Source organism: Nuphar pumila, chromosome 16 (assembly GCF_984573655.1).
Source record: "Nuphar pumila chromosome 16, dmNupPumi1.hap1.1, whole genome shotgun sequence".
Classification (NCBI taxonomy): Eukaryota; Viridiplantae; Streptophyta; class Magnoliopsida; order Nymphaeales; family Nymphaeaceae; genus Nuphar; species Nuphar pumila.
The window spans coordinates 17847401-17990721 of NC_143264.1; the positions used below are offsets into that span (position 1 = coordinate 17847401).

The 143321-nt window shown below is 37.8% G+C and overlaps 3 protein-coding genes across 6 annotated transcripts; all 3 read left to right on the forward strand.

Annotated features, from left to right (window-relative positions):
- The first annotated feature begins 2437 nt into the window (after positions 1 to 2437).
- On the forward strand, positions 2438 to 11503 carry LOC149813039 (65-kDa microtubule-associated protein 1-like). Its single transcript, XM_089990705.1, has 9 exons — positions 2438 to 2509; positions 2691 to 2894; positions 3158 to 3415; positions 3545 to 3760; positions 8835 to 8990; positions 9065 to 9376; positions 9541 to 9628; positions 9848 to 9996; positions 11053 to 11503. Exons 1-9 carry the CDS (start codon positions 2438 to 2440, stop codon positions 11365 to 11367), a joined length of 1770 nt encoding a protein of 589 aa, XP_089846831.1. The 3' UTR covers positions 11368 to 11503.
- Positions 11504 to 48908: 37405 nt separating this feature from the next.
- LOC149813040 (protein-tyrosine-phosphatase IBR5-like) lies at positions 48909 to 108996 on the forward strand. The gene is made up of 5 exons (XM_089990815.1): positions 48909 to 49451; positions 53377 to 53476; positions 105137 to 105194; positions 105292 to 105398; positions 108469 to 108996. The coding sequence occupies exons 1-5, from the start codon at positions 49215 to 49217 to the stop codon at positions 108753 to 108755; spliced, it is 789 nt and encodes a 262-aa protein (XP_089846941.1). The 5' UTR covers positions 48909 to 49214; the 3' UTR covers positions 108756 to 108996.
- Positions 108997 to 130214: 21218 nt separating this feature from the next.
- On the forward strand, positions 130215 to 132650 carry LOC149813041 (glucan endo-1,3-beta-glucosidase 3-like). 4 transcript variants are annotated; one of them, XM_089991419.1, is made up of 3 exons: positions 130215 to 130534; positions 130656 to 131990; positions 132370 to 132650. In XM_089991419.1, the coding sequence occupies exons 1-3, from the start codon at positions 130459 to 130461 to the stop codon at positions 132402 to 132404; spliced, it is 1446 nt and encodes a 481-aa protein (XP_089847545.1). In that variant the 5' UTR covers positions 130215 to 130458; the 3' UTR covers positions 132405 to 132650. The 4 variants fall into 4 exon arrangements, with proteins under 4 accessions (XP_089847545.1, XP_089847546.1, XP_089847543.1 ...); XM_089991420.1 differs by having other exon boundaries at positions 130662 to 131990; XM_089991417.1 differs by having other exon boundaries at positions 130224 to 130543.
- The last annotated feature ends 10671 nt before the right edge of the window (positions 132651 to 143321 follow it).

The following is a 143321-nucleotide window of genomic DNA, read 5'->3' on the forward strand; positions in this document are numbered from 1 at the left end:
ATTTCAAGTCATGTAAAGGGTACTTTCAAAGCGTTACAGTAAGCCATCTCGAAAATGAAAACAAAGAGGCGCCAAAGACGAGGACACAACTGTGCTTCTAGTAAAACTAAAAAAAATTCAGAAAAAAAGAGAGAGAATACGAATAGGAAATAATAGACGGAAAAACTTATTATTATTCAAAACCGGCTTTTAAAAAATGTTTATAGTTATTAGGGATGACAGTGGACCGGAGAGCGGGAACAAGGTCTCCACCCCTCCCCCCACTCTGTTTCAAAATCCTGCCTTTTAGGGAGGGCAGTGGGGCGGCGCGGGGAGCAAGGTCTCCACCCCCGCCCCGCCTTAAGACTAGAACCTTCATCCCGGTCTCCATCCTCGGCAGGGATGGATTTTAACCTCCACCCCTGCCTTCATCCCCGTTTCATGTCCTCCATTCCCGGTTCAAACAGGAATGAGGAGGAACGGGGCGAAAATATTGCCGAGAAAAGTGACAAGGATGAAGTAGGGACGGGGCGGGGCGGGGTGGGGAAAAGTGTATGTCCATCCTCGCCTTCATCCCCGAACGGGGATGAATTTTAACCTTCGTATCCCGGTTTCATACCCTTCATCCTCTGTCCAAATGGGGCGAGGTGGGGCGGGGCGGGGCCCGGCTTTCCCGGGATCCACTGCCATCCCTACCTGCCTTCAATCTCAGCACGAGTTTTGATTTTAACCTCCATCCTTATTTTATATCCTTCATTTTTTATTTAAGCGTGGCGGGATGAAGCTTTTAAGTTCGTTTCTCCTTCTATTCCAACACTAATTTTGATTTTAACTTTTATCTTATTTCCTATGTCACATGGGTACGGGTGCAATACTTAAAAAAAACTTGAGTGCTAAGGTGTAGAAATATGATAAAAATGTATAATATATATATATATATATAAAAAATCTAAAAATTAAACATAAATGACTCTGAGTAAGTTAACTGCACTAAAGGTCAAGTTGACTGCATCGAGTGCGGGTGCAACACAAGCGCATCACCTAGTTGAAGAGTCCCTGTGACGTAACTAGTTTCGTATCTTCCATCCTCAATTCAAACGGGGTAAGGCGGGACGGGGCCCAGTTTTCTGGTCCACTGCCATCCCTATTCTTTATTAATTTTTTTTTATTTTTGTTAATTGTATAACAACAGCGGTTCCTCTCTTTCGTAGTGTCATCTTAGATAGATTGGACAGAAATACTGATATATAAAAGTGAACAAATAATAAAATATTTAAAAGGACCGTATGTTGTCAAAAACGGCTTCATTTATAGCAGACAGCAGCAGCTCTCCTTTCTTTCCACTCAACCCCACTTCACCTCACAACACCCCCACTCTCACTCTTTACTACTCTCTTGTTCTCTGTGTTGTCCAGATCTCCCGAGTGTGGTAGCGTAGCTCGAGAATGGAATGTTAACTGGTAAGCAACCGAATGGTACTTGACCCTCATCCATCTGCATTATTACCATCGCCTGGGATCTCCCTCTCTTCCCTTCTCCAGTAGAAGTTAGAAGAAAGGAAGGGGGGAAGAGTATCTATCCCGTTCCCCCACACGTTATCTTTTTTCTCAATTCGGGCTCCTGAGATCTCTTGGCTTCGACGGGCTTCTCCAATGGGAGTGATCCAGTCGAATTCTTCCTCTTCTTTTTTCTTTTTCTCGGGTAGCAAGTGCTGACAGATCTAATCTCTGTGAGATTTTCGCCGATCTGAACCACGTTTCGCCATTTCGATTCTCCTCTTCCTCGAGGATTTATGTCGCTTGGCTGTTTTCTCCAGAAATGTGTGCAAAAGTTAGTTGCATTCCCACATTCTGAGGGTCTGGAAACGATCCATTTGAAGGGTTTAGAAGTGCTCTTCATGCCTTTTTTTTTTATCTTGCTGGCTCTTCATTGTCACTTTCTGCTCCTTGGGAAGCTTAGACTTAAGGCATTTGGCTCTTGAGAGCAGCTCCCCTGATGGTGTCGTAGTGGATGTTTCTGTAAAGGTGGAGTTCACCATACTGATGAGTGTGAGACCTTCTCTCTCTCTCTCAGAAGGTTTGGTGGGTGGATCTGTTGCTCCTTTGTCAGGTGAGTATCGAACTTCTTCTTCTTCGATGCTTGCTGTTCGTTTAATCATGGACGGAATTGATGAAAGCGTGCTTCGGTTGATTTTTTCGTCATAATGCAGATCATGTTGATATTGAGCTCTAACTCTTTCATCTAGATCCTTTCCAATTGATCAATTGCTTCTTCTTCTTCTTCTTTTAGCAAAACAGTGAGATTTCAGGACAAACGTTTGTGGGATGCAAGTCTGTTTTCCACTCCTCATAAGTATATTTTTGCCAAGAAAATTGTGAATCTATTTCAGGTGTCTGCAGACTTCCTTCTTAGGATCTTGTGGGAAGAGAAGTAGAAAGAGAAAAATCAGGGGCCATAAATGACGATCTCGGCGGTACAGGATCCATTGCTTGGAGAGACGACCTGTGGGGCTTTACTTCAAGAATTGCAGGTGACTGGATTGGCGTTGATGTGGGATTTGTTCTGTTTTAGTAGCTTCAGCCCCTTGTGATATAGTCTAATGGCTGTGCCGGTCAATTTTTGTACAGTTCATGATCTTACAGCATTTTTCTTCTCTCTTTTAAATGCTTTTACTGTGTTGATGTTTGAAAACCTCGAGAAATAAAATGCAGCAAATTTGGGATGAGGTTGGCGAAAGTGATGAGGAGCGGGATAAGATGTTACTTCAGTTGGAGCGTGACTGCTTGGATGTCTACAGACAGAAGGTCGATCAGGCCACAGAATCACGGGCCCATCTTCTTCAGGAATTGGCTGATGCCAAATCCGAATTTGGTATCCTGCTTGCAGCTCTTGGGGAGAGCAGCTTTATTGGCATGGTATGTAATCGTAATCACAGTCATGCATACAACTTGCTTTGAGTCATTCTGTATCCTCTCAGTTGGCAAAAGCATGAACTTCTCCCTGTTATGTCTTTTGGCAAGCTTGATTTGTTGCTACAGTTGCGTGATCGTCCTGTTTCAGTGATGGTCATCATGTTATCCATAGAAGCATGGGGCCCTCTCTGATCGGATACCTTTTCCAAAAGATATTCAACATGAAGGTTTCTCTGATTGATTCAACTCGTGGATGTTTGTCACAGCCTGAGAAAACTACTGGCACCATCAAGGAACAGCTTGCGGCTATAGCACCAGCACTTCAACAACTCTGGAAGCAAAAGCAAGAGAGAATAGAGGAATTTGCGGACGTTCAGTTGCAGATTCAGAAAATCTTTGGAGAAATTTCTGGGAGTTTAAAACTGAGTGAGCAGATGGGAATGCCAAAGGTGGATGAGAATGATCTCTCCCTTATGAAACTGGATGAATTTCATTCGCAACTGCAGGAGCTTCAAAAGGAGAAGGTCGTCACCATTACAATTACCATTTGAATTTTTGGTTTATGCATAATATCCAATAACAGTCTACCTAGGTCAGCAGTTTTCAGAGATGAACCAGCAGAGTTTGTGATATGTTTGTCTCTTTTTTTGCAGAGTGACCGTTTGCACAAGGTCCTTGACTTTGTTAGCACGGTGCATGATCTCTGTGCTGTTCTAGGGATGGATTTCTTTAGTACTATTACTGAAGTTCACCCAAGCTTAGATGACTCAGTTGGTGTTCAATCAAAGAGCATTAGCAATGACACTTTGTCCAGTCTAGCAAACACTGTGCAATCACTGGAAGAGGACAAGAAACAAAGGCTTCAAAATGTATTTTTTCTCTCTTTTAAGAGCATAGGTTATTCAAGGTGCAAGATGATTATGGCTCTCTTCTCGTGGTTCATTCTTTCTGCAGTTGATCATTAATATATTTTCACAATGATGCAAGCTAGCCTGGATTGGTCTGAACTCTGAATGGCTCCTGGTTAGCATGCTATGATAAATTAGAAATTCTTTGCAGTAAAAATTAAGAAAACTGATGTAGTCATGCAATTTATGTTAAATAATTTTTTGCTTAATGGTCACCCCCATGGAAGTGGCTCTTAGCTTTCTCCTGTTCATTTGTTTCTATCCTAGTGTGCTATATATATGTCACATAATGTAATGTGCAGACTTTGTTGATAATTATCCCTAGCTCTTGGAAATTTTATTCTCTCTTCACTATAAAAGATGATGCAACCAAGGCTTTTTTTGGCTTGACCCATGGGCAAAGAGGAACAACAACTTGGTAAATTAATTTCCGAATCTCATGGATTAGTTTGGAATCAAAAGGAAAAAAAAAAGAATGATCAAATTTGTGATAGAGCATATTGAGTGAAGAACCTTTTATCTTCCATTGGAAGGACTTTTTCAGAACTAATGAAAAATTTAGGATATCATAAATTAGTTGCTTGGCTAGTCTCATTCAGGAACTCTTTACTTGGATATTTTTAGCTGGTATATATGCACACTTCATATGATGACACTGCACAAGGGTGAATATGCCCTCAGTTATATTTGTTCTTTTGTTCATTGTTTTCAACTTTTCATTTGTGTGGCTTAAACTTGTGATGCTTTTATTAGTGATCTTACTGAATATTACTTTGATTGTCTTAATGAATCAATTGACAGAAACTTAATGCAATTTGTAATGTCTCATTGGTATCTGTGGCTGGATTGGTATTGTGTGCAATTGGTGGATGTGCTGCACCTCGTTTCATAATGCACCAAGCTATATGCATAGTGACAGATATAGGCGATATTGTGAAAATATTGTGACTATATTGCTGCAAATTCATAAAACAATATTAAAGATAAAATCTCACAATATTTTGAAAATATTAGAAATTCATATACATTGCATATTATTGCGATAATATCACAATATTATCAATTACTTTTACTTTTTTTACTTCTTTTCTATATCTTAAATATGTTTTTCTTCTTTATTTATATTTTTTACTTGTTTTGTAATTATATGTGTATCATATTACCTAAACAGGTTATTTTCTTATTTCTGCTATTTTTATAGCTTTTAAAATTTTTTAAGCACCATGATTTTCCCAAGATTTTCCTAAGATTTATCAACTAAACCTATATTATTGCCATGCCGAGATATAGCTGAGACTAATATTTGTGACTATGGTTATATGACCATGTTCGAAATAGTTAAAGGTAGAATCATCTTAGACTGGTATAGTGTAACTGGCTTGGGGAACATGACAGTTGGAATGCATATCATAAGACCAGGAATCCTAGATATGTAATTCATGGCATATCTTTTGTGGCTTATAGTCTTTGATGAGTTTCTTATAGGGTCTCAGCAAAAAACTTTATTTATTTGGTTGATAAAGCTTTACCCAATGTAAGGGCACGTTAGTATGTACAAGCATCTAAGCAATTGTATTCAGGTTGATTGTGTATTATCTGTTCTATTTGTCAGATAAAGGGTATGTAGAAAGGCAACTTCCTTTTTGAGGAAAATATGTTGACAAAATTTTCAGTTTGAGAAGTGTGCATGCGCATGTGAGCAGCTGCATATGCACATCATTGGGAGTGATGAAATACTGAACTACTAATTAATCTTGTATTCTTTCATCACCGTTTTCATCAGAGAATGATGCCTACTCTACCTTGTCATCAGGAAGTACTTTCTATTTGTGAAGATGATCAGGTCATTCAACCACTTATCAAGTAATTATTGATGATTGGAATCAGATCAGCTTGGTTGATAATTGATATGGATATTTGATTCCCTTTGTAGTGTGGCAAAATACTATGGAGGCATCATAATTTGAATTTTTTATGGCATATCATCTTGGATGTTTGGATAGTTTATTAAGTTAAGAAATATTTATTTTCTTTCTTATTTCCTTGTTGGGAAATCTGATAAGATGAAGATGGTAATTATGACCTTTTTGTGAGAAGATAGTGAGCCAGTTTGATAGCTCTTTGTTTCATTACAGGATATATATCATGTATTTGTTTGCTAGGTGGCTCATCCTCTTAATAGGGCCTACTTTTAGAATCATGCCTGTCATATAAGTTTTGCTTCAAGGAGAAGAGCACCTCCAGTTCTAAGTCAATTCCATTCTGTTGCCGATTTAATTCTTGAGATTGTCATGCCATAATTTCTATTTCCATTATCTTCAGCATTATTCGAGCCCTTTAAATCGTGATGGGGAAATTTGATTATATACTCAAATATTGCAGTATTTTTTTACAATAAGAAAAATATAGTAATGGAAAAATAACATTATATTTTCCATGTCACCAGTTTTCAAACTGTGCAATAGTAGCATGGTTTGTCATGACATTATATTGATATTTTCCTGAATTATTCACCATTTTAATTAGTGTTTAATCTTTTACAATTTTGTATGCATTTCCTTAAATGATTGAAACTCTTGATGTCTTAAAAAAAGAAAAAGAAAAAAGAAAAGTTGTCAAGAGTCCACACAACATCTTGATTGTTGTTTCCTAGAGTTGATATTTTGTTACTATGTTTATACATTAAGCTACTTAGTCAAAAGTGGCAGCCGATGTCTAGGTGCCAACTACAAGCCCCTAAATGGTCTAGCTGACTTCTAGGCAAGGCTAGTCGACCTAGTTGGAGCCTGAAAATATTACAGAAAAATTATAGTAATCGCAAAGAAATTAAGAAACTATAGAGTACATCAATTATAGAGAAATTACAAACATTACAAAAAAAAACAACACAAATTGTAGAGAAATTACAAGGAATTTGAGGAATTAACAAAATTACAAAGAAATTATAGAGTTATAGAAGGTACAAAGATTATAGAAAAAATTATATAAAATAAAAATGCTTTAAAAACAACCCAATGCAATTGATCTTCAAGGAGAGAGAGAGAGAGAGAAGCTGCAAAATCCTACCCAGCCTCTTTTATTTTGATAAAAAAGCAAAAATGTTCGTCTATGGCAAGGTTGACTATTTGACGGTCAAAACCTTTTTATCGAAGTCAACCTGCACACACCATAATTCTTTTTGTGTATACATGGGCTATAATTTTTTTCTTTTTTTTCCTGACTAGCTAGGCCCACTAATTCCACCCTATGTCACATAGGGCACTTATCTATGGCAAAGTACCCATATCGACACAGGTACGGGTGTAGGACACATTCTAGATCAGGTTGTGTGAGACCCGATCCAAAACAACATTTTTTTGTTTTCTAGAGAATACACCATGACCACTGCCTTTTAGTGGCATGGTAGCAGGAGGGGAAGGAGGAACAGAAGAGGAGGAAGATGAAGAAAAAGAAGAGGAGGTATAGGAAGGAAAAAAGGAAAAAAGAAGGCGGTGTAGAAAGAGAGAGAGAGGCTTGGTCCTCCCTTACTTTTTCTTTTTTCTTAATTTTTTAGTTGGATATGGATTTTGATCCAATCTAAACCCAAAACATTGTGTGTGTGTGTGTGTGTATAGCCATACCACCGTACCCACAAATTTGGAACTTTTGCATATCCGTACCTAATAGGTCCCACTTAAGCGCCAATTAGGCCTTTTAAGGGCCTGGTGCCTACGCACTGACTACTGTTTTTTACTATAGGGAACCACCATATTGGATCTAATGTAGATAGGTTTCACTTCTCTTCTATTTCTTACCAAGTATCCTGTTAAGGTTAGAAATACAAAACCATTAGCAGTTCAGAATGGGATTCAAATCGTTTAACCTGATCGTTTAAGCCTCTTACACCCATGAGGTGATCTAGGCTTGGATTCGTCACGTTGGGCTTAGTTAAACATCTGATGGACAACCCTAGCAATGGCATCAAAGTATGCAACCCAAAACGAAGTTTGCAGTTCAAACCCTTACAAAATGTTCTCATCAAGGGTAAGTTTCTCCTTTTTTTGTTGATTTTAGTACTTTGTGCCCCGCGCTGTTGACTTCATGTGACATCTTATGGAGACAGGTGCATTAAGTTAAAATAAATAGTTAAACTAACCTGAAATTACTCAACATAATGGGTTTAGATTTCTTACAATCCAGAGGCCTTGTCCTATATCTGCTTCCTCAAAAAGTGCTTGTAATTCAATATGTTTTGTTCTTTTAATGTTCTAAACCCATTATGTTGAGTAATCTCAAGTTGGTTTTAGTTAATTAAATGCACCTGTTCCCATAGGATGTCAGTGTTGTGCAAAAACTACTAAAATCAAAACCTACTTATATAGCTGCTTCCCCAAAAAATGCTTGTAATTCAATATGTTTTGTTCTTTTAATGTTGGATCAATTAATCAAACTTCCGGTTTTTGTTTTTGTTTTCCTTCTAGTGACGTACATTAACCTATTTTTTGGTGTTCCTAAGGGGCATGTGTGCAACACGGACTCACTTTGTCAGGCCTCACGTGCCTTACTAGAACATGGGGATGGCTTTCTTCATGAAAAGTGGCTCGCAGTTCCACATGACCAAACCCTAGGTTGCTAGAATTTGTGATTGACCTCACTTTTGGTTCTAGATTTTGACCTTAACAAAGCAATAGAAGCACAGTGTGCATGTATGACTCTCTCTCTCTCTCTCTCTCTCTCTCTCTCTCTCTCGTGGTCTTCCAAGAAACTTTTGGTTTGTGCTGCACTTCAAACAACTGGAGCTTAAGGATAAAGCCTAACCTTGATCGTATGACTTCCTTTTTTCACATGCTTTAGTAGCTTGTGCTATTGCCTCTTTCCATTAAAATTTTAGTTTGACACTTGCTTCTTCTTGATGTTTGATTCCAGGTGTTGCTTAATCATTTCTGCTTTTGTGGTTTTTAATATAGCATTAAAGGTCCTAGCTGCTTAAAATGTAGATTTTTATGCTTTCAAATTAGAGCTTGACATAAAATTAATTGAGTTCAGTTTGTTTCAGCTTCAAGAGCTAGCTGGACAGCTATGTGATCTTTGGAACCTGATGGACACGCCTATGGAGGAGAGGAGCTTATTTGATCATGTGACCTGTAACATTTCTGCATCAGTTGATGAGGTCACTGTACCTGGGGCCCTTGCTCTAGATCTGATTGAGCAGGTAACTTCATCTGTAAATTTTATCATTCTGGTATGAAGGAGAGAGTTATATTGTTGCTCTTTAATGCCATGAAGGCTGAGATGGAAGTCGAAAGCCTGGACCAGCTGAAGGCAAGCAAGATGAAGGAGATTGCTTTTAGAAAACAAGCTGAGCTTGAAGAGATATATGCACATGCTCACATGGAAATAGATTCAGAGGCTGCTCGTGAAAAGATAATGGTCCTCATTGATTCTGGGAATGTTGATCCTTCTGAATTACTGGCAGACATGGATAATCAAATATTAAAAGCCAAGGAAGAATCTCTCAGTAGAAAAGAAATAATGGAGAAGGTTGAGAAATGGATGTCAGCCTGTGAAGAAGAGAGCTGGCTTGAAGACTATAATCGGGTAATCTTTGTTTCGTTGTGCTTTCATGCCACGTTTATAGGTTTTATCATTAATACAAGTCTGTTTTCTGTAAAGGGAACATGCAAACAACACACGTTTAGTTCCCATGCATTTAGGAGTCTTAGCAGTCCATATTTTACATTGTGTGTATTTCACTGAAACAGGACGATAACAGGTATAATTCCAGTAGAGGAGCTCATATAAATCTCAAACGTGCAGAAAAATCCCGTATTCTTGTTAATAAAATTCCTGGTAAGTAGAGATTACAACTTTCCTCTTACATACTATAGTGGTCTCATGATCAAAGACAATGTATAATGGTGATCTCAGGATTCTCTCTCTCTCTCTCTCTCTCTCTCTCTCTCTCTCTCTCTCTCTCTCTCTTGTGTGTGTGTGTGCGCATGCATGCATGTGTATAATACCTTTTCATATTTTTAATGCTTCTACCTGCTTTATTTGTTATTATTGCAGCTCTGGTGGATAGCTTAGTGGCTAAGACACGAGCATGGGAGGAGGAGAGGGGTGTACCATTTATTTATGATGGAGTTCCTCTGCTTGCCATGCTGGATGAGTATGCCTTGCTGAGGCATGACAGGGAAGAAGAAAAGCAAAGAATGAGGGTAAGATTGGAGATTCTTTTTTATATGCAAATGTTTTCAAGTTTTATATGATATCCTACGGGAATAATCTTGCACCATGTCTACATAGGGCAAGTTGCACTCATTTAGAAACATCTTAGAAAAGTGATGGCTGCCAATGATAATGACTAGCTAGTTGATAGCTCTGGTACCAGAATTATGCACTAGACACTAGTAAGTAGTAACTGAAAGAAGGCAAAGGTGCTTTGGTTGTTTTGGAGTTATAAAATTCCATATCTAGATGATTTGCTTATAATACTTGGCATCAGGGACAATTCTTGGCCTTTGTGTAAATATCATTGTTGATTCCCGCATATTGGTAGATGTCATAGTTTCTTCTATAAAAAAGTGAGCCAATTTCTTTATTTCTAAACGTTCTTGAACCAACAGGGAAAAATATTATCAAGAATCTTTTGTTCTTGTTATCTTTGTTTCTTCTGATTGCACCATCCTATCAATTAGATGTCAAAGTTTCAGACATTATTTACTCAATCAGACCTTATAGACATTACGACAGTGTGTTTACTAAAAAAAATATGCTTCGGATCTAATTGAATTGATGGAAAAGGTGGCCTTTCTATTAAAAAATGTTGGTGCATTGTGGGTCATTGATTTTTAGATTCCTTGAAAACCTGTACAAGTGTCAAAGTCTCTTGATTGAATGTATGTACTCTGCAAAATAATGGATACCATATGTGTATATCTGGGTTCACAAAACATTCAATGAAAATACTAGAATCAGTAACGGTAGTAGTTAATATGCTACTACAAATAGTAGTCCTAGACCTATATATATGTTCCATGACATACATTTGAAGGTAGTAGTTAACGGTAGTAATTAATATGGTACTACAAATAGTAGTCCTAGACCTATATATATGTTCCATGACATACCTTTGAAGTCTTATCATTGGCAAAAAATAATCCCATCAGGTCAGGATTCAAAATAGCTGCCTTAATCTTGTTCTGAAACCTTTAAAGCTTTGCTTTCACTTTTGCTGCCTTGTAAATCCTCTAATGGGCAAGTTACATTGCCAGGACCAGAAGCGGTTCCATGAGCAAGTCACAACTGAGCAGGAAACTCTCTTCGGTTCAAGGCCAAGCCCCAACAGGCCGCTCGGCCCAAAGAAGGTTGTAGGTCCGCGTTTAAATGGAGGTTCAGTGAACGGCACACAGAACAGAAGGCTGTCTTCTGGTGTCCATCAGAGTGCTGGCAACAGCATCCGTTCTGCAAATAAAGATGGAAAGTGTGATCATCCCAGGCCTGCCGCCCCTGTAAACTATGTTGCAATCGCCAAAGAAGAGGCCACTTCGCATGTGTCTGAATGTGAACCAGTTCCAGCTTTGCCATGACAATAAATAAGATTAGTTTTACTAGTGTTTTATATGAATCCTCGGTGTTTATCATATCTAAATTAAGTTTTGGTCGGCTTGATAGCTTTTAGACTAGATGAAATATATATACAACTAATGTAAAAAAACGCATTTTGGCTTCAACGGGCACCTGCCACTTTTACTATTTCCTAGTAGAGAGGTTGCTGTTCTTATTGACTATGTTGTGTTGAGAAAGCAAAACCAATTGTACTAATGACTGACCCTGAAACTTGAGGTGCCTAAACATAAATTTGCCATACATGAGGCACCTACTGTATGGCAGTGATGGCGTCGGAATGAAATTACAAAAAGTACTGTAGGGTAAAAATGATATGTTTTTTGAAAATGCCTCACAATTTTTGAAATCTTCCTTATGTTCAAATTCGCAAATTTTTTTAACTTTAAAAGAACCTTTTTACCCTTTGCACAACCGGACTTCATCAGGTTCCGGGATATATCCCCCTTCCCCCCACCCACCAGCTTTTTCAAAAGCATTTATCATTGGGAGGAGGTCATGACCCTTACCTTTCCTTTTTCTTTTATGCCCCAATAGAACCTCTTATACCCATTTATGTCCGTCAATCTTCCAGTCGGTCCCTAGTTGGAAATGGCTGGATGTGAAATTTTTTCTTTTTATTTTTCATTCATAACCAACCATTTTTTCAGCCGCCCACTGGTTGAAAATAGCCAGGGTGGTAACACCTCACAAGATCCGAGCTATCCCGATCATTTTTCAGCAAATGGATGGTCAGAAAGTTTTGAACTTTTTTTTTTAAAGTTATTTACATCCATTTTTTGGTAATCCACTGGTTTGAAAATGACTAAGATGATTGCACCCTGTAGCCTAGAACTATCCCGGCCATTTTCTAACTGGTGAGTATGATGGCCCCGCTTCAGTAGTTGTTTGCAGATATATATATATATAGAGAGAGAGAGGCTTGCTTCAGGAGGGCTTGTAAAGAAGTTTTCACCTCTTACATATTTGGTAGAAGTGCTGAGCTTTTATTGTTTCTCCTTCGTGTTGTCCCAGGCTCAGTGTAACTGACTCTCCTAACAATGTACATCTCCTGTGAGGCTTATTCCCTAAAAAACGTGATTAGTTTTAGAAAAGCTTTTGATAAAAGTAAAACCAAGAGAAAAAAGTAGTTTAGATAAAGATAACACATTGGTTATCACATCTATGCATTTGAGATGAGTGGGCTCTATTCACCTCAAATGCATGGGGCCCCAGAAAGAAGGCACCATGGCCACGACTCACAAATGTGGGCCAACATCTCCCACTTGGCCATGAGAGTCGTTCATAAAATAATTCCGTGATTTACCTCCCACTATTCAGGAGTTTTCACTTACATTGAAATCTAGTAATGAGGTGTTGCTTTTTTACATGACTTGTCCATATCAGTAGTTGACAAATAATCGATTAGAATCTCATTCTTTTCAATCATGTAACGGATATAATAGTACTTTACCATTATATGTTTGTTTTTGGAGCTATCTGCAGGCTAATAGCATATTGATTATCACAGTATATTTATACCGACCCATCAATTATTTTCAGCTTCAAATCTATGAAGCGACTTATCCAGATGGCAAAAGTAGCAACCATGTTATATGGTACATATAGAGCTACACAACCCTATTTCTTGTAAGACAAAAAAATAACACTACCTCCTAAGAAAAAAATATAACCTGAAGAAGATTTTTTGTCATCCCTACTTCAAGCAAAATCAACATTGGAATAATCAATTATCTCTAAATTATCTGCTTCATAACACAATTTTTAAGTTTTAAGTTTTTCAAATATCTAAATATTCTTTTAACAACTTGTTAATGAGATCATCCAAGATTACTTTGATATCAGCTTACAAGATCTACAACAAAGCTAATGTCTGATCTAATATATAACATAATATACATCAAGCTTCCAAAAACGTGAGAATAAGGTAGATTCAATTTCTTTTGTCCTTCACCACCAGGACAATAGTTCTTGCTCAACTTGACCCCTTAGCCACAGAAGTTTCTATTGACCTACAATCATGCATTTTAAACTTTCTAAATATATGATCAATATATTTCTCCTAATTTAAAAATAAAAGTATAGAGCTTTTGTCTCAATAAATTTTTACTCCAAAAACATAAGATGTTTCACCCATGTCTTTCATTTCAAATTGAGTACTTAATCATGTCTCAGTTTTGACAATCATATCATTGTTATTTTCAGTTAGGAGTATATCATCCACGTAAAAAGATAAAATAACAAATTTACTCTTACTTTTTTATTGATATACACAATGGTCAAGAGCATTAGCCAAATATCCAATATCACATATGACTATAAAATTTTAAATACCATTGACGTGGTAATTATTTAATACTATATAAAAATAATTTCAATTTATACATTTTATCTTCTTGACTATTAACAACATATATCATAAAAGTGGTTTCCTTCTTATCATCATTCAAAAATGTAGTTTTAACATCCATCTGAAATAGATCTACATCATAATATGCTACAATAAACAAAATTATTTTGATGGATGCAAACTTTGCCATTGGAGAATACGTATCTCTGTAATCCATTTATTCTCTTTGCGAAAAACCTTTCGCTACTAGCCGAACTGTAAATTTATCAATGTTTCAACCAGACTTATATTTTTTTTCTTAAAACCCATTTACACTCAATGGGTTTTCTTTCCTCAGGTAAATCTGATAACTATCATACATGGTTTTTCTCAATATATTCAATTTCTTGATCCATGGTTTTTACCCCGTTTGATGATTCATGTGAAACAATTTCTTTAATACGTTGAAAAAATTATATTTGTTCTCATGCAGAATAACCACCGTCTCATCAACTTGTGCATCATTGATAAATCATGCAAATATATAATGTTGGCTGTCTACTTGGCATTTGTTGCAAACACAGGCATAGCAAAAAAAAAAAAGATATGCTTGACAGTAACGTAGAACACAGGCATAGCAAAAACAAAGATATGCTCAATCAGTTGAACACAGAAAATAATTGATGCATGCGTCTGTATGTGTGAAGAACTTGGTAAGAGATTGTAAAGATATGGAGCACAACTTCCCAACACAGTCCGCTACCCATATGGGAATTGCTTCATCAATGGCTGGGTTTTTAGCATAAAAACCACTAAAAACACCAGTTTTGTCCTTCTGAAGCTCCGTTCTCTCAAGATCACTTTTTCTAGAGGCAATGGTTTTGTAATCCTCTACCTGCAATTATAAAATACTTGTTCATCTCAAGTTTTAGTAACAGAAGGATCAGAAAAGTATGATGGCATCCATTTATATAGACAAGGGCTTCCAAAAACAAAGAGGCTAAAAGGTACTCCACATACACTTTTGTTTTGGGCATCAGAAACAACAGATGACAATAATGGATGCTCAGGAGCTACAACCAGATAACTAGACAACACAAAAAGCAAATGCTTCATAGATTATATAAGGAAATGGCTCATTACAATTTAAAAAATGCAATGTTTTCAACAGGCGATATTGATATGCAAATGTTTTCACTAAAAAATTGAATGGAAAATATAGTTTTACGTTGCCCCAAAGATAGTCAACTTTGGACCGCTTTTCTGCCCATCAGTACATAGAAGTCAATCTCAGCCCCCTCTGACTGGCCAATCCAATTCCATTGCATTCTTTAATGCTTTCAGGCCAGTCCAGGCTATCCAGGTCCTCAAGAAGACGATCAGCATATGCAGTTATCTGCACCCACTGTCGCATCTGCTGGTTGAATAAACAGAGGAAGATTATCAAATCACATAATTATTGACCTCAAAATCCTAGCCAACTTGTAAGATACTAACTTCACTTATTACTAAGTTTATAATAAGGTGATCACACATCAAGAAGATCACCTTTCTAATCACAGGATAACCACCACGCTCACTCACACCATCCACCACCTCCTCATTTGCCAATAAGGTTCCAAGTGCAGGACACCAATTGAATGGTACTTCTGCCTAGCACAAAATATCATATTATTAGAAGAAATATAAGTACATGGTAATATGCCAACCAACTGTTAATCTAATATGTGATGAGAGAAAAGCAAATAGGCAAGATCTCATAAACAGTAGCATATTTTAACCTGATAAGCAAGTCCTTTTTCAACAATTGAAGAAAGATCCATTGTGTCCATGTATAATACTCTGGGTCCGTCATGGATATTTTACGGTCCCAATCATATGAGAAACCTAGGGACTTCAGCTGCATGCATCAAACAACATAGGCACATGTATGTATATGAGAAAACTAATTGCATTCATGAACCCACAGTGATAAGCTACCTAATAAAAATAAATGCATCCAAAGCAACCAGCCTATTGGCACTCACAAAAGCACTCCAACCACTGGTAAGCAGGTGCCGCCTTGGCTGCCCTGTAAATTGGGAGCAACATCAGAAGTGATATCTGTGTTTGTAAAGTCTGCATAACAATCTAAACTCCTTAAATTAGAATACCAAGAAAGAAGAGAGTTGGTAAACCACAGTGGGAGATATCGTTGTATTATGGGAGGCTATAATATGCATAAAAAATCCAAATATTAAGACTGCCTAACTCCACAAGAAAATGGTTCAGTAGGAAAGTGAATCACCAAAAGCAGCAAAGTAAATCACTACATACTGAATGGTCTCTCTAACCTTATTGCTGATCTTCATATGAGGCTGGTCTCTCTAACCGACAAGTAAGATCCACAACAAAAACATTGGATGTGGGAACATGGAAGACCATGCCTGTAAGTCTCCCATTAAGCTCTGAAAGCACTTTTCCAACAGCCTGAGAAAGGTAACAAAGCAAAAAATGTTAATGTGAGTATATGATAGGCATCAGCTGCACAAAGACACCAAACATAGTAAGAATTTATAAGAAACAAGTAGCAAAGATGATTTTAGTGAGCATGTAGGACTCAAAATGTCAAGTTTCAGCTAAACACAAATTGCTAGCAATATAAGTATCACATGAGAGAGAGAGAGAGTTTATGCAAATAAAGCACACCTATTTTAGAAGTACTTCCAACAGGAAAAGCAAATTTGAAAAATCCATTGGCTTCACAATCACCATAGAGGGTAGTGCAACAAATTGCTAGCATTATAAGCATCACATGAGAGAGAGAGAGAGTTTATGCAAATAACTTTTTGTTAGTGACAATTATTTTCCTGCCATCGACCACCAAGGTTGAATCATCTAGGACCTTAACAGTTCCTTTTAACCTCCCATGTGTTGAATCATACTTGAGCATGTAAGCCTTCAATAGAAATCAAGGAAATATAAATTACCATTATTTGTAAATTTGAAAACAGAAAAATAACAAGAAAATATACAAAAGTGATTATGTTACATTATGTATAAAAAATTTATTATATATTTATGGATACAAGCCGAACAGCTCTTTAAGATGACAAGCCTAAAAGAGTCAAGCCGAGAAGAACATGCATTGTTCGTACTCGTCTTGGTAAGGTATGATGAGCCAGATCGTAATCGGCTCATTAGTTAAATGAGCTGAACACAAACGAGCTTAAGACGAGGCAAACTGAGTTGAACGATGAGCGGTTCAGTTCGTTTACCAGCCCTAATAACAATTGATATTTGATAGAATGAAAAGGAAAAAAATTCAGAGGATAATTTTCATAAAGAATCAATTAGAGATATTTATTTTCCTTTCAAGCTTCTTATTCATTTGTTTTTAACTGCGTATATTTTTACTTCAATCCTAGTATATTTTTACTTCAATTATTTACACGACACCCCTATAGCATCCCGCACCCACTCTGCAACTGCTCACTCATTACCTGTATTTATTTAAAGATAAGGGTCAGACTTCACAAGTCTCAGTAGGTTACACGTTAATCAAAAGCACACATACATAATATTAAGCATACATATAACCAATACAAATTCATGGTAAAAACATAACAATCATAATAATTGATTTCAGTTGCACATTAACAAAACATATAATTAATTTACATAAGAACAATAATATATGCATGTTTTCAGTGATAAATATGATATGAATGCAATTGCATAATTAAAAAGTGCTCATAATCAACTAATGCTTTGTTTCTCTTGATCATTAACTACATCGAGTACATGTGGTCCCGGACAGTCCAGACCACTTAAGTGTTTATTATGCTATATGTTTTAATTTTTTTCAAGTGATTGACTGAGTTAAACCCACCAAGAGCAGTCTCTGACTAAGAGAAGCTCTCTTAAGTGGCTACAACCTCGAAAAAGGATTGATCCTATACTTTTATAGAAGGATGGACATACCGCATAGTACTTAATATTAGTAGTCCAGGCCCCTTAACTCTCATGGACCTAGGACCATCCGAGTTATTGTCACTCGTAGCATTTTAACAAATTTACGGGTTCAAAAAGTTTGTACCGCCTACTCTCCCCAAGGTAGACATGGATCTCCCGATTCAACATACCCTTGTAAGGCATACTCAGAATCTTGAAAAGGTTTAGCTTTATTAGGCCATTGGTCAATGCAACTATCACATAGGAATAATCCATTGTAACAAATAAATTCCTATTCGGAATCCCATGCCATACATGCAATATTATATGCATTCATATCCCTATATGCATCTCATATACACACTATATGTTATCACATTATATGTATCATAACATTGCATGTACATCATAAACATGTTATTGTTCATAAACACATGCAGTGAACATAAATATATAATGAGTATTAAATGAGCATACATACATAATCACATGTAATGTAACATCATCACATGCTAAACAACATAATATAAAAGCATGTATAATATCCATATTGCATGATATAAACATCATTGAAAATATGCATTGGTCTCTAACAATTAGTGTATTTATTTGGTTCAGTTATGGAACCAAACCATGTCCCATTGGTCCACTTTTGGAGCCAAGACACCAAAATCATGAGACTTTCAACTCAGAACTACAAAGACAAAATTTTAATAGTCAATGTAAATTCTGTCACGACCAAACCACAATGAGTAAAAATATAAAATTTTAACAGTAGATGGATGGATGTGTTAGCTAAACATAGTCATAAACCTTGCCTCAATTGGAGTTCAGAGAAGGGAGAAATAAATAATTTACTGAAACTGGTTTTTCTGTTTCTAAACAATCTTGCCTGATTCAATCCCTCTGAAAGAGCTTCAACCAACAATTTTACAGATGAGTAAAAAATTATGTAAAAATTATTATAGCTAGTTGGACATGTCTGAAGAATCTCTCACATAGATTAGGTTCAAACTTTATCCCTTCTGTGAATTAAAATTCACAAACCACATCCTGTTCAGGTTCTTGGACAGACAATGTTCCAAAAATTTTTAAGTTTTAGAACCATCTTTCGGGACTTTTAATTAACAGACCTATGTCACCTGAGCTAAAAACAAAGGGAACCTCTTTCCTTACTCTGTAGAGTTTTTTGCCCTACCTTATGAATCTTCAAGTAGGTCTATTCCCATAACCTCCGTGGGGCAGGGACGAGGCACACATAGTCCTCTAACATCACAATACCCTATGAGGTTTGTACCGCCTTTCCTTCTCCAAGAAATACAGAAGATCGAGAGGGACCCAACTATCTCTTTGAGATCAAGACAAACTCAGTCATTTCTAAGAGCCCAGTTTCACCGCCACCTCATTTGAATCGTTGTTCCAAAGTTATTTTTTATTAAAGTCATAGGTCACATTCCAGTGCCATTATCTCATAAGATAACCCTATCACGCCCTTATGCATGATTCATTCACACATGATTTGATGCATAATTCATTCATAACATGCTTTTATTCATAATACATGTAGCATTCAATTCATGCTCTCATGCACGATATATGACACATTCAACTATGTTTTAAATGTATGATTCATGCCATAATTCATTCATGCCTACACACATGATTCATTCATTTCACATTTATATGCATGATACATTCAGTGCATACATGACATGTTGTTATCATGAAAAATTTTACTTTCGCAAGTCAATTTGACCTTTTGAAAATATTTAATAAAAACTCGCTTCCATTTTGAAAATATAGGGAAATTAAAAGAGAATGAGACTCGTCTGTCGGTACGAGGTTCAACCGTTCCTGGCGCCATAACCAGAGGTAATCGAACCAAGGATCTAACACTGTGCCTTGCTTGCTTAACTGTCTGAAAATTTATTCTAAGTCCTAGAATGCACAAAGACTCGTATATGTGCTATGATTTTTGGAAAATATCATTTAAAAATATGATGCATACTTTGAATTATTGGAAAATCCTTTTGAAAATGAGATAATCTTGAAAATCAATTTTATGGAAGAAGAAAATTTGGATAATTTTGAGAAAATTGATTTTTGAAGAGAAACTCGGCGTGTGGCCCTATGATGCAGTCTAAGCCTATATGATGTATGAACGCAGTTTATAAAACTCTTTTTTGGAAAAAGATTTGAGAAAAATCATTGAGAAATCTCTCTTTGTTTCAAAAATATAACTTGTATAAAAGTGTTTTTTGTGCCTTATAGAATTTAGAACAAAATAAATTCGCTATATATCCCATTAAATCCTAAAAGGAGGTTTTTAAAATAAAAGTGTTTGAAATATGCAATGATTTTTTAAGATAGTTTAAGAGTGTAGGTTGTTTGTAACTTAAAAGAAGATAAATATGAGTTTCATTTGTATTCTAACTATGTCCATAAATATGAACTCCACTAGGTTTATTAACTTCTTAGAAGAGGGTGCACATGTCATTCATGTTGACCATTGTAGAATTTGAAAATGTATATGAATCATTAACCATAGCAATTAATTTTAAGAAAATAAACTATATGCAAATGCAACGCTAATCTATGCAGAAAAAGAATTTTCCACTATTTTTGGTATTTGATTATAATTTATATTGAATAATTGAATAATAAATAAAGAAATAAAGAAATAAAGAAGAAAAATAAAAGAGAATAAAGTCTTGACCTATCCTATAAAATCAACAAACATGTTAGTAGAAATATGTCGGCTTTTTAGGATTTATCCAACAATATTTGAAAATTAAAGGATTTATCTGAATATAAGCCTTTTTCCCATGCATTCATAAAATAAAAATTCTAAATAAACTAAATGATGGATGCATGATTTAATAAAATATGAAACTAAACTAATTAAAAAATTAGAATTTCGGAATTAAGAGAAAAATAACTAAAATACCCTTAAAAATTGATAATATTGGCAAAATAGGGTTACAATTAAGGGTTTTCAGAAAAGAAATTTGAAATATGCTTAATCCGAAGACCAAACATATTCAAAACGATGCCAAATCAGGTGGAGAGCACTTTGACATGATTAAGAACATGATCAAAATCAACAATCATGAAAACAATTCATAAAAATAATAAAATAAATGAAAAAGATTAAATTTGCCAGTGTTTCAGCAAAATGGGACTCTACGAACATCCAGTCTTTGAGAAACAACTAAATAACATACCAAACAACATCTAAAAATCATGAAAATCGACATGAACATTGCTAACAACCTTAAAAATAGCATATAATTGAAAAATAAAATTTTATGATTATTCAAGAAATAAATATTAAATAAAAAAGAGAAAACAAACTATTAAACATGCTATTTCATACCTGTCATGGTGTCAGATCAAAACAAAATATCAAATAGAGAAAACAATTTATAAACTTTAATAGAGATAAACTAGATATCTCAATAAAAACAACCTATTTTATAGATCAAAAAAATCATCTTCGGTTAGGGAGATATGATTCCGACAAGATGCACTTGATTCTAGCCTATGCTTGACGACTCAAGAAAGACAGATTCTGGTTCCTAATTAAAATAAAATAGCAAACAACCTGTAAAACTCATAAAAATTACACAAAAGAAACTAAACATATAAACAAAGAGATCATTTTTTATGGATCAGAGAGATTATCTCCGGTTAGGGAGAAATCACTCTGGCAAGTTGAATCAAGATCTGAACCATGCCTGGCGATTCAAGAAGAATATATTTTGATTTTGAGTTTCAAGAAAATAGTAAACGATGGTGAAAAATCATAAAAATCACACCATAGAAACTAGACACAGAGAGGGATCAGTCACTTTTTATGGATTGAAAATACAATCTTCGGTTAGGGAGATATCACTTCGGCAAGATGAATCTGGATTTGAACCATGCCTATTGGTTCAAGAAGAATAGGTTCTGATGTTGGATAAAAATAAAATAATAAATGATAGTAGAAAATCATAAAAATTTTACAAAATAAACTATATGCACAAACAAAGATGCTGCTTTTTACATATCTGAAATACAATCTTCGATAATGAAGATATGACCCCGGCAAGCTGCTTCTGATTCTGCACAGCGTTTTGACGGTGCAGAAAACAGGTTTCAGTTTTTGAATTTATAAATGGGTCATCAACTGCCCAAAAACCGTAAAAATTTCAAAGATTCAAGAAAACATATGCATCTAACCCTCATAAAAAATTTAGATCTAAACAATGAAAATATGCACATAAAATAACGATGTTAACACGCGGTCAGAATAAAGATTTGCACAAGGCTGTTAAAGAAAATTCAAGAACTTGGTCTAACATGCCTAAAACACAAAAAAACCTATAGATGCAATATTTTTTGATTTTTTTATGGATGAAATAACAAAAAACTGAATCTAATATGCATGTAAAATAAAGAAAAATATAGAAAACAAAATTGCATGGGATTTTACTTTAATGTAGCCATGAGAAAGAACGTTTCGATCTATGAGAGATTGGATCTTGTTCTTTCGAGTGGCTGAGACAAAATCGATATTCAAGCATCAAAAATGTGAAATAAAAACATGGAAAAACAAGGTTTACCTATGGTTGGATTGTTCATGGATGATCTCATATGAAAATAAGGGGAAGAAGAGAAGAAAAGAGGGGGCGGCAATAGAGGAAAGCAATAAATAAATAAAAAGAAAAAAGAAAAAAAGGAGAAGAAGCTATACCTTGGGGTTTGAAGGAGGGATCCAAGGGAGAGAGAAACTTGAGAGGGTTGGAGAACATGTGGGGGTCGACCCCTATGTGTCCTATTTACAAGATTTTTTTAGAGTTACGGTGAAGAGTTCTGATTTGATCGGGACTCTTCTTAATTAAAGAAGATAAATGAGGGGAGGGTGATTTTCCTAGAGTTCTAATTAGGTTCTTAACTTGACTTTTCTAAATTGAACTAATAAAAACATAATAAAACCCTAAACAAATTTAAACACTTCCAAATGTGGCGCCACCTAGGTGGGCCCCACATTTGTTTTTTTTTAAATAAGTAAAATAAAGATTTTAAAAGAAAGTTAAAAGATAAAAGTGAAAGTGAAAATCAAAAGCCCTAAACTAACTAAGAACCTAAATGGATTGAAGAAATCTCAAATGTGGCACCACCTAAGTGGGCCCCACATTTGGTTTTTAAAAGCAAATAAAAGATTTTAAAAATAAGTGAAAATAAAAGTAGAAGATAAAAAACAGGATGGAATCTTAAGCCGACTAAAATTCTGAAATAATAAAGGACAAAATGGCCAAATGAATCCATAGGTGACGCCACCTAGGTGGGTCCCTTCCAAAGTGAAATTGGATCTGAAATCCAAACTGGATCCAGATCTGATGCATTAAAAAGGATAGTTTTCTTAAAGGCATTTTAAAGCATCAAATGTAAATCACTAGGTTTGGATATAAGATATAAAAGTTGATTTTTGAATCTCAAGTTTGAAATTAGCAAAAGATTTGAATTCAGATCTGGATCCAAAGTTTTAAAATGATAAATAGATTTGGATCTCGAACCATGAGTCTGACCCATGTTCAAAATGATGAAAGATCCTGGACAGAATTGGAAAATGAATTTTAAATCTTGATAAGACAAATGAAATGTCTCCTGGATCAGAGATGGATTTAACAAGTGGATCTTAGGTCATGAGTAAAGTAAAAATGGATCTTGGATCAAAGAACGGATCTGAGATAGCAAAGTGATTGGATCTTGGATATCTGATGGAATAATCCAGGTTCATAAAGCAAATTGGATCTTGGATATAAGTAGTAGAATGAATTGAATAAAAGATCCAGGTTTGGAATAGAAATTGGATATTGGATTCGATACAAATGTGAATTGAATCTCAGATATAGCTAAAACTTCATAAAATAATTGATCCGAGCCTAGATTGGCAATTGTGCCAGCTTGGGAAATGATAGAATTGATATTCTGCCTAAAAATGATCAGGAAATGATTTGTCGCCTTGCAGGGTGAAGAGTGACACTGAAAAATGAGGTTTGAACTGATTTAAACTGAATCGAACTAGGTTCTAGGGTTTTTAAACTTAGATGAACTAAAAAGACACTAACTCAACTAAACTTTTAGACTGAATGATCGAGAAATAACATCATTCTCAGAGAAATAATGAGAATTCATTATAGAGTGAAATGAGTATCGAGAATGTGCTAGGGTTTGAGCTGAAATGAAGATCAGTTATACTAAGATGAACTAAATCTGGAACTTAAACACTAGCTAGGCTGACTAGGGTTAGCTCAATTTGAGCTGAAATGGATTCCAACAATAGGGGAAATAACTTTGAACTGGAGCTGGACCACTTGAACTTCTGATGAGCTCAAGTTAGACACAAGGGAATACGATCTACTGGAATTGACTGACTCTGGTATAATTGGCTTGAATTTGAGCTAAGAATGAGCTCATTTCATGTGAAATAAACCAATTTAGCTAGAATGATCAGAAATGAATAGGATCTACTCATCATGAGCTCAGAGGAGCTAGAAATGACTGTCATTCTAACCTTTATGAATTTAAAATGAGCTTGGTTGGGTCTGACTGATAAGGATCTAAGGTGACCTAGGGGTAAAGTGACACCTATACTGGGATAGACCTAGGGTTAGACTCCTACATTGATCCATAAAGGTTGTCATTTGCGAGAAGGGGTGTCCAGAATGGACCTGGAAAATTTGAGGTGTTTAGAGATGCCCCTCTTTGCTACTTAGCTGATTGAAAGTCGAGCTTAGTGGCAAAGAAAAACACACCAAATTTGGAAAAAAAATGTGCCCCAGTTAGAAGATCTGAACTAGGTATGAAAGGATTGATATTGGATGACCCTCATAGAATGAGGTTCAAGTTTAATCTCTTACCTGAACAGGAAGAAAATTCACCTCATAGAATGAGGCTCAGACTTAACCCTTAACCTAAACAAGAAGAAGATTTACCTCATAGAATGAGGCTCAGGCTTAACCCTTAACCTGAACGAAAAGAAGATTCACCTCATGGAATGAGGAATCCTAGAAAGGGGTGTAACAAACTCCCGAAAAGCCTTTGAGAAAGGGAAATTTGAAACAAAGAGGCTGTCTTACGACCAAAGATTCAGGTTTATCCCTTAACCTGAATGGGTGATAAGAACAAAATCCTCAAAGACAAAAGGCTTTTGATAAAAAGGAGGTGAGGAAACCATGATGGGACTTTCGGATTTTGCACAGAATCTAAAAGAGTTGCAAAAGGTGAGAAAATAAGGTCCCTAAAATCTTTGAAAAGGGAATTTAAAAAGCGGGTCTCATGACTGAGACGTAAAAAGAGCTTTTAAAAATATAGGGGGCCTTTTGCAAAATTGCAGGTTCAACCTTAAACTTGAGCTGGAACAGTCTATGACGGGACAGTGGGGAAAACAGGGAATGCGCAAAGATTTAAGAGCCCGAGCGCTCAAACCAAAAGAAGAGAAGGATCCTCAGATCCTGAAGAGGGATAATAAAAAGGTGCAAGGATTCGTCAAAAAGAAGTCAAGCTTTCACTTCATGTCAGGATAGCCAGGAAAAAATGTCAATGTCATAGAAATTATAGTTAATCAAAATTTTTGATAATGTGCACGTGTGAAAGATATTCCTCTTCTACCTAGAGTATTACCTTCAATTAGGATAACTCATAGAATCAAGAATCAAATTCAAATTGTTGCTATCGGGTTTCTTCAAGGAAGCTATCTATTTTTTTGGTATGAAAAGAGAGCAATCATTCTCAGTTTCATATAAGCAAGTGAATGAAAAGATATTGACAAAGCATTTCACATAAGTAAAGACGATTTTTGGCAATTTGGCAGTTTGATATCTGGGGTTTACTTATCATATCTCTTTGTATTCTTTGACTCATAAGCTTGAGATTTAAGCCCTTGGGGTTTGGCATAAAGTTTGGCTTATCAGCCTTCAACTTGGCGATATTTTAAATCTTTCTTAGAAGAGCTCATCACATCTTCCTTCAACTCAGAGATGATCAAAGCCTTCCTTGTCCCTGAGGATTAGACTCTCAGGTCATCTTTTGTCTTGGTGACAATCATAAATTTTCTCTGGTAAGCGCACGTCACAAGTTCCTTCAACTTGGAGATAATCTCAGTCTTTTCTTGGAAAGGCACGTCACATCTTCCTTCAACTTGGAGATGATCCAAGTCTCTTTTGTCTTTTCTCTTGGGATCTAACTCTCATATCATCCTTCAACTTTGTGATACTTGAGAGATCTATTTTGCAGGTAATTCATTATACTTGAATGTTTGGAGAAGTGGAGTGGGTTTTATATCGCATAGGATACTTTCACTGCCTTGTTGGCAGAAGAACTGTCTTTAAAAATGTTTTTTTGCTATAGTCAATATCAATTCATTTCTGGCTTCTCAACATCATTGAATTTTTCTCTACCGGCCATACCGAGGATTTTTCTTTCATTCTTTTAGTTGACCAAAAGGAAAAGCTTGAATTTTCTACTTATCTCGCAGAAGTTTCACCCTTTTGAAAAGAACACAGGAGGTAGTTCGAGGTGAATCTTTGTGTAATGAGTTGAATTTTTTTTTGGAATCAATGAATGTTTCTGATACTATATTAGCAATAAATCTGGTGACCCTTTATGAAAGAATTACTTGACATCAAATTGACGAGATCCTTGACTTGATTGGACCTCTCTTTTTCCCCAAAGAGAGACGCTCAAGCTTAAACCCTTACCTGAATGGGTGATAAAAAGGACTCCTCTTTTCCCTAGAGAGGAGGTGTTTGCAAAATGGGTCTTTCAAAGAAAAATTAAATTTTCGTCAAAACTCTATAATCTTAGGCTTCCCTTTTTTAAAGTGGCCAATAATAAAAAGGTTGAAAAGGTATCATAGATAAGTGAGTTCCATCACACTCTTTCTAGAAAAAAGGGTCTTCTATGAAGGGGGAGGACAAAATAAGCTAAGGGGCCATAAAGAAAATGAGCTTTTGTTGATACTCTCCCTAAAAAAAGGGTTCCTTGTGTAAGACAAAGGTTGTTTTGCAAACAGTCTGCAAAGAAACGAGTCCCTTCAAACTCTCCTTGAAAAAAGGGTTCTTACGAACAAGACAATGATAGTTACAAAAATGCTGGAAAAAGAGTTCTTGCGAATAAGACAATAATAGTTGCAAAAATGCTGGAAAAAGTGTTCTTGTGAACAAAACAATGATAGTTGCAAAATTGCTGGAAAAAGAGTTCTTGCGAACAAGACAGTGATAGTTGCAGAAGGCGTGAGTCCCCTTAAACTCTCCCTAGAAAAAGGGTCTCTTACAAAAGTTTTAAAAATGATTGAGATATTGGGCCAGTTCAAAAACTGGTTCAACTCGAAGGTTGGATCTTTGAAAAAGATTGGTATTGATAAAAAGCGATCAACCTAGAAGTTGAATTTTGAAAATCAGCTGAATAAAAAGCTCAACTCGAACGTTGAATGGATTTGATAAAACATCAACCTAGAAATTGAATTTGATAGAAGACCAGCCCGCAAGCCGGATTTGACAAAAGACCAGTAGGAGCACTGGATTTGATGAAAGACCAACATGAACACTGGATTTGATGAAAGATGACCAGCGCAAGCACATGATTTGATAAAAGACTGATGCTCTGAGAGTGCTTGATGATTGTGATGGGAGTTTTTCAATTTCCTCTCTTGATCTAAGAAGATTCATGATTTTGAATGGATTGTCATAGATAGTTGTCGGGTCTCAAGATTATCCCTTATCCTGAATGGGTAGAAAAGAAAATCGATGAAAATTGATGTAAAGATTTTGTTTGATCTTGCTTGCATACAGAATGTTTGAAGTGAAATAAATCTTCATAACAAAAGATGCCCCAGTATAACAAGGGAAGAAAATATTAGACAAAAGAATGATCATTGTTATTGAAGGAAGCTCTTTAAAGAATACAAAAGATAGAATAGGAATTTTAGGTATAAATTTTTTTTTAAATGTACGTCATTGATAGGATTCGGTAACTCCACCCCATCTGCATTGATAAGATGATATGAATTGCGGGGTAATGCTTCTTTAACTATGTAAGGGCCTTCCCAATTGGGCGACCATTTGTCGCGCGAGTGGTGCTTGAGATGAGCTATTGACCTAAGGACCAGATCATTAACTCAGAATTTTTTTTCAATGACAGACTTGACATACTGCCTGACTATCCTCTAACGATAAGCTTGAGCATGTTCCACTACTTTGAACCTTCTTTCGTTGAGTAGATCAAGTTGTACCAACCTTTGTTGATACTGATCCAATGTTAATTTCAAGAATGATGCAAATTTGAGAGCAGGATTTTGAACATAAAGTGATAATACCACCTCAGTTTCATAAACAAGTTCTAAATGAGTAGCATTGGTCGGAGTTTGAATGATAGTTTGATACGCCCAAAGTGCATCATGGATTTTCTCGTGCCAATCACAACATGTTTTAATGGTTCTTTCCAGAATACGGATCAAGATTTTATTAGTGGCTTTCGCCTGACCATTCCCTTGAAGATAATAAGAAACTTAAAAATGGTGATGAATCCTGAATGTCAAACAAAAGGTCTTCATCCTTTCATTCTTGAAGCGACTTCCATTGTCAGAGACAATATTATGTGGTATGCCAAAATGACAAAGAATATTCTTACGAATAAAAGAAACCACATGTCGGCCCTCCATTGTCCACAGTGTAACAACTTCAACCCATTTTGTAAAATATTCTGTGGCAGCAAGAAAATATTTGTGACCATTGAAAGCAGAAAGAGTAATTGGGCCCACCACATCGAAGGCCCACATAGAGAATGGCCATGGAGATACGACATATTGCAAATAAGTGGCTGGTGCATGCATTTGGCATTTGACTCAGCTCTTCATAAAATGGTAACAGTCTTCTTGCATGGTTTTTCAATAATACCCTGCTCGAATGATCTGCTTGATGAGGGTTTGGTAACCAACGTGGCCACCATAAATGCCTTTGTGTGCTTCTTGAATGACTTTCCTGGCTTCATCTTCATCCAAGCATCTAGAATACTCGGCACTGAACCCACGGCGATAAAGGACATTGGCAAGAATAAAGTATCAGGCAGACATGCGCTGAATCACTCGTTGCTCCCTTTTTTGTAGTTATGGTGGAAACTCACCAATTTCAATATAATGCTAAAAAACTTGATACCAAAGCTTCTTCTCTTACTCTGCCTGGTTTATTTGCATGCCAGGGATGAAGGCAGGTTGATTCAGTCTACCTATTTTAAAAGATCAACAAGATTCTCTATCTTTAAAAGACATAATAGAGCCTAAACTAGCTAGGCCATCAGCTATTTGATTAAAATCTCTCTTGATGTGATAAAGCTAGAATTTCTCAAAGCTATTGACGAGAGCTAAAATGATCTTTTGGTAAGGAATTAGCTTTTGATCTTTCACTTGCCATTTAGATTTTACCTAATTGATGACAAGCAGCGAGTCACCAAAGGCATGTACTCTTTTGACATTGAAATTTTGCAGAACCTTCAGACCTTGTATTAGAGCTTCATACTTGGCCATATTGTGAGTACACTGAAAATCAAGTTTGAGGGAAGAAGGGATCATCTCCTTCTCAGGTGTGATTAATAATATCTCGATCCCTATGTCGGTCATATTTTTAGAGCCGTCGAAAAATATATTCCAAATTGAAGATTGTTGGACATTATGGATGCGCTCATCAGGGAAATCATCTTCTACTCTTACATCTTTGGCCAGGGAAAAATCTGCCAGTTGATCTGCAATTGCTTGGCCTTTGATCGACTTTTGAGAGACATACTCTAAGTCATATTGCATTAAAAGAATTTGTCATTTGGCAATTCGACCGCTGAGAAATGGTTGTTCAATGACATATTTGAGAAAATTAAGCTTTGATAAAACCTTGATTTCGGATGCTAGCAAGTAATGTCTCAATTTTTGACATCCATACCAGAGCTAGACATGTCTTCTCTATCTGAGAATATCTATTTTCATAGTCAACAATAATTTTTACTCACATAGTAGATGGCATGCTCTATTCGATTGCCCTCCTCGTATTATGCTAAGAATCCACCACAAACAGTTTGATTGATAAAAATATATAACAATAGCGGCTTTTTCAATTTTGGCGGATTCAGAACAAAAGGATTAAGGAGGTATTGCTTGATACACTCAAATGACTGCTGACACTCTGACCCCATTCAAATTTTACTTCTTTTCTCAACAAATGATTGAAAGGTTCGCATCGTATTGCTAAGATGGAGATGAACCGATGAATGGACTGAATACGTCCTTGGAGGCTGCACAATTCTTTAAGATTGGTTGGAGGTGGTATCAATGATGGCTTTCGCTTTGGCAGAATCCACCTCTATTCCTTTTTTTATAACCATAAAATCGAGCAGTTTGCCTGACTCTACCCCAAAAACACATTTTTGAGGATTGAGCCTTAACTTATAGAGGATTAGTCGCTCGAAGACTTGACCAAGAGCATTGATATGGTCTTCTTTTTCTTTGGATTTAATCAAGATATCATCAACATAAGCATCCATGATCTTATGCATTTGGTCATAAAAAATGATTGTCATTGCCCTTTGATACATTGCCCCAGCATTCTTAAGTCCAAACGGCATCACTGTGTAACAAAAGGTTCCACAGGGCGTAGTAAAAGCAGATTTTTATTGATCGCGAGTAGCTAGCTTGATCTGATTATATCCAGAATATCCATCCATAAAAGAAAACATGACATGACCTGCTGTGCTATCGATCAAAAGATCAATATTGAGGAGTGAATAATCATCCTTTTGAGTAGCCGTATTAAAGTCACTGAAATCAATGTAGATTCAAACTTTGTCATTTATCTTGGGAACTGCAACAATATTTGTAAGCTAATCAGGGTAATCGGTGGTTTGGATGAATTCGGTCTTTAGCAAATTCTCAAGTCCTTCTTTAACTTGTGACTCAAATCAAGGATCTAACTTCTTAACTTTTGTTTGACTGGCTTAAAATTTGGCTTCAAAATCATACGATGTTCAACCAATTTGGGGTCCAAACCTGGCATATCTTCATAAATTCAGGGGAAAACCTCTTGATGTTCTTTGAGGAAATGGATAAGCCTTTCCTTCTCATATATGCTTAGGCTAGCGTCGATTTTGAAGATCTTAGGATTATCTTCTAAACCAATATTGACATCTTCTGTTGGATCCTTGACCAAAGAGGACGATTCGTCTTGCCCTTGAATCTGAGTAAACTCTGACAACTCATGGATAGATGAGTCAAACTCTACAGGCTCTTCTGACTGCTATGCTGTTTTGTTGACTTCTATCTTTGCCTTTACCCGGTGGATTCTTGCCAACCTTGAAACAACAGAAATATTTTGAGAAAGATTAGGATTGATGATGAGCTTCCTTATCGATTTGGGAGGCATTCTGAAAGGCCTTGAAAGTAAAAGATAGAATTTAGGAAAGAATACAAATCACAGAAGCCATGAAGAACAATAATAAACCACATAAAGATAAAGGAGATGAACACCCAAAATATAGAGAATAATGGTACTTTATTGATAAATAAGAATGAGTGTTCACAAATGATTGACGACTTGAAATGACAAACTGAGGAAAAAGAAATTGGGACCACATTGTCCCTACAAAGTGTTAGAAATGGTATCCCACCTTCAAACACAAGCGGAAGAGAGTAGAGAGGGAAAGAGATGTCGGTGGCTGCAGAAAACCCAAAATTGGGGTCTACGGTTTTCTTCATTAGATATATACACATACACTTTAATTAGGGTACATAAACACCCTTTACACAAAGTATGGAATTTACAATATACCATTAATGAGCATGTGTTTAAATATAACTAAAACAGATTGGGTCTAGATCTTGAGATCCAGACCCAGTCGTGACATCTTTTTACCCTCCCTCAAGTTGTACATGGTTTTGAACCATGACCAACTTGCCTTTTAACATCCAAAATTTGTCCTTGATAAGTCCTTTTATAAACAAGTCAGCAACTTGATCAACAATCTGAACGTATTCTAGTTCAATTCCCTTCGCTTTGATCTTTTGTCTTACAAAATGTTGATCAATTTCAATATGCTTGGCATGACTGTGGTAGATGAGATTGAATGACATGTTGATAGCAATTTGATTGCCACACAAGAGAATGCTTTTAGAAATTGATTCTCTTACTTCTGCCAACAAGTGTCTGATCCATGTCACTTCAGCTGTAGCAGCTGCCATTGATTTGTATTCAGCTTCTGTGCTTGATCTGGCTATGGCCTTTTATTTTTTACTGCTCCAAGAGACAAGATTTAGGCCAATGAAAACACAATATCCTGAGACTGATCTACGCTCATCTGGATCTCCTGCCCAATCTGCATCTGTATAAGTAAGAAGTTCATGCATGTGATGGTCATGCATACTCTTTTTGTACAAAAGACCATTGTCAATAGTTCCCTTCAAATATCGAAGAATACGTTTAACAACTTCCATATGTCCAATATATGGTTCATGCATGAACTGAGATACCTAATTGACCGAATAGACAATGTCAGGTCGAGTGAAGGTAAGATACTAAAGCATTCCAACTACACTGTGATATCCTGTAGGGTTCTCATACAAATCTTCATCTTGGGAACTTAGTTTCTGATGAAGTACACTGGGTGTGCTTAGGGGCTTGCAATCTGTCATACATGCCTTGCTAAGAATATCAACAATATACTTATGTTGAGTAAGTTTCATACCTTCAGGAGTCCTATCAACTTCCACTCCAAGAAAGTATCGCAGTTTACCAAGATCTTTTATCTTAAATCTATGGTTCAAAAGTTCTTTGACTTGTTCAATATGTTCATTAGATTTACCTATAATGATAATGTCATCAACATATATCAATAACAGGGTAACTATATCTTTGCATTTGAATATGAAAAGGGAATGGTCAAGAAGAGACCGACTAAAACCATATTTTTCTACTTCAAGAGAGAAACTATCAAACCAAGATCGAGATGCTTGTTTCAAACAATATATAACTCTCTTTAATTTGTACACGTATTCTTTGGAGTTCCCTTCGGCATACCCAGTGGGTTGCTCCATGTATACTTCTTCCTTCAGAGTTCCATGGAGAAAAGCATTTTTTACATCCAGCTGACTGAGAGTCCATTGGTGCTCAATAGCCAATGACAATATGATGTGGATAGTGCCCATTTTCACGACTGGACTGAAGGTCTCATCATAGTCTTGTCATGGCTTCTGTGTGAAGCCTTTGGCAACCAATCGAGCCTTGTATCGTTTGATAGTACCATCTGGCTTATACTTTATCTTATACACCCAATTTGAACCAACCAGATTTCGATTGTGTGGTCTGGAAACTATATCCCAAGTGCCACACTCATGAAGAGACTCCATTTCTTCGTTTATAGCTTCAATCTATCTTTTAGAATTTACTGCTTGATAAAACATGGTGGGTTGATCTTCTTTGCCCAAGGCGGTTAAGAAAAGTTGAAAATCCATTTTGAAGTTCTCATAACTAACCCACCTATCAATAGGATGTCGAGGCCAGGTAGACCTTCTGTGTACAGGTGATTGAATGGAAACAGAAGGAAAATTCAACTCCTGATTAGAGCTGGGGAAGATCTCCTTCTCACGTCGAGAGTAAACAATGTCTTTATATCTTTTGGGAGCCAATGATGATTCAGAGATCACACTTTCCTGAGTTCTTTGCACAACAGTAGACATGTTTCCCTCACTTCTTTGATTACAGTCTGTAGAGAAAATATTGTCAATACTAGAAAAGAGATCTGAGTTCAACCAAGGGTGATAAGTTTCAATTTCAGGTGGAGTGTCAATATTATGACCAAAATTTGATTCATCAAACACAACATTTTTGGATATCTTGATGTGTTTGCTCACGGGATCATAGCATCTATATCCTTTATAATCATCAACATATCCCACAAATCTGCATTGTAAGGCTTTATCCTGAAACTTGTGTCACATTGAACTATCAACATGAACATAACATACACACCCAGATACACACAAAACGTGATAATTTGGATGCACACCATGCGAAGAAAAATGGGGTGATTTGTTTTCCAAGATATTCATGGGCAATCGATTTATGACATAAACTGTTGTATGAAAGGCTTCTGTCCACAAGGTAACTGGAAGATTACTATCATGCATCATGCTCATTGCACTTTCGATAATATGGCAATGCTTTCGTTCAGCAATCCCATTCTATTGAAGTGTATGAGGGCAAAACACCTGCCTACTTATTCCATTTGTCTAGAGGAAATTAATAAAGTCATTTGAAGAGAACTCACCTCCTCCATCACATTGGAAACAAGTAATATTCTCAGAGAATTTATTTTGAACAAAGGTATGAAAATTCTGAAACAATTTGAAGGTTTCATATTTACTTTTCATAAAGAAGATCCATGTATATCGAGAATAGCTATCAACAAAAATGGGATAATATCTAGTGCCAGACATAGAAAGAACTAGAGCGGGACCCCAAACATCAGAACATATAATTTCAAATGGTCTTAAAGCTCTTTTATTAATGGAATGAAATGGAAGAACATGAGTCTTACACTGAAGACAACTAGAATATTTTTTACTATCGACACTTAAATTCAGACTTGACTTGGGAATAAGACTTTTTGAAACAAGCTTATCAATAACATGACTACTATAATGACCCATACAACCATGCCAAAGATTTGGCTCAATATATTCAGAAATATTAAGAACACTCTCAGAAGAAGCTAAAGATGATGATGTGAGCTTCAAGATGGAATCAACAGGTTGAACACGAGAGGAAGGGTTCTCTTGGAACACGTACATATTCCCTTACCATTTTCCTTCAGCGAACGTTTCTCTCGTGTGAAGGTCCTTAACATGAACAGAAAAAAGGAGTAAATTTGACTGAAGCATTAATGTCATTGACAAGTTTAGAGACTGAGCATGAATGCCATTTGAAAGAGCAAGAGAAGAGTTGGACATAGGAATTACAGAATTTCCAATGTGCGAAATATGGTGATGAGACCCATTTCCAGTGACAATACTATTTTTACCAACATAAGGAGCAAGATTTAGGAGCTTAGCAGCATCACTAGTAACATGGGTGGCTGCACCAGAATCAACATACCAAGTACCTTGATCATTATGTTTAATGTTCAATTCAGCCAAGGCAGATAACAACAACTCCTTGAGTTCCCAAGTATTCTTCAATGTATTTGTTCTCTTTCTTGTCTCTAATTGTTTTGCTTGATTTTGCAGGTTATACCAGCAATTTGCTTTGATGTGCCCCCTTTTGTTGCAGAGAAAGTAGGTAGGTATCATCCTTGCAGATTAGGAGGCATACTGGGAGTAGGTAAAATTCCATGGGCTCCTTGTCCATTCTTCTCTTGACCTCCCCTTTCCCGAGATTCATATCTGTCACGTCCTCGACCATAAGTAACACCTGTGGCAAGGACCTCATGTGCTTCAATGAGGTTGTGAATACCTTCGGAGAATCTCTTCAAAGACATCTCATACTGTAAGCGCTTAGCACGAAGGTCTTCAAAAGTAGGTAAGTCTGGCCAACACAGCAAAGAAGTAACCATCATGTGATAATCGGGTCCCAGCTCGCTCAAAGTCTGTCAAACTATATCTTTGTCACTGACCGCGCAACCCACGATGGCCAATTGATTTGTGATAGCCTTCATTTTGTTTAAGTACTCCATGACTGTCATGGAGTCCTTCCTCAGCATTTGAAACTCTTTCTTTAAAAATAAAATTCTAGCCTAAAAAATTTGAGAATATGTCTGAACAAGATGATGCCATAACTATATAGCTGAGCAGTCATCTGGGATTGCCACAAGCACCTCTTGTGATAGAGTGGAAGTGATGTAGGCAACCAAAGCCTGATCTCGCTTCATCCAGGATACATACTCTAGATTTCTAACAAATGTAATTGAAGTTTCACCCTCCCCATTCTTGCCTTCTTGTGATAAGAACTTTGGAGGGACAGGAACAGAGCCATTCAGATGTCCAGAAAGATCCTGACTCCTTAGAAATGGGATGATTTGTCTCTTTTGGGTTAAAAAGTTGGAATTGTTCAGTTTCTCAGACACAAACTAACTAAGAAAGTTGGAAGATAGGCCATATTGCGAAGAAGAAAATGAATCCATAGTCAATGGGTGAAAAACAAGGAGGATTAAGAGACCGGAAAGAGAAATCACTTTTAGAGCAAACAAAGTAAACTTAGAACTCGGTTGTATATTTTTTTTTAACTTGCAGACCCGAGTCAGAAAACAAAATATGCAGTAAGAAAGAAAAGAAACTGCTCTAAAAGAAATATGGATCAATCAGTAAGAAGGCACGTTAATATGAAAATAACGTGTTTTTGTTAATGTATTTTCTTTCTAAAAGGGAAAATTCCAAAGTTGAGTGGTAGATACAGTGATATTAATCAATCAAGGAAGTACAGTGAACGTCTTCAGGTTAGATTCAATTCTGACGTCAATATGAGGAAAGATACGGAACAAGTTTGACGTGATTTCAAACTTTGAAATCACGCAAACATGAATTCTGATTTGTGGGGGTTAGAAAAGATTATTTATGAGTAAAATCAGAAAAGAATATGTTGTATGAAGAAAGGAATAGAGAAAGAGGAAACAAATAGGATAAGAAGAAGTCATTGGATTGTGAAGAAAAAAAGAGACGATGGGAACCGAGAGAAAAATACCTTAGAGAATAGCAAGGAGGCTGGACACACTCTTCAAGGGATCTGATGCTCTGATACCATGTTAGAAATGGTATCCCACCTTCAAACACAAAAAGAAGAGAAGTAGAGAGGGGGAGAGATGTTGGTGGCTACAGAAAACCTAAAATTGGGGTCTGCGGTTTTCTTCATTAGATATATACACGTACACTTTAATTAGGGTACAGAAACACCCTTTACACAAAGTATGGAATTTACAACATGCCATTAATGAGCATGTATTTAAATACAACTAAAACATATTGGGTCGGGATCCTGAGATCCAGACCTAGTCGAGACATCTTTTCACAAAGAAACAAAAGAAAATGAGAAAACATTGGCTTTGTCGCCCCTAATTTGCTTCTTTGAAAATGGTCCTTTTGTGAGACTCTCTACCTGTGAATCCCAATCCTGCTTTCACTGGATGATGAACAGAGATGATGGGTTCTAGCCTACCATCTTTGTTCTTTCTCAGGCCTCTGAAAGGCTGATAGCCATGCTTCAACAAGAGATTGAACCTTTCTTGACTTTAGAAAATTAAAGGAATAAAGGGTGATCTTTGAAGGTGTTATAGTCAATGCGCCCTCTAAGGTTGAAAAAGTGTGGACCTTGCCACTGAACCATCGTTGTAGTATTTTCTACTAACTCTTCCAACTTTAGCATTTCTAGACTTTCATCGAGATTAATTTCATCACCTTCCCTGATGCTAGGGATATCAGCCGTGAAAGTTGGGTGGAGAATCATTGGTTGTGGCAATCTTTCTTCAGGATCCTCGCCTAAGACAATAATGATCATACCTCCTTTTGACCACTTGATGCATTGGTGAAGAGTAGACGGTACTGCATTGGTGTTATGAATCCATGTTTGTCCCAATAGAAGGTGGTACGTTGGTGGCACATTGACGATGTGGAAGAGGACTGTATGGACAGAATAATTGATAAAAATTTTCAGAAAAATCTTTCCTTTTGATGTCTGCCCATGATTGTCAAAACCATAAATAGTGATCGGATCCAACATATATTCTTCTTCTTTTATGCTCAAAGCCTTTGCAGTCATTTCGGGGCAAATATTGAGGCTACTGCCTCCATCGACCAATACATGAGGGATTGTCATTCTTCTTGTCCTCATCACAATATACATGGCATTGTTATGAAAAGCATGAGGATTCGGTAGATCATCATCGAAAAAGGTTATAGATGCATTGGTCATTGCCTGATTTACAATATGCGTCATGTCTTCTAGAGTTGTGTCTGGTTTTACTTTGATTTTTCTCAGCAAATCGTCCAGAACTTCTTGATGCTTTGCAAAACTATGAGCCAATTCGAGGATAGATACATTAGAGAGTACATCAATTGGCTTTTGAAGGGCGTTGGTACACTCCTCTGCCGCTTCAGAAGTTTCTACCTTCTTTTGCCAGACTATCTTGGTGAATTTCTTTGAGAATCCTAGAATCTTCATGGCGACTTCAACTGATGCTTTGGCAGGCTCAACTGATGAACTTATCTTGCCTAATGCTGAGATAATGTCGATCTTTTTGTGAGAAAATTGGGCTTGATGAAGGACCATAACTTGATGTTGAATAGTGATATCTTCATCGAAACATGGTCTAATGTGATCCTGTGGCTAAAAGAATTGCGTTGTAGTGACTACCACTGAATGCTCGGGGAAAGGGTTAATGAAGACACCTAGTTGACTCTCTTCCTCATCTTCCATAAGAAGATTTTTATCAATGCAATCTTGGACAATGTTCTTAAAAATGAAGCAGTTCTCTGTTGTATCGTGTCCTATTATCCGGTGGAACTTACAAAATCGATCCTTCTTTTTCCCATGATAACAGAAGGATCAACAATCTTTGGAAGTCTAATCATGTCTTTAGACAATATGTATTCAAAAACCTTTTCGAGAGGCTGATCCAAAGGAGTATATTTTCAGTCATAACCCCACCCATCACGCTTTTGTCTTTCTTGAGTATTTGTTTTCTGTTGAGGATTGTAGTGGGTAGGCTTATTGTTTTGTTGAAAAGAGTTGCCCCTATTGCCTTCATTGTTGCTTTTTTCGGGATTAGAACCTCCCAAATTGTTGTTGTTATAATTTTTACCATCTTTTTTGTTGCCACTGTTATTGCCCCATGTGGTATTCACTGAGAAGGTGAGATGCACCTTTTTCTTGGTGTCTTGACTATTCTTGGAGAGCATGATGACCTCATACACACTGTTTTCCATCCCCATTTTGAGTCATTTTGCTTGCTCTGTTAGTTCGATAAAAGACCTTGATGAGGAAGTAGAAATAAGGCTCCTCAAAGATTGAGCAAAATTGTTCAGAATGATAGATAATGCACGCTCCTCTAAGATTGGGTTTCTCATTTTGTTGCAAGTGGATCTCCACCTACGGATAAAGTCTCTGGCTTTCACATTTTCTTTCTGCTTGAGGTTGCATAGGTGGTTTAATGTTGGTAAGGCTTTAGTATTGAAAAGAAATCTCTCGATAAACAAGTTAACAACTTTATCGAATTCTCGTAGTTCAATTGGGTTGATATACTCCGCATACCATTTAACCACAATACCTTCCAAGCTACGGGGAAAACATCTGAAAAAGGCCATGTTGTTCTTTCTAAATCGGTTCCACTCCGTAAAGAACATGGCCAAATGAGCCTTGGGATCACCATTTTCGTTGAATTTTATGAATTTATGGGGAAGATCTTCTAGGCTATCATCCCCTTCAAGGCCATCATAGAAATCCTCACTAGTATAAACCCTTTTGCCCTTGTCTTGGGCTTGCAGATCCTTGACCATACGAGTCATTTCTTTGAGTTGCAATTGGATCGGGTCATCAGCCATTGGGGTCTGAATTTTCAACTGGTTAACAAATTCAGGCTCTTGAATAATCTTTTTAAATAGGTTTTGCTCTTCTTCAGAGACCTCTTCCGTTGAATCTGCCCCTTCTGAAGAGCTATCATGCTAGATTTTCTTCTTGGCTATCTTGATATGCTTCTTCACCGGTTTGCCCTTGACTTTCTTCTTGGAGGGCACTTTCTCTGAGCTAGCCTTAGCTTGCTCTAACAATATTTTGGTCATCATCTTCTAAAATAAGGTATACATGGCGAGATCGATGTCATCGACGCCTTGCTAACATTGTCCTTTGACCAAACTTGGGAAACACATCTTTTCTTTGCTGTTGTAGTCAAGGTACTGAGGGGGTGCAGTTTTCTTTCCTGACCTTGTCTGAACCATATGACAATGCCAAAGCTCTCTGTAGAATAAAAGGGGGTGGTTAGACCGATAGAAACTTTTGGAAAGAAATTTCGACCAGGAAGGACCAAAGTGAGAACCAGGTCGATAATTTAAAAAGAAATATCCCATTACCAAGGATTGGGTCATCACAAGAATTGTGATAATTGCGTTATTACTCACATAAAAGAAGTAAATAACTAAGATACGCCTTGTTACCCAGGTGGGGTTGTCAACCATGGAATGAATTGAAGATGTCGAAAGAAAATAATTTTATTAATGAGATAATGGACAGAAAGAGGGTGGATAGACAATTTTCCACCAATCCAGATAGTCGGAGGACACTTTAGGCTCCAAAAAAATAAAAAGAATAACGAAGGAGCCCCAACTATATTTGGTAGAATTGTATGCTTCGGACCACTGAGCAGACTGCAGATCAAACTCTGGCACAATGCCTGATAATAGTCGGGTATCAACACTTTTTTACATCTACGAGAACTGTCTGACACATCTCTCTGGTTGATTGTAGACACAAAAGAACGGTCTGAGTAGTCTATAGCGCTTGCCACGCGCGTAGGTGTAGCGAGGAGGTGACTCTTGTTGGTCGAAGTAGTCTTAAATGATTTCCTCTTCATAAAGGTTCTCAATCAAGGCTCAATACTAAAGAGTAGGATCTAGCTCTTTGCCATTGAACCTGAAGGAACTGGCTCTTGTTGGCACATGCTGGAGAAACCACGACTGCAAAGCGTATGTGCACCCTTCCACTAAGACTATATCTCTGAGTGTGAAGCGGGTCAAACCACGATACAAGAAGGCTAGGGCGGCCATGGGGATAGATAGGCAGTTGGTCTGCTGACTTCCTCACCTTCACAAGAGTTGAACTGTTCTTATGTCCACGTAGTTTTGTCCATCCCGGAAGAAGGTCAATCCTACAATGCACAGGATTCTATCATGTTGTATTCTTTCTCGAGCTGCTCTAGACAGAGTGTCAATTTCTTCATATATTCTATACTGACGGTAGAGCTCAAATAAATCAACGTATTGGTTTCCATATGCTTTGATCAATGGCCAAGATATGCGTCATGTCATCCGAGCCAGAGCATCTCGGGGATCAAGTCCTTTGACATTGATAAAAAACTTTGCTCTAGAGGATCATCTGGCTGAATAGTTAGCTCGGGTTGACCCATGATATCCAAAAATTCGTCCAAGAGTAGTGTCATATCTCATTATAGAAACCAAAAGCTGCAGGTGCATGGATTCCACCGTTTTGCAAGGGCTTGAATAAGATTGTTGTTGATGATTTGTCTGTCCACTGTTGGTGTCAGTTCCAATCCACAATCATTTAGATGGTCTGGGAACATATGATTAAAGTTGGTGAGCCAAGAATAGTACCATCAGGGAAGAAAAGGATTGGTGTTCAAGATCTGATGTTCAGGAAGACCTCGCCTCATCTCGTATGAGATATGACCCTCAGAAAAGACAATATCAATGTAGTTGGATGCCATTGGGATAAACTGGAAAATAATGAGGATTAGAATTTTGACAGAATTTGAGGAAGACACATGATTTTTGAAGAAAAATAGCAGGCAAGATTGGATTGGTTTGAAGAATTCGAGATCCAGAATAGGGAGGAAAAAAAACACATGCCTGGAGTTTTCTTGAAAATAGAGGAAAATTTTTGAAAGACTTCCAGGGTTTTAGAAAATTATTATGAAAATATGAGAAAATATAGAAAACAAGGATTGCATAATCACACTGACATCACAACCGAGCTGCACAAACAAAAGATGCGCATACAACACTCCCTAAAAACTGACTCTATCATGCAATCATTTTAAAAGGCTCATAAGACCCTAACCTGACTCTAAGGTTCAGATCATTTGTGTCCAATATGCTATATCAATATACTCGAGCCGAAGCTCAATGTATGTGGCATAAAAATATATCTTCGGTTCTAAGGTTATAGTTTTCCTACATCCTTAAGCATCTGCTGATGTACTTAGGACTATGGCTCTCGATACATGGCAGGGGGTTATTAGCCCAAATAAGTGACTCAATTGTGAGGCTTTGTCCCGAACTATGGTTCAGGAAGAAAGCTCAGCAACGTGGTGGCCGTGACAACATAGGTAGGGGATGTTTTGTAAATATGATCAACATGCAATAAATCATATGACTCTAAACCTAAAGAGATAAAATTTTGAAAAGCATAAGAAGCATACACTTGCATACAAGGTTTGCATTCAACACCTAGATTGAGGAGGGTTCTATTTGACCTAAGTTTAAGTGAACATGAATAAATTTTCTCAATCAGTCCTACCAAACCATGCCTAAGTCTACATGCATCCTAAACCGACTAAAATTCTACAATAATAAAGGACAAAATGGCAAAATGAATTCATAGGTGATGCCACCTAGGTGGGTCCCTTCCAGAGTGAAATTGGATCTGAGATCCATTTTTAAAATTTGAGTTTGATAAAGATCTGAATCAAAATCTGAACTGGATCCATATCTGATACATTGAAAAAAATATTTTTCTAAAAGGCATTTCAAAGCATCAAATGTAAATCACTGGGTTTGGATATAAGATATAAAAATAGTTTTTTGAATCCCAGGTTTGAAATTAGCAAAAATTTGAATTCGGATCTGGAACCGAAGTTTTAAAATGATAAATAGATCTGGATCTTGAACCATGAGTCTGACCCATGTTCAAAATGATGAAAGATCCTGGACAAAATTGGAAAATGAATTTTGAATCTTGATAATACAGATTAAATGGCTCTCGGATCAAAGATGGATTTAACAAGTGGATCTTGGGTCAGGAGTAAAGTAAAAATCGATCTTGGATCAAAGAACGGACATGAGATAGTAAAGTGAATGGATTCTGGATATCTGATGAGATAATCTAGGTTTAGAAAGCAAATTGGATCTTGGATATAAGTAGTAGAATGAATTGAATAAAAGATCCAAGTTTGGAATATAAATTGGATATTGGATATCGGATTTGATCCAAATATGAATTGGATATGATCCAAATATGAATTGGATCGCAAATATAGCTAAAACTTTAGAAAAGGAATTGATCCGAGCCCAGATTTGCAATTGTGTCAGCTTGGGAAATGATAAAATCAATATTCTGCCTAAAAATGATCAGAAAATGATTGTTCGCCCTATAGGGTGAAGAGTGACAATGAAAAATGAGGTTTGAACTGGTTTAAACTGAATTGAACTGGGTTCTTGGGTTTCTAAACTGAGATGAACTAAAAAGACACTGACTTGACTAAACTCCTAGATCAGATGATCGAGAAATGACATCATTCTCAAAGAAATGATGAGAATTCATTGTGGAGTGAAATGAGTATCGAGAATGTGCTAGGGTTTGAGCTGAAATGAAGGTCAGTTATACTTATATGAACTAAATCTGGAGCTTAAACACTAGCTAGGCTGACTGGGGTTAGCTCAATTTTAGCTGAAATAAGCTTAAATAGATTCCAACAATGAGGGAAATAACTTTGAACTGGCATTGAACCACTTGAACTTCTGATGAGCTTAAGTTAGACACAAAAGAATACGATCTACTGGAATTGACTGACTCTGGAATAATTGGCTTGAATTCGAGCTAGGAATGAACTCATTTCATGTGAAATAAACCAATTTAGCTAGAATAATCAGAAATGAATAGGATCTACTCATCATGAGCTCAAGGGAGCTAGAAATGACTGACATTCTAACCTTTATGAACTTAAAATGAGCTTGATTAGGTCTGACTGATAAAGATCTAAGGTGACCTAGGGGGAAAATGATAATTTTTGCGGACAGAATGGGGTGAAGTGACACCTATAGTGAGACAGACCTAGGGTATGACTGCTACACTGATCTATAGAGGTTGGCAACTGCAAGAAGGGGTGTCCGAAATGAACTTGGAAAATTTGAGGTGTTTACACATGTTTCACATATAAATATTTGCACAAACATTCAATTATTCCATGCATTCATATCATTCATGTAACATTTATTTCAATCATGCATATGCAAACATGTACCTGCAAAAGCACTCAATATTCTGCTATATAAAATTATGTCAAGCATGATCTCCTGAACCTCAATAAAAGAACACTTCTATTCTCATACATTCAAATCATGCTTCACATGATCTCGAAACTATATTTCAATAATTTGCACAATGCTTTGCATCAATATTACTTACCATGGGTAGTTTACCTGATTTTTATATCATTTAGATTCCTTTGAATGTATTTGGCTTACAACCACTTGAGATACTTGTATTAGCATTCTTTTGAATGCACTTTGACTTTTAGTCGCTTGCGATACTTGGCAATTAAATATCATATTAATTGTCATACCTATGTAATAATTCATACATTTGCAAGGTATAAATATTTAAACATTTAATACATGTCTAAACTGAATTAACATGTGCATCTATGCACACTCAATTGCGAACATAAACAATGCATGAGCACTTGCACAAAGTTGAATTTATGATGTGTATGTTAACATAGTTAACTGTGCACATTCGTGTCCGCTTTCATGCATATTTATGACACATCTTATACATAATTATAACCATAACTCTAATGTGTACAAAACTACTTCAAAAATGAGTTTTAAATGCACATGATCAATATTTAAAAACTATTTTTGAATCTTATTCAAAAATGCATCTAAATCTAGAATTTTCTCTTAGGCATTTTACCGAACACTTAGCATGTGGCACAATTTCCAAAGCATAAACTAAATTTTTCAGAATTTATAACATGATAAACAGAATTAATTACACTAATTAAACAACTCTAATCACGTGGTCAATTCGCTAATTTATTAGAATCCAACAAGATCATCAAATTAGGCATATCAAAAGCCTAATTCACTAACATGATACTAGGCTACACACATCAACTAACTTAACGTTAAAACATACTAGATGGCAACAAAACAACTTAAATGAGCATTCTAAAAATTTAGTTAAGAGTTCCTACCCTCGTAGATCCAGAATATAGTGTTGTGAAACCGAAAAGGCCAAGGGATTTTGCAAAAACCGCAATGAATTGCCTCTTTGGCAATTCACTGAATACTTGGTGTGCATGTGCAACACCAAGAGAAAACAACAAAAAGCGTGTTTAGTTGGGGCACTCTCTTGCTGACGGGGAGTGCTACAAGGTTGCATAAGTCACAAGTTGGTGTCAGATGATATCTCCACACACAAAACAGCTCTTAACAGAGATCATGTAGGGCAATTTCTCAAAAATCAACCCAAAAAAAACCCAAATCTGCAAGGGCTATGTTGGACGATTGTGTTGGGCGTCTTCCACAGTCTGCATGCACTTTCAGGTTCTTTAATGATTATTGCATGCTTCTCGAGGCACGATTCCCAAATAAAAATCGATTTTCTTGGGAGAAATTGATCTATAAAATAAAAAATGAAAGAAGGACAAGGTGTTGATCGCTAATGGCGGTGCCTAAGCAGAAGAAAAAACATAGATCTATTATGCACGATTCTCAATGTTGGGAATGAGGCATGAATCCCAAGAAAACAAGGGAAAAAATCAAAGAAATTAGGGAAAAGGTGAAGAAGGAAATGAGGGAAAAAGGAACTCACCTAGGCGCCAATGGTGGTCATGGGTGGCTCCAATCTCCAAAAATTTGATGGCATGAATCCTAATGTGGTCAACTAGGGTGAGAAGGAGAAGAAGATAGACTTTTCTTCTCAAAATCAAAGGAAATAGGGGAAAACTAAAGGCATCGACCTTTAAGGATTTAAAAGGCGGGAAAACAAGGAGGGGTTACCCTAGTGGTCCCACATGACCTCTCTTTGCACCCTTGTGCGCCTATTCCAAAATGGGTCCAAATCGAATTAGGTTCGGATCCATTTTACATCAAAACCCTAAATCGGGTCAAGTAGAAAATCCTATAATAAAATAATTTATAAAAATCTTATATCTAGGTGTATTATTTTGAATTTATAATTATAAATAAGTTTAAATATCTTTAAGATCCATAAAAACCCTAATTTGGGTCGACCCATTGGGTCCAAACCCATATGGACTACGGGTCCCTATGTAAATCTGTTTCTTTTACTAACTAAAATCCTATCTTTTGCTTAAAAAAATACACTATCTAATCTTTAAATAAATCATTGTTTTAACAAGTCATTAATTACTAATTATATTAGATTAAAATATCTACTTAAATTATTTTTGACCAAAATACCTTTTTAATAAAAAAAATTTCATACACTACTAAAATAGATCTTGTTAAGCTCAAAACACTTTGGAAACACTTGATAAGTTAAAGACACACTTAAAATATAGTTTTAATTATAAATTAACTATTTTAATAGTTAATTATCTAAAAAAATCTAAAAATGCCCATTATACCCTTATTGGCTAGAAATGAATAAATGAACACGTAATATGTCGATAAATAAAGTTTAAAAGCCAGAAACATATTTTTTTAACTCGATCACAAAGATGCTCACTTTATTTATTTATAATTCTAAAAAATCACAGGTTTTATATATGCTTTCATCCTTTGTTTGATTAATAATTATAGAAAATTTATGGGTATTACATGAAGTGGCATCCAAATTGGGAAGGACTCTACATTGTCAAACAAGCCTTGCATGGGAACTCAAACCGATTAATCAATTCTAATAGAGTTGAATTAATGTAATGTATTTGAAAAAGTTTTACTGTTAAATTGGGTTTGAGTTAAAAAAATGTGTTGAGAAAATGCTCCTATTGCTTGGCGAAAATATATCTTTTAAGAGATGAGACGAGAAGGAAACTGTATAAGCTCAAAAAATTGATGAAAAGGTTACCTTAAGAAAAAAAAATTGGCGATGAAGCATAGTTAACCAAATCATTGCATATTAAATAAGGGTTGCTAGAACCCTTAGTGAAAGCAAAGTGAATCAGAGCCATCATGATATCGAACTAGGCAATACCGAGTCTCCACTAGATCTGAATGGAGGGTAGCAGAAGATCGCTCAAACCAAAAGTGTTCAAAGCACCACAACTAGATGAGGAATTTGCAATCAAGGAAATTGGGGTTACCAAAGACGAAAAATTTGCTCATGCCCCCTATAAGTCGCCACCAAGTCGGTCATGCCAAGAGACAAGTGTTGCTTGTTGACATACCAACTCTTCAGCATGTGTATATATCACAAGTCCATAAGATGTTCACCGTCAAGAAAGGGCAAGAGACCCACAACACAAAAGTAAAAAGCCCTCAACATATGCTTCTTTGCATGTGAGCTAATGTTTGTGAGACTGCGAGGCTGAAATGCTGATATCAAGTCTTCAAGCATGATATAAGGATGACAATTATGCTTGTTCCAAGGAGGGGGAATTAAATCCTAGTGTGAATGCCTGAACAGAGAACATAAGATATTGGGTATGTTTATAGTGTCTTGGCTCACCATGAATCCATTCATGGGATGTGAGGTGTGGGAATTAACCAGCCCTAGAAGGCGAATCATCTCATCGAAAGTAATTCTGATCTTCCCACTGGACCTTCTTTCAATTCCCATACTCGTTCAATCAACACAAACCTCAAATTTTTTTATGGTACAATAAAATTGTAGATCATTTTCAATTGGAAGATTAGAAAGGCCAACATGCAGGAAAAAGGAGACAAAATTTGAAGAAGTTGATTATCAGGAACCAATAGATGAAAAATCTTGGTTTTATGATATCAAGATTTTTTTTGAAAAATAGAATATTTTTTGATAATTCGAATTCGAGAGATAAGAAAGCTTTGAGGAGAATTTCTCAATGATATTACCTTTTAGGTGAAATCTTATACAAAAGAGGGTATATTCGAGAACTCCTTAGATGTCTAGATAAGGAGGAGACTCAAAGAGTCTTTGAAGAATACCATGATGGGATTTCTGGTGGGCACATAGACACCCAAATGATGGTAAAAAATATCCTTAGATTTGGATACTATTGGTCAGATATGGATTCCGATTGGTACCATTATATCAAAAAGTATGAATAATGTCAAAAGCATGTTAATGCTATTCATGCACTGTCATCTTCCTTGCACTCTATCGCATTTTCATGGCCATTTTTCATATAGACGTTCAATGTCATAAGGTTTCATTCATCCACATGCATCTAATGGTCATCACTACATCTTAACAGCTATCAGATATTTTACTAAGTAGGTAAAAGCAATCTCATCAACTAGGGTCGAAGGTCAACATGTAGCAACATTCTTCTATAAAAACATTTCATGTTGTTTGATGCTCCCAAAGACCTAGTATGTGAATCAAGAATGAGAAGGTCATGAAAGTGTTCAAGAGATTGCCCTCAAGGTAATGGACAAGCTAAGACTACCAACAAGACCATCATCCACATCATCAAGAGAACCATGAAAGGTCATAATTGACATAAAAAGTTGTATGATGCATTACTTACACCCTTATTCCTCTAATTCAACCCCATTTGAGCTAGTGTATGGAACTAAATCGGTCTTACCTCTAAGAGTTCAACTACCCTCTTGTTTTGTAATAAGCAATAACAAGTAGGATGGTCATGTCATCTAATTTGTTTTGTGTCTGCAAATAAAAGGGCAAGGAGGGAGGGCCGGGGTTGACTCGGGTCCTTAAATCGTTTAGAGTTGAGTTATTAGGTCAACTGGGAGTTTAGTCTTATGAGGGGTTATAAAGAGAGAGGTAAATAAGATGTTTTGTAGGGTTTAGACAATAATTACTTGAAGTGAATTGCAAACAAATTAAGCTTCTTACCTGTTATTGGGCAAATACTATTGCAATATTTTTTTTTTAAAAAAATACAATAGTGTATTGTTACAATGATTTTCAATAAGAATGTTATTATAATTATATTACCATAAAGCCTTTGCCCTAAAGATGGACGCCCAACAGATGGTTTGGGTTTGGTTCAGATATCCAACCAAAATTTGGATTCATTGTCAGAGTCGGTAGGGTAAACTGCATCACATTAATAATCGTATCTGAATTTGGTAAAAATCTGCATCTAAATCGTGATCCTGAATCCAATCATATACAGAAATCACATATAAAATGTGTACGCGGTTAGTGTTCAAGTTAGTCAGATCTGGATTTGGTATTGGTTTTGCTCATCTTACTCCGAACGTGCATGATTAGTGGATATCACATTAGGTCGGTTCCAGTAAATGCCTGTATCCGAACCGAATCCGGCCCCCGTCTCTAAATAACCAGTCGGACGGTTTTGTTAACTACGATATAATAGTTTTCACTAGAAGATCGATAAATTTAGATTTGGTGGAGTGGGGGAGCGGAGGGTGGAATTGGATTCTCCGGTGTGTTGGGGAAGCAGCCTTTGGCCTTGTCGTAAGGTCCGACCGATCGATCGTTGGCAATCGCAGAAAAATTCGCGTTCCCATTGTGTTGTGACCTGATAATCCATCGAGGGCGGGCAAGAGCAAGAGCAAGAGCAAGAGCAAGAGAGCAAGGAAAAGCATTGGTCGATCAAGGGGACTGTTTGGATCGTGAGCATCGCCCCCTCCTTTTCGGGCTGGCTGCGATGAGGAAGAGGGAGAGGGAGAACCCCTGCGGTGTGTGCGGGCATTACCACAAGTACGAGGAGGGCGAGGTGTGCGGTATCTGCGGCCACCGGATACCCGCGGGCGCCGAGCGATCGGCGCCGCAGACGAGCGCCTTTCCCAGCGAGATTATCTCTGAATTCCTCTACCTGGGCAGTTACGACAACGCCTCCAGGGCCGAGCTCTTGAAGACGCAGGGCATCTCCCGAGTCCTTAACGTATGCCCCTCTTCCCTCTTTTCCCTTTCTTAATTTTTGTTTTATGCTAAGAGGCTGGCCGCCCGTTTCCCGATCGAGTGATTGTTTCGATAAAGTTTCCCTGCTTTCCCCTTTACCCTCCAGATTCTTTGTGTCAATTTTTGTGATTTTTTTTGTCGACCGAAAGTTTTGGTGGCTTGCGTTTGTGCTTTGGTTGGAAACTTATGGTGGTTTTCCTTTTGGTCGTTTTGGCGTCATGTTGTTTTGATTGATATTATGCGATTTTCATATTGGGGTTTACACTTCTGTTATCGGAACAATGGATGTAAAGATATTTTTTTTATTCTTATGGTTGGTCGCATGTTTTTTTTTTTTGGTTTTTTTTTTCCAGTCGCGGTGATTACTGAATTTGTGAACTGTGGGTGTTCTCTAATCTTTGTGACTTGCAAAATGTGTTTCTCTGTTTTACTCCCATTCATCTTTCACCTTCCTGATTTAAGGCTGTGTTTGGAAGTATGTACTTGGAGCGATTTGAAAGGAGTTTGGGAAAATGCAAATACTGAAATTCAAGGGAAATGATTTTGAGGGAATTTGAGGTAATCAAATTTTGTTTGGAAGCATCGTCAGCTGTCATTAAATTCTGCTCGAACCTTTGTTCTGTTTCGAGATCAACTTTTGGATAACATAAAGCTGTACTAACAAAGAATATGGATCAAGGATAGATTGGATTTAATGCATAAATATTTTAGGCCCAAATCCAAATCTGTCAGAAAGTACCTAATAAATGTCATTCACTTGAACCAAAAAAACAAATTGCTTAAAAAGTCCAAAATAAAAGCATAAGTGACGCTAAAAATGAAAGAGGAAGTTGTTTATAATTTGAATATAGTTAAGCAGACTCACTCAAACATCTCGTTCATTAATGAACAAAAACTAGATGCTTGCCCAAATCATTGTGTTTGAAGGAGCATGCGTAAACACGTACTCACATACATAATAACATATGTGGTCTTAATAATCACCAAATATTTTTTTAAGTTGATCGAGTACACTCCAAGTCTCAAAACTTGGATAGGACATCACTCTAAGCCTCTCTTAGATGAAGCACATGCAGCTCAGGCATAGACTTCCATGTGACTATTTGAGTTGTTGTGTAGCCCAAGGTTGTAAGTATCTTATCGTTACCCGTATCAGTTGGGCCCAAAGTAACACCGTATAGTATCGTAAACTTATCGTAAACTTATCGTAAACTTATCGTAAATTTTTAACAATTTTAAAAAAAAAAATCCAAAAAAATCAAGAAAAAAATAGCAAACAATCTAAGAAATCATATCACATGAAACAATGATGAATTGCACAAAATACAACCATAAAATCACATATGAAGCATTTATGTCACTATGAGCCACATAAGACATCATCAAACATCAACTAATATAGAATCATAGATAATATTGCATGCATATCATACAAAAATAATGCAAAATATTAAATATCTTACAATTAAAAACATGCCAAATGACTCATACTTTGGTACTGCGTAAAGTTGGGCCCAAAGTAACACCGTATAGTATCGTAAACGTATCGTAAATTTTTAACAATTTTTTTTAAAAAAAATCCAAAAAAATCAAGAAAAAATTAGCAAACAATCTAAGAAATCATATCACATGAAACAATGATGAATTGCACAAAATACAACCATAAAATCACATATGAAGCATTTATGTCACTATGAGCCACATAAGACATCATCAAACATCAACTAATATAGAATCATAGATAATATTGCATGCATATCATACAAAAATAATGCAAAATATTAAATATCTTACAATTAAAAACATGCCAAATGACTCATACTTTCGTACTGCGTAAACAAAAATATTATGACAATAGTTGCACTCAATTTTCAATCAGTTTTCACTCATTACTTGAGTGCCTCATTGCCATGCCGGATCATCTTATGCCATCTTTGTTGGAAGAGTGTGGTTCCTGATTTCTACCTTGATACAAATCTTTAATTTTCGTGGATCCAACTTCGCGGTAACTTAGCAAGGATTCTAGCATTAAATTCTGCTTGAACCTTTGTTCTGTTTGTAGATCAATTTTTGGATAACATAAAGTTGTACTAACAAAGAGTGTGGATCAAGGATAGATTGGATTTAATGCATAAATATTTTAGGCCCAACTCCAAATCTGTCAAAAAGTACCTAATAAATGTCATTCACTTGAACCAAAAAAATAAATTGCTTAAAAAGTCCAAAATAAAAGCATAAGTGACACTAAAAATGAAAGAGGAAGTTGTTTATAATTTGAATATAGTTAAGCAGACTCGCTCAAACATCTCGTTCATTAATGGATAAAAACTAGATGCTTGCCAAAATCAATGTGTTTGAAGGAGCATGTGTTAACACGTACTCACATACATAATAACTTAGTAAAAACGTACTCACGATACAAGGGTGTATCGTACGATACACACTCATATTGCGTTATAAGTGTGTATCCTATCGCAAAACCCAAAACTAATGATATGTATCGTACGATACAGTACAATACTTACAACACTGGTGCAGCCATTAGATGAAAGCTTTGACTTTTCCAAGCAGAAAAAAAGAGAAAAAAATGCAAAAATATATCAAACCCTGCCTCTCACCGAAGCACAGAGGTGAGGATGAAGGAAGCAGTGAGGGACAGGAAGCCGCAGGGCACTGTTATGAGTGAAAAGGTATTTTCTCTTCCCTTTTCCAGCTAAGGACAAAGAAAACCAACCAGAAAGGAAGGCTGCACTCAAAGAAATGAAGAAGATGAGGACATGCAGAGAGAGGGAATGAAGAGGAAAAAGGAGACATGTTAGGGAGCGGAGGACCACCTGAATCCTTTCACAATGAGGAGTTGTAAATACCTCCTCATTGTGAAGGGAGTCGAAAGAGGGAAAAATGGAGGATTTGAGAGCTCCCGACTCCAAGGCGATAATCTCGGTTCCATCATATCCCCTCTGCCAATCAGCGTGGAATATGAAATGGTCATAACGGCCTCCAACACCCTTTCATTTCCTCCGACACCCTCTTCCCAAACGCAGCCTAAGGGGGGTTATGATTGTTATGAAGAAAATCACATTCATTCATCTTTATGGGGTGTTTGAAAGATGCAACCCCTTGTCCAAAAGAGCAGGATAACTTAGCAAACAGCTTTCTACCATAAACTAAATCCCCAACATACCCTGATTTTCTTGATAACTCACTGAATCCAGACTCACGTATTTTGAAGAATCCTAATCAAAATTCTCCCATCCGTGGACTACTCAAATTCTTTGGCCATTGTTGTGCAGAGAATGGATCATGGGCATGATGTTCTATTTCTACTATTCATGCTGGACTGCCTCCAGCTTTGTTTACTCTTTGTTGCTTTCATGCAAGTGCATCTCACACATATTGTTGTTATGTTTGAATTTCCATACATGAATTGACTCTGAATGGATGTGGGGACAATTTATCTCTTTGGTTTGTTATGCTAAAAGTGATACCTGTAGTGTATATGCATTGCTTGGCACTCAGAGAGATCATGTTGCTTGCAATTTTCCTGTTCTAGGAACCTTAGTTTCCGTTTGCGTGATAAAGTTGCACTGGCTCTTTGTAATTTCAGTGGCACACACTCTTATTAAAAATCTTAAATATAAGAAAATTGCAGAAACTAAACTTTAACCACAAGAAATTGTTTAAACCTGGACTGAAATGACTAAGGTAAGTAAACTAAAAGGTGAAGCTGCAAATAACATCTAATGGCTCTCAAGCTACGCTACTTATCAAGTCATATCTTACATGGTTTTGTGTTAATGCTTAGCTAACTCTTGGATTTGTCATTTTTCTTGTTAATACATTTTGGAAATCTTTCTGTGGTATGAAAAGTCCTCTGATTATTGTTGTATTATCCTGCAATTGCACAGACGGTGCCTTCATGCCAAAACCTGTATAAAAACTCTTTTACATATCATGTTCTCAAAGAGGAGGAAAAACTACCATTCGATGATGCTATTCAATTTATAGGTATGCCTTTTATTCTTTGCATGTCCTACATGTATATTTGAGGTAGCTGGAATTCTGTGATGTGATTTGAATAAATGGCATTCAGAAGCACTCATGCATTTTTCCTTAGCGTTGTTTTGTTGGTCTATTAGATGCTTTTATTGTTTTCTTTTTCTTATGCCGATATGAACAAAATATTTTGTTTTGCATGCATGTATGTCCTAAATAATGATTACAATGGCATCGTATGATGCTGTGAACTTCTGTTGAGCCTCTTTGGTGCCATGTTATTTCTAATTAATTTTGTTGAAAGTACATACGTGAAGGATCTTAGACATAGATTTATCATATTGGTAGTATTGTATCAAGTCATAATATATACTAAAACTGGAGTCCTCTTTTTTGGCACCATTTTGGTTTAAACAAGTGTTGGAAAAAACATGTTGTGACATGGCCAACTATATCAAGTTTACAATGTTGTATCACATAGATGTGAAAAGATATTATGAAAGGTATAACTTATCTAAAAGCTAGTCTGCTTCTTTCAAGTTTTTTCTAAGTCAATCTCGAACATCTCATGACTAGTACTATTCATTGCTTCTTTGTACACTCAAGAACTTCCTCCAAATTCTTATGTTTTGAGTATTTTTCACAAATTGTGGTGATGGTTGGCATCCATTTTCCTTTGTATCTTTTGGTATTTGTCATAATGCTTCCTTATAATTTGTAGAATTATAAGGAAGCATTATGACAAATTTCTCGTGGTTGGCATTCATTTCTCTCCAAACTTTTGGTGTTAATCACACCTTTCTCTTTTCCTATAAATCTGCTAATATCTTTCCACAAATCTCGTTTGAAGGACCGCAGGAAAATCATGGCTTTGCAAAGTCCACATGCATGATGTTGTTTAAAGTATATATTTATCTAGTATGTATCTTGTTTTCACCTATTAATCTACCAAATCCCTATGCTGGACCATCTCTTATTATTTTTGTTACTAGTAAACTTCTAAATATTGTGTGTTGCATGGCCATGTCAGGGAAAGAAAAAAGAAAAATCCATTTTAGTGTTTTAAAAGACGAAGTAACACCATAAAAAATCTATAATACCATAAACAATCCAGTTCCTCTATTTTTTTTCTTTATTCTGTGAGGGGAGGCTGGGTTTGGGAGAGAGGAATGTCTCTAGGGGGCAGCATTAACATCATTCAACTACACTTTGAAACTTAAAAACGTCATGTGTATCCAGGTTACTGAGGATAGATTTTAAGCAAAAACTTCATAAATCATATGCCTCCCTATCAAATTTTGATACCATATTTTAGTCAAGACAGCATAACCCCAGCTTGATCATAAAGAAAAGTAGTAGTCAAGTCCACCATTTGTCCTCACTACAAGAAATACCACCAAAAGTATGACTTTGTTCATCACATTCTGCAAGGGAGAGGAGGAAGGGGTCACATTGATGCAGACCCTATAAATCTCAAAATATCTAACCAAATAACCATTCACACTGAGTATTGACAAATATTGTGGTAGTGGAATGAAGACATCCATTTAACCATTAATCAGCAGAACCCATCTCTGCGGTGCATAATATAGGAATTTCTATTTTACTAAACCAAAAGCTTTTCCAGATCAACCTTCAAGATAAAAAGTTTCTTCTTGTGATTGATTGAGCACAACAATTCATTCACAATAGCACCACGTTCTTGAATTTTTCACCCCTTCACAATGCCTATATGATTATTGGAGATAAAATGTCAACAACTGTAGTCTTTCAGCTGAAATCTTGATAGTGAGATATGTGCTACCAAGCAAGGAAATGGGTTTTAACCATGGTTGCCAGTTGAGGAAGCGGGAGCGGGAAGCGATACGGGAAGCGAGGCACTTTCAAAATTTTAGGAAGCGGGGAAGCGTGGGACCACTTAGGAGCGATTCGGGAAGTGTCTCGGAAGCGACCTAGGAAGCGTCTCGGAAGCGACCTAGGAAGCGTCTCGGAAGCGAGGGGGAAGCGAAAAAAAAAAAAAATAAAAAATACAAAAAATTGAAAAAACAGGGGAAGCGAGGGGGAAGCGTGGGGGAAGCGAGGGGTAAGCGAGGGGGAAGCGCGCTTCCCATTAAAGGGAAGCGCGTCCCCCATTAAAGGGAAACGCGTCCCCCATTAAAGGGAAGCACGCTTCCCAAAAAAGGGGGATGCTTCCCCCCACGCTTCGGAAGCGTGACGTTTCGCGCTTCCGAAGCGCGCTTCGGGGAAGCGCGCTTCCCCTTTTAGCTAGGCGCTTCCGGTAACCCTGGTTTTAACTTTTAACTTGGCAGTGCACTGTCTTAGGTATCAGGATTAAGGAAGATATATCCATTTCTTTTTTGAGGAAGTAAAAATCAATTGTATCAAATTGAATCAGAATGTGTCAAGATGTCATATAATACAAACATTATAAGACAATCAACCGACCAACCCTGTAACGCCCCAAAATCCCTAACTTGTAATCTTTTAGGGAAAATTTGAAAGCTTTGCAATCAATCCTTTTTCAGAGTTTAAAATAGCAGCTCAGTGGAAAATGGTGTTTGAAATAACAAGTCAACGGACCTTGGGCACATGCGAACCTTCCTTTACACAAATGAATTTGTATCTCTATATAAGCATTGAAACCATATAGATTTAGGTTTTTGATAATTTAAAGTTTATACAAAAGAGAAAATTCCAAAGGAAATCCTTATGCAAAATTAAAAAATGTGCTCAAGAACGAAACGTTAGAGAAAGAGTGAGATCTTGATATCATCGTGTCATTGCGACATCGCCTACTGTACTGACCTAATAATCACCTGTACCCCATAAACGGGTCAGACTTATAAAAAATCTGGTAGGTGCATAAATATCAAAATTCAGAACAAGACTAACATATAGGTTGTTTCTTTCGTAACGTGCAGTTCAGAATAAGCAAAATGAGCATGATAATCTTATTTCGATATTAACTATCCTGAGGGTACGCACAAGAGAAACGTAGAAACAATTGAGATTGTCCCGGGGGTTTGTTATTCTATGTATTTTGATACTCCAGACAACTAGCTAAGTCCACTCCTAAGGGGACGGTCAATGACCGAGAGAGAATTCCTCAGAAGCCACTTGTTCAAGGAGATGCATCCATACTTCTACAGAAGTCATTAGAACCTACCACCTAGGATAATTTTTTGGTAGCCCAGTCCCCTAACTCCGATGACCGGAGACACCGAGTTCAATTGCTACTCGAGGAGCGTAATTGTTTTGTATCATCCCATCATCTCCCTTGACGGAACCAAAGAGATGAATGTGTATGTCAGATTTTATTTTAACTGACAACCCATTCTATATGCTCTGATCTTTCAAACCAGCTCGAACATCTTGCCCGTGAAGGCGATCATCACCATTTATGTGATTTCTTTTTTATTATTATGCATTTTCACGTTACGAGGTTACCGTAAACCTCTCATCCAATTATCGTAGTACTAACATGTCGTGTATGTCTGATAATACTACTATGATGAGAGGGATATCGATTTCTCAGAAAGAAACCCCAATATTATTTAGAAATTCCAAAGTCTTGTGCTTTAGGCCGGGAATATCCGAGTCATTTCAGATACCAAACTGAAGAACCGTACGTACGTACCATTTAGGGCTACGTAGTCGAAGCCTTTTCGTTACGTAGGTTTGAGGGAAAAACTCGGTTGCGAATACGCAAACGCCAAAAGTTTGTTTCCTTGCTTTTCCAGATCGTAACTAATATGAGTTTGAAAACTTGCATGTGAAACCCTTCTTAAAATAAAGACTTGGATAGGTTGAGTCTTTAAAAGCAAGCATAACGTAAATTAGGCAGTAGCACGTAAAACTGCATACTTTATAAAGTTATATATATATATATACATATATAGAATACATATACAACAACAACAACTACGCCTTCATCCCAAAACAATTGGGGTCGGCGATATGAACCAAAAAAGAAAATCATTCTGGGTCTTCCACATGAATCCTTCTCCTCCAATCATTTCTATCCAATGCCATGTCCTCGGTGAGGTTCAAAGCATTCATATCCTTTCCTATCATCTCCATCCAAGTCTTCCTAGGCCTACCCCGACCTCTTTTAACTAATATATTTTCCCATTTCTCCATCCTTCTAACTGGAGCATCATTAGGCCTTCGCCGAATATGTCCAAACCATCGTAAATGATTCTCTCTCATCTTATTTTCAATGGGTGCAACGCCTACCTTCTTACGTATCTCCTCGTTCCAAATCTTATCTTTTATTGTATTTCCCAGAGTTACCAGTCGAGGAAGCGGGAGCGGGAAGCGAGGCACTTTCAAAAATTTAGGAAGCGGGGAAGCGTGGGACCACTTAGAAGAAAATTCCGAACCGTCTCGGAAACGACCTAGGAAGCGAACCGGAAGCGACCTAGTAAGCGAACCGGAAGCGAAAAAAATGAAAAAATGGGGAAGCGTGGGGGAAGCGCGTTTCCCATAAAAGGGGGACGCGCTTCCCATAAAAGGGAAGTGCGCTTCCCAAAAAAGGGGGACGCTTCCCCTCACGCTTCGGAAGCGCGACGTTTCGCGCTTCCGAAGCGCGCTTCGGGGAAGCGCGCTTCCCCTTTTGCCTAGGCGCTTCCGGTAACTCTGGTATTTCCACACATCCATCTAAGCATACTCATCTCAGCTACACTCATTTTTTGAATATGATGTCTCTTGGCAGCCCAACATTCCGTACCATATAGTAAAGCGGGCCTAATAGTCGTCCTATAAAACTTTTCCTTCAACCACAATGGCATTCTACGATCGCACAACACTCCAGTTGCACTTTTCCATTTCATCCACCCAACCTTTATCCTATGATTTACATCTCCATCAATTTCTCCATACTTTTGAATGATAGATCCCAAATATTTGAAACAATCATCTACCGATATTTCTTGCTCACCAAGCTTCACTACACTCCCATCACTACTTCGTTGCTTACTAAACTGACATTCCATATATTCTGTCTTACTCTTACTCAACTTAAAATCTCGGCTAAATATATATATACCGGTCATTTACTTTGTTGTCGCGCTATAATGTGCACATGCTTATGCTTTGATATATCTATATCTATATCTATATATATATGTATGTATGTATTATGTCGTAGGGGTCAAACTCAGACCCAGTTCGAGCCGATCGGACCGAGCCGGGCTCGGTGACAATTGAACCGAGGACCCGAGCTTCGCTCGGTGTTGGCAGACCGGGTCAGGCTCGGTAAAAACTGAACTTGACTCGATCCAAGGGAGGACTAGATGGTCGAGCCGGGCTCGGTCCCCTTTTTCTAAAACAAGTGACCGAGCTGAGCTCGGCCTCAACTCGGTTTTGGTCGAACTCGAGACAACAAATCAAAGCATGTTGATATAACCAATTCGCATAAAATTTGGCCATTCAACTGCGTATTCCAAACCGTAACATTGTTTTTTTTTTTTTGAAAGGCAAGTTGGGGAGACCGACCCCTACCAGCTATACAAATGTACCATTGGGTTTTGAACCTGCAACTCCCCAACACAAGGTCACGTGCTAGCTGCTCCTACCAGTCAAGCGGAGCCCTCGTTGGTGAAAACCATAACATTGTTGGGCAGCCATAGGTGCATCAAACAGAACCCGAAAACTCACGTTCTGTTTGGAAAGTCCGTCTTGATTTGGGTGAATTCATTTCTGCATGCACACACATCCGAATGTCCCAGCATAGACTCGGATGATTCAACTCACGTTCCTCATTGGCAAGTCTGAAGTTTTCAGATGAAATGCTCAAGACGGTCGGCTGGAATGAGAAAAGTTAGGCCTAATACGAGCCAATGGACTCCCGGACTCCCCAATATGGGCCACCATGGATTTCTAGGAAAAAAACTAGAAATGGAGAAGACTACAAGTTGCATGACAGCAAATTTCCTTGCCAAAATCACCAATTTCATAGAGGAAATCGTGAAAGTACCAAATGGGTGAGAGAGAGAGAGACTCCAGTGAAAGCGGTGGGCAGCAGCATGGGGGGGGGGGGTGTCGGGGCTGGTGCGTCGGCGAGAGGAAGAAGACACGGGGGTGGGGAGCGGAGAAGGAACATACCTGAGGGGTGTGGAGCAGCTGCTCCGTGCGCCGGCGAGAGGGTCGGTGAAGGGAATCCCGACGTGAACAAGAGAGAGAGACGAGAGGGGTGCTTCGGGAGTCGGGGGTCAGGTGTTGCGTTAAAAAGACCCCCCCCCCCCCCCCCCCCCCCCGTGTGGGGTTTAAATAGGCTAATCAGGGGTCACCCGGATCCGGGTTGGATCCAACCTGAATCAAGTTTTTTTTAAGCACGAGTCTTACAAACCCTGTTCTCGGTTGACCAGTCCATGAGAAATCAGCTTTAGGCCATTTAGTTCTGTCGAAAGCCACTATGTCTAGCTGTGCCTGAGTATGTATAGTAGCAGGATTACAAAATCTATTGTTGAAACATCTTTTCTTTTTAACCAAACAAACCACTAGGTCGACTGTAACCACCACTTCCAGATGAATTGCCTTCTCTTATTGCTAGAGGCTGCAATGGCCCAATGATAAGTCCCTGTTACAGTAGGCCTTGTTGCATTAAAAGGTTATGTTCAGCAATACTAAGAAAAATAAGGACCACATAAAATGGGCAGTACCATAGCAGATCAGTCGTTGATTCTTCTGCTTTCCCACACATTATGCACCAGCTAGCTAGGAGAAAGCCTTTTCTTTTAAGTTGATTAGTGTGTTATCTTGTCTAAGGAGACAAGCCATGTAAATATCCTAGCCCTTGGAGGTGAGTCAATCACCAAATGGAATCGCTGGGCAACCAGTCCATCCTGTTAAAATGTAAAAGTTGTAACATGTATATATATACTTTTTTTTTATTACCTTTTTTGTTTTTCGTTGTTTTATTTTTCTTCCTTTTATATATCTAGTTCAATGTGAACTAGATATATAATCTAGTCAAGTTCTAACAAGAACTTGACTAGGTTCTATATTTTGGACTCTAGTCCAATGGCTACAATAAGAGCCGTTGGACTAGAGTCCAACGACTCTTTTTGGGATAGCTCAAAGTGAGCTCTCCCCGTTCCAATCCTCTTGTATAAATAGGGGTGAACCCCTCCATTGTATTGACTTCATTGCTTCTTAAGCATTTTTATTATTAATAAAGATTTATTATTTGATTATTGTGCTTTTCCTTTTATACCCTTTTATGGGTTTGCTTGAAGTGTCTTTATAGACACTCTTTTGGTGGATTCAAGTGCGTTTGTGGAAGACGCGTTTGTGGAAGACCACCATTTCATTACATGGTATCAAATCCGTGGAGATCTTAGATCTTGAAGAGCTTTTGCCTTGTTTTTCGTGCCTCACTTGTAAAAGGTGTTTCATCACCTTGTTCTTGGCTTAAGAAGATTTGTTGAAGAAAGGAGGCTATTGAAGAATTTTTTTTTGCTACAAAAAATTTATATTTCATTCTCTCTCTTGTTTTCTTTTCTCCTCTTTTTTCTTTTTATTCTCTCATCTATTCCTTTCTCACCCTTGTAAAAGATGGATGTCAATGATAAGATCACCATCATACCCATGAAGCTAAATGATACTAATTATGTAATGTCGGCTTCGATTATGAAGTACCATGTTTGGGAAAAATGGTTATGGGGTATACTGGATGGTTCCGATTCAGAACCTAAACTATCTCTCACCAAAATAGAGGGTGATAAAGATAAAGAAGTTCCTCTAACGAAAGAAGAAAATAGCAAGGCGTTAGCCACCTATGAAAAGAAATGGAAAGAATGGAGGATAGGTCATGCAAAAATTATGTCACGGCTAATTAATAACGTAGACATTAAAAAATTCTCTAGTCTTGCTAAGTTTGAACATGCCGATAAGGCTTGAAAATATCTTAAAAATATGTATGCCCTTAAAGATATTGCAAATGTGCGCAATTTAAAAGACAAAGTTTGGACAATTACTCAAAAGGATAAAACCGTTCGAGAATATTACAATGAGTTGTCCGAACTTCGGGAGGAATTGGTTCTTTTAGAGCCAAAATGACATTGTCTCGAAGACATTGAGCTCGGTCCAAAACAACTTGATATGAAGCATTTTTATCAATTTTTAAACGGTTTAAGACCGAAATTTGAGTTGACTAAATCAACTCTTCTTCATCGAGAAAAAGTTTCCTCTATCGTTGATACTATAAAGGAATTAACTATGGAGGAAAATAGAATTAAAAAGGATACTTTAATACTAGAAGATGATTCCATTCTAGTTGTGTCTAGACTGGGTAATCATGTACGCTCTTATAGGCCACCTCATTTCAATAGACAAAATGGTGATTTTGAAAAGAAAAAAGTCATTTGTTACCATTGTCATGAATCCATGTAACGCCCCAAAAATCCAGGACTTGTAACTTTTAGAATAGTTTAGAAAGCTTTGAAATCATACAATTATCAGAGTCTAAATAGTACTTCAGCGGAAAATGATATTTTTAAAACAACAAGTCGATGGACCTTGAGCGCATTACAGCGTAAACTTTCCTTTATCGAATTCCGCACAATTATTGAAATCGAATGGTTTTAAAATGCAATTTCAATGATGGAGAATTTGTTTGTTGAAACCAAGAAGAAGTTTACTAAAACAGTTTTAGTAACTCAAGGTTTAATAAAAAGAGAAATTTTGAAATATACTTTATACCAAATTTACCAACATGTCCTCAGGAGTGAGACGTCAGGGAAAAAACTTCATCTTGATCTCATCACGTCATCGTGTCATCACAAGCTGTATCACCTGTACATCACCTGCCCATCAATGGGTCAGTTTCACGAAAAACTGGTAGGTGCACAAGAGAGTCAATATAGAACTGAAATAAGCAATTAAAACAAATTATGAGTTATATTCGGCATGTGCAATAAACTATGCAAATGAGCAAGCATTTCTAACATGAATATTTGAATATGCAAACAAATAAAGGTTTACAAAATTTTACGGCAAGTAACTACCTCACTCATAAGGTGCAAGAAATTGCACGACAAATAGTCTATAAGTTGCACTCGGTAAGCAATCATACAACAATAGTTATACTAACCAGAAGCCGTAAGCAACTAATAAGACAGGCAACTCCATTAGTCTTAGTTATAAACAGTTCGTAGGTCACGAGCTGCAAGCAGCCGCATTAATCTTAAGATTTCAACCAATTCGTAGATTTCGAGTTGTAAGCAATCACATTGACAAGCCAGGATAGTTTGACCAAGTAGTAAAGCATGTCACAAGTGTCATATTGCCACTAGCATAATGCTATTATCATAAGCATTTAACTAGCACGAGCAACCAATTATTACAAACAAGGAACTAGTGTAACGCTACAACCTGTGTGCATATTTCAATAATGTGAATAGTTTATCTTATGTTTCGATATTAGCTGGTCAGGCGGGTACGCGCAAGGCACGAAACATAGAAATAGTCGAGACCAGTCCAGTGGTTTATTATGCTATGTGTTTTAGATAACCCGGATGACTGACTGAGTCCGCTCCTAAGGGGATGGCCAGTGACCAAGAGAGTAAATCCCCAAAGGCATAGGTGGTCTGTGGATGCATCCAACTTTAAGCTACCATTTATAGCCCATTTCCCCTAACTTCGATGACTGGGGAATCCGAGTCTTTTGCCCGTAACTGCCATTAAAGGACCTATCCATCGGAGTTTTGTACCATCCGTCCTCTCTCTTGACGAACCATGTCGAACGAGCACGACGGGGGTTTCTTAACCGCCGCCCCGTTCTACATGCTCTGGTCTTTCGACCCACTCGAGCATCTTTCCTGTGAAGGCGAAACCATCACCATTATGTGTGTTATACGCGCCATTGCACGTTCGAGTTAAACATGGACCCCTCATCCTACTCATCGTAATACACAACGTACATGTTCAAAAGTACAATCACGTTGAGAGGGGAATTGATTTCTCATATGAAATCCCCAACACATCTGCTTTGTAAAAGTACACAGTATAATCATTCAATTTCATATTTGTCATGCTCTTGTCCTTTAGACCCTCACGAGCCTCTTGCCTGTTAGGCGATCATCAACATTACATGATTGCAATAAGGTGCCAAAACACGTTTCGAGGTTACCATATACCTCTCAACCGATCATCGTAACACCAACGTGACGTACCTGTCCAAAGGTACGACCATACCTATTAAAAGGTACAACTACGATAAACAGGGGAAACGGTTTCTCAAAAGAAACCCCAACATTTATCCTTTATAAGAGAAGTGATACAATAATTACTCTGTTTCATAAGATCAAGTCTTTTAATTTATATTAACATAATGGCATGTTGTACGATATGAGATTTGCCTCGAATCACTCTTTTGAAGTGACGATACACATTGCATGCAGGAGATCGTTGCAGGTCTAGCTTCCGTTCTCCAAAGACACCGCAATTTGAGAGACTTGCTTGATATATATTGAAACTCCCAAAACCTTCGAGCTTGCTTTGCAAGGTTGCACCCTTGATAAGTTGTGACCCTTTTCAGAGTTTCTGAATCATATTAAAATATCACATTATAGTTGTAAAACATTTTATTCGAAAGTATTGTCTTGAAAAAAAACTTAGTTGCACTTTCGCAACCTGCAAGACTTCCAATTTTCGCTTTTGCAAAACGGTGCATCTGAAAACTGGATTCGCATAAGGAATCCTTTTAAAAGGAACTGTTGTGCACAAGCGCAACTCGCATCCTTAAAAAATTAGCAAGAACAGGATATATAGAAGGTTGCATCGACTTGTATACCATAACTGCGAGCATGAGAACATTATAGCGTGATAGCAAAGTACTAAGCAATACTCGACATGCAAAATCGCACATTGAGCGAAAGAAGTATAAGCAAAACGCACGAGGTACAAATTTGTACATCGATTGAATATCTAAACAAGCAAGTAATTATGCAAACAAGGCATGAGGTACAAAACCATACATCAGTCACATATCTAAGCAAGCAAGTAAATCTGCAAATAAGGAACACGGTACGAATCCATATCTCAACCAATAAGCGTGCAAGCAAGTAAATACGCAAGGCAGATAAGTACATGAAGGAAATAAAGTATGACTAGGCATATCTAGCATGAATGTTTTAATTATTTCAACTTAATTCAGTTCATATACTGCCCTTTTGCGCAACTTTCCCCTACCTTGAGGGTTTCAGGGTTGCACGCATCATTGAACATAGTAATGTAAATCTCGGTCCGCGGGACGCGAGGGTGCTTCATCGTGCAAATCTGTGAAGAACAAATAAATAGCAACTCGAATAAGAAAAAGAAGGGGCTTGGTGGACTCAGTTGTGATCCTGATCCAACCCGACATTAAACAAGGGATGTCGGTCTGCTAGGGCACTTGGTGGTGACAGAAGGTGGTAGGGGCCCTACCATCCACCCATCTTCTGACATCGCGGACAGGGGCAAAGGGCTAGGTTGTTGCCTGCCAGAAGGCAGAAAACTGCAGAGCTTAGATCCTGCGAATAGTTGGAAGTCATAGGAGGTAGTAAGGGTTCAACCCCTATCGACCCACCGAAAGGACTCAGTCGGCAAGGACTCAGCCCCTGTCGATCTGCCAGAGAGCGAGTGGCAGGGGCAAAGCCCACTGCCGAAAGGGGGTGCATGGCAGGGGTCGAGGCCCCTGCTCGCTAGAAACATCAAACGACAGGGGCCGAGGCCCCTGCCTGCCGAAATAAGATGCACGGCATGGGCCGAGGCCCATGCCTGATAAAAACCCCCCAAATGGCAGGGACCGAGGCCCCTACCTATCGGAATAATCGCACGGCAGGGGCCTTGGCCCCTGCTTGACATGAGCGACAGATGGCAGTGGTCGAAGCCCCTGCCTACCAAACAAGTCAAAGGGAGGGGTTGGGTACAGAGGTCTCACAAGGGGCTACCGGACTGGGCAATGGCAGTGGGTCGCTGGCAGAAATCGCCGTTAGGGCCTGCCAGAAAAACGTTGCGAAGAGGGAAGCAGGTAGGAGTCGAGGCAAAGGCGGCAGCAACAGTGGTCGGTCGTGGCGCCGCAGCTCTGACAATGCTGCGAGGACCGGTTCAAGGGGAGGTTGTCGACACGAGAAGGGAGATGGGTTGTGTGGCGCAGAGGGAAGAAAGAGAAATAGAAGACTTACCTGTGCGAGGAGGTCGGTGTCGGCACCGTTGGTGCCACCACACACACAGAGAAGGAAGAGAGGTGGAAGAGGAGGAGGGAGGCACAATCGGTGGGAACCCTCCCTCCCCTCTCGTGCTTTTAAAGAGGATCGGGGACGTCGAACAGGGAAACCCCAAAGGGTTTCCCGTTTATAATGGGGACGAGTGGGAACACAACTGCAAGGGGGGAGAAAAGAAATAAGGGCGAGGGTTTAAACCCTCGCGATAACTGTTTGTAACCCTAATGGGTTATGGGTCCGGGTCGGATCCGACCTGTGTCCAAAAGTTTTTTTTTTTACTTAGGGTTTTACAATCCATGCATTATAGGCCTCAGTGTCCTAAACTTAAAGAGCTAAGAGAAAAGATAGTCGCGTCTGTTGGATCGGAACCCAAAGATCAAGATGCACCGGTTTCTATGGCTCAATAAATGAAGATTCTCCAGCCCCTTATCAAAGGAGCTTCCTCTTTATCTAAAGCCTCAACTGGAGAAGTTGTTTTATCCTTCTTCGATCCAGGTAACTTTCCTTGGCCTTTTGACTCTGGTGCTTTTTTTCATATGACCTTAAATGACAATAGCTTATCCGAATGTTTCAAAAATAAGTCAAGTATGTCAAAAGTTTTTACAGTTGATGGAACCTCTCTTGAAATAGAAGGAATAGAAAATTTTGAAAATGTCTATAAAACAAAAAATGTGCCGTGGTGTATGTTGTTTGCTGATGATATTGTTTTGATTGATAAGTCTAGAGCTAGGGTTAATGCTGAGTTAGAATTATGGAGACAGACATTGGAAGCAAGAGGTTTTAAGTTGAGTAAGAGTAAGTCATAGTATATGGAATGTCGGTTTAGTAAGCAACGAAGTAGTAATGGGAGTGTAGTGAAGCTTGGTGAGCAAGAAATACCGGTGGATGATTGTTTCAAATATTTGGGATCTATCATTCAAAAGTATAGAGAAATTGATGGAGATATAAATCATATGATAAAGGTTGGGTGGATGAAATGGAAAAGTGCAACTGGAGTGTTGTGCGATCATAGGATGCCATTGCGGTTGAAGGGAAAGTTTTATAGGACGACTATTAGGCCCGCTTTACTATATGGTACGGAATGTTGGGCTGCCAAGAGACATCATATTCAAATAATGAGTGTAGTTGAGATGCGTATGCTTAAATGGATGTGTGGAAATACAATAAAAGATAAGATTCAGAACGAGGAGATACGTAAGAAGGTAGGCGTTGCACCAATTGAAAATAAGATGAGAGAGAATCGTTTACGGGGTTTGGACATATTCGTCGAAGGCCTAATGATGCTCCAGTTAGATGGATGGAGAAATGGGAAAATATATTAGTTAAAAGTGGTCGGGGTAGGCCTAGGAAGACTTGGATGGAGATGATAGGAAAGGATATGAATGCTTTGAGCCTCACCGAGGACATGACATTGGATAGAAATGATTGGAGGAGAAGGATTCATGTGGAAGACCCAGAATGATTTTCTTTTTTGGTTCATATCGCCAACCCCAATTGTTTTGGGATGAAGGCGTAGTTGTTGTTGTGGTTGTTCTATAAAACAAAAAAAAATTATTCCAGAAATTAGATATATTCCTAAACTGAATTTAGATCTTTTATCTGTTTATCAAATAACTAATTATGGATATAATGTCTCATTTTCTTCTCATGGTTGTTGGGTACAGGATCGCCAGTCAGGAAAGATGATTGGGGAAGGCCATACAGGAGGATTCTATTACACGAATTTTTTGGAATTGTTTAATTATGCTTTCTGTTATAATATTCAGAAAATAGAGTTGGATTTGTGGCACTAAAGACTTGGTCATCCTCGTATGACCAAAATCCAACATTTTTCTACTCGAAAAATTTTGTAATTCTGAAAATTTTACTTGTAAAGATTGTATTCTTGGCAAAATGAAAAGATTACCATTTTGTGATAGAACTTTCATTTCTTCCAGACCACTTGAATTAGTACATTCAGATGTTTGGGGTCCTGCACCAATTGTTTCGAAATGTGGATTTGTATATTATGTCATTTTTGTTGATGATTTTTCTAGGCATACTTTGATTTACTTCCTTAAACATAAGTAGAAAGTCTTTTCATACTTTCAAACATTTCATAACATGGTTAAAAACAAATTTCAAAATGATATATCTATTTTTTGCACAGATTCAGGGGCAAAATTTATGTTCAAAGAATTCAAAAACTATCTCAGTTTACATGGCATTACACATCAAAGGTCTTGTCCATATACACCACAACAAAATGGACTAGCCGAACGTAAACATCGACACATTATGGAAACAACTAGGACTTTATTAATAGCAAATCATGTTCTAAAGGAATTTTGGGCATAAGTTGCCCTAACTGCTACTTATCTTATTAATCGAATGCCCATCTTCCTCTTTAAAAAATATAACTCCAATTGTAAAACTTGTGAATCTTTCTCCGGATTACTCTAGATTGAGAGTGTTTGGATGCAAGTGCTTTGTTTTCACTAACAAAAATGACAAACTCTCTCTCCATGCGATTCCCTGTGCCTTTTTAGGATATGCCGATAATAAAAAAGGCTATAAGTGTTTTGACTTTCAAAATGAACAACTATATGTATCAAGAAATGTATCTTTCCTTGAGAAAAAAAGCTTCTTTGATTTTGAAAAACCTAAGTCACTGAATATTCTTTCCTAATAGATTTGTCCTCAAAGCCTATTGAATATGATCTTGAATGTGACTTTGGCAATGATCAAAGTACGATTGATCTCAAACACAATGATGACAATGAAGAGCAAATTCATAGGGATGTTAGTTTACAATATTCTAGACGAAGAGAGTCAAATCTTTCATGTGCACTAGAAAAATATTCCGAAGTATCCACCAGAAGGTCATCCCGAGTTTCGAGGCTTCCTAGAAATTTTGTGTCATACAAATCCTTTTCACCTGCATATAGTGCAGTTATTGCATTAATACACTCATATGAGGAACCATCTATCGTACTATCAAACCAAAAATCATGTAGAATGGGTAAAAGCCATGAAAACTGAGTTAGATGCACTTGAAAAGGCTTCTACTTGGACTATTCAAGATCTTCCTCTACGTAAGAAACTTATAGGCCTAAGATGGGTGTACTAAGTTAAATCCAAGAGTGATAGAACTCTCGAGAGATATAAAGCCCCATTAGTGGCCAAAGGCTATGCCCAAGAATATGACATTGATTATGAAGAAACCTTTGCCCCAGTTACTCGTATGACCATTGTTAGAACCTTAATTGTCTTGGCTTCTATTAGAAAATTGTTCATATTTCAGATGGATGTCAAAAATACATTTCTAAATGGAAACCTAGTTGAAGTGTACTTGGAAGTCCCACGTGGTATTAGTATTCTCAAGGGTAAAGCTCTTCGTTTAGAAAAAACTCTTTATGGTCTTAAACAAGCACCAAAAGCTTGGTATGATAGGTTTAGTCGGGTTATGCTTAATATTGGTTTTCAATCCTGTTTGACTGATACTGCTTTGTTTATTAAGAGTTCTGATGTAGGGATTATAGTGCTTCTTCTCTATATGGATGACATGATCATCACCAGAGGCGATAAACAGGGAGTTGAAAACATAAAAAAACTTCTTAAAACTCATTTTAAAATGATTGATTTAGGTTTATTAAGATATTTTTTAAGAATTAAAGTTGTTTATTCTTCTTGTGGGTATTTAATGTCTCAATCTAAATTTGCTTTTGATATTATTTTCAGGTCTGGAATTACAGATGATAAGAAAGTAAACAATCCAAAAGTTGTCAACGTCAAGATGAGAATTGATGATGGACAACCTCTTAAAGATCCTACTTCTTACACAGAGCACTTTTCTATCTTTCCATTACCAGACTAGAGATATAGCACACGCTGTACACACAATCAGCCAATTCCAACATGCTCCCACCATTGTTCACATGGGAGTCGTCATGCATATTATTAGATATATTAAGTCATCTCTTTCACGAGGACTTTTTTTGTCTTCTACCTCCTCACTAGATCTGGTTCCATATACTGATGCTGATTGGGGAGGTGTTCCCAATAGCAGATACTCAACCACTGTTTTCTGTGCTTTTCTAGGTGAATCATTAATCTTGTGGAGATGAAAAAAGCAACAAAAAGTTTCTCTCTTATCCACAGAAGTTGAATACTGAACCATAACAACCACGACCATGAAAGTAGTTTGGTTCAGACGTCTGCATGCCGACATGAGAGTTAAAGCAACACAAGCTTCACGTATGTGCTGTGACAACAAGAGTGCGATCTACATTGCAAGCAACCGAACATTTCACGAACACACTAAACATATTGAAATAGACTGCACTTTGTTAGAGAGGAATATATACATGGAACTATCGATTTGCCATATGTTACATCAAAGTATCAATTAACAGACTTCTTCACCAAGCCTCTCGCTGCTACCAGATTTCACTTTCTCTTAGACAAACTTTCTCTCATTGTACCGTAAGTTTGAAGGGGAGTGTTAAAATTGTAACATATATATATATATATATAATAGTATTATTATATTATATTATTATTGTATATATTACTTTTTTATTTTTAGTTGTTTTATTTTTCTTCTTTTTATATATCTAGTTCAATGTGAACTAGATATATAATCTAGAGAACTTGACTAGGTTCTAGCCGTTGGACTAGAGTCCAATGACTCTTTTTGGGAGTGAGCTCTCCCCGTTCCAATCCTCTTGTATAAATAGGGGTGAACCCTTCCATTGTATTGACTTCAATGCTTCTTAAGCATTTTTATTATTAATAAAGATTTATTATTTCATTGTTATGCTTTTCCTTTTATACCCTTTTATGGGTTTGCTTGAAGTGTCTTTATAGACACTCTTTTGGTGGATTCAATTGCGTTTGTGGAAGACCACCATTTCATTACACATCCTTGGTTGCATTGCACATTGTTCTTGTGCATTCTTTGGCCGGATCTAATTCATAAATGGTTGTTGTTATTGGGTGGATTATGGAGCATGGGTGTTAGGCTCAAAGACTTTGGATTTGTAAAAATGGGAGAAGCTCATGATCTTATTGATTGATCTTCAACTAAAACACCAGACATAATGTGGAATAGCTTAACTTTGGGGCTCTTTAATATGAAATCTGCAAAAATTTTCACTAATTGAACCAATTTCCTTGTCTTATTCTTTAAGGCCTTGGATCCAACCCTCATGTTTGCATGGCTAATCTTGTCACATGGCATATTCACTCATTAGAATGTGAAACTGAGTGAATTAAGCTTTTGAGTTGTTGCCTAATGTGTTGGATGTTAGAGAAACCACTTTACATTTATTCTAAGAATTTTCCTTTCTCAATGCACTTGGAAATCTGACTTGGCAGCCTAGGGGTTCCGGATTTAGCAGCATCTTGTATCTTCACACTTTGATCTTGGTTTCATAAGCCAAATCTAATGGTCCTACATGTGGAATTCTTGGTACATTTGGAACAAATGGTATTTTAGGATATTTGAAGGTTCCTACTGATATTGGAGAATTCAGGCAGACTGCACATTGGAATTAATGACCCACAGGTTGCTTGTGGCTCGGACCATTTGCATTGGTTCGGATAATCAAGCCAACCTTGACTACACTTTACTCATTCGGCTGAAAAGTCATGGCTGGGCTTGAAAGGGTAAGGTTGCGAGCCTTGGCTTGTTTTGGCCCTTTGACAAGGAGGGATTGACTGGACCATGATTCGTTGTTTGGTTTATTGGCTTGTCCAAACTATAGGCCAAGCTAGGTGATGTCAGCTGATCTTGTTGCTTGCCCCTAAAAAAACTATAATTTTCTTTTGTGCTAAGGAAAGGTGGCCTGATTTTCTTGTTGATAATTGGTACATTGTCAACCAATATGCTAATCATTTGGCTTTCCTTCTGATTTTTTCCCTCCATCTCAAAAAATAAAAGGTGTAAATACAAAACTTGTATTAAATGAATAGTGTATGCCATGTATGATAATAATGTGCGCACTAATTCATCATTAGATTTGTGATTAATCAAAACATGGCCATGAAGAGTCTAGATTTCTGCTAGTTTCAATTATTGTAGTCCATGGTACTATGTATGAGTTCATAGATAATGGTTCAACCCAAAGTTGCCAATCGAGAAAGTGGCAAATCTTAACACTAGTTTGACCACCACAAGCAATCACTTTATTAGACTTCCAAACCTCAAAAATCAAGTGTATCAGCTACTAGAACAAGAGCGTAACCACAATACCACTAAAGGGCTAAAAAACACACAAAAAGTGTGAATAACCAAAATCTCTTGTCTACATATAATAACACTTAAAAACAAATGTATCAACGACTAGATCAAGAGTACAATGGGTGTACATAAGTCACTACATTGAAGAATAATATCTCTTGTCTACATAAAATGACACTTAAAACAAGTGTATCAATGACTAGAACAATAGTATAATGTCAATGTCACTTATGGGTAAAACAAACACACAAAAAGTGTGAATAAACATCTCTTGTCTATATATAATGACACTAAAATGAGTGTATCAACTACTAGAACAAGAGTATAATCTCAATGCGACTTATGGGCTAAACAAACACAAAAAAATGTAAATAAACATCTCGTGTCTACATATAATGACACTAAAAAATGAGTGTATTAGCTATTGGCAGAAGAGTAAAATCTCAATGTTACTTATGGGCTAAACAAACATACAAAGGTGTAAATAAACATCTTTTGTCTACATATAATGACACTTAGATAAGAGGCATAACATGAAAGAATAAAAAAGGTAAGGAGAGCTTGTAATGAAAACAAACTAATGCCATTAAGAAAATAAGAATATCAATCTTTCGAAACTGGGGTTAATGCTAAGTTAGAATTATGGAGACAGACATTGGAAGCAAGAGGTTTTAAGTTGAGTAAGAGTAAGACATAATACATGGAATGTCGGTTTAGTAAGCAACGAAGTAGTGATGGGAGTGTAGTGAAGCTTGGTGAGCAAGAAATACCGGTGGATGATTATTTCAAATATTTGGGATCTATCATTCAAAAGTATGGAGAAATTGATGGAGATGTAAATCATAGGATAAAGGTTGGGTGGATGAAATGAAAAAGTGCAACTGGAGTGTTGTGCGATCGTAGAATGCCATTGCGGTTGAAGGGAAAATTTTATAGGACGACTATTAGGCCCGTTTTACTATATGGTACGGAATGTTGGGCTGCCAAGAGACATCATATTCAAAAAATGAGTGTAGCTGAGATGGATGTGTGGAAATACAATAAAAGATAAGATTCAGAACGAGGAGATACGTAAGAAGGTAGGCGTTGCACCCATTGAAAATAAGATGAGAGAGAATCGTTTACGGTGGTTTGGACATATTCGGCGAAGGCCTAATGATGCTCCAGTTAGAAGGATGGAGAAATGGGAAAATATATTAGTTAAAAGAGGTCGGGGTAGGCCTAGGAAGACATGGATGAAGGTGATAGGAAAGGATATGAATGCTTTGAACCTCACCGAGGACATGTCATTGGATAGAAATGATTGGAGGAGAAGGATTCATGTGGAAGACCCAGAATGATTTTCTTTTTTGGTTCATATCGCCGACCCCAATTGTTTTGGGATGAAGGCGTAGTAGTTGTTGTTGTTGTAATCTTTCGAAACTCCATAGTTTCATAACAAAGGAAAAACAAGATATCAAGCATTCAATACTGTAAAAATTTCTAAACAAATGAGTGGTAAAATACATTCATAGAAACCGAGGCCAATCACTTGCTAGTTAGTCACATAACTATATCGACAAGATGACATGAAGTGCACACAAAACTCGCTCCAACGACCTACTCGGATTTCCAACAAGAATGAGTTCAGAGGTCTATCGGCCATCAATCAGACCCAAAGTAAATGACAACACATCACTCATACACTTAAGAATCTAGATTGGTAAGATGACTTGAAGTGCACACATAACTCACCTCAACAGCTAACTCCAACCCAATAACAAGGCCAAAAATAAATGATGCACTATATAAAATTCAGTATGGGCAATTCAAATGTCATAAAAAAGCAATACATACTTACGAAAACAATTTCCAAAAATTGAGTTCATATATAAGAACTGATTTGAAAAAATGCTTCAAATCAAATCCAATAAAGGTAGATGAAAATATAGTGCAAACATATGCATGGTCAATACAAGCAAGTCTACTACGAGACAACAAAGACATGCACCATTAAAGAGGGTCAAAACATATATAGAGATTCTCAAAGAACAAACAAAACACCAAATATTTAGAGATTCAATATCATACTTAACTATCACCAATCATGAATCTACACGTCACACAATAAATTTTATCACAATGCAATAAATATAAGATTTTTAAGGAGCATGTAATAAGATACCATAATGCACAAGAATCTTCTAAAGGTTACAAGGGTGCACAAGCACTCACACACCTCAAACAAGAAGCAAAAGCAAACCCACAAACAGGGCATAAGTGCAATAGCCACTTAGGGGCTTAGAGGAACGTTCACAACATCAAAAATACAATATTTACTAACAAATGAACCACGTTAATGAAGTCATTGATCCAATATGTGTCAGGATCGGGTCATACCCAATTCATTGACACCCTTAGTAGGAGGTTGAGGTTCACCAATTTGTAGTCTAATAGACACTCAAAGCAACCACGTTAATGAAGTCATTGAGATTAGTTGCTTCGTTTCACATAAAATTAATATCACCGTGTCAACTTGTTCAATGTATTCAATTTCGTAGGAGCAATAATCTCTTCTAGAATGTGACGTTAAACCCTTTTAGTGGCAAAATCAAGTCATGCAATTACATGCAGTAACAACCCTATATATATGTATATGGAAATGAAAACATGCATTTTCTAATATATATATATATATATATTAACATTTGGTTGTTAATGCTAAAATGCATTTTCTAATTATGACATGATATTGTTAATGCTAATATGCATTTCGTTGTTAATGTTAATTTTCTATTAGACTGCAAATTTGTGAACCTGCTATTAAAATATGACACCCAACTCCATCGATCAACTTATGGGCTGAAGCAATCCTCAAGGGCATATTTTGAAAGTTTTATAATCCTATTAAAGCGCATGACTTCCTACTTATAGTTCTTTTTTTATTATGTAAGGGATGTAGAGATATAATGATCATTCCTTAATATGTTGATTTTATAATTATAAGTCAGAATCAATTGATTGAAGAGATGAACGATTTCCTTCATGAAAGATTTGGGTAACTTGAGATTTTTTTTGAACAAAAGTTAATAGAAGAAATAATTGAAAAAAATCCCAGCAAAAGTATTCACATGATATGTTGCATAAGTTTAATATGCATAACTGTAAGCCCTTCGATACTCCAGCTAACAAGAATAAGAAAATGTCTAGTGATGGTAGGCTGTATAAAGAGCTAGACAATTTCAAAGTATGCAGGTGCACTCTAGTACTTGACTGAAACTAGGTTGGATATTGCTTATGGAGTGAATCGAATTTGTCAATTTTATGCATTTACCATTTATGTTCATATGGTGGGGGTAAATCATATCATGAGCTATGTCACATGGGTGCGGCACTTTCAAAAAACTTGGGTGCGGGGGTGCGGCAAAAATATAAAAAATTATATATATATATATAATTTTTAAGTTTTAACAGTTAACAACTGTAACACTAATGAAATAAAAAACAATTATCACAATATCATCAAATCAATTCATCATCATGCATGCAATAAATCAAATTAACAATTTATAATTCTATTCTACATCATAAAAACCAACACCACAATTATAAAAAAAATCAAATAAGTAAAGCAGAAAAGAAGTAAATTATATAGTATACTAACAAAAGAAGCAAAAAATGTATAATTATATACCAAAAGTATATCCTACACAACATATATGATGATGAGGTAGTGGATCATAATAATTGTCTTCTTCATCATCAAACACACCATAAGGAAGACTAGACTCAGATAAATCCATGTTTGTAATATTGAAATCATGTTCTCTTTCTAAGTCACACTCTTCTGAGTTTACATCCCAAAATTTGGATGATCTTTGTCTGCATTACAAACCCAATTTGAAAATGTTAAATACAAGTATATTTAAATGAAAAAACTAAGAAATAGTCAAATAACTAAGAGAGCAAATTAGTACCTGTATTCATCATTGGTTCGCAAAAGTAGTCGAAGATTTGAATGAACATATACTAAATCCTCTGCACGCTTGCTGATGAGTTTGTTTATCTTCATGTTGTGGATTTGAGAATATGTGCTCAAATTTCTTTCACAACATGATTGACTAGTAGGTTGGGATAACAATCTCAATGCAAGACGTTGGAGAAGAGGTGTTTCTGATCCAAATGTTGACCAAATGTAATAATATCTATATTATCCTTCTCTCTCGCGAGTAATGCATGTCCATATAATCTTGAAGATGCAAATTTTCCAAACTCTTGTGTGACTTGATTTAGAATATGTGGTTCTGGATAAAGTCTTGTCATACACATATTTCTATGCCTTAATAGCTCTGGGTCTAAATTTGGAAGGACATGACCAATACCATCTTTTTGCCACTTTTTTGCATAATATTTTGGATTAAGAGAATGTGTCATGCAATGCAAAGAAGTGATGCTCTTATCCCATCTTCTGACTAAAATTAAATGAATATGGTTAAAAAATTCTTAATCATCCAATGCAAGATTTTTTCCTTCATTCTTGAAAACTATATCTTGTATTTTTTCAATTATATTATCCCATATTTCATAAACTTTGTGAAGCATGCACTCATCCTTATCAACTTCTCTCAACATTTCCCAAATAGGTTGCGTAAATTTAAGAAAATATACAACTTTGTCCAAAAGCTCATCATCAAGAATGAATTTCTTAATTTCTTGAGCCTTGATATCATCATCAACACGATAGAATGTCCAATTTTTATCAGTCACCATTGCTGACCAAAACATTCTTCACTTCCTTAATCCTCTTTACCATCACAATGATGGACGCAAAATGTGTTTAAGCGACCTTTAACAATTTCAAGTCAGAATCCCTATTGAATATAACATTGACATGATGATGGTTGACAACAAAATTCCTAATGCTTTTGACATTTTTTTATAATTCTTCAATCCATAAACATAGAGCATATGCTGGTGAATTTTCTTATTCTTTGGGGTTGCAAATGCTCTTGAGGGCCAGATTCAAGCTGTGTGCTATACAGGGAGTCCAAAAAATATGAGGATACTCACTCTCCAAACTCAATGTTGCATTTTTACAAACTGGAGTGGTGTCTGTGATGATTTGTACTACTTTCTGATCACCCACTTCTTTTATTACTTCTATAAACAACCCCTTTAAATACTCAACATTTTTATATTCTCCAGATACATCAACTCTTTCAAGAATACTGGGTCACTAAGCGAAGAAGCAATGAAATTGATTAGTGGACGCTTTTTAATATCTGTCCACTTATCAGAAACAATGAAAACTCCATTTTGCTCTCATGAATATTTTTTAATCTCTAGTAATTTCTCAACATTTGCCATCTCTTCTGCAAGAAGTGTGGTTCGTAGTTTTTCTGATCTTAGAGGTATATAGCCAATCAAATTACAATTTGTCAAAGAAGTAACTAAATTTTTCCAATAAGGATTTCTAGCTGCATTAAATGAGAGTGAACTAGAATAAAACCATATGTACATAGGCACTAAAAACTGCATGGATATGGCATCATCCAAAACACATATACATGTGCACAAAAAAAAAACACACGTACCTCTTCATTAAAACACATACATCATAAAAATTGTATGTAAATATGCAACAACAATGGTGTAGGTACATAGGCTTTTTAGAGGAAACACATATACCTCTACACATACATGTTTGCATAACAACAGATATACATAGCTAATAGAAAAAAAAGTAAACAACCATAATTTGTGCCATCAAGTTTGATGGGAATGATTTGAATGGTTTCCTTCTTCTCCATGACAAACCAAACAACCAACTACAATATTAAAAAATCTTGCACAAAGTACAAAGTACAAAAAATTGAATCATAGTTACAACAAGCAAACATCGCAAAACTTCAAGGATAAGCACTACCAATGGGAAGCCAAAACTGATACCCATAAGAACCACACAAGAGTCGCCACCCAAAATGCTACAATAGGTAATGCCAGCAGAAATATCACAATACTGGTGCCAGTAGGCAATTATTACTACCTACAATAATATCAAGACACCAACAACACCAAAACTTGACTATAGAATAAAGAACCAGTTACCGTCCAATACAAAACACCCAAACCATCAATAGAACTCACTTGAATCTCAATATTAGGCACCCAAATCACATTCAAAGGCTTGCTAACTCAAAAATGACTTAATCCATCTGACTTGCATACCCAAAAGCTACCGATAAGACCAAATCTAAGTCACAGACCCAAATCTCTTTACCACTGTCCTTATAAATTGCATCATCTTAAAATACAGATTTTGCATCATCTAAATGAGAGAGATTGAAGGAGAGAGAGAGAGAGAGAGAGAGAGAGAGAGTACCGGACGGTGTCGCTCAAGGTCGTCGCCGGCATCGGGGTAGGGAGATTGGTCGTCGTCGGCATCGAGGTAGGGAGACTGGTCGTCGCCGGCGACAAGTCGTGTCTGGCGTCAGAGTTAGGTCGTCGCCGACGTAGGGGTTGGGTCGTCGCAGTGTCGAGGTCGAGATGAGAGGTTGGAAGGAGTGGTCGGGAGGATTAGGGCAAAAAAAATTTGCCCTAATCCTCTTAGCCCTTTTTATCGGGCTTCTTTTTTTTTAAGTCCAGACGTTGGTCATTTTTTACCCTGGGTGCGTTGACCGCACCCAAGATCGGGTTGACTGCCCCAGGTGCCGCACGTGCACTCGCGTCGCATCGCGTCGACGGGGGTGCGGCACCTCGTTGGCCGAATCCCTGTGACTTAGATCATGAGGCATGCGAAAGGAACTTTAAGCCATGCTTGTTATACTATAAGAATGAGCTTAGTGACATCTCTATGTCATGTGGTTGGGTATTCACGTGATGATTGGGATGGTGATAATCAGTCATATCAAATCACTTTTTGGTTAGTTTGTGTATCTTGGGAAGAATTTGATATCATGAAAGACTATAAACAGAAAACAATAGCTATATCAATACAGAGGTAGAAGACATGGTTTTAGCAGGGGTGGTAGTAAAATTTTCATTGATCAGAAGGTTCATGATTTTGTGGGGTCTAAAAGTATAAAACATTGTATGTTACACAATGCTATTGCTCTTGTTACTGTAACCTGGTCTTATATTATCGTCCAGAGCATTTTCATATTAATTATCACTTGGTACATGAAAGAATAAAAGCAAGTAGAAATGAAGTTTGTAGGCTCATATCATCAAATGGTTGACATATTTACCAAGGGTTTGGTAGAAGACCATCATAATTTGTTAAGAGACAAGTTGTACATGTTCAAGCATGATGGAGAACTTGAGGGGGAGTGTTAAGGATATCACACAAACAAGGACAGTTTTGACATTTAAATTATATTATTTTTAAGTAATGACATTGATGTAAGATTGATGCATTTTATATTTTTTGAGACACCACTTATAATGCCGTGAGGTTGTAATTTCCTTTTTCTTTTAGTGTTGTTTGTAATCAGCCCTAATTAGGGAATCCATGTAATGAAAGAGTCTACAAATTGTCCAATACACAATACCACTAAGGGAGAATCACAAAAGCCACTAAGGGGGCGTTTGCATCCATGGTAAATGAATCAACCCCCCCCCCCCCCCTTAGCGGGAAACGTTTTTGCTGAAGGGGGGGGGGTGTCTATCATTGATTTTGGGGCTCCTTTTTCGTGAGGTAAGGGAGCCCCACGTTTGCATTGCTGCAGTAGGCCCTGTGTTGGAAAAGGAGCCCCACGTTTGTGTTACCGCAATAGGCTGTGTGGAAACACATCAAAAGTTGTGTGTTTCTACGAAAATCCCCAGCTTTCCGCAGCATGCAAACGCGCCCTAAGGGCAATTACAAAGCGCAATAGGTGCACACAAGCACAAGCTACTAAGGGCATACAAACACAAAATAAAAATAAAAATATATTTTTTTATCAATATAAGAAATGCTAAAGGATTCATGTGGAAGACCCAAAATGAATTTCTTTTTTGGTTCGTATCGCTGACCCCAATTGTTTTGGGATGAAGGCGTAGTTGTTGTTGTTGTTGTTGTATAAGAAATGCTCTCAAAAGTGGCTAAACCCCAATATATATACAAGAGGTGAAGGGTAACTAGCCGTTGGGCTAGCCTAACAGCTCGCAACCAAAGTATAAAAATGGCCTTCAAGGGCATAAAAACTACAATAAAGAAAATAAAAAATATATTTAATATCCTAAAATACAATATATATATATATATGTATATATATATATATATATATACACTCCCTCTCAAATTTATTGTTTTAACAACCAAAAGTTTATTAAGGAGAAAAAGGAAGCAAAGTCAAGGCAATGCTTTAGTGAAGAAATCCACAATTTGATACCCAGAAGATACATAGGGCAACTCTATTGTTCCTTTTGAGTACTCTGACAAAGCGACAATCCATCTCTATGTGCTTTATACGCTCATGGAAGGTGTTATTGGTAGCAATGTAGATGGAACTTTTGTTGTTGCAACACACTTTGTTTGGTTTGAGATGTAGACTCTCATGTCTTTCAATAACCTTCACAACTAAATAATTTTAGTAGCCATTGTTGTCATTGCACGATATTCAATTACTGTTGATGACAACGATTTTTTTTTTGTTGCTTTTTGCACCTTCAAGATATAGACGGATTACTTAAAAACACAAAACAACAAGTAGTTGAGACTCTATCATTAGAATTTTCTCTTCAATCGAAATCATTATAAGCAATTGGATATAAGGAGAAAGAAGAGAATAAGAAAAACCTTTTAGTGGTAGTGCTTTTAGTGTATCTGATAGTTCTTAATACAACACTCATATGCATGATCATAGGGGCATGATGAAACTTACTTGTGTGCATGCATGAGCTATATCTGGCAGAGTGATTGATGGCTAAGTTAATGAACCGATCAGTTGTCAATGTAGCGTTAGATCTTCTAATGGAGTCCCATCTTCTAGGTCTTCTTAGCATTGACAACTTTAAGTGTATCTACTTTTTTGTGATCTGAAATTTCAGATCAGTTGTAATATCTACAACAAGCTTTATCTAAGATAGGAGGTATCCTCTTGGCAAGTATACCACCTCAATCTCAAATAACCAAGTTCATACATATCAAATGATTTTTAAGAATAACTTTGATTTCCTTTATTCCATTTTTATCGCTTCCAATGATGATTATATCACTCACATAGAGTAGAACAATGACAATATCCAAACTTGTATTTTTGACAAAAAGAGCAATGCCAATATAACAAGATTTGTAACACAAACTTATCATTACCATATTGAATTTAACATACCAAGTTTTGGGAGCTTGTTCAAGTAAAAAACCTTCCTAAGTCGTAAAACTTTTTCCTTTTCTACCTCAAGGCTAGGAGGAAGATCCATGGATACTTCTTCATTTAGGTCACCATTTAAAAAGGCGTTCTTGACATCTAACTAATAGATATGTCACTTTTTAATGCATGCTACGACAATGAGAGATTTAGCACCCATCATACGGGCTACAAGAAAGTTCAAAATCTACAAATCGATGATGATTGACAACATTCCTTTTCTAACGATTGAGTTTTTCATCGATCAGACTTTACATATTCGTTTTTTGTTCATTTAGTAATCAACATGTTTTGGATTATGAATTTTCGATATTCATGTGCATTTTTGAAAGCGCTAAAAATCAACAGCCCACAATGCTTTGTATTGTAAAGTTTTAAATGCATTGTGAGCCGTCGATTTTTCACGCTTCGACAAACATGTCTAGATGCGGTAAAGCTTTTGTGCAAAGCATATTTCTCACTAAATAGATTATAAAGAACAAATATATAAGGTGTGTTTGATGAGACACTCAAACATTAGAGAAGGGGAGTTGTCTGATCATCATCGGTTGTAGATTTTGGACCATTGGTTGAACGGTCCCCCTTCCCTCTCTCTCTCTCTCTCTATATATATATATATATGTTAACAATCCATGTATTAGTGAATACAATTAGGGCACAATCTTTCACCTTAAAGAAACCATTAGAGGCTAACTGAATGTGTTTCCTTCCATCTTCACTTGCTTCTTGCAGATGCTCATAGAGACTAGATTTCCAACCAGGTTTAGTTATTACTGCAACTTTCTATCCAATGTACCTCGCATACCGGGGTTCTTGTTGTTTTCATGATTCTATCTCAGCACACAGGCTATTGAGCGTTGCTAATCTAAGACTTGGACTCGGGGGTGGAGCCACGTTCTGGGTAGTGCCCACCTGTAAAAATCTCTATAAAAAGAGATTTTGTGTATAAACACAATGTCGGAAACACGAAGTGTGCACAAAGGAGAACCCTCACAAGTGCACAAAGGCACAGATACACATGCACAAGGGCATAAAAAATATCAACTTCAATAATTTGAGTCCCAAAAGGGGTTTTACAAAAAGAATAATTTACAATGGGGTAACACCCCATATTTATAATGCAAGGAAGAGAGGGAATGAGGGAGTCGTTGGGCTCCCAACGACTCTAAATAGAGCCGTTGGGGGTCCAACGACTCTCTCTACTTTATGCTTTTTGACTTTGGTAAAAAAAGCATAAAGCCAAAAAGGTCAAAAAATAAACCAAAAAAGAAAAAGAAACCTAACCTAGTTAAATAAACTAACATAATCCTAACTAAACTAAAAACTATGAGATTACATATTAAATTATGTTACATTTTAATACCACCCCTCAAACTTAGGGTGACATATCTGAAAGTTTGTCAAGAAGGAAGTTAAATCTTGGAGAGCACAACGCTTTGGTGAAGAAGTTTGCCAGTTGGTATTCTGATGTAACATATGGAAGGTCTATGATTCTTCTTAAGTATTCTTCATGAACATAGTGGCAGTCCATCTAAATGTGCTTTGTGCGCTTATGAAATATGTGATTTTTGGCAATGTAGATTATACTTTTATTGTCACAACATAGTTTTGTAGGCCCTTGATCTTGAATATTCATATATTCCAGCAAGTTGCGAATCCAAACAAACAATCTCCATGGTAGTAGATGCCATGGTTCTATATTCGGCTTTTGTAAATGAAAGTGAGACCTTCTGTTGTTTATTGCATCTCCAAGAAATTAAAGATTCCCTTAAAAAAATACAAAAACTAGTGGTGGAATGACGATTATTTGGGTCACCTCCCCAATCAGAGTTAGTATAAGCAATTAAATTCAATTCAAAAAAAGAAGATAGAAATATTCTCTTGTTTATTATACCCTTTATGTATCTGATGATGCGGAAAATGACACGCATATGAACTATAGTAGGTGCATGTTAAAATTGACTAGCAACATGTACTGCATGAGAAATATCAGGCCTCGTAATGGTGAGATACGTTAAAGATCCAACCAGTTGTCGGTAAGGTTTGAGATCTTTTAGGAGAATCTCATCATCAATCTTCATCTTCGAACCTACTATTTCAGGAGCTTCACAAACCTTGTCATCTGTGATTCCTGATCTGTCAAGAATCTCACAAGCAAGTTTAGTTTAAGACAAAAAACAACCTCTGTGAGAATAAACAACCTCAATTCCCAAAAAATATGTCAAAAATCCTAAGTCTGACATTTTAAAATTTGAGATCAAGATAGATTTACTGCTTTTGATTCCTTTCGTATCATCTCATGTTATCAACATATAACAATAATATAACAATTCCTAGATCAGATTTCTTAACAAACAATGCAGTGTCGGTATAACAGGAAGAAAACCATTTTCAATCATTACATTGTTAAACCTATCGTGCCAAACTTTGGGGGCTTGTTTCAAACCATAAAGAGTTTTACGAAGGCGAAAAACTTTATTTTTAGCAATTTTCATACCTGGTGGAGCATCCATGTAGACTTCTTCGTTAAGGTCTCCATTTAAAAAAACATTTTTGACATCTATTTGATAAATATTCTATTTTCTAATGGATGCAATGGTGATAAGACATCTGACAGTAACCATACGAGCTACTGGAGCAAATGTCTCTTCATAGTCAATCCCGTATTCTTGACTATACCCTTTAGCTACTAGACGAACTTTATACTTCTCAAGAGATCCATCACTCTTGGTTTTGACTTTGAACACCCATCTGCATCCTATAGTTTTCTTTCCACTGGGAAGCGTTTGAAATTCCCAAGTGTTGGTTTTCATAAGAGTTTTGAGTTCACTCTCCATGACTTCTCTCCATTCAATAAAACATTTGACATCTTCAAAATTTTTTGGTTCAAAATATGAGTGAATGGCACTTAAGCAAGCCCGATATTTAGGAGAGAAAGTGTAACGCGCCAAAATTTCAAACTTGCGAACTTTTCAGAAAACAGGCAAGAGACTAGAAAAAATCTCTTTCCTCCAGAGTTTGTTTATAGAATCAGCGAAAGACTATTTTTTTGTTAATACAGAAGGCAAGCTGACAACTTTGAGCACGTTAGCTAAAAGAACAAAAACTCAAAAATTCGGATATCCCAAGGAAAATCCGTTACAAACCCAAAACGTCCAGGACGCGAGCTAAGAGCAGGAAGAAGTCTTGAAGCCATCTTGTCATCGCGCCATCGCCCGTGGTGTACCTAAACATCACCTGTACCCATAGAATGAGTTAGTTTCGCGAAAAACTAGTAGGTGCACAAGAGACTACAGGAAACTGAATTAAGTACATTTAATTCAGTATGCTAAGCAGTTTAAAGCAGATATGCAGTGCAAATGCGTACGTAGTGCAAACACGTAAGTAGTTCAAGCGAGTAAGCAGTGCAAATGCGTAAGTAGTGCAAGCGAGTAAGCAGCGCAACTGTCAAAACGAAGCAAAACGATTCATTTGATCGTAAGCTATGAACTACCACGCTACAAGCTTGTTCTCGTTTCTAGAACGGGGTCTCTACATTTAATCATTATCAGGACATCGTTTGTCGCTCTCACTATTTCTAACAAACTCTGTGTCCTAAACAACCTTAAACTATTTCCATCTCTCAAGGCCTTACGCGACCACCTGTCACCGGTTATGACTCACCTAAGGTGTCATACTTTCTCAAAAAAACCCACCCTTCCATAGAAGGTCCAAAACATGATCATGATCTAAAATCGCTAAAGATCTGATTCTCACTTCAAGGTTCAGCATATAATCATGCTAAAGCAGAAAACCAAAACTATAGATTCATAAGTGGCTATCTCAAACAATCTCGGAAGATCATCACAGCTCACCATAACTTTTTATGGTAATCCAAAATCACAAGATCCACATCGGATCGCTAGGTCTGAGAAAAAGTACGACCTCACATGGAAGATACCGCCCTAAATGGTATACCTGGTATTGGATCATACACTTCCTCACAGGAGTTCACCGTCTTAGCGGCTACCCGTTCGTGGACAGTGTACATCCTCACAGAGAATCTACCAGCCTAGCTTGGTCATTTGGTCTTGATCATACATACTCCCAGAGAAACCTCTGAGAACTCGATCCTCAACAAATGCCATATACAATGAAAATCATTGCGATACACGTATCAACACAAATGACCGCTCTTAGGGTTGATAGCAACTATTACAATCAACAAGATCAACGCTGGATCACCTGGTATGGAAAATGTATAACCTCATCAGGAATTTTCGCCCTAGATGGTATACCTGGTCTTGGACCATACACTTCCTCACAGGAGTTCATCGTCTTTGCGACTACCCGTTCGTGGACAGTGTACATCCTCACAGAGAATCTACCACTCTAGCTGGTTACCTGGTCTTGATCATACACGCCCTCGCAGATAATCCTTTGGAGATCAGGTCCTCAACAAATACCACACTCAGTGATACATGCATCAATACAATCGACTGCTCCGAACAATTGACCGCTCTTGGGGTCAGTAGCCACCAATATGGGCACAAGCCTATATATCATCAATATGCATCGTATCACTCCACATGGTAAAACAAAACACACGATCGCCCATTCCTCTAATAAGGTTTCATGAACCATGAACCTATTATCGCATACTTCCAACATTTCTTATCACGTGGCATAACAATCACATCACACAGAAGCATATAATCCTACGCATCATATTATTGCCACATGAAACATTACAATCCTCAAATAGGACCTCAAAGCATGCATAAATGACACATAAGAACACGCAGATATGACAATCCTGTTGATTCTATAGGCGGAGTAACTAACTCTATTTGATAGCCAAACAAATCAACTGAATAAGATACGCACTCATAACAATGCTCGTAATACATACAATTACCATCAAATGGCTCAGTCCATCAACAAGTAATTAAATTAATCGTAACGCATAAATCATTGCATCGCAAGCCATTCATAAGTTATACATGATAAGCAATTATACGACAACAATTATATCACAATATGTAAGCAACTTATAAGACAAATGACCACATCAATCCTAGTTGCCACCAGTTCGTAGATTACGAGCTGCATGCAATCACATCAATCATAAGATATGCAAGCCAACGTGCTACATTACAATAAGCACCAAACAGTTCGACCAAAGGGTAAAGCAAGTCACTTGTTAATATGTAGCAATTGGCATAATGCTATTATTATAAGCATTTAACTAGTATGAGAAACTAGATGTTACTTAGCAAAGAACTGCATAAGCAGTTTAACAAACTAGAGTAACGCCTCGACAGACGGGTACAACTCAACGAGTAGCATACTGAACTATCGAGCAAGCAAGCAATCGACCAGTGTGAACTGACTTTATGTTTCGATATTACTGGTCTGCGGGTACGCGCAAGCAAAACGTAGAAACAACTGAGACTAGTTCGGGCATCTGTTATTCTATGTATTTTCAATAACCCGAATAGCTAGTTGAGTCCGATCCTAAAGGGACGACTTTAGCCGAGAGAGGATTCCCCAAAGGCAGGTAAGCAGTGTCACGGATGCATCCAACTTCTGCAGAAGTGTTGAGCTAACTATTGTAGTCCATTTCCCCTAACTCCATTGACTGGGGAGGCCGGATCATTGCCCGTGGGGTGGTTGTTAACAACCTGTCCATTGGAGTTTTATATCGCTCTGTCCTCTCCCTTGACAGACAACAAGAAACGAATGAGTGCGTTAGGGGTTGCTTAACTAACGACCCATCCTATGTTGTGATCTTTAAACCACTCGAGCATCTTGCCTAGAAAGGCGAATGTGAGGCCATTTTATGTCATTACAGCATTGTGCATTTAACACTATTCGAGGTTGCACGACCGTCTCATCCGATCATCGCAGTACTAGCGTGTAGTGCACGACTACAAGTACTCTAGGATGAAAGGGTTATAGTTCCTCAATAAGAACCTCAACCGAAGTGTTTCACAAAGATGTAATGCTTCTCAAACTATACTTTGACATTATTTGTCTTTTGAAACAGCCAGCAGCTTGTGCCAACATTTGGCATGTGATTATCTCGAATCTCATTCGCTATCGCGGTATCTACATGCCTCGATACTGCGTCGATAGACGGGATACGGGTTTCTCAACAGAATCAGCCAATCACATCCTTCCAAATGCTTCGATTTGGGCAGTCTTTGATGCTTTTGCGCAACTCCCTAAAATCTCAAGTCAAATCTGCAGGACTGCGTACACGAATAACCAAGATCCTTGCGAGGTATCCCTCTCCTTAGACGAAGATGTATCGCCAGCTCCCAACTCAACTCTCATCGCAAGAGAGAGAGAGTGGTAAATGCCCATTGCATCCTCCACGAGGATGCCTCTAAAGCGTATGCAATGAGCGAAAACCTGAGCGTTATCTGCAATAGCAAGGCAGTAACAACAGATATGCAACAGCAAAAGCCTGAGCGCAAAGCGCGATGGCAAAGTAAAGATTGTAAGCAGGAGGGCAACGCAAAGCCTGAGCGCGAAGCGCGACGGCATAGAAAAGACCGAAAGCAGGAGTGCAACACAAAACCTTTGCGCAATGCGCAACGGCAAAGCAAAGACTCAAAAGAAAGTAATGGACAAGAATCGCGAAACCGCGTCCTTGAGTTACATGTGTACTCGTATAAATATATATGCATATATATTTATTTATTTGTCCTTTTTAGTTAATTGAACTCAATTCAATTGTTCAAGTCTTCTTGTGCAATCTTTGAAAAGAAGTCATCACAGTGTATATGTCTGACCCGATCCATTTATATATTGGATCGGGTCCAGACCCAATTGGTGTATATGTATATTAACATGTTCAAAGGGGTATTTTCGTACCCTAGTTTTTACTTTACTTAATACATTAAATAGAATGATAGGGTCAGCCGATTATCGACTGAACCCCTTTCTCTAAAACCTCTCTCTCTTCTCTCTCTCTCTCCTCTCTCTCTTTCTCTGTGACAGGCAAGGTGGAGATCGAAGGCTCCTTTCTTTCATGGTATCAGAGCAGCGTGACGACTGTGCCGCGTGACGACTGTGCCTGAAGAACTGCTTTCGTTTCACGGTGGCTCGATTTCACGGTAAAAGACAGATACTTTTCATGGTGACTGTTTCACGGTGACAGTCGATCCTTTCTGAAAGCTTTTCACGGTGAGTTCGTGATTTTAAATCGACCCTCTCTGGAAATATTCACGGTGAGTTCGTGATTCTGAAATATATATATCTGAGTTCGTGATTCTGAAACTGCTGCTTCGTGGGTTCTGGAAATCGACCCTTTCTGGAAGTATTCACGGTGAGTTTGTGATTCTAAAAAAGATATTTCTGAGTTCGTGATTCTGACACTGCTGTTTCGTGGGTTCTGGAAGTATTTCTGCTGTGTGAAAAATGTTTCTGAGTTCGTGATTTTGAAATATATATCTTTGAGTTCGTGATTCTGAAACTGCTGCTTTGTGGGTTATGGAAATTGGCCATTTCTGGAAGTATTCACCGTGAGTTCGTGATTCTAAAAAAAAAAAGAGATATTTCTGAGTTCGTTATTCTAAAACTGTTGTTTTCGTGGGTTCTGGAACTGTTGTGTGTCAGTCGAGTGCCCTGTCAGCCGAGACCTCGACTGTGATATACCTAAAACTCTGTTCGTGATTCTAAAACTGGTGTTTTCGTGGGTTCTGGAACTGTTGTATCTCCCATCTCTGCTGATCTATACCTAAGTGTCAGCCGAGTGCCCTGTCAGCCGAGACCTCGGCTGTGATATACCTAAAACTCTGTTAGCCGAGTCCTCTGTTGTGATATACCTAAGTGTCAGTCCAGGTTTCCATGGATTCCTCTTATGGACAGTCATGTCTGTCCTCAAGCTTTCTCGGTCAGCTAGTCTCTGAAAAATTGAATAACTCCAATTTCTTAACCTGGAAAAGATAGATCATTCCATTTATAAAGAGTCAGGACCGCTCTGGTCATCTGGATGGATCTGTTCCACCGCCTCCAGAATTCCTCTCACAGGAAAAGGCGGACGATAAAGGAGAACAATCTGTTGTTCTTCTTAAGAACCCAGAATATGTTACTTGGATGAAGAGGGATCAATCGTTAGTGGCCTACATCACTTCAACTCTCTCACAGGAAGTCCTCATTTGCTCTTCCTGATGATTGTTCGGCCAAGGAACTGTGGGATGAGTTAGTTCAGACGTATTCACAAATTTCTGAGGCAAGAATTATGTATCTTAAGCGAGAGTTTCAAATGCTGAAGAAAGATTCCATGTCTGTTATGAAATACTTGAACAAAATGAAAGGCATCACGGACCAGCTGGCTGTTGTTGGGTGTCTTGTCAGTGAAAAGGATAAAGTACAACAAACCTTGAGTGGATTGGGGTCAGACTATCATGTTATGACTGTTAAAATGTAAACTGTAATATATATATATTATTTAATATTATTATATTTTCTTTTATTATTTTCTTTTTCTATTTTTCTTTATTTTCTTTTTTAGCATCTAGTTCAATAGAAACTAGATATTTGAGTTCCTGTTGGAACTTGACTGTGCAAATAGCTGTTGGACTGTAGTCCAACAGCTATAATAAATGCTGTTGGACTGTAGTCCAACAACTATAATAACAGACGTTGGACTACAGTCCAACGTCTCTTTTGGAGAGCTCAAAATGAGCTCTCCTCTCCCTTCCACTTTTTTGCATATATAGGGGTGAACCCCTTCAATGTAAATAACTATGCTTCTTAAGCATTTTGTTCATGAATAAAGTGTTATTTATTTTTCAAGTGTTCTTCCTTTTATACCCTTTCAAGGGTCATGCTTGTAGTGTCTCCAATAGACACTTGTTTGTGAGTTATTCGTGCATTTGTTGAAGACCACCATTTCATTACATGGTATCAAAGCTACGAAATCCTTAGATCTTGAAGTGCTTCTGCCTCGATTTCCGTGACACATTTACAAAAGGTGTTTCATCACCTTGTTCTTGGCTCAAGAGGATTTGTTTGAAGAAAGGCGCACTTGTGCTACAAAAATTTTTGGTTTTGTATCCTCTCTTATTCCTTTGTCTACTCTTTTTCTTTTCTTTTTATTTCTCTCTCTCTCTCTCTCCTCCTATTTATTCCTCTCTTACCCTTGTAAAAGATGGATGACAATGATAAGATCACCATCATTCCTATGAAACTAAATGATACTAACTATGTAATGTGGGCTTCGATTATGAAGGACCACATTTGGGGAAAAGGTTTATGGGGTATAGTGGATGGTTCCAATTTGGAACCTAAACTATCTCTTACCAAGAAAGAGAGTGATAAAGAGGTTCCTCTAACGGAAGAAGAGAAGAGTAAGGCGTTAGCCACTTATGAAAAGAAATGGAAAGAGTGGAGGATAGGGCATGCAAAAATTATGTCATGGCTCATCAATAGCATAGACATTAAAAAATGCTCTAGTCTAGCTAAGTTTGAGCATGCCGATAAGGCTTGGGAATACCTCAAAAGCATGTATTCCCTTAAAGATATTGCACATGTATGCAATTTACAAAACAAAGTTCGGACAATGACTCAAAAAGATAAAACTATTCGAGAATATTATACTGAGTTGTCCGAACTTTGGGAAGAGTTGACTCTTCTTGAGCCCAAATGGCATTGTGCCGAAGATATCGAGCTTCGCCAAAAGCAACTCGATATGAAACATTTCTATCAATTTGTGAATGGTCTAAGGCCGGAGTTTGAATGCACCAAATCGGCCCTATTACATCGTGGAAAAATTCCTTCTATTGTTGACACTATAGAAGAAAATAGACTTAGAAAAAATACTCCAAAAGTTGATGATGACTCAGTTTTAGCTGTATCTAGACCGGAGAATCATACTCGTACTTACAAGCTGCCTCATTTTGGAAGGCAAAACGGCGACTTTGATAAAAGAAAAGTTATTTGTCATCATTGTCATGAACCGGGGCACTATAGGCCTCAATGTCCAAAGTTAAAAAGAAGAGAAGAAAAAAGAGTTGCATATGTTGAATTCGAGTCAAAAGATCAAGATGCACCTGTGTCTATGGCTCAACTGATGGAAATCCTTCAACCTCTTCTCAAAGGGGTATCCTCCTCAACCGAAGCCTCAACTGGAGCGGCAATTGCATCTTTCTCCGGTCCAAGTAACTTTCCTTGGCTTTTAGATTCTGGTGCTTCTTTTCACATGACCCCAAATGTTAATAGTCTATCCGAATGTCTTAGAAATAACTCAAGTGTGTCAAAGGTTTTTACAGCTGATGGCACATCTCTTGAAGTAAAAGGAATAGGATGTTTTGAAAATCTTCAAAAATCCAAAAAAAAATTTATCCCAGAAGTTAGATATATCCCTAAACTTAATTTGAATCTCTTATCTGTCTCGCAAATATCTGATTATGGATGTAATATATCCTTCTTTTCTGATGCTTGTTGGGTACAAGATCGCCAGTCAGGGAAGTTGATTGGGGAAGGCCATAGGGAAGGAGGACTCTATTACATGGACTTTTTGGAATTACCCAAGAATGCATTTTGTTATAATATTCAGAAATTAGAATTGGATTTATGGCACAAAAGACTTGGCCATCCTCATATGTCTAAAATTCAATATTTTCCAAGTTTGGAAAAATTTTGTAATTCTGAAAATTTTTCTTGTAAAGACTGCATTCTTGGCAAAATGAAAAGGTTACCATTTCTTAGTAGAACTTTTGTTTCCTCACGACCACTTGAGTTAATACATTCGGATGTTTGGGGCCCCGCACCAGTTATTTCCAAAGGTGGTTATACATATTATGTCATTTTTGTTGATGACTTTTCTAGACATACTTGGATTTATTTTCTTAAACATAAATCTGATGTCTTTGCTAACTTCCAAATATTTCATAAAATGGTTAAAAATAAGTTTCAAAATGATATTTCCGTTTTTCACACTGATTCAAGGGGAGAGTTTATGTCCAATGAATTCAAAGACTATCTCAATTTACATGGTATTACACATCAAAGATCATGTCCATACACTCCACAGCAGAATGGCCTAGCCGAACGCAAACATCGGCACATTATGGAAACTACTAGGACATTGCTAATTGCAAATCAAGTTCCAAAAATTTTTTGGGCTGAAGCGGTCCTAACTGCCACCTACCTCATTAATAGGATGCCATCTTCCTCATTAAAGAATACAACTCCAATGGAAAAGCTTGTTAATTTAACTCTGGATTATTCTAAATTAAGAGTCTTTGGATGCAAATGTTTTGTTTTCACCAACAAAAATGACAAACTCTCTCCTCGTGCAATCCCATGTGCCTTTTTAGGATATGCTGATAATAAAAAAGGCTACAGGTGTTTCGATTTTCAAAATGACAAATTATATATGTCAAGAAATGTATCTTTTTTGGAAAAAGAAAGTTTCTTTGAATTTGAAAAATCCAAGGATGCCACTGAATACTCGTTTTTAATTGATCCAACTTCAAAATCCAATGAATGTGATGTTGGATGTGACCTTGACAATGATCAAAGTCCTATTGTTGTTGAAAATGATGATAATGAAGAGCAAATCCATAGGGATGTTAGTCTACAATATTCAAGACGTAGGGAGCAAAATCTTCCATGTGCATTACAAAAATACTCTGAAGTCTCACCTAGAAGAGCGTCTAGAATCTCTAGACCTCCAGAAAAATTTGTGTCTTATGAATCTTTTTCACCCACGTATAGGGCCGCCATTACATTAATACAATCATATGTTGAACCATCATCCTATTCTCAAGCCAAAAATCATATAGAATGGATAGAAGCCATGAAAATAGAATTGGATGCACTAGAAAAGGCCAATACTTGGACGATCCAAGATATCCTTCCAGGTAAGAAACCTATAGGCTGTAGGTGGGTATACAAAGTCAAAACCAAAAGTGATGGGACCCTGAAAAGATATAAGGCCCGTTTAGTAGCAAAAGGATATGCCCAAGAGTATGGCATCGATTATGAAGAAACATTTGCTCCTGTGGCACATATGACTACTGTTAGAACTTTAATAGCCTTGGCCTCCATTAGAACATGACCTATCTTTCAATTAAATGTCAAAAATGCTTTTCTGAATGAGAATCTCGTTGAAAAAGTATACATGGAAGCCTCACCTGGTATTAGTATCCCTAAGGGTAAAGCTCTTTGTCTAGAAAAAGCTCTTTATGGTCTTAAACAGGCTCCAAAAGCCTGGTATGACCGATTTAGTCATGTTATGCTTGATATTGGTTTTCAACCTTGTTTAACTGACACTGCTTTGTTTGTTAAGAAATCTGATGCAGGCATCATTATTCTTCTTCTCTATGTGGACGATATGATCATCACCGGAGGCGATAAACAGGGAGTTGCAAATATCAAATCTCTTCTTAAAACTCACTTTGAAATGACTGACTTAGGTTTATTAAGATATTTTTTAGGCATTGAAGTTGCTTATTCCCCTCGGGGGTATTTGATATCTCAATCTAAATTTGCTCTTGATATCGTTTCCAGGTCTGGAATTACAGATGATAAGAAAGTAGACACTCCAGAAGTTGTCAATGTTAAAATGAAAATTGATGATGGAGAACTTCTTGATGATCCTACTCCTTATAGACAACTTGTTGGAGCTTTTCTTATCTTTCCATTACTAGGCCAGATATAACTCATGCGGTTCATACAGCCAGTCAGTTTCAGCATGCTCCCACCTCCGTGCATATGTGAGCAATTTTGCGTATTATTAGATACTTAAAATCCTCTCTTTCACGAGGACTCTTCTTGTCTGCTTCATCTTCATTAAATTTAATTGCATATACTGATGCTGACTGGGGAGGTGATCCCAATAATAGACATTCAACTACTGGTTTTTGTGTGTTCCTAGGTGAAGCCTTAATTTCGTGAAGGTGCAAGAAGCAACAAAAAGTCTCTCTTTCCTCCACCGAAGCTAAATACAGAGCCATGACAACCACCACTATGGAGGTTGTTTGGCTCAGACGATTGCTAGCGGATATGGGAGCTAAAGCAACACAAGCTTCAAAGATGCACTGTGACAACAAAAGTGCGATCTACATTGCAAGCAACCGGACATTCCATGAGCGCACTTAACACATTGAGATGGACTGTCACTATGTCAGAGAAGAATACTTACATGGAACCATTGATCTGCCATATGTTACATCAGAATATCAATTAGCAGACTTCTTCACCAAGCCTCTCGCTGCTCCCAGATTTCACTTCCTCTTAGACAAACTTTCGCTCATTGTACCGTAAGTTTGAGGGGGAGTGTTAAAATGTAAACTGCAATATATATATATATTATTTAATATTATTATATTTTCTTTTATTATTTTCTTTTTCTATTTTTCTTTATTTTCTTTTTTAGCATCTAGTTCAATAGAAACTAGATATTTGATCCAGTCAAGTTCCTGTTGGAACTTGACTGTGCAAATAGCTGTTGGACTGTAGTCCAACTGCTATAATAAATGTTGTTGGACTGTAGTCCAACAACTATAATAAGAGACGTTGGACTACAGTCCAACGTCTCTTTTGGAGAGCTCAAAATGAGCTCTCCTCTCTCTTCCACTTTTTTGTATATATAGGGGTGAACCCCTTCAATGTAAATAACTATGCTTAAGCATTTTGTTCATGAATAAAGTATTGTTTATTTTTCAAGTGTTCTTCCTTTTATACCCTTTCAAGGGTCATGCTTGTAGTGTCTCCAATAGACACTTGTTTGTGAGTTATTCGTGCATTTGTTGAAGACCACCATTTCATTACAATGACGACTACCTTATTATGTTTACCAGAACTTCCAAAGTTTGAAGATCTTCGTGCGAAATTATTGCAATATGAGATGACTCTGAAAGGATCTTTTGAAGATTCTCATGGGAATTCAGGAACACAAGATGTGCTGGCTATGAGAATGAATTATGGCCGAGGACGAGGAAGTTCTTTTCGAGGAAAAGGAGGCCAAGGGAGAAACACCTATGGAGGTCGTGGCATACTTCCGACACCCAATATACAAGGACAAAAACCCATTCCCACTTGTTTTCTATGCAACAAGAAAGGACACATTAAAGCAAATTGTTGGTTTAATCCTCAAAACAAAGGGAAAACTCCACAAGCAGAGTCTAGGAAGGATGGAGAAGTAAAGGAGTTGCTGTTGGCAACCTTGGCAGGATTGAATATGAAGCAAAATGATAAAGGAATTTGGTATGTCGACTCTGGAGCAGCTACTCATGTCACAGGTGATGCAGGTAAACTCTTGACTCTTACTCTTTATGTTGGTATGAATAGCATAGTCATAGGAGATGGATCTCATCACTCAATCTCACATACTGGAAATGCCATTATACCAATGTCAAAGTCCTCTCTTAAACTTCCAAGTGTCATCCATGCACCTAATATTCAAAAGAACATTGTTTCTGTCTCAAAACTTGTTGATGATGCCAATGCTTCAATTGAATTTACTCCATCTTCTGTTTATGTCAAGGATCTTCGCACAAGAAAGACATTCGCTGAAGGAAAACGATGAGGCAACATGTGTATCTTTCAAGAAGATCCTTCCTCCATTCATTTCGACTATTCATCCTTGAAGCCTCACCAACGTCAATTTTTTTATTCTGATTTTATATTTAATATTTCTGAATGTAATAAGCCAAGACTTTGGCATAGTCGTCTTGGCCATTGTGGTCGTCATTTTATTGAAAAATTTGTCTTGAATAATTTTATTCCTAAGTCCAGTCTGAGTTCAGAGGTCGTTTATACAAAGTGTTCTAGTTGTCTTTTATGTAAGAGTCATGTCTTACCATTTGCTTCCATCAATAAAAGAGCTTCAAGGCCATTTGAGATCATTTGTTCAGATGTCTGGGGTCCTGCCCCAATTACTTCCCTTTCTGGCAGTAAATACTATCTTATTTTCATTGATAGTTACTCACGTTATACTTGAATATTTTTTATGAAGCACAAATCAGAAGTTTTTGGATTGTTCCAAAGATTTCATTCTTTTGTTCAAAATCATTTCTCTACCAACATTCTCAATTTCCAGTGTGATGGAGGAGGTGAATTCTCCTCGAATGACTTTGTTGGTTTCCTTCAACATAATGGGATAAAGAGAAGAGTGTCTTGCCCGCATACACCTCAACAAAATGGAATTGCTGAGAGGAAGCATCGACATATTATAGACTGCAATGAGCATGATGCACGGGAGCAATCTTCCTGTATCATTATGGACTGAGGCCTTTCACTCCACAGTCCATGTGATAAATCGATTGCCCATGAGTATCTTAGAAAATAAGTCACCATATTTCTCTCTTTTTGGCATACAACCTGATTACCATGCATTACGTGTGTTTGGGTCTGTTTGCTATGTTCACATTGACAACTCACTCAGACACAAGTTTCAAGATAAAGCCTTAAAATGCAGGTTTATAGGATATGCAAAAGACTACAAAGGGTACAGGTGTTATGATCCTCTGAGTAGGCGTGTCAAGGTATCAAGGAATGTAATTTTCGATGAGATGAACTTTGATGCTCAGGATGCTAATTCAACCCTTCATGCTGATAACTCAAGCCCCAACATTGAGGTATACTACCCATGGTTAAATTCAGAACTTTTTTCAAATGGTAAAGTAGACTCTCCAGAAAATTGCAGTCAGAAGGAAACACATGAGGAATCAACAAATGGAACTCAAACGGAAGAAACTGTTCCACATGTCTTGGAACCAGCAAGGTATAAAGGTATTGTGTACACCCGGCGAGAGAAAGAGCCCTCATTCGTCTCTTGTACGAGTACAGATCCATCTTCACAGACAATGGATATCAGAAGATCCTCACGGATTCGACATCCACTTGACAGGTGGATAAGTTATAAAAAATTTTCATTGGATTTTCAGTTGTTCTTGACATCCATAAGTAAAGAGGAAGAGCCCCTCATGTTCGATCAAGCTGCGAGTTCTAAAAGATGGGTAGAAGCCATGAATGAAGAAATGGAAGCTCTACATGAATGTGGAACATGGGAGATTGTACCCAGGCCACAAAACAGAAATGTTGTTGGGTCAAAATGGGTGTACAAGATAAAGTATAAACCAGACGGGAGCATTGAAAGGTACAAGGCTAGACTTGTAGCCAAGGGATTTACACAAGAGGAAGGCCAAGACTTTGATGAAACTTTCAGTCCTGTAGTTAAAATGGGGACCATTCGCATTGTGTTGGGTCTAGCCATTAAATATGGATGGACATTGAGCCAACTGGATGTAAAAAATGCTTTTCCTATGGTTTGAAACAAGCCTCTCGTTCCTGGTTCGACAGTTTTTCTCTAGAGATACAACGCCATGGCTTCTCTCGGTCCCTTCTGGATCACTCATTATTTATTCACAATGAACAAGGAGTCACTACTTTACTATTAATATATGTAGATGACATCATCATCACAGGGAACTGTAAAAGTCACATTGAGCAGGTGAAGAAGTTATTAAATCAGAGATTTAAGATGAAAGATTTGGGAGAGCTGCGATATTTTCTTGGGGTAGAAATTGATAAAAGAAATGATACACTCACCCTTACTCAGCACAAATACACGTTGGACATTCTCAGCAGAGCAGACATGACGGATTGTAAGCCGTTGACAACTCCAAGTGTCATTCATCAGAAATTGAGTTCAAAAGAAGGGGACATATATGAAGATCCCACTAAGTATCGCAGCTTAGTTGGCATGTTGCAATATCTGACTTTTACTAGACCTGATATAGTATATTCGGTTAATCAAGTATCCCAATTTATGCATGAACCTCATATGTCACATATGGAGACAGTCAAACGTATACTTCGTTACCTGAAGGGTACAATTGGTGATGGGCTGGTATACAAGAAAAGGGAATTAGATCCAGGCGGGGGCCATGAGATCGTCACTTATGCTGATTGGGCGGGTGATCCAGACGAACGACGATCAGTATCCGGTTATTGCAGCTTCATTGGGCCAAACTTGATATCCTGGAGCAGTAGAAAACAAAAGGCGGTTGCTAGATCGAGCACTGAGGCTGAATACAGATCCATGGCCACTGCCACGGTCGAGGCTACATGGATAAGACATCTCCTGACAGAAATGGGAGAACCGATTGCTCGGTCACTGTTGTTGTGTGACAATCAAAGTGCCATCAACATGTCCTTCAATCCCATCCACCATAGTCGAGCAAAACACATTGAAATAGATCAACATTTTATTAGAAAAAAAGTTGAAGATAAAGAGATTGAGCCTATGTATGTGCCAACTGAAAAACAAGTTGCTGACATTCTCACTAAAGGGTTGACGAAGGACAGATTTTGGTTTCTGAAAAGCAAGTTGTACATGGTTCAGCACCATGCATAACTTGAGGGAGGCTGAAAAGAAGTCATCACGGTGTATATGTCTGACCCGATCCATTTATATATTGGATTGGGTCCAGACCCAATTGGTGTATATGTATATTAACATGTTCAAAGGGGTATTTTCGTACCCTAGTTTTTACTTTACTTAATACTTTAAATAGAATGATAGGGTCAGTCGATTATCGACTGAACCCCTTTCTCTAAAACCTCTCTCTCTTCTCTCTCTCTCTCTCTCCTCTCTCTCTTTCTCTGTGACAGGCAAGGTGGAGATCGAAGGCTCCTTTCTTTCAATCTTTCCCTACCTTAGAAAGTTGCAAGCTTGCTGGCGTCTGCGGGTGTAAACGATGGATGGCTCGGGTCGTGGAGCGCAAGCGGGATCCGTCGTACGAGCTATAAAAGTGACGATCTTAGCAAGCTAACACCAAAAATATAAGGTCAGGGGCACTGTCACTGTCCTGACGTAAGGGAAGCAGAGGCAGAGGCATTGTGCCCTTGCGCACCTATTACAAGCGCAAGAAGCAGGGGCAGGGGCAGGGGCTGCGAGCCCCTACTGACCTGCTGTCAGCAGACTACGAGGAGGCAGGGGGGCTGCACCACTACCTTGTGAAGGCAACAAGGGAGGCCAAGGCATCACCCTGTCTGCCAGAAGAGCAAAGAGACAGGGGACCAAGCCCCTACTCGTTCGCACAAAGTGGGAGGCAGGAGGCTTCGCCCTTGCCTGACGCTCGAAAAGAGGGAGCAAGGAGGGGGCTTGACCCCTCCCCTGAAGAATGGGGGTGCAGGGAGGGGATCGACCCCCTCCCTGCTGTAATAAGGAGCAGGGAGGGGTCGACCCCCTCCCTTGCCGTAACGAGGGGCAGGGAGGGGCTCGGCCCCACTCCCCTGCCATAACAAGGAGCAGGGAGGGCTCGACCTCCTCCCCTGCCGTAACTAGGAGCAGGGAGACAACTAGGAGGGGTGCTCGGCACCACCCTCCTGGTAGACCTAGAGAGAGGCAAGGGGGGTTCGGCTCCTGCCGAGAAACGAGAGGCAGGGGCCAAGGCCCCTGCAGACCTGTGATATGCAGGCGATAGGGGGCGTCACCCCTGCCGACAAAGGACAGGCAGGGCTCTCGTCCCTGCTGACCTACCAGAAACGACAGGCAGGGGCTTTAGCCCCTACCGATCCAAAAGTTTCAAGCGAGCCCCTGTCGGCCTGCCAAAAGATGACAGGTAGGGGCCACAACCCCTATCGGCCAAAGGCAACAGAGAGAGAGTGAGGGGCAGGGGTTGGAAGCCCCTGCCAATTGATCAACAACAGGTGGCAGGGGGCATCACCCCCTGCCAACTAGTCGGTCACAGGCGATAGGGGGTGTCGCCTTTGCCGGCCTGTCGACTGAAAAGGGGGAGAGGAGAGAAAACAGGAGGAGAGGAGCGTACCTGGAAGTTGTCGGCGTCGACGATGACGACGACGTCGACGGAGGGAACAAAGGCAGTCGGCGGCGGCAACAGCGAAGGGGTTCCCCGGCGAGTAGAGGGAGCTTCGACATTGGGGGCTCCTCTGCGAAACCGAAGAGGCACGAGGGTATGGGGGTCGGGTAGAGAGGCGTCGCCGGCGAGAGAGAGTCAGGAGGAGAAGGGAAGAGAGTGAGTGTCGGGGAGAGAGAACGAGAGAGCATGAGAGGGGAAGGGGTTTCGTATTTGACCCCCCCCCCCTATCTCGTTGTCTTTAGAAGACTCGGGGGTGGCTGTGAGGCTATGCCCGACCGCCTCACCTTTTGTATCCGGTTTCGGGTCCAAATCTGGATCCGACCCGGGTTCAATAAATTTTATTTTATTTTATTTTTTTGTGGTTTTACAGAAAGAATCAAAGGAAACGAATATTGAGGGATTTCTTCTAGTTCTTTCGGTTCGTCTAGGATTTGAATCATGAGTGGAGATAGATTCGCTAGGTTCATTGTATTGCTCGATAGCACTTCTAAAGGTGCTTCTATCTCTATTAGAATAGGTGATAGGGTCTCTAGTTATATTTTCTTCTTGTGAGGTAGTAGGGTTAGAATTATTGTTGATCACAACTACTTCATTGTCATTGTTATATCTTGATTCATCATCACTAGAGATATCATCATCCTTAGATAATAAATCAAAAATAAAGGAATAGTCGGCATTTTCTAAATAAGGTTCATTTTTTCAAAACCACTATCATTTTCCAAAAACATTACATTCCTTGAGACATAATAACTTATCATTCTTAGTATCATAACATTGAAATCCTTTTCGGGTTTCAGAATAGCCAAGAAAAGCACAAGGAATGACTTTTAGTGATAGTTTATTATTTTTATCTGTAAGGACAAAGCACTTGCAACCAAAAACTCAACCTATTATAATCGGGTTCTTTTTCATATAGAATCTCAAAAGGAGAGACTTTATCTAGATTTTTGGATGGAAGACGGTTGATAAGATAAACGAAAGCAAGAGTCGCCTCAACCCAACTTTTTTTGTAATACTTTGGAAAATAAAAAGGGTTCTAGTGGCTTCAATGATATGCCTATGCTTCCTTTCGGCCAAACCATTTTGTTATGGGGTCTTGGGGCACGATCTTTGATGGACAATACCATAATCTTCAAGATATTTCTTAAACTCATTAAAGAGATATTCACCTCTGGAATCAGTCTTAAATATCTTTAAATTACTATTAAACTGATTTTTGATCATCATATGATATGATTTAAAACATGAAAAACTTCATATTTATGTTTGAGAAAATATATCCAACAATATCGTGAAAAATCATCCACAAAAATTACATAATAAGTGAAACCCCCCTTGGATACGACGGGTGCCAGTCCCCAAATATCCGAATAATTTCAAAAGGTTTAGTAGTAAACATAGATCTTTGTTCAAAAGGCATACTTCTCATTTTTTCAAGACTGCAATCTTTACAAGAGAAAGTATTTTTACAAAGATTCTTGACAAAATGCAAATAGGACAACTTGGTAATGTTGGGATGACCAAGTTTTTTGTGCCAAACATTTATGTCTTTATGTTGGGCCACATTACAAAAGGTGGTTTTAGGGATTTGAAGAGAATCCATTATAGTACAAATCTCCCTTCCTAGAGCCTTCCCCAATCAACCTCCCGGACCAGTGATCCTGTATTAAACATTTATTAGATGAGAATTGAATGCCACACCCAAGGTCCGGTAGTTGAGAGACGGAAAGTAAGTTTAAATTTAATTTTGGTATAAATCTAATTTTAGGAATAAAGAAGTTTTGAGTTTCAAACCAATTCCCTTAAATTCAAGAGAAGTATCATCCACAGTTGAAACAAAAGATGGTGACGAATTTTTAGAGTATTCGAAAAGATAAGAAATGTTTGAAGACATATGAAATGATGCACCTGAATCTAAAAGCCAAGAAGTTTTACCTGGAGGAGAAGTAGACACGGCGGCACCGGAAATAGCTCCCTTAAGAAGAGGTTGAAGAGCTTCCACAATTTGATTTAGAGAGAGAGCTCCATTGGTAGATTCCTCTTTTTGTGGTTGAGATGTGGTGGCCATTGCTAGTAATTTCTTCCACTTAAAACAAACCGGTTTGATATGACCCAGTTCTTTGCAAAAGTGACACAACTTTGCTATAATCCCTTCTTCCGCCTTGACCACCTTGATTTTGGTTTTTAAAATGAGGAGGTTTATATGTCCTTAAGTTGTTCTCGGGCCTAGAAACAGTATTAGCTCTATCACACTCATCTTGATTTGTGGGCATTGCAAGAACACTTGGATTTTGCTTGCTAATGCCCATACGAGTTTCCTCTCTACTTAATTTAATAATGACGTCTTCAAGAGAGGGAGAAATGAAGGAGGATAGGAGAGAAGATCTAATTTGCTTAAACTCGGGCCTTAGCCCATTCAAAAAGTTGGAAAACGATATTTTTCAAGTTGCTTATGACGAAGCTCTATGGCTTCTCCACTCCACTTAGGTTCAAGCACAACAAGCTCATTCCAAATGGAAGAAAGTTTGGCAAAATATTCCCTTATAGTCATCTCTCCTTGAAGAAGGGTTAGCGCCCTCTTTTGAAGGTAATATTTATGTGACAAGTCTCTAGAAGTGTACATCTTCTCAAGGTACTTCCATGCTTGAAAAGCCTTTTTAAACTTTATGATATTGGCGTTGATTCTAGTCTCAACGGATGAGAAAATCTATGACAAAATCTTGAAGTTCTTCATATCCCACTCATGTTTTTTGCTATATTCTTCAAGAGCTTTCGTTCTTTCATCTCCCTCAAAAATTTTGATTTCTCCTCTTTCAACCAAAGTAATTTTTGGCTCCGGTTCCGGAATCAAGCCTTGAACATAACCCCAAAGCCCTTTTCCTTTAATATAAGTTTCCATATTACCGGCCCATACGTGATAATTGGAGCCATTGAGTTTAAATCCAAGAAAGAAATGGAAGTCTTTTTCACCCATTAGAGAGATAAGATAAAAGAAAAAAATGCGTACCAAAAAGAGATTTTAACTCTTACTCGTTGAAGTAATCTTCTAAAATATTTGATGAAGAGAAGTCTTCACGCCAATCCCCCAAAAAAATTTGAAGGCACAATTTTTGAGGCACTCGATATTGTGAAGAACGACGCAAATTTCTTTCTCCAAGCGACCTTGCTTTGATACCATGTAAAAATCTCTATAAAAAGAGATTTTGTGTATAAACATAATGCCGGAAACACGAAGTGTGCACAAAGGCACGGATACACATGCACAAGGGCATAAAAAATATTAACTTCAATAAATTGGATCCCAAAAGGAGCTTTACAAAAAGAATAATTTACAAGGGGGTAACACCCCATATTTATAATGCAAGGAAGAGAGGGAATGAGGGAGTCGTTGGGCTCCCAACGGTTCTAAATAGAGCCGTTGGGGGTCCAACGACTCTCTCTACTTTATGCTTTTTGACTTTGGTCAAAAAAGCATAAAGCCAAAAAGGTCCAAAAATAAACAAAAAAAGAAAAAAAAACTTAACCTAGTTAAATAAACTAACCTAATCCTAATTAAACTTTAAAAGTAAACTAAAAACTATGAGATTACATATTAAATTATGTTACATTTTAACACCACCTTGACCCAGAAAAACCCCAAGGGGTAATGGTGACCTGGACCATATGTGGGTAGTGCGCACCCTGACCTGGACTGCAGGTGGGCAGTGCCCCGGGTCAGGGTGTGCACCACTCATGCCCAACCCTCGAGTCAAGTGGCGAGTACATACCCACCCCACTCTCTCTCTCTCTCTCTCTCTTCCTTTGATTTTGGTTAGACAAATAGATTTTTTTATTATTTTCAGTTACCGTAAATTTATGATTTTTTAGAAATTAATGTATTGATATGGACTTTTCCAAATGACATACATGTTTAATTAAGGGTTTAAATTCTTTTTGTGTTTTTTTCTTAAGATTTATCTAATAATAGCATGAATGTTTTGATTTTAGGAGTTTTATTTGCTTTTTTTAGCATAATGTATGACAGGGTTTTTATTTTTTATTTAGTTTATTTTTAAATAGCATAAATGCTTAATTAGAGTTTTAAGCTTTTTTGTATGTTTTTTAATTAGCATTAGGCATGTAATGAGTGCTTGATTTTAGTTAGAATATTAGTGTTTTTTTAATGAACATAAATCCATGATTATTTAGAGATTAGGGTATTGGTTTGCATTTTTCCAAATGATGCAAATGTTTAATTACAATTTTTGGGTTTTTTGGGTTATTTTTTCTTTTTATATATCATTAAGCAAGATTCCATTATTGAATGTTTGATTTTGGTTATTACTTATCAAATCCCTAAATCTTTGATTTTTGTTAGAATTTAAGTTTTTTATTTGGTTTCTTAAATGCCATGAATATTTAATTAGGCATTTTTGTCATTTTTTTTTTCATTCAACATTAAACGTGATTGCTTGAATGCATGTTTGATGTTGGTTAGAGCTTTAGAGGTTTTATATATTTTTTTCAATTAACATATCTATGAATCATGTTAGAATTTAGGGTTTTGATTTGTTTTTATTGTGCATTTGTGCCCACCCTAGTTTAGATTCCTGGCTCCACCCCTGCTTGGACCCACAACCCTGTTGGCTATTACCAACATTAGATATCCAGTCTAAAAACATCTGTTGCTGGTATAGATTTGGTTTCCTTAGTTATGTTTGTGGTTTTCAAAGATTTTATTCAATGATTATTTCTGCTTTTGTGGCAATGTGTGTGAATTACATACTGCTTTTCGCAGTCCATTACTTGTGTACACTAAGTAGGGCATCATTTCGTAATTTTTTCACTGTAGTTATATTATCACTTTATAGTTGCATAGACTTTGTTTTGGAAAATTTGTCTGAGCTGCTTGTTTTTATGCTCCACTTTAGGGTGACAATAATTTTGGATTCACCAGTTCTTAGTTCTGTGTAAGCTACTTGATTTTTTCTCCTTGATGTTACTAGTCTATGATGCTTGTGTACCTGTTCATAGTGTGGTTTATGCTGGATGATGTTTTCTGATGGCAAGCTCATTGAGATTGAAATGGATCTTCCTTAATTGTGCAGAGCAGTGTGAAAAGGACAAGGCACGCATTCTCGTTCACTGCATGTCTGGAAGAAGCAGGTAAACTTTTACTGATGAAATGACATTTCAGAGTAAGAGAGCATGTTCAGAGAGTTATACATAAGCGTAAGATTTTTTTGTTCAAACCTTTCAACAGATCCCCTGCTGTTGTGATTGCTTACCTGATGAAGCGCAAAGGATGGAGGCTTTCTCAAAGTTATCAGTGGGTGAAAGATCGAAGGTCCTCTGTGGAATTATCTGCAGGTATTTGACATTGTGTGCTTTGCATCTCTGTGCATGATATCAAGCTACGTGATTGGAACTTGATATTCTTGTGCTTGCTTCAAATCAATTCAACTAAAATCTCTCTTTCCTCTGCTTTTTGGGTTGATTATGTTCTCTTCTACACTGTACCTCAGATATAATTGTGAAAAAGCCAATAATGTACTCTTTAGGCAAGTCTATTTTATCTCAGATTTTTTTTTAAAGTGACAATTTCTGAAACAAAAGCTTGGAAAGCAAGCATACTTGCAGCATATATGTTTGTTGGGTCTTGTTAATTTATGCCAAAAATGCAGAACTTCAACAAATTTTCATCTTGGCAAAGTGATAATTCCAACTTGCCATGTTTTACAGCACAGTGCCTGCCAAACCCATTTAGTTTAAATCTCTCTCTCTCTCTCTCTCTCTCTCTCTCTCTCTCTCTCTCTCTCTCTCTCTCTCTCTCTCTCTCTCTCTCTCTCTCTCTCTCTCTCTCTCGTGTGGTTTTGATAACTTTTAAGAATTTCCAAAGCTTGTCATGAATTTTAAAATACTAGTGTTTGTACAAATTTCTAAAGATTGTTCATGTATTTCTTGCATGTAAGCTTCTAAATTTAAGATACTAATATTTGTATAATTTACTAAAAGATTGTTTATGTATCTCTCGCATTTAAGATGCCTAATGAGTGGAGGAAGAGTACTTTGGTGCCTCTATATAAGAATAAGGGTGATATACAAGATTGCACAAACTATCGTGGTATAAAACTCATGAGTCATACTATGAAACTTTGGGAGAGGGTGATTGAGTCTAGGTTGAGGAAGGTTGTCATGATATCGGAGAATCAATTTGGTTTTATGCCTGGAAGATCAACTACGGAAGCTATACATCTTCTTAGACAACTTATTGAGAGAAATAGAGAGAGGAACAAAGATTTGCATATGGATTTTATTGATTTGGAGAAGGCATACGATAGAGTACCTAGGGACGTTCTCTGGTGGACAATGATGAAGAAATGTGTTTCTCTCAAGTACATTAGTATAATTAAAGATACGTATGAAGGAGTAGTAACCAATGTCCGCACTTGTGGAGGGGTGACAACCAATTTTCCTATAACGGTTGGGTTACATCAAGGATCTGTTTTAAGCCCTTTCCTATTTGCTATATTGATGGTTGAGCTTACGAGATCAATTCAAGAAAATGTGCCGTGGTGTATGTTGTTTGTTGATGATAATGTTTTGATTGATGAGTCTAGAGCTAGGGTTAATGCTAAGTTAGAATTATGGAGACAAACATTTGAAGCAAGAGGTTTTAAGTTGAGTAAGAGTAAGATAGAATATATGGAATGTCGGTTTAGTAAGCAACGAAGTAGTGATGGGAGTGTAGTGAAGCTTGGTGAGCAAGAAATACCGGTGGATGATTGTTTCAAATATTTGGGATCTATCATTCAAAAGTATGGAGAAATTGATGGAGATGTAAATCATAGGATAAAGGTTGGGTGAATGAAATGGAAAAGTGCAACTGGAGTGTTGTGCGATCGTAGAATGCCATTGCGGTTGAAGGAAAAGTTTTATAGGACGACTATTAGGCCCGCTTTACTATATGGTACGGAATGTTGGGCTGCCAAGAGACATCATATTCAAAAAATGAGTGTAGCTGAGATGCATATGCTTAGATGGATGTGTGAAAATACAATAAAAGATAAGATTCAGAACGAAGAGATACGTAAGAAGGTAGGCGTTGCACCCATTGAAAATAAGATGAGAGAGAATCGTTTACGGTGGTTTGGACATATTCGTCGAAGGCCTAATGATGCTCCAGTTAGATGGATGGAGAAATGAAAAAATATATTAGTTAAAAGAGGCCGGGGTAGGCCTAGGAAGACATGGATGGAGATGATAGGAAAGGATATGAATGCTTTGAACCTCACCGAGGACATGGCATTGGATAGAAATGATTGGAGGAGAAGGATTCATGTGGAAGACCAAGAATGATTTTCTTTTTTGGTTCATATCGCCGACCCCAATTGTTTTGGGATGAAGGCGTAGTTGTTGTTGTTGTTCATGTATTTCTTGCATGTAAGCTTCTAAATTTAAGATACTAATATTTGTACGATTTACTAAAAGATTGTTTATGTATCTCTCGCATTTAAGCTTCTCTTATTGCTGATAATTTCGGGGATGAATCTGCCTTTTTCCAGGCAATTATTTTCTTGATCTTTTGATTTCACCTCTTCCATTTGCTCCTTTAATATACCTTCCATGTTGATGGAAGAAAGCCTTCAATTGGAATATGCACTATCGGCTACATATTCATTTGACTTTGTGTGGAGGAAGATGATTCTAATAGGATAAGAGGGGAAAATGTTAGAGTAATCCTATATACAAATTTAAATGCCTGTCATAGTACTTTTGCTTTTTTATTTCATAAATTCGTTCTGAATATAACTGGGGCAGCATTCATAGATTAAATAAGTATCATGTGTTGGATGTTTTCTTCTGGTAATCTCTAATAGTTCTCAGATTTTACATGCTAAGAAAAACATTAAGAAACACAAATAAAAATTTAAGGGAAAAGAAAACTTAAGCTGATAATTATGATCTGTTCTTTGTGATCTAATCTCTCTTTTATACCCATGATCATTGCTCTTTCTGCGTCAAGTACAAATATTTATAACCTCAACAAAATTCATTATTTGTAAAAATGTGAACTAATACAACAGTTATCTGTTAATTAGAAGCCTTAGATGCATTTGAAAATCTGGTGACGAGGAAAGTCTTCTGGAGGCAGCAGATGTCTCTTGAGATGCACTGGCAGATTTGATCAAAGACCCCTTAGATCAATTGGCCTTATATTTAATTCAATTGACAATATCCAAAGTCATGGAGATTAACTCTCTAGGACTGCCATCTCTGGAAAGCTTTATAAAGTCAACCTTTGTTAGCAATGTCCAATCTTTATGGGGCAAATGAGATTCCGTATAGCCTAAAAGGTCAAATGATTACATTCAAATGATTACTCCACTGTTGCTTTACATGTTGAAACTGAACGTCTGACAATTTTCATGTTTTATAGCTGTTTATCAGCAGCTGCAGGAGTATGAACAGAATATCTTTGGAACTAGCAATAATGATCCAACACCTCTCATTTGTTCAGTTGAGCCACCCTCACTGAAATTCGGGTTTCCAGCCACAGGTGCTACTTTCTCAGCTCCTCTGTTCAATCAACCGGCGTCTGCCTCCATATTTGATCGGGGAAATACAAACAATTCACCTCAAGGGTTCACTTTTGGAGCACGGAAGAATGACCCTTTCAGTGTCCTACCTCCCAATGGAGCCGATACACCTATGGATAGCTCATAATGTTGCTCAATTACCCTTATAAGAAGAATCAAAAAGTAGCATGGAGGCCAAAAGAAAAAGGGTGAAAAGTGGCAAAATCCTTCAAGTTTTTATGTGAAGTTCGTCATGTCAATGGGTCTTCATGATTACAATATTACATGCAATAATCATCCATTCACTGGACATATCAACTGAGAAATTATAATGTTTGGAAGTCCTTTCTGTAAGTATTGACTGTCTATAAATTATTTTTCATAATCAACTTTCCTGTTGACTCTTCTCTAGTGATTGTGTTAAATATGGCTTCTTGCCTTTCGCACGGTTTCTTCTCATGCTACTTCACAGATTCATGAGCCAAGATTTTGCTTAAAGGGGGGCAATTTTTTTTATAATAAAGTAAAATAAAATAGTCCAAAATGAGGTTATTTATGGGCCTTATCTTGAAGAAAGAAGATCATGATGATAAACAAATTGACCATATTAATGAAATAGGTGAAATGGGTAAACACATAATTTCAAAAAACTCAAATTTCAAATACATAAATTGATAAATAAACTAATCAAACAAGTATTTTGTTGCTAACCTGATTTTTGCTCTTGTTGCACGGAGAAAGATAGATGTGCACAAAGGGGGACTGAAACAATCCAAGAAAATAGGGCAGCCTGCAGAGGATTGGAGAGATGAAGAGAACCCAAAAAATAATAGTAGAAAACTTTAGAACTCTGTCCTTCGTTTTCACTTTTTACCCTACAAAGTAGCTTTTGCTTTTGCTATTTTACTAAAAGTTGCTAAGTTTCTACTTTTGCAAAGTTACGTTTTTGACTCATTTATTTATCACTTAAAAAAAAATATAATTAACTATTCCAATTCATTGCCTAACCAAAAGAAAGAAAAAAAAAGGAAAAAAAGTTTCACTCCAATATCAGTGCAAATCGGCCTGAAACGGTATCGGCTAGAAATCGATATGGTACAAGGCAGATTCGGCTCATGTTCTAAAATTTTAAAAACTGGTTAAATTTTTTAATATTTTTAAATATTATTTTAATATATTTTCAACCTAGTTGAAAATTGGCCGATTCAGTTCCATTCAACTCAATCGGAATTGGCCGATTCACCTGAATCGTTTAATGCCCTGGATATTGACAACATTGCTTTGGATGTGCTCGATAGATTGTTTAGTCAAAAGACTTCACATTATCTGCAGCATTGCTGCATGGTGGGCACATATGGGTGTCGAGAAATGCCAAGATGGAAGAATGACCTCTGGTCAAAAACATAATTTGTTTCATTCGATTACATTACGTGAGGTGATTTTTAAGCATTTTAAAATCAATAGCCTGCTTAGTACCAAATTTTATGATTGCAAAATCTCTGTTTTTCTGTAAAAACCACTTTACCAAAAGTGGTACTGCTAAAAATAAACCATTTCAACAAATCTGTGGGGTCAAATCGACCAAATACTGACCACCACATGCTTGATAATTTTCAAAACTTTAGGAGGGGCTCATCTATATAACGATGAGCTAGGTAGAATTTAGAGTTGATAGTTGGAATATGAAAAAAAATTCTAGTTTTATTAATCTTTTTGGAATTTTCAATTATTTCTTATCAATTTTCTGTTTATTACTAGATATTCTTAGATAATCCAGTGTAGCTTGGGCTTCAGGTATCAAATCTGTAGGTTTTAAGAGTGTCATTTCTGATCGCTACATCAATTCTAGTAGAGGGTACACTGCTAATGAACGTAGTGAATATTTTCCCAGGATGGTCTTGCAACGAAAGCAAATGAAAGCACATTTTTCTATTTCATATTGACAGAGTGTCGTGTTAGGGTTAGACCCCAATCAAGCGGAGGTCCCTCCAATGTTTTTTCATCCATGCAATGAACCACATCCAACCATCATGGCAAAGGATCGTTGTCTCAAATCAAAGGCGTAGCTAGGGGGGGCAGGACTGGGCTGTAGCCCAGTCCTGCCTCCCGAAACAGTTAATTTTTTTTTTTTAAAAGCCCAGTCCTAGCCCAGCCCTGATTCCATATGAAATAGATTTTTATCCATTTTTGTAGCCCAGCCCAGTCCTAGCGGGGCCCTGACTGCAGCAAATAGTTTGATTTGTCCATATGAAATAGATTTTTATTAATAATTGTAGCCATTTTTTATTTTATCTCAAATTTTTTTTCGGGGGCGCTGCCCCCCGAACCCTCGACTATCGCACAAATAAACCTTTTTTTGCTACACCCCTGTTTGCCCCCCCCCCCCCCCCCCCCCCCTCACATGAATCCTAGCTACGCCCCTGTCTCAAATAAACTCCACAGAAATTTTGAGAGTCGTTGAGCTTTCAGAACAGCAGCAAAAACATGCTAACTGGATGTCGTTCATGGCATGGCATGGCATGGATGAACAACATAAGAAAGTAATTTTTGCCTTATTCAATCTCGTACCTCTGAATGTTGTCAACATAGTTTGAAAGGAAAAAAATCCCAAGAACATAAGCTGCGATGTGTAGCTTCATACCAAAACTGTTTGAACGGTTTTTGGTAATGCCTGGAATTTCTGCACACCTTGTAGCGTGGTTGTATCAGAAATTAGAGTTGGCTCTTAGGTCATGTACAATAAATCAATAATAAGTATCCTGTGTTCATTGGGGAAGCCAAAAGGCTAGAAGCTAGATCAGGTCAAGGGTACTTGATACTTCTGCACAGTTTCCTTGGATGTCCTTCATCGAGCCATCCTAATTTAGACTTCTTATGCCCCTTAAAACATTTATAAAGTTATTGATGCGTTAAATGAATTGCTTACAACACATCTTCAACGGAGGGTTGATAGCAAAGGCTCGAAGCATCGCATAGAAGGTAAAACTACCCTCGTTCTACGTGTAGGAGTTTAGGGTGTGTTTGATGGCGCATCCAAGATTGGACCGAACAGCAAAACAGAACAGACAAAATGCATGTTTTGTTTATTCTGTAACAACCGTCCAGCCTTTGTTTTCACTGGACAACAAGCTATGTTCTTTTTGTCCAACATTTGATTTGTACCTTGTGCAAACAACTTGGATACATATGGATAATGAGTCAGATAACTTTATTTTGAATCGTACGACTCGATCCGCCCAACCATATATAGTACCCCAAAAAATTTTGTGGTTCAAGCTGGACAAACCAGCATTGAGATCGTGAAAAGGCTTTGTCGGGAATTCGAGGCTTGCAGCGAAAGGATACTCTAATCGGAGTTTGACGAACTCTAACGGATCAAACCTACGGTATTTTCACCTTGAAACTTGTGGGTTGGGTTTCCTAGGGTTTGTCCCTTAGTTGACATGGTGATGGAGAGGTTGGAGGTTTCTCATTATGGCGAACGAGGCGATATGGGTGAAAATGGGGCTAAACGACTAATTTGGGTGATGCGGTTTGGACTCGGTTGAAAAATCAGAAGTGGTTTGAGGTTCAGAACATGTAGGACCTGGTTTAGGGGTTCTAGGAAGGTCTAGGGATGTAAGGTAAGGTCTAAGACACGTGTTGGACAAAGAGAGAAGTTGTAGGAGGTTAGGGGCACTTGGTTTAGGAGAAACGACGAAATCGGGTGCCCAGTAAGAAGTGGTTTTGGTTTTCAGGTTCTAGAAATTAGAGAAAAGTGATTATAAAGCTATGGATGAGTTCTAGGGGTACCTGTGAAATCTTTAATAGATTGGGATGATGTCTCCCACATTCTGCAACTTTGACACATGATCTGGCAATTCTGATGAGTTCGACGAGAAGCAAGATCGTACAGTCGAAATGTCAAAAAAGCTTGGGCCTTCCAACGGAGGTGAATGACCAACCTTTAGGAGTCTGGTCCTCACATGGATCAAAGAGGGAAGAAAAGGAAAGAGGAGAGAGAGAGAAGAGAAAGAAGGAAGTAAGAGAAAAAAATGTCTAAGAGAAGGAACTCCCAGAGAAAGCTAGAGAGAGAAAAACTATTTTATAAATTCAATAATCTCAAAAAGGGACCCAAGGCCTCTATTTATAGTGTTTGCCCTGGGTTTAGTTTCAACTGTAATCCAAAATAGAAAATCTAACCCAAATCCTCATATACCCTTTAATTATCAAAGCAGGATCCTAACTAGAAGTCAAATCTAGACTAGAGAGGGGGTCAATTATCCTGACTGGAGTCCATCTCTAACCAAATCCTAAAGACCTAACTAAGTTACTTAAAATCTTATTTGATAAAATGAAAACTAACCTAATGTTGAACCAAATCACAAAATAGAAAGAAAGAAGAAGTGGGGGGCTCTCCTTCCTTTTTGGAAAGTAGGGGGCGTCCCCCCTCATTTTCCTTTTCTCTTTTCTTTTTAAGAAAGTAGGAAATGCCCCACCTTTTCTTTCTTCTTTTCTTTTTTTCTCCTTTCTAAGGGGCGCCCCACCTTGGGTCCCACTTGGCTTCTTTTTCTTCTTTCTCTCAAGTTGGTGCCCATATGGACCCCACTTGGTTTTCTTTCCTCCTCTTTATAGCTGGCCCCACTTTGCTGACTTTATAGACTCTCTCATTTATCTCTTTCTTGATGTGCTAAGTGTCTTCATAGATTAGAGAAGTTTTTTTCTCTTGTAAGGAGCACTTTTAGTGTGTCATGTGTTCTTCCTATGGGACCCATATCATCCTCCATTGCTTGAATAGGAAGAAAATACATGTCCTTAACTTTTCACTCTATGCTCAGCTATATAACCTTCCATGTCAACATAGAGATGACCCCTCATAGGTTGGGAGGTGGTGTCTTAGGTTTGGAGCACATATCTCTAGGCATCTTTTATAGTATGACCAATTTCACAAGTTCTGACAACTCCTAAATCTTGACTCCTATGGTCTTGTGTTGATCCTTCAAAAATAAAAGAGACTAACATGCCATCCTTAAGTCCTGCTACACTCGTTCCAATGAAGTAATAAATTAATACATCAGTTCTATCAAAAACTAAAAGAACACCAAAAAAAATTGGGATGGGTCATGACACCATATGAGTGTTTTTAACATATTTATTATGAATTTGAGCTCCGAATATGGATCTTGGATTTTTTTTAAACAACGCTGAGAAGTTTTCCTTGACTTCTATTAATAAAATAAATCAATTACATGAGATCTTCAAAGGAGGGTAGCCAATTCGGTGGCTTGTCCTTCCAGAAAAGATTATTTCAAAATTGCAATATATAAAAGATATGTCCCATGGAAAACAACGGCCCCATGCACAACACCCTGTCAATCTAGAAAATACTTGACAATGTAACATCAGAAGGGAGAAAACTACACCCCTAACATGCTACAGAAATAACATTGCACCAACGAGAATTGTTTAAGACCAACACCACATGTTGACTAGCCGTGACATCTAAAAACACATTGCAGCAATCCCCCTTTATCATGAGATTATTTTGAAACATCTTCATGCCACCAATAAATAAAAATTTATTTTGGTAATATGTGGCAAATGAAACTAGACCATATCTTCTATATGAGGATGACACAAATCTAAACATGATCAGGTTTTGATCATCCATCCAAAATTGATCAGCAATGACACCACTCCTTGCAAATAATCGAGCCTGATTTCCAAAATCAGTAGCCCAATCCAGCATTTCAAACTGTTTTGAACATGCACCCTAGATTTGCTCAACATAATTGTCTCTCTTCCAGGTAATGTACCTTCATGATATGATAGATTCCACTATTGAATTTAAAATCTGAGAAAACACTTTATTTAATCATTAAACTTGTTTGTGCTAAATCATTAAAAAGAACATAAACGAAATGTAATGTGGAAGCGTACCTGAATCCATTATTGCTCTGGTAGATCTTGACAGGTTTGATCTTCTATAACCTCTATATGTGGCCTTTTCTTCTTCTCTAAACCTAATGAGAGGCGGATAATTTTCTTCCTTGTTGAGGAGGCAAAAGAGAACAACTACTATATATGGTTTTGGGGACCATAACCTAATTGTAACCACCTTATAGTTTATTTTCAATTTAGTCCATCATAAAATCAAAAATTAACAAATGAGGGCACATAAAATCTTTACACATAATATAACCGTACTCTATGAGATATCACATGGCCCAACCGTATAAGACCACTTTATATAGGCCTTAACCTTAAATAGTTTATAATGTGTGATTAAACATATGTAGGCCCACACGATTTCTCTATCAATCTCTCACTTGGGCCACATATGTCACCTTACAATCATGCATTATAACCTTATGAGCTCAAAAAAAACATTGTCTTATTAGATGACATCTCTAACAATCTAGTCCATTGATCATATCAATATAGAACCAAAACAATCTTCATTACAAACATCACAATAATTAGACCTATCAATGTCACATATATTGACATAACTAACGACATAGATCAAGTATGGATGTGAAGCATGAAAATTACATATAATGTAATCTAAACATGCTTATTTTCAATTGGTCATGCCTTATTCTTTAGTAAGATCGCAATAAATGAGTACATAATGAAACTGAAACCTGAACTTTATACTGAAGTAGTAAAATTAAACTTTTTTATATCATAGAACATCCAAATACAAACTTTCACTAAACCATCATATCATTAAATGATATAACGCTCATTCAAGCAGTATGCTCATGAAAGACCTTGGGTGGTAAACCTTTGGTAAGCAGATCCGCAATCATAGAGTTTATACCAATATGTTCTATAGATATCTGACCATTATGCACTTTTTCTTTTACAACAAGGAACTTGATGTCAATATGCTTTGACTTCAATGAGCTCCTATTGTTGTTGGAATATAGCACTGCTGAATTATTGCCATAAAACAACTTTAGCGATCTTTCAATATTATCCAAAATTTGCAGCCCAGTGATAAAATTGTGTAACCATATTTCATGATTGGATGCCTCATAACAGGTTACGAACTTTGCTTCTATAGTGAAAGATGCAATGAGTGTCTGCTTGACACTCCTTTAAGAAAGAGCTCTTTTGGCTAACAGAAAAACATAACTTTATGTAGATCTGCGACTGTCTTGGCATCTCGTAAACTTAGAATCAAAATACCCAACGATCTCTAACTGACCTGACTTCCTATATGTGAGCATGTAATCTTTTGTTCTTTACAAGTAGCGCATAACCCGTTTGGCTACTTTCCAATTATCTATATCTAGGTTACTCAGATATCTGCCTAATATTCTAATAATGTATGCTATATTCGGACGTGTACACACTTGAGCATACATAAGACTCCCCACAATAGATGCATAGGGAATCTTTTCCATATCTTTAACTTTAAACTGGTGTTTAGGGCACTGAGCGAGACTAAACTTGTCTCTCTTAGCAATAGGGGTGTCATCTGGTTTACAATCATTTATGCCAAATCTGTCAAGAATTATTTCGATATAGCTCTTTTATTATGATCCAAGAATACCCCAAGAATGATCTCGATGTATCTGAATCTCTAATATAAAAGTGGCATCACCAAGATCTTTTATTTCAAATTTTTTTGATAGAAATCTCTTAGTTTAGTGTAATATGCCTACACTACAAGAAAAATGCTAATTAGCGACGAAAATTTGTGACAGATTTTTTTCATCGCAAATTTGCGAAAAATTAGTGAGAGAAAACTATTTGTCGCTAACATTCAAAATATTTGCAAAATTAGCGACGAAAATATCTCTGTCGCTAAATCCATCGCTAATTAGCGATGGATTAGCAACAATATTTTTCCGTCGCCAAAACACTATAAAAAAATGTTAATTAGTGACAAAATTAGCGAGAGAATTTTTTTCGTCCCTAATTCGTCGCTAATTAGCAACAGATTAGGGACAAAAAAATTCTCTCGCTAATTCCGTCGCTAATTTTCAATTTAAACCGTCCCACCTGAGGCACGAAATTTTCTCTCCCCCCATTCAAAATTTTCCCTCCCTCCGTTTTTCCCTCCCCCTGTTCGATTTAAACCGTCCCCACCTGAGGCGCTTCTCAGGACGCCAGAAGCCCCGCCCTTCCTCTGACGACGCGCAGCGGCCTCTCGCACCATAGAGGGCAGTTGGAAGAGAGCGTTGAGCCGGCTGAACCACAGTGTGGGCAGGAGCAGGGTGGGCCGCTACTTCAAGCTCAAGGAGCGCAGGTCTAGCTTCACCACCGAGATCAGGGCGGGGATGGCCACATTCCTCACCATGGCCTACATCATCGTCGTTAATGCCAGCATCCTTACCGACTCCTGTGGGCCCTGCTCTGTCTCAAATTGTGTGCCGCTCTGCAGCAATCCCTCTGTCCCCGTCTCCTTCTGCTCGAGCACCAACGACACCTCCATCCTCCGCATCGTCATCCAGCCCGACGCCTCCTGCAAGTTCTCCCTCGTCAACCCTGGCTATGCCGCCTGCCTTGACCGCTCCTCCCGGCGGTGCCCCTCGCCAGTCTCCACCGCCCGTTCCGCCTCTCCCTCGTCGGATTCTGTCTCCACTACGACCCCTTCTCTCGTCGTGACTGACTCGCTGCGAAAGAGCGTCCCGACACTGAAACGCACCGGAGAACGTGCTGGCAGCGAGCAATTTTTTTTTTTAAATTTAATGACGGATTAGCGATAGATATTATCCATCGCTAATTTAAAATAGCGAAGAACTCGCGATGGATCATGTTCATCGCTAATTCGTCATAAATTAGCGATAAAATTAGCGGAAAATAAGTTCTGGCACTACTTAGCATCGAAAAATTTGTGATGAAAGTTATCCATCGCTAATCTGATGCTAAACTGTTTAGCAACAGATTAGTGCCAGATTAGCGATGGATTTAGGTTGTCGCTAATCCACAGGTTTCTTGTAGTGCTATATCATTACTGGTAAGTAATATGTCATCGACATATAAAACTAGGAAAATATATTTGCCTCCACTGAACTTATGGTATATGCATTCATCAACCGCATTCATCTTAAAACCAAATGAGAGGACAACTTGATGAAATTTATGATACCATTGACGAAAAACCTACTTAAGTACATAGATGAATTTCTTTAATTTACAAACCATTTTCTTTGTATTGCCTGAAATAAAATATTTTGGTTGCACCATGTATATTGTCTCATTAATGTCACCATTAAGAAATGCAGTCTTTACATCCATCTGATGTAGCTCTAAATCATAATAAGCTACAAGTACCATCATAATTCTGAAGGAGTCTTTTGTTGAAACTCGAGAGAAAGTCTCTGTATAGTCAATGCATAACCTTTGAATAAATCTTTTTGTAACAAGACAGACCTTATATCTTTCCACATTACCCATTAAATCCCTCTTGATTTTAAATATCCATTTGCAAGCAGTGGGCTTTACACCTTCAGGTAATGGGACAAGATCTCATATGTTATTGTCTTTCATGGATTTAATCTCCTTATGCAAGACATCGATCCACTTTTAAGAGTTTGAACTCTATATAGCTTGATGAAAGTTGATTGGATCATCTTTTCTTAAGCCAGTATCACCCTCATTTTTTTGGAGAAAAATAATATAATCATCTAGAATTATCATTCTCCTCTCTCTAGTGGATTTCTTTAATGGCACTTTCTTGAGTTACTTGAGATTGTTGAGTTTGTATTCACTACAAGAAAATAGGTGATTAGCGACAAAATTATTCCATCGCTAGTTAGCGACGGATTAACGAGAGAAACACATCCGTCGTTATAATCAATGAAATTTATGAAAATAGCGATGGAATATATCCTGTCGCAAAATCCGTTGCTAATTAGCAACGGATTTTGTGAGGGAATATTTTGTCGTAATGGATGCACCATTTAGCGATGTCTTTTGCGATGGAAAATATTTTGTCGCGATTTAGCGAGGGAATATATTTCGTCACCATTTTTGTGTTTTGATTTACGATAGCTTAGCGATGGAATTAATCTGTCGCTAAATGTCACATAACCTCTAATCCCGCCCTCTTTTTCTTTTCTTCTTTCGCTGCTCCCGCCCACCACCCTCTCCCTCCCGCCGCCCTATCCGTCTCGTCAGCCTCTCTCCAGCCCCCACCGTCCATCGTTCGCCGGCTGCCGATCTCTGTCAGCCTTCCGCCGCCGCCCGAAGACGTGCAGGTAAATTTTAAAATTCTGGCAGGGGGTTGACCCCCTACGTTTTTCGACAGGGAGTTGACCCCCTGCGTTCCTGCAGGGGGTCGACCCCTCGCTGTTCCGGCAGGGGGTTGACCCCCTGCTATTTCGGCAGGGGTCGACCCCCTGCGTTTCTGCAAGGGGGTCGACCCCCTGCGGTTCTGGCAGGGGGTCGACCCCATGCGTTCCTGCAGGGGGTCGACCCCATGCGGTTTCCGGCAGGAGGTAGACCCCCTGCGTTTCCAGCAAGGGGTCAACCCCCTACGTTTTCTGGCAGGGGGTCGACCCCATGAGTTTCGGTAGGTCATTGGGTACTGGGCTTCTCAAGGCCTATGCAAGATGTTTTCATTTGCCTCGGATTTTTTTTTGGCAGGTGGTGACTTCATTTTAAAACAGTTTTTTTGCAGATTTCTCAACGGAACTCGCTTGTGCTTAGCCACCCATGGTAAGTAAGTGACAAAAACAATACAAATCGGGTAAATACTCGTGGTGAGTAAGTGATGCAAGCGTATCACATGTTATTTAATTTATTAGATGTAACACTTTATTGTTCACACACTCACTTAGTTGTTGATATCTAGGGCTGCTTTGTTGGAGTTCGGAGATCATGCTGAGCATGATTTTAATGTATGAGAATAGAAGTGTTTTTATTTTTGGAGTACGGATTCCATGCTAGACATGGTAGTAGTTAATTGAATATTAAAGTGTGTTTGCTGCAGGTACATGTTTGATATGAATGATTTCGATGTATTGCAATGTTTGATGTAATTGTATCCATGCTTGCATGTAGTTACTTTCAATTTGATTATGGCTTCCATGTGAAATTGTATAATGAAAGCATGCTTCAAATTAATGTATTGTGTCATTAATAGTTTACATATGAAAATATTAAGTTATCAATGCATGCATCATAATTCTTGTTATTGTATGACATCATATATTGCATGATAAATTTGATATTTTCTTCATCATAGCATTCTGATGGTTCTCTTTTAACTGGTTAGGTTTTTATTTGTAACATCATACGAAAATGACTGCAAACCGTGAATGAATGTACCGTAGGATAGTGGACAATGAGTTATCACATGAATATATGGATGGTGTTGAAAGTTTTATTGAATTTGCAACGGTAAGTGTCAATAAAGTAGATCCCACAGGTCGGATTAGGTGTCCCTGCAAGATTTGTAAGAATAATCGATTTGTAGAACCTCATGGCGTTAGACATCACCTATACAGGAAGCGTTTTGTGAGTGATTATCAGAATTAAACATTTCATGGAGAAGATATTAGAAACAATTTTGATGCACGGGTGAATATGGTGCACGATAATCCATATATGGATTTGATATTTGATGTCGCAGGAACATAACTGGGTTCTGCTATAAGTCCTAGTGATGTAAGAACTGTCGTAGATGAAGAATCACCAAACGATGCAGCTAGTAGATTTTATGATTTACTTAGAGATGTTGATGAGCCACTTTGGAACGGTTGCAAGAGTCACACTATCTTGTTTGCAGTTATTCAACTAATGAATTTGAAGTCCGAGTATAATTTGAGTCAATCATGTTTTGACCGTTTGTGCATGATTGTGAAGAGTATGTTGCCAAAAGATGAGAAATTGCCATAAAATTTTTATCGTGCAAAAGTTATGGTCAATGCTCTAGGTATGGGGTATAATCGATCACAAGAGTATGTTGACCGTTTGTGCATGATTTGAATTATTTGAATGTATTGTAATACTTGATACAAATAATTTGAATGCATTGCAATACTTGATATGAATGATTTGAATGTATTGTAATACTTGATGCAAATGAATGTATTGTATTGCAATACTTGATGTGAATGATTTGAATTATTTAAATGTATTGTAATACTTGATGCGAATGATTTGAATGCATTGCAATACTTGATGTGAATGACTTGAATGCATTGCAATACTTGATGTGAATGACTTGAATGTATTGTAATACTTGATGTGAATGACTTGAATGTATTGTAATACTTGATGTGAATGACTTGAATGTATTGTAATACTCGATGCGAATGAATGAGTTGTATTGTACTTGATGTGAATGATTTGAATTATTTGAATGTATTGTGATACTTGTTGCAAATCATTTGAATGTATTACAATACTTGATGCGAATGATTTGAATGTATTGTAATACTTGATGTGAATGATTTGAATGTATTGTATGACATTTGTTATTTGTTAGAATATGGTTCATGGAGGTTACAGTGGTCGTTCATCGAATAGTAGCGAGGCCCAGCCTTCATCTTCACGGGCTCCCATGATAGGTATATCATTTAACTAATTGGATGCTTGATTAGTTGAAATGCGCATTCTGAGAATTTCTAATGTATTTTTTTACAGATGATGTTTCGCTTGTACACGACCCACCTACACCAGTTGATCACACAAGTCAGGAGCTAACACAGAATGCAGGGTCTTCTCAGTCTGGCACAAGAAGACTCATTCGAATAGTGTATATCGATAATCGACCGTAAGTATTTCTTTTTCAATTATTGCATATCTTATAAATATTTTATATTGATATTTTTTGTGTACCAATTCATATACAACATGAGGTTTGAGCCACAAGAAGTAGTGCACGAGATTAGAAATTCACTTCTTCAACATCTTTTAAGGCCAGTCGCTCAATGAAAAGAGTATCCAAAAGCGGTGATAGACAAATTGTGGTCCTCATTTATGGTATACAATTGTTTGTCATAGTTAATGTGTTTCATATTTAATTTTTTTTTATAATCATGTCTACTAACTTTTTGAAAATATATATAGGCTTCGAAATGGCTTCACGACTACGGTGGAGGAACATGATGCAAGGAAGGTGTGACAGAGGGTGGCTGCCAATCGATTTGCAGACATGCTGCACAATATGAAGATTACAAAAAAAAAACATCTGGCGAAATAGATGATCCACTACAATGGAAGGGCCATGACCCTATTACTATCAAGAGAGATTATTGGGATGGAATGTGCGACAAGTGGGCGGGAGATGCATTTTGAAATCGCTCTGCGAAGGCTGCACAAAATTGAACAAAAATGCTCGAAGCCCATCTACACACAGGTGGATCTAAGACTTTTGGGAGCCACCTAAAGAAAATGGTAACTCATCAATATATAATATTAATTTTATAAGTATTGTTGCAAACTTGTTAACTAAATCTTTTATCATTTAACTTCGCAGGAAGCAAAAAAAGGAGGTATTGTACCATATAAGGATGTGTTTGTTGAAACACATAAATGGAAGACCACGGAAGACTTCGTATCAGAGAAGGCGAGAACGACAACAGTATGTATTTATTCTATTAATAATCATTGCAATATGCAAGTTATCATAATGTTACAATAAATTATTAATGCATACTTTAAACATTATTTTGTATGAGGCATATGAGCAACAGATGGTAGAGCGATATGGCGATGACGCTACTCAACATTCATCATTTGATCCTGCAGCATGAGTGACTGCAGTAGGTGAACCCAAAAAGGGTCGTGTGTTCGAGTTTGAGAGTAATATGAACACTTCACCTATTATTGCTTCTTCCAGTTACGGCTCACAGACTTCTTCTGTCGACATAAGCTCCAAGCAGCATCCTATTCTTTCCGGTGATGATGTACGCCAGATCGTTAAGGACACAATGCATGACTACTTCCATTAAATCGTCGCTGACGTTCTCCGAGCTGAGTTCAACAATTTTTTGCTGAACAAGGGAACTTTGATTGCAGGTCCCTCTCAGGTATGAAAGTTTCATGCAATATATTGCATGTCGTTAGATTTCATGTAACTTTGATTGCCTTAACATATTCTGTTTTTTTTACTGCCTTATAACACATATGAGCATGCTATAATCACATATTTAGTTTTTTGACTGCCGTAGAACACATATGAGCATGATAGAATCACATATACAACTTTTTGCCTACCTTAGAGCACATACGAGCATGGTAGAATCACATATAGAGTTTTTCTGACTGCCTTAGAACATATATGAGCATGCTATAATCACATATTCAGTTTTTTGACTGTCTTAGAACACATATGAGCATGATCGAATCACATATATAGTTTTTTGCCTGCCTTAGAGCACATATGAGCATAGTAGAATCACATATGGAGTTTTTTGCCTTCCTTAGAGCACATATGAGCATGCTATAATCACATATAAAGTTTTTTGTCTGCCTTAGAACACATATGAGCATGATAGAATCACATATAAAGTTTTTTTGACTGCCTTAGAACACATATGAGCATGCTATAATTACATATTCAGTTTTTTGACTGCCTTAGAACACATATGAGCATGTTATAATCACATATTCAGTTTTTTGACTACCTTAAAACACATATGAGCATGCTATAATCACATATAGAGTTTTTTGCCTGCCTTAGAGCACATATGAGCATGATAGAATCACATATAAAGTTTTTTGCCTGCCTTAGAGCACATATGAGCATGATAGAATCACATATAGAGTTTTTTTACTGCCTTAGAGCACATATGACCATGCTATAATCACATATAAAGTTTTTTGCCTGCCTTAGAGCACATATGAGCATGGTAGAATCACATATAAAGTTTTTTTGATTGCCTTAGAACACATATGAGCATGCTATAATCACATATTCAGTTTTTTGACTGTCTTAAAACACATATGAGCATGCTAGAATCATATATAGAGTTTTTTTACTGCCTTAGAACAAATATCATTCATGATAGAATCACATATAAAGGTTTTTGCTTTGCCTGCCTTAGAGCACATATGAGCATGCTATAATCACATATAAAGTTTTTCTGACTGCCTTAGAACACATATGAGCATGCTATAATCACGTATTCAGTTTTTTGACTGCCTTAGAACACATATGAGCATGATCGAATCACATATATAGCTTTTTGCCTACCTTAGAGTACATATGAGCATGGTAGAATCACATATAGAGTTTTTCTGGCTGCCTTAGAACACATATGAGCATGATATAATCACATATAGAGTTTTTTGCCTACCTTAGAGCACATATGAGCATAATAGAATCACATATAGAGTGTTTTTACTGCCTTAGAACACATATGAGCACATGATAGAATCACATATAGTGTATAATTTATTTCAATATATTTTGTTTATCAATACTGACTGTTCTTTTCTTGTGTAGGTTGCTAGTGATAATCAACGTAGCGGAGCTGAAGGGACAGATCAAGGCAATGAACAAGAAGACGCACAAAATCTTGGCGATGATTAGATTAATGTGTTGAATTCGTTCTATTTTTTTTTGTTTCGAAAATGTAATTGTTGAATTGTAAATAATTAAACTTGTTAATTTTAAAGTGGAACGATTAATTGTTTTAGTTTCCTTTTATATGAAATTTTATGTGTACTTTTTTTTTATTTACAGAAAATATAAATTGTAGCGTTCTCAATATTTAATTTTCAAATAATTTTTTAAATTTTTTTTCTTGTTTGCAACGGATATATCCGTCGCTATACATATAATTTAGCGACGACTGTAAATTCGTTGCCAAGTCGAGGTCGTCGTTTAGTACCGACTAATTTGCGACGGAATCCATCGTTCATTATTCCGTCGCAATTAGCGACGGAACTGGAGACGGATTTATTCTGTCGCCAGTTAGCATAAAAAAATTCACGACGTAAGCTATCCGTCGCTACTTCGTCGCTAAGTTAGTTAGCGACAGAATGAAGTCATCGCTAATCCACTACTTTGTTGTAGTGATTCCAAGAGGAAAAACTTGATTTTGGATAAGGAGATCATGAACATTGTCTTGTTTTGAATTGGTTTGAACAATGTCAGAAATTGAAATTTGTTCATTATCAACAATAATTATAAGAAGAGAAACATATTCTTCTTCAAAAGCAATGTCTTTTACCTTATCACTCTCCTCAAACTTAGCATTCTTAAATAAACAAACATTTTTTGTCTCAAAAAATGACTTATTCATAGGGACATAAAATTTATAACCCCTAGATCTTTCAGAATACCCAACAAAATAGCAGCTAACCGTTCTTGAATCTAATTTCTTTTCATATGGCCTAACCTCAACTACACATCCCCAAATAAGAAATGCTTCATACTAGGCCTTTTGTCTATCCACATTTCATATGGAGTCTTAGTTATTGCTTTAATTGGTACCTTATTCAATACATAAGCTGCAGTCTTTAGTGTTTCTCCGTAGATAGACTCTGATAAGGTAGAATGAGAAATCATAGTTCTTACTATATCTTTTAAGGTCATATTTCGTCTCTCAGCAACACCATTCATGCTAGAAATGTCTAACATGCTATACTGAGGGATGATACCACATTCCTCTAAGAATTTATCAAAAAGCCTTGGACATTGTTCACCTGATCCATCATATCTACATAGTATTCACCACATTAGTTAGATCTGATAGCCTTAATCCTTATGCCAAGTTAGGTTTCAACTTCAGCCTTAAATGATTTGAACACATAAAGAGATTGAGACTTTTCATGAATCAAATATAGGTACTCATAACATGAATAATCATCTATGAACATAATAAAATATTGTTGACCATTCCAAGAAGCTGTAGGGAATAACCCACAATTATCTGTATGAATTAGTTCTAAGACGTCTGTTATTCTCTTTGTTCATTTCCCTTTTATGGACTCAACACAAACCTAAAAGTTGATGAAATCAAGGGAATCAAGAATTTCACTTGTCACAAGCCTTTCAATTCTTTGTTCAGAAATGTGACCTAAGCGCTTGTGTCATAATAAAGCAAATTTCTCATTGACTAATTTTTGTTTTGTACCATATAAACTTGAATGCAAGGTTTCATGATATGAGACAACAATATTAAGTAAATATAGGTTATTGACCACAGAAAAAAAAACTAGTCCCAATAAGATTTGAATCAAGAAACAATTTAAACTGACTATTTTCAAATAAAAAAGAATAACCAAATTTGTCTAATGTAGAAATAGAAACCAAATTTCATCTAAATGACGATACAATGTATGTTTCTTTCAAATCTAAATAACAACCAGTCTTTAATAATAACAGAAAGGTCTCTATTGCCTCAACTTGAACTGATTTTTCATTACCCACATAGATAAATCTTTCAACATTAATTGATGTTCGACAACTTAGCCAACCCTGCAAAAATACATATGTGAGTGGTAGCACTAAAATCTATCCACCAAGTATGTTTGGGTATAGAAGTTAAATTAATCTCAGAACAAACCAAAGTTACGAGGGTATCTTTTTTTTTCACGCCAAGCATAATATTTGGTACAATCCTTCTTCATGTGACCCTCACCTTTGCAAAAAAAACAACTAGACTTTATATCCTGATGTCTCTTCTATTTCTTCTACGATTGAGATTCTTTTTTCTTTTCTTAAATTTGTCTTTAGAGGTAACCGCCAAGTGAGCACTTTCTGTTTTTTCTTGCTTTATCCTTTTTTCTTCTTGCACATAATGTGAAATGAGCTCATTAAGAGTTCATTTACCCTTTGGCAGTTATAACTGACTGCATTGTGCAGGAAAAAATATCAAAATTAAATGCACAAGTAAGTACTCAAACAACTTTAACTTTAGTGCCTTTAGTTTTGAAGTAAGATGAGACATTTCTATAATGTGCTCACTTATGTTTACTTTGCCTTTATACCTCATTGAAACAAGACTCGAAAGGAGAGTTCTTGTCTCGACCTTTTTTGTTTTTAGCAAAATGTTTTTTAATTTTCTCAAGAAACTTCTTGGCATTAACCTCTTCAGATATAGTACCCCTGAAGGTATGGAGTACATGAAACAGGGATGAAGGCGGGGTGGAGGTTAAAATCCATCCCTGTGCGGGGATGGAGGCGGGGATCAAGGTTTGGAATTTGAGATGGGGCGGGGGTGGAGACCTTGTCCCCTACCCCTGCCCCGGTCCACTACCACCCCTACCTGGAGCCATTGAATACAAATTGAATAAGTGGCTTTTGTCTCCATTGGGATTCCACCCGAGACACCACCTTCTCCAACTCTCTCTTGTCTTCAAAGCAAGGGTAGGACAATTCATATTTCTCTGCACTAATAAGAGTTGATTGCGTAATGAATTTACTTTGTCTTCCAATTTTGATTTACCTCATCCAGTTTGTTCAAAATACTAATCATTGGTCATCTTGATTGAGAACTCCAACACTCTGAGATGATATTCATACATTCCGGCTCGGTTAGCTACCAAGCAAAAAAATTAAAAGGACATTTTCTCATACCAACGAAAGATTCAACATCCACCACTGATCTAGAAAATGCTTTTAAGGAACTCCCCATTCTAACATCATTTAACCATTGATAATTTATAAAGCACTTGTTAAGCCTGCATTGAACATTGGACCAACCCCTCTTATTGTTGGACCAACATACTTGGCTCTAGGATCACCAATTTCAAGGAGACCCCCAATATGGATCTCGGATTGAAACTAGAAAAGAAAAATGTTTAAAATTTGGGTAATTTAAAATAAAAAATAAGAATTGATATTTTTTATATACAGATACAAGAAAATAAATAATAAATAAAAGTCCTAAATTACAAAAAAATAAACTATAACATTAAATATAAAAAAAACCCTAATTCAAACTCTAATCAAAGAAGATTAAAGAAAAACAACTCTAATCAAATACAAGAAAATCCCTAATCAAATTAAGTATAAGAAGCTCTAATTAAAGAAATTTGATTCAAACTCTCAATAAAAAAAACTCTAATCAAATTAAATATCAAAAATATTAATTAATGATATTTGATTTAATGCCCTAATCAAAGAAAAAAGACCTAATCAAATCAAAGGAAAGCCCAAATAAAACAAATAATAAAAGCCCTAATTAAAAAAAATTTACTCAAAGCTCTAATCAATGAAAATTAAAGAAAAAACCCTTAATAAAAAATATCAAAGTAAAAAAAACCTTAATCAAAAAAGAAAAAGACCGAAAAACAAAAAAACCCTAATAAAAAAATCAAAGTAAAGAAAACCTTAATCAAAGAAGAAAAAGACTAAAAACAAAGAAGAGAGAGAGAGAGAGAGAGGGGGGGGGGGGAGAAGAAGAAGAAGAAAGAAAGAAAAAAAGGGAGAGAGAGAGGGAGGGTTGGGGTCAGACCCCGATTTTTTTTTTTTAAGTTGTGTTCCCTTCATCCTGTTTTCAGTTGTTTCTCCGTTATATGGACGCTGCGTCCACCACATCCAGCACCTGTTAGCAATGTCCTATCTGACCCAATTTTCACATCGATTCAAGGAATCAGGCGATTCAGATTACGGGCTGAATGTAACTAAATCGGCCAACTTTTGACTACAAAATGACACCTGGCATAAAATATTAAAAAAATATTTTTGATCAATTTTCAGATTTATTTGAAAATTAGCCAAATCAAGTCAGTCGCATATCAATTTTCTGCAGGTACAATGCAAATAAACTGATTGAGGTCGATTTGCAACGACACTGACAACATTGTTTTAAACCTAATTACTTGCCAATCAAAACATATGTAAATTAATGGAATGAACTAGCCATTAAGAAGGTTATATGTTAACAAAATGAGAAGCTTATTAACTATTTTAAACAACAGTGGGGGCTAGTTTCAATGGGTCTGGTTCAGGTCTTTTCATGTATAAAACATTAGGTATATAATCAGTTCCGGTTCAGATTGGTTTGGATGTGAAACAGGTTTGGGTTTGATTGGTTTCAATTATAAAACTGGATGTGAAACAGGTTTGGGTTTGATGAGTTTCAATTATAAAACTGGTTCAAGCACATCATTGGTTCGGGTTTGGATCGGTTTTACATTATATAGAACCATTTGAGTAGGATATGAAATATGAGTTGAGTCTAAACGGGTTTGATGAGTTTCAATTATAAAACTGGTTCAAGCACATCATTGGTTCGGGTTTGGATCGGTTTTACATTATATAGAACCATTTGAGTAGGATATAAAATATGAGTTGAGTCTAAACGTGTTTGAGTCTTCATTTATAAATACCCAATAGCTGACTCATTTTGTTACCTGTTTATACTTTTAGTTCCACCAGAAATTTTAAGTATGTTAAAATCAGCTCCAATAAGGTTTTGGCGTAGTGGGATGGGACCTAGGTGGTCTAGGTGCAAATCTCATGGGTGTCACGCTTTGTACAAGCTGAAGCCTAGTGACTTAAAAGGCTGGCAGGACAACGACCTTAGTACGGCAGGCAAAGCCAGGGTTGCTAGGTCCTCTCTGTAATTATAAAAAATCTATTAAAATTGAGTATAATCGGTTCCGTGTATACCCGACCCGATCCAATTACTCTCCTAAATGACGTGATGCGGCCTCTGGCATTTAATCCGTCGATATTTCCCGGACGAACGTTGGGGTGCAGTGCCGCACGCGCCTAATCGGTGCTGTAATTGTGAGTGACAGTAGTAGCCGTTACGGGCTATTTATTAAAGCTAAAAGATTCTTTTTTCTTCGTCTTCGAGCGACCCCCAAAAACCGAGACGGCGTTCCTGGACTCACCTCTGGCTGCACCTTCCACGTCTACTTTTTTTTTTTTTTTTTACCCTCAGCAGTAAAAGGACAAAACCAAACCATGGAAGGATAAAAAAGGAAAAAAGCACTGATTTTTTTTCTCAGAAAATTACAAAGAAACTGCCCAATGCTTTATAGCAGGCGTATGGTGGTGATTGGGATGGGTGAAGGGGGGCGTCAATCTCGAGGATTTCACCTTAAAAGTCCCGTCGTCTCCTGCCGTCCACCATCGACCTGGGCGGAGCTGGGTGTCCTTCCACGCGCAGGCACCGAGTCGGGGAGCGCGGTGGATGAACAAACTCTATCACGGGACGGGGACCTTGAAAACCGGTAACGGTCGAGATGTTACAATGTGGGCCCCCAAAAATTTTTAGCAACAAGTGGGTTCATGTGACCGTTGATCTTGCAAAATGACAAGCTAAAAAAAAAGGTGGTTTATATAACCCGGTAATTATTAGTGGGTAACATGTAATCTATAACAGAGGCGATAAAAACATAATATCCACGGCGGCAGTGCGCACGATGACAGAGTTGGGGGGGAGAGAGAACGTGGTGTGTCAGACAGTCTGCCGGTTACGAAGCGGTCAAGATCGTGTCCACCCCCATGACACAAGTCCTCTTAGTTCGTGGCAGACCCAGAGGCCATTATTATTAAATTTTAAAGCCGATTTGTGGATGTTTTAACTAAAATTTCTATTTGTTTATCGTTTCTTATTTTAATACAAGAGCAGAAAAAGAAAACGGTCGATTGTTGCTGATGAAATCGTGTATCCGTATTTGGCGCGCAGCAGCGTATGAACGCCAAACGGGCAGGCATGTTACAGCCTTTACTTATTGTCAGCACCCCATCAAATGGTGGGCCAGATTTTGAAGCACTAGCCCTACCCCTACCATTCCCCTTCCCCCCACAATTATTATTTTCCCCAATAACCCTAAGGAGCGTCCCTTTTTCTTCTCCTCTCGTTTCTCACCTTCTCATATTCGCCCTCTTCCGCCCTGCGTCGAGTGGAGGGAGGAAGGAACGATAGTAGGAGAAAAAGAAGGTTGTTTTTGCACGAGTCTAGCCTATCCGCTCTTCCCCATCTGCTTTGTTGAAGATGGAGTTTAGCATCATTTATCGCTGCATTGTGCTTTTCTACTTGTGCGCATTCTATTCTGTCTGCTTTTCTGCAGGTAATGAAGGTAGTGTGATGAACTTCATGGGGTTTGTGTTGCGCGTTTTCTTTTTCTTTTTTTTTAGACTGCTCACTAAGATGAAAAATGTGAAACTGTGTGGTGGGAAATGGTGGTGAAGCTGCAGCAGGAGGAACAGGGACGATCGGAGTAAACTACGGGCGCGTTGCCAACGACCTCCCGCCGGCCGCCAAGGTGGTGGAACTCCTCAAGAGCCAAGGCATCAGAAAGGTGAAGCTCTACGACAGCGACCCAACCGTCCTCCAAGCGCTCAGCGGCACTGACATCAAGGTCATCGTGGCACTTCCGAACGAGCAACTCCACGACGTGTCGGCGAAGCCTTCCGCGGCCTATTCCTGGGTCCAGAAGAACGTGGCCGCCTACTTGCCGGGAACCCAGATATCGGCCATCGCCGTGGGCAACGAGGTCTTCGTTGACCCCCACAACACCACGCACTACCTGGTGCCGGCCATGGTCAACGTCCATTCCGCCCTCACCAAGCTCAACCTCGACGGCGACATCAAAATCTCCTCCCCCATCGCCCTCAGCGCGCTCCAGACGTCCTACCCTTCCTCGGCGGGCGCCTTCAGGAACGAGCTCGTCGAGCCCGTCGTCAAGCCTATGCTCGACTTCCTCAGGCAGACGGGGTCCTTCCTGATGGTGAACGCCTACCCTTTCTTTGCTTACAAGGACAATGCGGACGTCATCTCCCTGGACTACGCCCTCTTCCGGCCCAACCCGGGCGTCGTCGACTCCGGCAATGGCCTGCGCTATACCAGCCTTTTCGACGCCCAGATCGACGCGGTCTTCGCGGCCATGTCCGCCCTCAGGTATAGCGACCTAAACATAGTGGTCTCGGAGACGGGGTGGCCCTCCAAGGGCGACTCCGACGAGACTGGCGCTGGCGAGGACAACGCCGCGGCCTACAACGGCAACCTCGTGCGCCGGGTACTGACGGGGACGGGGACGCCGCTGAGGCCTCAGGCCGCCCTCGAGGTCTACCTGTTCGCGCTGTTCAACGAGGACAAGAAGAACGGGCCGACGTCGGAGAGGAACTACGGGCTCTTCTACCCGAACGAGCAGAAAGTGTACGACATCCCGCTGACGCCTGAAGCCCTGGGAAGGCAGCACTCGACGGAGGAGCAACAGCCGCCCGTGGTCGCTGCCGGCACTGGCGTGGTTGTGAAGAGCAGCTCGCCGGGGCCGGGTCAGGGGCAGACTTGGTGCGTGGCTAACGAGAGGGCGAACAGGCAGCAGCTGCAGGAGGCGCTGGACTACGCCTGCGGTGAGGGTGGGGCTGACTGCACCCAAATCCAGCCTGGTGCTAGCTGTTTCGAACCGGACACCATCCAGGCTCACGCATCCTTCGCCTTAAACAGTTACTATCAGAAGTACAGGCGTGGCTACGGCACATGTGACTTCCGGGGCGCTGCTTACGTCGTCACCCAGGCTCCCAGTAAGTATTACTATAACCTAATTTAAAAAGTACCTACTTTTGCCAATACTGTCCTTTCTTTGCCTGCCTGCAAATAGTAAAGCAGTAATCAATCAAAAGAATCAAGTCATGTTTTTGGTCAGTAAATCATATTGCTTTCGCTTCGTCTCGGGTCCTACTCCTACCAATTGGGTGGGTTTATTCATCTCTTATGTAATGGATGATGGACTCCCTTGGCCCCTTCCCGGTTGGTTGCTGTTGTAAGAACTGGCTCGGGTCGGGTGGACTCAGAGTCAGAGTACAACATGACTTGCTCGACCGGCCATGATGCGGTGGTGGTGGTGGTGGTTTTTGGAGTTGATTCTGATAAGATTGGCAATGCGTCTTTGTCTTTTTGCAGGGTTTGGGAAATGCGCCTTCCCCACGGGATACTGAGAAAGCCAGCGAGGGAGGGCTGTTAATTTCTATTATAGTTAATTTTTGTGTATTTCGTTGTTCTGTATGTATCTTTGGGAGCTTGGTGTAAATTTTTGTGGAGATTTGGACTTGAATTTCTGCGCCTTGGTCATGTCCCTGTGTTTATCTACGTTCGGATTAGATTAGATGAAGATTAGTCACCCTGCTGCTGCTTATTGTTAAGGTTAATTTTATTATTATCGTGATTAATATTCAACAATTCCCTGTTACATCCGGGTACTACGTGTTAGTATTCATGTAAAAAAAAAAGGAAAGCCTATCTGAAAAAAATTACTCGTTATGGTGGGCTATTACTTGTGAATGTGATTACACGTGGTTTGCTATATATGGCGGTATGTTTTGGGTAGTCACTACTCGCTAATACTGAAAAGGGATCAAAGGTTTTCGTTCATAAGACCCCAGTGATGCGCAGGGTGGGGGCAAGGTTTTTAGTCACTCTACTACCAAATACTATAAAAAACTGAGAAAAGTTTGGTGAACTAACGCTCTCAACTTCCCGCGCGGTGGACCTCCAGTGACGTTTGTGTTTGGATACGTGATGCCAACTCCCTCAGTCAAAAAGATTTTTAGGGGAGTAGGCGTCCGTTGCAAAACAATTGAAAAAAAACAATCGGTGAATTTTAATTTGATTCAAAACCCATTTGAACGCTTTTAGCTATTTTTAAAACATCCCATGTGCTTTGTTTTTTTAGTCTTTTCCTTTTCCATAACAGAGCTCTCTTTTCTTTTTTACAATAACTCGACCTCCGATCCCCCCCCCCCCCCCCCCCCCAAAGAGGGGAGACTCACAAGCACTTGTCACGTTTGGAAGAGAAACTCTCGTAGGAAATGAAAGTATCATTTGATTCAAAACCTTTGTTGTCCTTTACTTTTTCATTTTTTCATAGCAGAGCTCTTTTTTTTTTTTTACATCTCTAACTCTCAGTCGACCTCGGATCCCCCTTCCAAAGGAGCATACTAACCAGAATCGCTAAGGGCACATTTGGAACAGAGAAAAACTCTGGTAGGAAAAGAAAGTTTTGCCGAGTTTTTTTATATGAGAAGTTTTTTAAAAAGGGTTTTTTGCTTGTTTGTGTATCATGAGGAAAACAGTGGAACGCTGTTCAGCCGAAAAATTGAGTACATTTAACGCTGGATGAATCTGATCTTTTGGTGTGTGTCTTGCGTTATCAGGTTGAATCACATTTGACGCTGGATAAATTTGATCCTCTGCTGTTTCCACATTTGACGTTGGATGAATCTGATCCTTTGCTGTCTTGCGTTATCACGTTGAATTACATTTGACGCTGGATAAATTTGATCCCTGGACGAGTGCCAGGTCTTTACATTTGGTTCACAAATTGAGCTGGCCCATGATATTTGAGGAACCTAATATCGTGGGGCTCTATCTGTGAACCCTAGACTCCCCTTCAAGTTGGAGCGTGCAAATCTGTAATGCCCAACTTGCGAGCAAAAAAATTAAATCGATCCTTGTCAAGGGGTGTCGTGAAGATACCAGTTAACTAAAAGTTGGTGTAAACATGAGCCGCGGAAATGAGACCGGCTTGGATCTTGTCGCAAACAAGGGAGCAATCAAGCTTGATATGTTCGTGAAAAATCGGGTTGGACGCAATGAAAAGGGCAACTTAATTATCACATTGTAATTGCATGGCTGAGGATGAAAAAATCCAAGTTCACTAAGAAGTGCTTGTAGCCACAGAAGTTCACATATTGCAGCAACCATAGATCAATATTCGGCCTCGGCAGACGATCTAAGTTGTTTTTTAGTCTTCCAAGAAAGTGGATTGTTTTCCAACATGGTAAAATAGTCGGTAGTGGACCGTTGAGTCATGGAACAACTTGCTCAATTAGAGTCACAATATGCCACCAATTGAAGATCACCGTGAGAGGATAAGAGAATACCTTTGTCAGGAGTGGATTTCATATATTGTAAGACTCGAATGGTTGCATCATAATGAGGAATACATGGTTGGTGCATGAATTGACTAAGAATGTGAAATGAATAAACAATATCAAGTCATATATCAATCTGCCCACTAAGCGACGATATCGGGTTGCATTTCCAACAGTGCACCGTGATCGACAGTCAATCAAAGTTTTTGATCCATAGAAAGATTTGTGGGTCGAGCTCCAACAAAGCTCATATCGTCCAAGATGTCGAGAGTATATTTTCGTTGACTTAAAAAAATACCCTCAAGGTCACGTGCAACTTCAATGCGCAAAAGATATTTCAAGTTGCCTAGGTCTTTGAGATAAAATTGTGTAAAAATGTCTTCAAGTGGTCGATGAATGGTTCATCATTACCTGTAATGATAATGTCATCAACATACACCAGAACGGCTGAAAATTGAGTCCCTATTTTGTGAGTAAAGAGAGAATAGTCTGCCTTGGATTGTAAAAACCTAGCAGTTTTAAATGCAAGAGGCAACTTGCTAAACCAGTTGCAAGATGATTGCTTCAAGCCGTAGAACAATTTTTGAAGCCGACACACTTGGTTCTCTCCCTCACTTTGAAATCTCGATGGAAGCTGCGTATATACTTCCCCATCAAAGTCTCCATTTAAAAATGCATTGCTTACATCAAGTTGATGTAAGTTTTAGCCTTTGATGACAACACATGCTAGTAAACAACAAATAGTCACAAGTTTTGCCACTGGGGCAAATGTCTCGTGATAGTCAAATCTCTCAATTTGAGTGTAACCTTTGGCCACCAAGCGGGCTTTGTACCGCTCGACGGATCCATCTTCCCTATGTTTCACCTTGTAGACCCATTTTCACCCAATGGGTCACTTATCTGGTGGTAGGGATATGATTATCCAAGTGCCATTGTCTTTGAAGGCTTTGATTTCTGCAAACATTGCATTTTGTCAATGGGGACTCTTTACTACTTCGCTGTAGTTACGAGGCAGCACAAATGAATGCTAAATGAGAATGAGTAAATTTGTGTGTAGGTAAAAAGTTAGCAATAGGGTATAGCCTGAAGAGAGCTGACTGTTGCAGTCGGGTAAAGTGCACATGGGTTGTGTATAGGCAGATGAACATGCACATTCTGAGAGATAGTTGGGACGTTGGTGTGTTCAGACATATCTACGCACAGGAGCATGTTGTGGTGTAGGACTCACACGAGGAATTGGTGAAGTTGGTGGAGCTATGTCATCATGAGACTCATTAACGAAACCAAGTGGTGTGACAGGTGGTGGATAAAAATCAATAATGGGTGGCATAATTGGTATGGGTAGGATAGGTTCCTTTAAAGGTTGGTTGGGAATGGACGTTTGAAAGGGAAACATGTTCTCATAAAAAGTAACGTTACGACTAGTGAAGATGTCATGATCGTCCAAGTCATAAAGGTGATATCCACGCGGCCCAAATGGATAACCAACGAAAATACATCATTTGGCTCTTGAGGAAAACTTGTCCTTAGATGCATTTAAATTGTGAGCATAACATAGACATCCGAAAATATGCAAGTGATTATATTGTGGTTTGTTTTGAAAAAAAGTTTCATGGGGTGTTTTGTTGTGCAAAATGTAAGTGGGCATGCAATTAATAAGTTAAGTTGCAGTGAGAACGCATTCTCCCCAAAAAGTAACTTTAAGGAGATGACGGTGTTTGCATTCAACTCTAGCATTTTGTTGGGGGGTCCCATCACTGGTTCATTAATGATCTATACGATTTTGGTGAAAATAAGTTTGAGTCACATGTGAAAGAAATTATGCTCCATTGTTGGTGCAAATTTTCTTTACTTGTATATTGAATTGGGTTTTGACCATGGCAATAAATTTGGTTAGAAAATAGTATGTTTCTGATTTATACCTTATTAAATAAGTCCAAGTGCAATGCAAAAAATAGTATACTAGTAAGAAAATAAAATGCACATGTGTGTGATGGTGTAGCATAACCACCCCATATGTCACAATGAATTAAATCAAAAGGTGAATCACTTTCATTTGTGCTAATTGGAAATGGTAAACGAGTTTGTTTTATTCTATGACATGCATCACAAAATGATTCAGAATAAAGAATAATATTAGAGTCAACACGTGATAATGAAAGAATACGGTCTTTGACAGGGTGTCCAAGTCACATATGCCAAATGCGAGAGTCAGAAAGAGATCCTGCATAGAGGGCTCAGCTATTTGGAATGTTTGAAAGATGGTATAGCTCATCCTGCATTTTACTTGTTTCAATCAGCTTCTTTGATAAAAGGTCCTAAAAAACACAGAAGGTTGAAAAAAATATTGCAACACATTGCAACGATTGAGTTAGTTTACTTATGGAAAAAAGATTAAAATGGAACTTGGAATGCAAATGACATTTGAAAGTTTGAGATTGGGTGACACCAATGTATCACCTATATGAAAAACCATCAAACTTGGACCATTTGGGAGATTAATCGATTTTGCTTTTGCTAGGGTCTTCACATTACTCAAAGAATGAAGAAGGGAGGTCATGTGATCAGAAGCACCGGTGTTTATAATCCAGGAGGTCATATTGTTAACAAGATAGAGAGAGACATTACCTGCAAGATTAGCGGAAGTTGGTGTGGAGTCCCTATTAACAAAAGCAAGAAACTGCTTGAATTGCTCCTCAGATATTTGTGACATATTGTGATTAATATTAAGTATGGGTGTAGCACCTTGTATCAACCCATTGGGAGCAGTGAGAGGAGATCCAAACTTTTGATCAACTGCATTGGATCCTTGTTTTGGTCCTTGAACAAGTGCCACATTAGATGAGCTTTCTCCTTTAGGATGATTTAGAGGATAACCATGTAGGGCATAACATTTAGATTTGTAATGTCCAAGCATGCCACAATGATCACATTTGGGTCGGTTTTGATTTTTTCTTTTGGGGTTGCAGCCATTAGAAACGAACTTTGTTTGAATCTGAGTATTTTCTCTGATATAAAATGTTGCAGATTCAAATGGATTACTCACTGGCTGAAGTAAACATTGTTTTTCTTCTTAAAGAACCATGAAATACACCTTACTTCTGTTGGGTAAGGGTTGGATGGCGAGGATTTGACTTCGAATATTGGTGAAACTTTCATTCAAACCCATGAGAAACTGAAAAAGGTTTTCTTGTTGTTGGGCGATGCTTTGTTCTTTGAACATACCACATGTGCATATGGAGACTCCAGAACAGGATGTAAGTTCATCTCATAAGGCTTTTAGGTCGATGAAATAGGTAGACAAGGACAGTTGTTCTTGTCAATGTTCTGCAATCAATTTTTTTAAATGAAATATGTGAAGGGCATTGTCTTGAGAGAACCTCTCTTCAAGATCGACCCATATGTTTCTTGTTGTCTAGACATAGATGACACTGCTTGCAATATCTTTTGTTAATGCGTTTAGTAGCCACGATAGAATCACGTCGTTACAATGATTTCATTGTGGCCATTCAAGAGAGGATGGAAGGGGTTGAGAGATGCTTCCATCTACAAAACCATACTTATTTTTCTCTCTTAATTTCATTTTCTTGACTCGCTTCTACGTTGAATAGTTGTTCCTGTTTAACTGGCTGACACTAAGACTGTGCTGGCACTATCAGAATGGTGGATATAATATGGAGATTGCATATGCATCTCTACCATGGTCCTGGTCCTGAACATTAGTTGGTAGACTTTCACAAGCCATGAGAACAGGAAAGAGAACGCGTAGTGCTGCAGTGAGGTAATGCCTGGTTGAACAGAAGATATTGGAAGCGTCGGCAGAAATGTAGCACAGCAAACATTGTACTCAGCAGATCGAAAAGCAACTTGCTCTGATACCATAAGAAGGTCAACGTTCAGGAGAAATTTTCTTTAATGATATTTTCAGTTGTACAATACAGAAAAATTGACTACATATATGTACACGATTTTGAGGAATAACAGACTGCTGCAAAACACCATCCGTTGCCACATTTGATGCTGGATGAATATGATCCTTCGTTATCTTGCGTTATCAGGTTGAATCACATTTGACGCTGGATACACATTTGACGCTGGATGAATCAGATCCTTTGTTGTTTTGCGTTATCAGGTTGAATCACATTTGATGCTGGATAAATTTGATCCTTTGTTGTTTTCACATTTGACGCTGGACGAGTGCCAGCCGTCTCCACATTTGGTTCACGGATTGAGCTGGCCCACAATATTGGTGGAACCGAATATCGTGGGGCTCTATCTGTAAACCCTAAGAACATGAGAGAGGAGGGTGGTGGTGGGTGGTGAGGAGTGGAAAAATAATTTTTTTCGGTAGAAAACATTCCTCCATCCTCCGTACGTGGAGGAAAGTTTCCTATCAAAAAGTGTATTTTTTAGAAGAAGAAAAAACTCAGCGAAAAATTCTCTCTCGTTTGTAAGGGTCCGAAAATCCTTACGGTTTTTTCATTTTGCATCACGTTTCCTACATCTTTCTTGCTTCTAAACGCCCTAAACAGTCAAGGCTATATAGGATATATATACACCCGGTGGGTTTCGAAGCTGCAACGTCCCAACACTTGGTGACGTGCACAACTGGTTCCTACCAGATGAGTGCAGCCATCGTGGGTTGCCTTGCCTTGTGCCGTGCATGACCTAAACCTGCTTCTACTTTGCAAGAGATGGGTAGTTGTTCCCATAAAAAGAACAATCTCTTGAAAAATAAATCCCCTGTTAAATAATCCAAGCTATTTTTACTTTTCCTAGTGGTCCCCACTTTTTTCCAACTCTATCACTTGGTTTGGGTGTCTGTCTCTTGTCGTAACCATTTTATGCCCTTTGTGGTGGTTTAGGTATACCCACTCAACCACCATGGGCTTCCTATGATGCTAGGATATTCAATGGCTGTATCTTTGTTGGCTTTAAATAAGGTGACTTCCTATGTTGGTACGATATTCAATGGCTCTAGTTTTGTTGGCTTTGAATAGGAGTGTCCATGGGTCGGGACCAGACCCAGACCTGACCCGCATCAAACGCTGTAAGTAAAGGAGGTCTCATTAGAATCTGGATCAGTATGGAACCGGGTATGGTTTGTGAAATTTCAAAACAGACTTGGTCCGACCTGAGTTCCAACTAAGATCAGTGATATTTTTAATATAAATTTTTTTAAAATATATTATTTTACTAGGTATGGTTCATGTAATCCTTCTAGGACCGCTTTACCCAAGTCTGGATCCGGTACCAGCACCAGAAAGCCAAATCTTGGATTGAATCTAACTGGGTCTGAGCTAGATCCGATCGTTCACACCCCACCCGTAACTTTGAATTATTCAACAAAACCAAAACATAAGACTACAGGTTCAAAGCTTTCACCGTTCCATGATGCATTTTAAATGGGGCCATCCTGCCCGATATTCACCAATACCTAGCAGGTCTAAACCCAACTCACAGCACTCCCTAACTTGACTTGCATCTTGTGCTCAAATAACTCCATGCACAAAGAAGTAACCTCCCACCACCTAATGCTTTTACAGTTTTACTCTGCCATAATCTTCACCCCAAACTCATGCCTAGCAGAGTAGGGTGTAGCGTCATACACCCAAAATGTCGGATGCTAAATCGGACTCATTTGTGTCGATCCCGCGCATGATCAGCAGCGCAAATTTTTTTTTGGACAAACAGTTTTCAGCGGTGGTCTTGATCGCACCAGGTCTTTATCAGCAGTCCAGAACCGCCACTAAAAAACTGTCTTTTCCAAGAAAAAAACTTGGACATGCGATGCTCGGCTGCGCATTCGACCTCTCATGTGCGTTATATATATATATATATATATATATATATATATATATATATATATATATATATATATATATAGAGAGAGAGAGAGAGAGAGACACGAAAATTGGTAGCTGCTCACGCATTAGGTGGTAAAAACTAAATGACTCACGCTAAGTGTCCATCGCGTGGCGTGATGGGCTTGGCATCATTTTGCGCAAAAAAACTTTTAGTGGCACTAAAAGTCTTACTGGACACTTTTAGACTTTTAATGACATTAAAATAGTGCCAGTGAAAGTTTTTTTTCACAAAAAGGATGTTGAATGTCCACCACGCTGTGTGATGGACGCTCAGCGTGAGTAACCTCCATTTGAGCACCTAGGCATCTCTCTCTTTCTCTCTCTCTCTCTCTCTATATATATATATATATATATTCCATTTTCCGCCCGATCAGGATAAGGGTACAAACCTAAGCCTCATTCAAAGAGGTATTTCATTTTCCACCCGATCAGGATAAGGGTACAAACCTGGGCCTCAATCAAAGAGGTATTTCATCTTCCGCTAAATCAGGTTAAGGGTACAAACCTGAGTCTCATTTCGATGAGATATTCCATTCCCCAATCAGGTCAAGGGTCAAAACCTGAGCTTCGTTCCATGCGAGGTATTTCTGTCCCATCACGGTCGCCAAACCTGTTATCGTGGCGAAATTTTTCCCCCGTCTCCCCTTCCTTGCAGAAGAGAAAAAGAGGAAACGCTTTCGCGATTCAAACTTTGACCGGATTTTGGAAAATGTTTTTGAAATACTCGCCTCCGTTTTGAAAATTGCGGGAAAATCCATGGGATGGGGCTCGACCTGTCGGTACGAGGTTCGACCGTTCCTGCCGCCTTTAACAGGGGTAATCGAACCAAGGACCAAAACTATGCTTGACTTAGCGAAATTATCAAAGTTATGTTCTATCCTAAATGCATAGAGAATTCAGGCATGTGCTATGAGATTTTGGAAAATGCCAGTTGGAAAACATGATGTATGCTTAGAAAAACATTTGGAGTTGGAAAGAATCTCTCAGGAAAAAGGTCAATTTCTCAGGAAACTCAGATAAAAAAGGGGTTTTTGAAAACATGAGAAAGCTTATAAAGATGTGGAAAATTCAGAAATAGTTGAAAATCTTGGGAAAATGGAAGTGATTCTTGAGAAAAGATGGACTTTTTGAAAAGGGAAGCACTTCTTAGGAAAACTTGGACTTTGAGAGTTTTCTTAGGAAAATGATGGAAATTCATGGGAAAGCTCATTGGAGAAGGGAATTCAAAACTTGGGGAATCGAAATCCTGGGAATTTTACCTTTTTGAAATACTCGGAAATCGATTTTGGATCTTGAAGAAAGATTGGAAAACTCTTTTGAATATCTTAAGAAAATATCATTTTCCTGGGAAAACTGTGGAAAAGCTTGTCTTTGGAAAACCGATTTTGGAAAATCCTTAGAATTTCTTGAGAAACCGATTTTCAGGGAAAACTATGAAAACTTGACTTTGGGAAAATCAACTTAAGAGTTTCTTGAGAAATCGATTTTTTTGAGAATGAAATTTTCTCGAGAAAATGATTTCATGATGCAAATGACATGAGTGAATGAATGCACTTTGAGAAGATTTTCTGAGGAATTGGTTGGAAAATGTGCATTAAGTCCAAATAAATCCTTCACATATTCTGACTCTGGCCATGAATATGTTCAGAACTTAGTTGATTTGATGCACATGATTTTGAAAACTTTGGAAATATGATGTGCATTTTAAGATAGCCTAAGAGTGTAGGCTCAATGTGACTAGTAGAAAGATGATGGATCTGGGTCTCGTCCATATTCCGACTAGGGCCGTAAATATGGATCCCACCGAGTCCATCAACTCCCTAAGAGTTGGTGCACGTGCCATTCGTGAACATCCATAGTGCTTTTGAAATAAAATGCATGAATCATAGAAACAGGATATTGCATAAAATCAAACTATATGATATGCATCCTAGTCTAAGCAGGAAATTAAATCTCTTATTCCAAAATTTACATTATTACATCACTAAATAAAAGAAATAAAAGAAATTTGCAGACTTCAGCTCCTTCTTTTGATTGTTCCTGCCAAACTTGAAATTGGGTTAGCTCAAATATGTGGGTTTTTCCAAGATTTTCCAATAATATTATGAAATTATTGGATTTAATTGGATATAAACCCTATTCTCGTGCTTTCTTGATATTTTGAAATGATGAAAATGCTAGAAATTCAGTGAAAAACAATTTGAAATTCGGAATTGAGGTTAAAATGACCAAAATACCCCTAATTATAAAGTTATACCTTTAAAATCAGGGTTTTTTGAAGGAAAACTTGGTAAAATTGAGATTTTGAAGTTCCAAGTGAATCAAATGATGATGAAATGTAGTAAGAGACATGATGACATGCTTCTAAACACATTAGGACTGTAAAATCAGAATTTGGTATTTCGCAATTTATCAAAAATAACGATTTTCGCTTGTTTTTCGCTTGGATCTGGGTCCTGCGGGACCCTATTTTGGTATTATGGATGATCCGAACCTCAAATGGATTCCAAATTGCACCAAATTCGGTATGAAGCATCTAAACACTCTGATAAACAACCTAGAATGCTAAAAATCACGAAATGATATGATTTAAATGCTAAAATTCAAGGAAAGTCCTAAAATGATGAATTTTGCCTATGGATCCGAACCAAATGCAATGCCTAATATGATAATGCAAGATTTACACCATGGAAACTTCTGATATTTTGCAGACTGCTAAAAGACCCGAAATGGAACATTTTTGGTTTTTACAGCCTCGGGATTTGAGCCATGGTGAGTTCAATAACAGGGATTTAGTTCTGACAGAGGTAAAAATCACACTAATCTGATGTAAAATGCTAAAAAAATACAAAACGGTCATGAAAATTTATGAAATTAATCAGAGTTATGCACGCCACCTACATGAACAACTTTCATGTTTATGACTTCGGCATTTGATCAACGGAAACACAAATAAAAATATAACTATTTCTGCCTAAACTAACAGAACAGACAAATGTAGCAAAACAAGGGGCTGACAAAAAAAATCCGAAGCAGGGGTCAACACTGTTCTAAAAATTACAGGCTTTCAGATTCAAACATAGGACATCTCGGACACCACTTTCACTTTTTACAG

Bases quoted from the DNA above. Each gene is read 5' to 3' on its own strand.
- LOC149813039 (XM_089990705.1), top strand. From the start codon at position 2,438: ATGACGATCTCGGCGGTACAGGATCCATTGCTTGGAGAGACGACCTGT. The intron at 3,416-3,544 runs GTCGTCACCATT...CTTTTTTTGCAG, and splicing joins AGGAGCTTCAAAAGGAGAAG to AGTGACCGTTTGCACAAGGT. The intron at 3,761-8,834 runs GTATTTTTTCTC...AGTTTGTTTCAG, and splicing joins AGAAACAAAGGCTTCAAAAT to CTTCAAGAGCTAGCTGGACA.
- LOC149813040 (XM_089990815.1), top strand. From the start codon at position 49,215: ATGAGGAAGAGGGAGAGGGAGAACCCCTGCGGTGTGTGCGGGCATTAC. The intron at 49,452-53,376 runs GTATGCCCCTCT...GCAATTGCACAG, and splicing joins GCATCTCCCGAGTCCTTAAC to ACGGTGCCTTCATGCCAAAA. The intron at 105,399-108,468 runs GTATTTGACATT...CATGTTTTATAG, and splicing joins CTCTGTGGAATTATCTGCAG to CTGTTTATCAGCAGCTGCAG.
- LOC149813041 (XM_089991417.1), top strand. From the start codon at position 130,459: ATGGAGTTTAGCATCATTTATCGCTGCATTGTGCTTTTCTACTTGTGC. The intron at 130,544-130,655 runs GTAGTGTGATGA...ATGGTGGTGAAG, and splicing joins CTTTTCTGCAGGTAATGAAG to CTGCAGCAGGAGGAACAGGG. The intron at 131,991-132,369 runs GTAAGTATTACT...GTCTTTTTGCAG, and splicing joins CGTCGTCACCCAGGCTCCCA to GGTTTGGGAAATGCGCCTTC.